Below are 144,179 nucleotides of genomic sequence, written 5' to 3'. Positions count from 1 at the left end.
CGGGCATCAGCACATCTGTTTAAATGCCTCTCTATGTTCTGCATTTTCTGCACATCCCCTGGATCTGGTTGATGTCCAAAAAAGCAAAGAAACCTTCTTGCATTTTCAACTTGTCCTAATCTGCATAAGATAAGAATAGAATAAATACAAATTGATTCACATCCCGAGTAGTCTTAAATGCAATGGACAAACAACTGAAGCAACACAAATGTTGAGATTCACTAGTCATTCAGTAAAGGAAAGCATAAGCCAAGGCAGAATATGCCATAATATTCTACAAAACAGAACTCAAAGAAGTTGCAATTCCTAAAAGAATGGTGATTAAATGTCCAGCCAGATTGCATTAAAACATGAAGATAAAGTCAAGAATTGCTATTCATTGAAAGAAAAATTCAAATTCATCCAAAGAAGTCAAGCATGGTAAAGAGACAACTCAATTAAAAGGAGAAGAACGAGAAATAAGGGCCACATCAGAATATCAACCAACTGGCCAGCTCAACAGTGAGCTTGCAAGAAACAAACCACACTGAAGCAATGTGAGAGGCTGAAAACCAGAAGTTAAAAACCAAAAACAGCCAAAAAGCGAACAAAGAATTTAGCAAGGTCATCATGAACTCAAAGGGAATAAGCATCAACAACAAATTTCATCACCTATCAACAAAAATCCGTCAAAGCAAAATGTACACATCTCAAGTTAGAATGCAAGCATATTGCTACTGAAATCGCCCAAAACAATTCAAGTTAGCAGAAACTAATAATGCTCCGAAGCAAAACTAAGAATCAAAACGGGAACAATTCTCAACCAAGAATACAAAATTCCTCAAATCAAACTAAAAACAGAAAAACAACAGCAAAACTAATCAAATTTGAGTAAATTGCAATACAAAAATGGATTGCAAGCCAACTACTAAAATATAAGAAAATAACCGAACACGCACAGAGTAAAGAAAACATAAGTTACCCTAAAACTAAAAACAACAAGCAAACAAAGAGCTCGATCTAGGACCAAGAAGTTCCTCATCATACATAAATTAACAATAACACAAATTCTTGGGGAGAGAGAGTAAACATATGTTTTATAAATAACAGAATTTAAGTCCAAGAAGCACAAATTTACCGTAAAATCCTTGAGAATAACCTAAGAAATTAGAAAATGAAATAACAAATTTCACAATAATATGATCATAATACCACATTTCCTCACCTAAAACCACCACCAATCAAGAACCAAAAGAAAGAAACTTCTAACACATCTGGACCAGAGAAGTAAAAGACTGGAAGTTCCAGAAATGGTTGGAAAAGATTGCATTTTTTCACCTGAGATGCAACCAGGCGACCCTCTGGTGCGCCCTCACATAATTCGGATCCAGCCGGATCGCCTCCTCACACTCCTGCACCGCCTCCATCAACCTCCCCAGAGCGGTCAGTGCCGCAGCACGGTTGCCCCGGCAGGTGGCATTGTCCGGCGAGATCTCTATTGCCCTGTCGTAGAGGCGCAGGGCCTCTACGAAATGCCCCTTCTTGTAATGCTCGTTCCCCGCCTTCTTCACCTCCTCCGGGTCCCTACTCTCAATTGCCCGCCGCACCAACACCGATTCCCCTGCAAGCCGGATATTCCCGGTCGTGGCCGCCGCTGGAGAGTCGGTGGGCCTCCCGCTGCCCCGCATTACGCTTCCATGCCCGTAATTTCCCGTCCCCAAGCCAAGCACATCACTCCGACCCGAGCCCCGGCCACCAGAGGCTACTGCCTTAGCTGGTGCCACTGGAGAGCCGCCTCTCGCCGGATTCCCGGCCTGGATGAGCAGCCCAGTTGCCGCCGGTCCGACGGGCCTCCTTACCCCAGCTGCCTCCGGCGGGTTCTCCGCCACCGCAGGTGCCGGAGCAGCTCCGAGGATGTTCCCCGTTCGGACGGATCTGCTGGAGTTGCGCACACTCTCGGCGGTGGGGCTGCCGCCACCGCCACCGCCACCGCCGCCGCCGGAGCTGCCACTGCTCCCGGCGGAGAGTTCTCCCGAATTGTTGTTGCCGGCCTTCCTGGGCGGCGGGGCGCCGGAGGAGCCGGAGGAGCTAGTGGTGGCCCCGCCGCCGGGGTGTGTCTGAGTACGGAGGGGGGACACCGGCGAGCCCAGGCTGAGGCCGACGGAGTCGGGCTTGTTGGAGAGGACGTCGTGGAAGTGGTCCGATAGGGTGTCGAAGCACATCTCCCTCCGCGGCCGCGGCGGCGTCGTCGTCTCCCTACCCTGGTTCACCGGCGGCCATTGCGTTCTCCGGTCGCCGGAATGCGACATCTTCACCCCCTCTCGACCAACAAAAAAGATCAACAAATCAACAAAGAAAAGACCAAAAAATTTCCAGAAAAGAGAAACCTTTTCTCCTCAGATCAAGAATTTGCAATGCGAGAGAGCCGACCAGCCTGAGAGAGGGCCGACGATTTCCACCGACGCCCCCCAGGCATAGAGAGAGAGAAAGAGTGGTGGTGGGGAGATGGGGATCTCGTGATCGGAAAGGAGGAAGCAAGGAATGAATGTGGGTATGAGAGAGAGAGAGAGAGACTAGCAGTCGGAGTAGAGAGAGAAAGCTAGAAAGAGAAACCACAGAGGGGGAACGAAAGAGAGAGAAAGGAAAAAGAGAAAAATGGGAGGAAATTGGGTATATATAGGGAAACCGGAACACACAACAGAAGAAAGGAAAACAAAAAATAATAATAATAAAATAAAATGAAAAAAAGAAGAGAGAGAGAGAGGGGTTGCTTATTTCTGCTACTTCACGAGACTCACACTCTCTCTCTACAAAATACCCTCCTCTCGTTCTTTCTCACACCTCTCTTCCCTTCCATTCTCTCTTCTATCTACTCCTTTTTTTAATAATTTCTTTTTTCTGTTGTTTTTTTTTGGAAAGCAGCCTCATGCCAGGAAATGATATTGACGAACGTGTCCCTTCGGTATGAGTTTCCCTATTTACTGCGAGGGATACAATTGTCATTTCCTGGAAACAATATTTATTAAGCCAGTGACCGCTTTCAGGTTCGGGGGTATCCGATACGACTCGGGTAACTGCACCGAGAGTCGGAGATTAGAGAACCGTCTCCTCCCTAAGTGCTGACTGGATTACCAGAGTACCCCTCCGTTGAGCAATAACAGTCGAAGCTGCCCCAAACGGCGCTCTCGTTGTGGTGGGTCTGGAACTTATGCATAGTGACGAAAATGTCTGAAAAATACAAATTTATTCAAGCGAAGACAGTGTATATGAGTTAACTGTTTGAGGGCGGTTTAATCATTTAGATGTCTGAGGCTCTGAATAAGAAGAACTGTAAATTTCCGAGTTAGGGGCTTATCTGTCTTTCCAAGAAAGTTGCATTTCTTGTCCTGGCGCGGCCACGATGAGATTTTACGACCTAAGAAAATGACTGAATTACCCTCGCATTGTGGTGGATCAAGACATACACGTGGCACTGAAGAGGGTATTTTTGTCTTATCGAAATTTTAGACGCTGAGGCATTTCTGGACAAGTACTGTTTGGGTTTTTTTTTTTCGAACATATTAAATTACACAACTGCCACTGTGCAGCTCTAGAGAAGTAGCGCTGAGGATTTGTTGAGAAGTTCAGGGCATTTATGGCATTATAAAGTTTACCAGACCGTTGTGTAGTTGTGTAGTGTGTGCTTTCTCACCGTGGAGTTTTGCTTCCCGATCGAGGTGGTTAATAGACTGGTTCGACCCGTAAACCGGACCAGAATTAGCTCATTGGAAGTTTGGAACTCGGACCGGCATGGCCCAAATGCTACTGTAACAGTCTAGGCTAAATCTGTGAACGTGTAGTGGGCCGTGCTGGTTTTTGTTATGACCCGGACCCGTTTAATTCGTGAATCGGATCGGATCAACCAGCAAACCCGCTTCAACCCGTCTAACAAGCCGTTTAACCCGTGAAATGAAGACAAATAGTTTCAATTTTATTTTCAGTTATAATATTTATAGTTTTAGATTTTTTTTTTAATTTTAATTTGTAATCTCCTTGCAATTTTTTTTTTGGTAGTGAAATTTCGGACTTTGGTCCTGTGTTTTTTTACTTCTAAGTTTTTCACGTAAAATCATGTTCATTTTTTATTTCTTTCCATTCTACAGGCTCAGGCAGTTCACGGGCCTAAGCTAGGCCCAACCGTACCGGTTTCACTGGGCTAATGCGCTTTTGCCTACGGGTGGCAATCGGTTGTCGGGTCGGGTCAGTGGGTTGGCAGGTCGGGTCAGTGGGTTGGCGTGTAAGCATACCTCAACAAGAACCCTACCGGTTTATTAAACCGGGTCGGCTGTGGCAAACATGAACCTGACCCATTTATTAAACGGGTATAAATGGGTTGGGTCGGGTAAACGGGTTGGTGGGTTAGGTTCATGTAAACAGGTTGGCCGGCGGGTTCGGGTAAACGGGTTGACGGGTGGGGCGGGGTGGGTCAGGTAAACGGGTTGGTGGGTCAAGTTTGGGTAAACGGGTTGACCCATCCGCCAACCCGTTTATTAAACAGGTCAGCCGGGTTGGCATACCCCTAACACAAACCCGACCCGTTTAATAAACGGGTTAGGCAGGTCAACCCGTTTACAACACGAACCTGTTTAAGCCAAACCCGAACCCAGCTAAGAAGCGGGTTGGCGGGTCAGGTTGGCCGGTCGTGTCACATTTTGCCACCCCTGCTTTTGCCTTCTCACAAACGATCCGGTTCAATGATCCAGCCCGTCTCAACTGATCCTGTTCATAAACTGGCCCGTAGGCCTGTCTACCACCTCTACTTTCAGGAGAACCCTCATATTTAAAATAACCAAAATGCCCTTAAATTCAAAGGAACCCCTGTTCGGCTGTTCCCCTCAAGTGGGAAACGAAATCCACTTCAAATTACGCGTACCGAATCGTTAAATTCTTCGAGGTCTAAAATAACCCTGCGTTTCATGCAATTGACAAATTAACCCTCTCTTATCTGAAAGCAGGTCATGCTGAACATGAGCGTTTTTGCTCATGCCGACATCATGGCCGTCTGTTTGCATTTTGGATGAATGCCACGTGGTTTTGTTGACTTTTTAACTTTTAAAAATGCAAATCGGATGGCCACGATGTCGGCATGAGCAAAAACGCTCATGTTCGGCATCACCTGATCCGCTTTCCCTCTTATCTAGCTATTTCCCCATTTGAAATGATTACCGGACTAAGCCAAATATCTTGAATACCCGTATACATTGTCATATTTTGCCACCATACTCTTCCCAAAAACAGGGCGTTTCGTTGGCGAGAGGCTCAGGGTAATTCTGGAACCTGATCTGAAAGAAGGTAATTCTTTTATTTTTATTTTTCTCATACTACCCTCAATCAATAAATTAAATTCCAGACACGGTCCTAAAGTTTTACATCCCGAAACTTACGAATGAGCACCCGTCGTCCTACGTTGGAGCCTTGGTGGTCTAAAGGGCAAAATAGGAATACAATTTAACTCTCTCTCATGATGGCGAGGAGGGCAGCTGGCCATGTGCGGAGTGCCGTTCCAGCTTGGCCCATTCAGGGAAAACCCCTAAAAATAAGGGGGCCCGCCAGCTAAGCATGGGTAACGGAGGACTGACGGCGTTAACGGGAAGGGTATATTCCGTGGGGAGTGTGCCCTGTAACCGTGGTTTAGGGGTGAGGTTAAAAGGTTAAACGTCGGGTTAAATGGAGATGTTGTTGACCCGAGGGAAGCTGTCATCCACGTTCTCGTTAGCGGGGGGAAGGGCTTAGAAACGATGACCGGAGGGATCCCCTGCCAGCTCAGCGTCAGCTCACCCTTATTTTCCCTCTATTTTTCGTTTTTTCACCCCTAATTTCTCTATTTTTTGAAAAGGTTCCACAAATAAATATCAAGAAATATCTATATATACTTTTTTGAAAATAAACCTCTCTCTCTCTCTCTCTCTCTCTCTCTCTCTCTCTCTCTATATATATATATATATATATATATATATATATATATATACTAGACTGTATCATACTCTCTAACAAAAATCAAGAGGGTGCAAGCTTTATATGATGGATTATTATTGAAAGAGCACTTTGCATAAAGGGGTTTGGACATAAAATCTGTTTTTTTTAGTCATGAGATCTTGGTGATTATAGACTATTAATTTTTGAAGGTCTTGAAAGAGACTGCTTAATCTATTATATATTTTCAACTAAGTAAATCATATAGATCATATCCGCAGGACTTGATCAACAAAAATTCAAGAGAATGTGAGAAAAGATGTATTTTTACTAGAGAGTGTGGTACAGTAAAGTGTAGCCAACGTTTGTGTGTGTACTAAAAATTTAAATTCAAATAATAGATGCAAGCTTTTTTCTAGAAAATTTGACCCCATAGATGCATTTATCATGGGGTTGCATCTTGGATTATATCATTTTGAGGTGAAAACATGTTTTTATCACTGAAAAAAATTTGGTGCATTTTTTTATCAATTGATTTTTTTAATCCTTAGAGAAACATAATTACACAACACAATTGATGTAGGTCAGACTAAGGATGAAAACGAGTCGAATCCAGGAAATTTCACAAAAAGATATTCATTTCGTTATAAATAGGGAAAAAAAAACTTTAAATGGGAAAGGTAATAAATGTGTGCATAGAGTGGTCCATATCTAATCCATATCCACGTTCATAGTGACAATTGTTTGAAACGGTAAAAAAATGCCAACATTTTCTCGTGAATATTGAAAATTGTTATTTTTTCACATTTTGGGCAAATTATCAGTAATAATTAATATAGAAATAAGAAATTAATTTTACAAAGGAAATTTTAAAAAATCAAAGTATTAATTTCTTACCGATGTTTACATTTTTATCAGCTATGCAATTTCTAGCATTTTTTCACTTTTTTTTTTTGAAAAAACAGCAGATATTCGTCACTATGTGAGTCAGATCTACATCTCATTTGCTTAAGGCATTTTTCCAAATAACCCTGAAACCTTAAGCCTAATTCACATCTCCCAAACAGTTTTCTCGTTTTTTCAAATATCCTCCAAACATTCACACTCATATATTTACCAATAAATTAACAAAGGTTGGGGGTCATTTCGAAGATGCGAGAACTGTGGTGGGCATTTGAAAATTATCCATTTTTACCGCATGCGTCCAACTTTGAGAAGAAAAGGGTTGTCCTCGGGGGCGTTTGATTGCGCCAATAGAAGCGTTTGCGGGTCACTGCTGTCGGTGCCCCCACACCCCTGATGCAAACGGTGGATGTGCAGGACGCCTGGAACACAAGCACGCGGCATCCAGCTCACTTGAGACTAAAATTAGCTAGGGATGGCAGTGGACCAGACCGTGAGTGGGGGACAAGGTCTCTACCCCGCCTTGTCTCAAAATCCTACCCTCCATTCCCTCACGGGTTTTGATCTTAACCTTCATCCCTGCCTTTAACCCTGTTTCATGTCTTCCATCCCCGGTCCAAATGGGGCGGGGCCCCGTTTCTCCTCGGTCCACTGCCATCTCTAAAGAAGGATTGAGGATGGGGATGGGGACGGGGACGGGGACAGGGTGGGGCGAGGGAAAGCGTAAGTCCATCCTCGCACAGGTTTTGATTTTGATCTCTATCCCCGCCTCCATCTCCATTTCATGTCCTTCATCCCCGGTCCAAACGGGGCAAGGCAGGGCGGGGGGCCATTTTCCCCGGGTCCACTGCTCTCCCTAACTAAAATAAAGAAAATTTTAAAAATTAAGATTTAAAATATCAGAACACCTAGGATAAAAATTCAATTTATCCAAGACACCTTTGTGACCGGATGGCAGTGTTGAGATAGAACTGTTCTGCACTGTGTTGTCCCTGCAATCAAACACCTTAAATAATATATTGGAGCACCATATCAACAATAGCCATGGAGATGAATTGCATCATTTGATGAAACTAATCCAGTTCTCTCTCTCTCTCATTTATTATTTGGGGCATACTTAACTTTGGTCGGATAATGAAGCAGCAAATTAGTCCAAACAAGGTCATTGCTTGAACCATTGTGAAGTAGTCATTAATGTTTCAGACCTAAGTTTTGGTAGTAAAGGTTTGGTTGGCAATTTTAAGCTTGGTATATCTGCATTAATATCTGAACTTCTCCAACAATGAAAACTTGGGGATTTGAGTTACTCATTGGGATATTATCTATTATTTAAAATGATCTATAAATTAATGTCCCATCTAATAACTTATAAGTCCATAAATAGATTTCTTAGCTCTCTAGGGTTTAAAAAACTGGCTATACGTACATCTTTAATATGGGGCTAAGTTGCTTTCTGAGACATATCATTTACTCAAGTGTGGAGGGTAAAAAAAAAATGAAAGATACATTATTTACTCTAAAGTGTGTTGGATAAAAAATTGGCATATGCTATAAATACTTGCGAACATGTAGGATGTTTGTCTATGTTTAAATGACAGGGAAGTGCCTCTTTAAGGAGGGTGGAAAACATGTGGTTTGGAATACTAATCTTAAGGGTAATATATTTAGTTCCAGGATGGTTACCAAACCAAAATCCCAATGAATAAATAAATAAAAATACCAAATATACATTTAATATCAAATAAGGGTTGGATCTGGTCCATTTTCAAATCAGAGACAGCCAAGATCCATTATTGTCCTTTTCTAATATATATTCCATACATATTCTCTAGCAAGTTTTGGATTAAACCAATGCCAACTACCAACAAATAAGTGTACCTTATTAGCAATTTTATTTTTTAGAAGGAACATGCATAGTTTTCACAAGTTGATACTAAATGTTGAAGTCAAACATTGGCTGTAGTTAATGTATGCAGTGTAGAGAGAGAGAGAGAGAGACTGCTACTTAATTTAGTGAACGTGCACACGTTGCACTTTACCTCAAAAAAGATGTCTTGCATTCTCGAGGTGAGTCCTTAATCCTTATCCTCAATAAATTGTGTAAGATACCAACGACCCCTTTATAATTAATGCATGAAACCAAATTGGTGTTTTTTTTTAAGAAAATAAAATGATAATAAATGTCTACTAAAAGTTGTTGAATGTCAGCAACACAGCACGTCTTCCAGCATGCATGTGTGCATGTTGAGAGAGAGAGAGAGAGTACTTGATTATGTGAACATGATATCATAATTAGTAGAGAACTCCATTTTTCATTTTTCTTTTTTGAACTTCAGGTTGTGATTTGCATGCATGGTTTGTCTAGAAAAATATGGTTCTTTGGATCATGTAAATTGTCATATGTGAGCAGATTTTTAGTGGCTCTAAAAATCGATTACTCAGGGGCTTAAAGAATCTACAGTTTGAAACGAAAAAATGTGATTTTACTTCAAAAAAATAAGATGAAATGTGATCTGTAGCAGGAGTGTAACCGGGTTGGGTCAGATCAGGTTTGAGTGAGGCTTTGTTAGAGACGATTCTGAATCAGATCTAAAAATTAGACCCCAACCAGACCTAACTTGATTTGGTTCCGGGTCTAGCTGAATTTGGAGACTCATATGGATTAATGGGTTTGGATACAAATTGAGTTGGGTATACTCACCTGTTTTTAAATTGGGTCTAAAAAAGTTTGTTTCAGGTTAAGGAAGGTATGAGCATACTAAGAATTGTAATATAAACCCATATGGTTTGATGGGTATTCAAAAGTGATATTGTTAGAAAATTTTAACTTCTAGAAACGGATTTGTATTTGGTATCAGTTATGGACATATGGTGATGCGTCATGCCCCAAACAGGTTCGGATACAAACAGATTCTGGTTCAGTTTTATTTTGATACAGATTTTATGAAACCATTTGGGTCAGGCATAAAACAAAAACAGCCAAGTACTAACAGTTTCAGGTTTATATTTCAAAACGGATCTATATTTTAAACCCAGCATAAACCCATAGGTCTATCAAGATCAGATAGAGACAGGTCTGATCGGGTTGGAATATCAGGTCAAGTCAGGTATACCCGACCCAAATATACACCCAATCCGTACAGTATAGACAATGCAGACTGCATTGAGAGGACCACATTGAGTAGATAAAGAGTGCACCCATAATTTCCAGCAAGATCGGCTGGTCATGTCACATGACTAAACATTATTCCAAATATAAATATTTATATTTCAGAATGGTGTTGAGGGGTAGGAATAAAAAAGATCATTTTTAACTTCGTACACATCCAATAAAATTCTTTTTATTTCTTAAATTTTACAATTTTCTTTTGCCCTTTTTTCACATCTTTTGTTTTATAGGGCCCACGTATATATATATATATATATATATATATATATATATATATATATATATATATATATATATATATAGGCAATGATAAGAAGCTTTTGGAGCACCTAGAGCCTCCTAACAGAAGCTTGAAATTTTCAAAATTTGATGTGATTTTGATATGCATTGTGGGTTTTTTAAGAATTTCAAAATGAGCCGCTCACAATGTGCCTAAATTTTATGACTTAAAAAAACTTATTTTAATGTTCAAAAAACATGATTCCTATAAAAAAAAGTGTGTTAAATACATTTATAAAGTTTTATGAAAAGATGCAACCTAAAACTATGATTCCTAGTAGATTATATATAAACCTAAGGAAAAAAAGGGTAGGATTTATCTCTTTATATATATATATATATATATGAGTGTGTGGTAGCTGCACAATCCTTATGTGCACAACTCTGTGGGCCGTCCATCGTGCTTGTGATGGATGGTCATAAAAAAAAGTAAAAAAAAATCAAAAACATGTGTTTTTCTGCTTTTTTATTTTTAACAATGGTTTTTGATCGCCGCTAAAGGTCCCAGCAAAAACTATGACCTTTAGTTTTTGGTCAGAAGTCAGTCACTAAAGGCCCCAACGATAATTGAGGCCTTTAGTGACAGTAAAAAATTATCTTTAAAAGGAAAAAGTGTATTTTTTGTGTGTTTTTACATGGGCTGTCCATCAAGGCCGCGATGGACGACCCACCCATTTGTTTAAGCTAGTAGCTGCACACCTAAGGGTTGCACAACTATCACTTTTTACATGTGTCGGTGTGAACATTCCACATGTATTTGTGCAGTTGAATTATCTAAAAACAATGTCTAACATCAGTACACTAGGGGCATGATTATATATATATATATATATATATATATATATATATATATATATATATATATATATATATATATATAATGGTAGGGAGACTTTCCATCCAATGGAAGATAAAAAATCTACAACCCATGATAATTGCTCGTGTTTCTTATCTAACGATCAAGTTTTTCATCATTCAAACTTTATATATTTGATTTTTATGATTCATTTAGGTTACCACATGTTTTGGATTATGAGTTTTCAATGTTTTATAAACATTTTTTAAAGCTCTAAAAAACAATGGCCCACAATACTTTGTATTGTAGTTTTAAATGACGTTAAAAAAACATGCTAATATATCGTAAAGTGATATCCGATGAGATGCTCAAGCATTGGAGAAGGGAGCCGTATGATTGTCATTGGTTGAAGATTCTGGACTTTTCTTTGGTTGAATGGTCCTCTCTCTCTCTCTCTCTCTTTCTTTATATATATATATATATATAAACTAGTTGTAGTTGACATGATATAAATCTAATCTTATAAAAATGATTAAAATACTTTTAAATTAATGATATTTTTAGAAATGTGTGGCTATTTTTTATGCATTAAGGTCATTTGAACTTTAAAAAAAAATTGAAAACACCTTTTCCAAAACAACTTTATGAATTCATCACATTTAACTTTTTTAAGGGCATTTTTGTTATTTTAATATGATTGAATTCCTCTATACGTTCCATACAACTATTTCAATATTATATATATATATATATATATATATATATATATATATATATAGAGAGAGAGAGAGAGAGAGAGAGAGTCATGCAACATAAGAAGAAGTTGGACATGGGATGATAGAGCTGCTAGAGTGTGACATCGCTAAAAAACAAAGACGGGGCTGGTGTGGAGCTGGCAAGATGCATACTTGAATCCCCCATCTCCATCCTCCACTCTTATAATTAATAATGGCAACCAAAAGATCAATTATTTGTCATCTTCATGAACATATTGCTTTGTGTGCATCACTTAAATGGAATATCACCCCACCAAAAGTGAAAACGAAATGGATCAGACCCACCCTGGCCTTTGACCTGTAGTACTGGCTGTAAACCTACAATTTTTGTTAGTTCTTTTTAATGTTCAAAAGTATATCATTTGGCCCACTGGATCAGATTTGAGGTAACCCGATCCAGCATGCAAAACTAGCTAGTTTGACACCTGATCTTATACTGGTTTTTAGGTTTATCATTACACTGTCCAACCAATATCCAGGCATTTGTTTGACTAAAAGACCTTCTGTGGACATAACCCAACACGAATGATCCGATCCACTTTCACACAGAAGGGTTAATTTCAACATCCTATTCGGTTATAAACTATAGATCAATATTTTATCTTGGTCTTTCTCATGTTTACAGTTTGATGGGTTTTTTTTTTTTTTATATAACATGAAGAAACCGCACCCAGCACCAAGATATGATCGTGCTCGCTCAGCCTGCCATACCTACGATCGTCATGCTGGCAGCATAAAACTCCTAAGCAGTGTTGTGAGAGGAGTATGCCTCAGTACCTGAAGCGTACACCTCAGAGGGGAGAGGCGTTGCTGTGATTAGGGGTGGCAATTTTTGACACGACCCGCCAACCCGGCTGACCCGTTTAATAAACGGGTTAGGCGGGTGGGTCAACCCGCCAACCCGACCCGTCGACCCGCCAACCCGACCCGCCAACCCATCAACCGACCCGTCAACTTGACCTGTCAACCTGACCCGCGAACCTGAGAACCCGTTTACCCGACCCAACCCATTTATTAAATGGGTTGGCGGGTCGTGTCGGGTTACCCGTTTATTAAACGGGTCGGGTTCGTGTTTGCCACAGCCAACCCATTTAATAAACGGGTCAGGTTCGGGTTGAGGTATGCTGACCCACCAACCGGTCGGGTCGACCCGCCAACCCGACACGATTGCCACCCCTAGCTGTGATGCGCTTAAAGTAAATATAAAAAGTTTCTAACCCAAATCTGGGATTTCTGGGTTAGAAGCAGCCATGTTCACCATAATAATGATGAAATGTTTCACTAGTGCGAGGCGTTGAGTGTGATGCCACATATTTTTACGATATTTTAGATAATACCACAGATACTTGAGAGTCTCATGTTGTGAGAGGCGTACGCCTCAGAGGCGAAGTGCAGGCTCAACGCCTTGCTTTGCCTCATCGCATTTAACAACCTTGCTCCTAAGCTAAGACCGCTGCCTCCGGGGCCTGTGCTACCCGTTGGCTTGTGCAGAGGGATGGCGTTCATGAAAATCGAACCTTGACTGTCCGTCTATCAGCCAATGCCCTCCCTCTCACTCTCATGATGGAGTTTGGTATTGGCTGGAATTTAAAAAAGAAAAAACTTTAAAGGTTTGTTTGTTTTTCCCTTTTGTGTTTGTTATGTAGCAAGTGGGCGCCAATCCTTTTCTTTTCCCTCTTTTATATGGAGCAAACAATTGACAGATAGATGCAAAAGGTAAAAGAAAACTAAAACGTTTTGCTTTTTCTAAAACTTCATGATTAAAATTTAAAAATAAAAGATGCTAAGAGATTTTCTATTTTGCTAAAAGAAAAAGGGAGGAAACCATCAAAGTTTAATTAAAGGATCAACCATTAATCACCAAGAAGATCACATAGTCAATTGTCTTAAAAGCTGATTTTATGTGCTTGATTAAGAATGTCAAAACAGTTTCCTTTTGACAAAGAAATTGAGGTAAGCTTTGGGACTTATAGGAAAGTATGAGACTCACCCTAAAGATGGCCATTGTAGCTTAACTACTTTTGAAGCTTATGGACAACAAAATTTTCACATTGGCCTAAACCTTTTTGTAAAAACCCCCATTGAGCAACAAGAGGAGGGGCCCAATCAAAAGGTGGTATTCATATTTAAGAGAGGAGCAAAAACCAGTGCATGGCTGGTATCCTAAAGGCAGATTAGTTGTGATTGGCTTTTTTTTTTCCTCTCTCATTTATTACATGGAGAAACCCCACCTTGGATTGGAGAACTGGTCTTAGTTTGCCTTACCTACAGTAGACGTTCCAGTAAGGTAAAACTCCATGGGCACCCCGACAAACGGATCAGATCTCTAATAGCTAAATGCATTGGAGAGTTAGATCCGAATCGGGTCGGAACAGCCAAGAATGAGAAAACCTCCATCCGAGATCCTGTCCGTTGTGCAACCCTACTGGGAACTTATTTATGGAAAGGGGATGCCCACATGGGACTCAAAACTCAGGTATGAAGAGAATTTTCTATCCAAAAGCCTAAGACCATTTTTTTTTTTGTATTTAAACGGAGAAACCACCCTCATGATTAGGGGTGGCAAAATCTGACACGACCTGCCAACCCGCTTCTTAGCCGGGTTCGGGTTTGGCTTAAACGGGTTCGTGTCGTAAAAGGGTCGACCCGCCTAACCCATTTATTAAACTGGTAGGTTTCGTGTTAGGGGTATGCCAACCCACCAACCCGGCTGACCCTTTTAATAAACGGGTTAGGCGGGCGGGTAAACCCGTTTACCCGACCCGCCCGCCAACCCGTTTACTCAAACCTGCCCACCAACCCGTTTACCCGAACCCGACCCGCCCGTTAACCCGCCAACCCATTTACCCAACCCGATCCATTTATTAAACGAGTTAATCGTGTCGTGTCGGGTTACCCGTTTAATAAATGGGTTGGGTTCATGTTGAGGTATGCTGACCAGCCAAGCCGACCCGATTGCCACCCCTACTCATGATCAAAGACCTAGTCACGCTGGCTCTGCATGACATACTTATGATCACTGTTCTGGCAGTGTAAAACACTGGGCTTATTCCTTGCCCTCAGAGAGTTGTCACGCTTCGGCTTATTCTGTAAGGGGTAGCTTGAGACCATTTGGGCAACCATTTCTTTTTTCTGAGGAAACTTTGTGTTTGGTTCTTACTTCACATGCATATGCTATGACTTTGTCAAAATACATAACGTAAATAATGAACAAAATTTATCATCACTAACACAAATGACCTAACAGTTACGTAGACGACTTTGTGTTTGATGGACAGGAACACGTCTTGACTGGAACCTCTCTTATAGATATTTTGGATGTGATTTCAGTGGGTTCTGCCGTTCAAATAAATACGAATAATGTGTGTCACTGATGTGTCCGTAGCTTTCAGAGGTGAGCCATAAAAGGCCGGATGGTCGTGGGGCTCCACTCAAGGTTTTTCTTGCTTAGGCAAGGGTTCCTTATCATAAAACAAAAAAGAATAATGTGTGTCATGTTGTATACAATCGATCATTGGTCATATTCAATCCCCAAAGCACGGTGAAAGTGTGACCCATAGACATTTTCATCAAGCGAGATGTGTGGTGGGGATTCAATGTGAATGAAGAATCAATTATATACAATATGACGATATGCTCTTGTGCACCACATGTACGCAATCGTAGTACACCATGAGGCTATTTACATGAATACCACAAAGTGAATTTTCTTTAAATATAAACACTGCATGGATGAGGGTCAATATCGGTGATGTTTCTCATAGTTATTGACCTAATTATTGCCGTTATAGGTCTATAATGACGACAAATAACGATCATAAAATTTTGGCCTTAATTGAGTAATAACATCGACATTTATAGGTCACCATTAATGTGTGACCAACGCCAAATCTTACTGAAACTGGAAACACCACTAGCGGTAACCCAACCTATAACGACACCATTTTTGTGTCACCGTTTTAGGCTGTAACAAAATTTTTTTTAACCCGTTGTTAGAATCTATAACGGTGAGAAGTCTTTGTTTTAGGCTATGACGGTGACAATTGCATTGTTGTTATAGGTTGTAATGGTGACATAGTGTTAAGGCCTATAACGATGACACATAAATGTAGGCGTTATAGGCCTTAAACCTGCAAAAATAAATTTTTATATTAGTTTTACTTTTTTTTACATTACATTAAACAAATCAGGATATATATATAATTCAAATATACACTTCAAACATACATCCATTCAAATATAAACATATATTTCTCCAACTTCTTCAAACATTTAACTTCAAATATACATTCAAATATAAGCATACACTTCAAAAAACAAACTCACTTCTTCAACCTCCTCAAACATTCATCCTCTCAAACCCCCTCAAACATTCAACTTCAAACATATACTTCAAAAAACAAACTCACTTCTTCAACCTCCTCAAACATTCATCCTCTCAAAACCCCTCAAACATTCAACTTCAAACATATACTTCAAAAAACAAACACACTTCTCCAATCTCCTTAAACATTTATCCTCTCCAACCCCCCTCAAACATTCAACTTCAAACATACATTAAAAAACAAACATATACTTCTCCAACCTCCTCAAATATTTATCCTCTCAAACTCTCTCAAACATTCAACTTCAAACATACATTCAAATATAAACATACACTTTAAAAAACATGTTTGTTCATCAACATCCTCAAACATTTATTCTCTCTAACCTCCTCAAACATTCAACTTCAAACATGCATTCAAATATAATCATAACCTTCAAAAAATAAGCATAAATCATCTTCAAACCCCTCTCATACATAATCTCCAAACCTGCAATAAACACACTTCAAGAATGACTACAATCTGACAATTCAATTATGACAATGTTAATGATGATGATAGTAATATAAGAATTTAGTTTAATAATTTATAAATATTTTAATCACATTATGATTGAAGGCTCAATGATGCTTTCGACTTTTACTACACTTATATGAGAATATGAAAAAGCATAAACATAATATTAACAAAATATTTTTTCACATTCAAGAGAATATCAACTTCAATATATATATATATATATATATATATATAGTTTCACACTAACTATAATATAAAAAGATTTAATACAAGCCAAAAAAAAAACTATAAATAAATATGTGTCCTTAAAACATAACATGACATAAAAAACTATGACATATTCATCCAACAAATATACATATGTCGGTCTTATCTACAAGAAAATAAGAGAGATCTAAGATGTAGGGTTTTGTCTGAGAGAATCTATGAAAGTTTGCATATGCTCTGTGAACTTCCTATTTTCTTTTCTTTCTCGCTCTTGATTTTCTTTCTCTCACTCTCGGTCTTCTTTCTCTTACTTCAGTTGTTCTCTTAATTGTTGGAGCTTCGAAGATAGTTCTGAAACATGGCTTTTGCCTTTGGATAGAATGACAAATGCATAAATCTCTCTTACATATTTGGACTGCTCCTCTAGGACTTTGGCAAAGACGTTTCAGTGCAATATCGATAGACTTCTTTGTAAAGAACATGTTTCATAAATTTCAAGTGCAGCTTATTCTGCACGACGTTAATATTTGGTTATCAGTAACTAATGATAATATACAAAATAGAATAAATGAATATATATTTTGCTTCGCTGCTACAAAGTATGAGTTACTTACAAAGGTGTTTTATGCTCGTTGCAAATGAATGTCGTGTGATTTGAATGGGTGTGTGTCTCTTTGTAGAATACACTCACTGTCAGTTCTTACCCATTTATTTTAGTGTATAAATAACAAATTTAGAATTTATTAAATTAAACATATTTAACACTATATTGCTATATGAAAAAAATTAAAGTTAGGGAATAAGAAACTTATCCTTATATGAAACATATGGATGTACGAACATGATGGTATGTTGGATCATCTGTTTTACTTTATTCATAGATTTTTTCTTTGATGTCCGTTGTTAACCAAAGAAAGATCAATTAGTTTGCAAAAATCTAAAAAATTAAACATTTATTTACTTATGAATATATATTCAATATTTATCGTCTAATAGTTTTCGATAAAAAAATTGTAAATCCCTTTCCACACTTTAGAGTTGACTCCCTTGGGAGAATGTTTTGCTATTTTGTCATGATTTTCAAATATCTTGTAATGCTTGTAAAAACTTTCTTGCACCCTTGAGTATGATACTTGAAGTTGTTTATCTACAGTAGCATAATGTTCAATTATATCCTTGTCTATATTAAACTCCGCTTGCACCAAATTATTATAATATAGTTAGTAAAACTTTTTTATGGATTAATCTGTTTATCAAAACATAGTTTGATACTATACTTACATAAACTGCCTCACGAAGTACCATATTCTTGTCTTCTGGGACCTTTATCCATGACTTGTGAGTCATGTTGGCCCACTCCTTAATGATGCACGAAAGTCTCTTAGAGAATACAAAGGCACCTTCATCCACGACTTCTTGCATCATAGGCCTGATACTTACTGAATCCTTTCATTGCTTGATTTGCTTCTAGTGGGCTACACATTTATTTTTTTGACATTTGCGATCAAAAGATTCTACAATTGCTAATTTGTTATAAGAAATAAATATATATTGATAGGAATGGCAATAATAACTTTTTAATTATATAAAAGAAATACTGGATTAATATTTACCCGAGGCCAATGTAGATTGCTTTGGAGCGGCTGTGGCATGTGGTATTTGGGGGGGCATCTCTTATTTCTTTGAAGTATCACCCACATGTGATATGAAGTGAATATGGTCTAGGTGTTCACTTTGGTTGGCGGGTGGTGAACCATTCCACGGGAAGAAAGAACACACATGTCCTCTTCGTGAATGACTATATATCAATATTTGTTAATTTCATGCAAATGTACAAAATTGAATCATACAAGAATATTCACTATCATACAAGAATAATATTAAATTTGATATATATTATGAAGAATCGATATACAGTTTTGAACTCATTTTCAATAGAGAAAAAAACCACAAAGGCATAACACAGAGCAATAATACATGCACTTATAATACACTTTCATTGTGACCCTAGATGCTTTGTCAATGCTTCAATAGGTAAATGTTCAACAATATTTATATCAACTTTTGGGTCTAACCATGAGTCTGCCAACCAATTAGGACTTTTTGTCAATACAGGGTCTTCCTTCTCTGCTTCTGATGCAGACATGCTCCAGTAACCGATATACATTTAGGTAGTCGAGGTTTCATTCTTACATAAATTTTATTTTTATTTAAATTTGTTCTAAATTCTAATTCTCCATGTGGTTCTTAACAACCATCTATGAAAAAAAAATAATTATTGGATGAAAAACTCCAGTACTTTTCAAGAAAATTCAGTGTGTTATATTTTTAAATTGAAACCCTACAAATGATCACTTTTTATATCTACGGTTGTTTTGTTGTTTGCACATTTTTTAATTTTATAGTTTGTTCATATTAAATGCAAAAAATGAACGTATGTATGTGCATGTTCATTTGATGGTGAATGAATGAATGAGTGATTATAATAGTTGGTTTATATTGAATGCAAAAAATGAATGTATGTATGAGTAGATTCATTTATGAATTAAATGAATAAGCATGTTCATTTTAAATGAATGAATTTATAAACTTTTTTATTTTAAAATGAATGAATGAATGTACGTAAGAGTATATTGATTTTTTAACTAATGATTTAATGTATGTATGAGAAAAAAAAATTTAATAAATGAATAAATGTATGTATGAGCAAGTTTATTTTTTAATGAATATATATATAAACACGTTCATTTTGTGATGAATAAATGTCAAAGTTGGCTCATATTGAATGTAAAAAATGAATGTATGTATGGTTGAGTTCATTTATGAATGAATGAGCATGCATATTTTGAATGAATGAATATCTAAGCAGGTTCATTATTGAATGAATGTACGAGCAAGGTACATGAGAACAAAATAAATTAGAAAAAAAAATCTTGGTGCTAAAAAAGCACTAGAAAATGCCTTTTTTGTGCTATTTTAGCATCAGAAAAAAGGCTTTTTCTTGCCCAAAAGAAGCCTAGAAAAGCCTTTTATGGTGCTAAATTAGTGCTAGAAAAGTCAAATTTTTTATGGTAACTTTGCGAAAAAAGTCATTTTTTTGACATTACAAAAGTGCGTCAGTAAATGCTTTAGCAGCAGCATCACTACTGGTGCTACGTTTGCGCCAGTAAAAGTCTTTATTGATGCTAACGACACCTTTACTGACAATAAATTAGCACCCAAAAAAGTCTGATTTCTTATAGTGTGTGCACAGCTATACTGTATGATTCAATAGAAACAACCCACACTACAAGAAAAATGAAATTTAGCAATGGAAATAATCCATCACAACGTTGCGACGGATTAGCGAGAGAAAACTATCCATCCCTAAAATTGGAAATAGTTGTAGAATTTGCGCTGAAAAAATTCCATCGCAAACGCTGTCACAAATTTGCGACAGACAAATTCCATCTCACACTCCATTGCAACTCTGCGATGGATGAGCGACACCATTTTTCCGTCGCTAATCCATCACAAATTTGCGATGGCGTTTGTAACAAAATTTTTCTATCGCTAAATTTTTCGTAAAACCCTAATCCAAGTTCCTTTTTTTTCCTTTCTGTTTCATTTTGTCACCTATCGCCCATCGGTTGTCACCCATCACCTGTCGCCCTCTACTTCACCTCCTCCTTCTTCCCTCACTCCATCTCTTGCCGCTGTGTGCCGCCGCCGTCGACCCCCGAGCACTGATGCCGCTGTGTGTCGCCACTGATGACCCCTGAGCACCAACGCCGCCATGTGTCGTGTGCCAATGACCCGACGACCCCCAAACAACCCAACTCATTGACAGTGCCTCATGGTGCGATAGGGTCCAACATGACTAAGCTCTCACCCTCTTTGGCGCCCCCTTCCAGGGGACTTGGGTCCAGTCCGTCGGTGAAGATGCTTCTACAAACTACAATTCGGTAGGCGAAGCCTATCGATTCTTAAGCTGGGCTATTCTCGGTTCGCTCGCCGTTACTAGAAGAATTCTTGTAAGTTTCTTTTCCTCCGCTTATTGATATGCTTAAACTCAGCGGGTGGCCTCACCTGACCTGGGGTTGCTAAGCTGGGACGAGAAATCACTTTTAGAGTTCCAACAAACTTTTGATGCTTCATGCGAGTTGCGACAATCCACTGCACACAGAGTGCACGACTATGGTAATCCATCGCTTGCCTCACCACATCATGTCGTGAGCCAACATTTCAGCCGACGGCACACCCATAAAAAAGGCATTGCAGGCCAATCCTTCGTTTGTACATTTGTGCTTTGCAGTTGTGTAGTTGAGCTAATTGTGCAATGTTTAGTGCTAAGCATCGCATGCGGCTAAAAATGCCATGCAAAAAGAAATAAGAAAAATGCAAAGGTAAAAGCATGCAAATCGGATAAATACCTGTGATGAGTAAGTGATGCAGGCACATCACAGGTTATTTAATTTATTGGATGCAATACTTTTCTGTTTACACACTCACTTAGTTGTGGATATCTAGGACTGCTTTGCTGGAGTTCGGAGATCATGCTGAGCATGATTTGAATGTATGAAAATAAAAGTACTCTTATTTTTGGAGTTCAGATTTCATGCTAGTCATGGTAGTAGTTAGCGGGATATTGGAGTGTATTTGTTGGAGGTTCGTGTTTGACATTGTTGTGGTATGAATGAATGATTGTATTGTCATGTTTGATATGATTGTATCCATGCTTGCATGAAGTTATTTTTAATTTGATTATACCTTTCATGTGAAATTATATCATGAAAACATGCTTCAAATGAATGTATCGTGTTGATGAATGTGATTTCATCATTCTAAATATCCTTGTGATGAGTGTAAATATAATGTGATGGTTTTGCACATGAAAATATTAAGTTATCAATACATGCATCATAGTTCTTGTGATTGAATGACATCATATATGTGTGATATATATATATATATATATCAAATCATTACATCTACCATCAATGCATGATAAATTAGATATTTTCTTCATCATAGCATTCTTATGATTCTCTTTTAACTAGTTATGATAATATCTGTAACATCATAGGACAAAATGGCTGTAAACTGTGAATGGATGTATCGTAAGATAGTTGACAATAAGGTATCACTCGAATATAAGGATGGTGTTGACAATTTTATTGAATTTGCAACGGCAAGTATCAATACAGTGGATTTCACAGGTCGGATCAGGTGTCTCTGCACGATGTGTAAGAACAATCGATTTGTAGAACCTCATGGAGTTAGACATCACCTATACAGGAAGGGTTTTGTGAGTGATTATCAGAATTAGATGCTTCATGGTAAAGAATTTTGAAATAATTTTAATGCTTCATGGAGTTAGACATCACCTATACCTCACGATTGTTGCAGAGCACCCCCTGTCATCCACCTAAATGCACGTTCTATTTTTTTTCCTTTTTAAAATCTCAGGTCGTCGACAACCTTGTTGCTGACGGTGAGGGCAAAGAGAATGAACCCCTCTATGCCTCCCACCATGAACGGCAGGTAGTAGGGTTTGCCTCCTACCCATGTTGTTTCTCTCTCTCTCTCTCTCTTTCGTCGTCACCAGCAACTTGTCGGTTCTGAGGACAGAAGAAACCTCCTCTGTGCCTCACTACCGATATGAGTGGCAGAGATAGGGTCCTTCCTATCCCTGCGCCTCTGCAAATTGCCAGCAATCGCACGATTGTCAACCCCATTTTTTTCAAAGAAATGGGGGCAGAGGTGCTTACCTAGCCGGCGGTGGCGTTCCTCGTTGCCGCTGCGCCATCTCTTCTTTCCTCTCAATCTCTTTCTCTCTCTCACACTCTCTCTCTTTGTCCCCTCTTTCTCTCATCTTTGCCAAAATCAACAGAGGGGAGAGAGGGGACCCATGGCTTCTTATAGCCATGGGTGAGGGGTAGACGTTACCCCCCTCTTGCCTCATTTAAGAGGCGTGTTTTCCCTCTCCCCCTCCCACTTTCTAAATGTGGGAGAGAGAGAGAGGGTAACACCCTCTCCCTTCAAGCCTCCATTGAGGGGCATTTTCCCTCTCCTCCTCCCCCACTTACCATACGTGGGAAAGAGGGGTAACTGCCCCTCCTCCCTCTATAACTAACCCCCCAGTTGGGTTACGCCCACCTAGGCAGTGTTACATTGGTTGGTTGGGTTATTTTAGCCCACATGGGTCTTTGGAGCTAAACAAACTCTTTATGAACAAAGGTGGTCGAGTCTGTGCCAGAAGGTAGTAAGGCAGACCCATATGTGTAGATTACAATGTCTTCCCTTGTGCTATCTCTGCCTCTGAGTTTGGTTGTTGTCTGAATGAATTTCACTAAGCTTATTGAACTGTATTTGAAATCAGTTCTCTGCATGGTGTTCTCTGACAAAATGATGTTTCATTTACTCATAGATTGAGTGGTCGAAGATAAAAAAATATGTATTGTTGGTGAATGGAACTAGGTGAGCTAATTGACTCTGAATAACATCTAGAGCTAGAACTGTCATCATTCTTCTCTTTCATGGGAGAATGCACAAAGAATAAAAATGTGGCAGTAAGTTTTAATACTAGTAAAAGAAGGTTATCAAGGAATATGGACAATATGGGTATAGCTAAGTCTAATCCATTTGAGATTGACACAAGTGGTTACCAAGAAAAGCAATTCATTTTGTTCACTATGTAATGCTTTTTGGGTGTGTTTGCATCCTGCAGAAGAGGGTTGTTTGTGCAAGCAGCTAGAGGAAAATACAAGGGTTGGGTTGATGAATGATACTTGGTCATTATGGCGCTTATTAGTTAGGTCCAGGTTAGGCTAAATCTAGATGCTTAGACCAGTGGTAGAGAAGAAAATATGTAGGACAAGGCTATAATTGTACTACATCTAATACCATGTTCGAATTTTATAAAACAAGCCTGGTTCTATATCTAATTCAACTCAGATCTCATGAGGCTCAGGTCATAAAGTTTAGACTAGAAAACCAAAAACATGTTTGATATTCTATAGATGAAAGCAAAGCATTTATCTCATACCTTAAGTTGGGTTTCATATGCTATAAGCGAGCCACCTAAATGTATATAAGTTACTGCAGCATGCTTGCATCACAAGTGGAAAAGGAAGACCATATATTGTCAGAAAGTCCTAATTGGTTGGTGGACTCATGTCTAGACCCAACATTTGATATAAATACAATTGAACATCTACTTATTGAAGTATTGACAAAGCATCTTGGGTCACAAAAGAAGTATATTGTAAGTGCATATGTTATTGCTCTGTTTTATGCTTTTGTATTTTTTTATTATTAAACATGAGTTCAAAAATGTATATCGATTCTTTTTCAGATTGTAAGTATATCCTTATATATATATATATATATATATATATATATATATATATATATATATATATTAAATTGAAGTTGATATCCCTTTGAATATAAAAAGATGTTTTGTTAATATTAGCTTTATATTTTTTTAGAGTCTCATGTAAGTATAGAAAAAGGCAAAATCATTATCGAGCCTTCAATCATAATATGATTAAAATATTTGTATATTGCTATCATCATCATTAACATTGTCATAATTAAATTGTTAGATTATAATAATTCTTGAAGTGTGTTTCTTGCAGGTTTGAAGAGAATGTAAGGAAGGACTTTGAAGATGATGTATGTTTGTTTTTTTGAAGTGTATGATTATATTTGAATATATGTTTGAAGTTGAATATTTGAGGGGGTTGGAGAGGATAAATGTTTGAGGATGTTGATGAACATGTTTTTTGAAGTGTATGTTTATATTTGAATGTATGTTTGAAGTTGAATGTTTAAGGGGGTTGGAGAGGATGGATGTTTGAGGAAGTTGAAGAAGTGTATTTTTTTTTTGAAGTGTATATTTATATTTAAATGTATATTTAAAGTTCAATGTTTGAGGTGGTTGGAGAAGATGAATGTTCGAGGTGGTTGGCGAAGTGTGTTTGTTTTTTGAAGTATATGTTTATATTTAAATATATGTTTGAAGTTAATGTTTGAGGAGGTTGGAGAAGTGTATGTTTATATTTGAATGGATGTATGCTTGAGGATGTTTGAAGTGTATATTTGAATTGTATTTTTCATTTTGTTTAATGTAAAAAAAATTAAAACTAATATAAAATTTTTATTTTTCCAGATTCAAGGCCTATAACGTTGATATTTTTGTGTTGTTGTTATAGGCCTTAACACTATGTTGCCATTACAACCTATAATGACAACATAATTGTCGTCATCATAGCCTAAAATGATGACTTACTTCTCGTTGTTATAAACTATAATGGCGAGTTAATTTTCTCAGTTACAACATAAAACGATGACACAAAAATATCGGTGTTATAGATATATCGTCATTATAGGGTGGGTCACCGCTAATGGTATTCCTAGTTCGGGCGAAATTCGTTGTCAATATTGGGTCATACATTAACGGTGACTTATAAATGTCATCGTTATTACTCAACTAAGGCAAAAAATTGTTGGCCGTTATTTTTCACCATTATAGTCCTATAGCGACGATAAATAGGCTGATAGTGGCGAGAAACATCGTCGCTATTGACCCTCATCCTTGTAGTGGCTTGAGCTTCTCATACAAATTTCAACTCAATGTGCAGCCTCAGTAACAACAAAATTAAGTGGTTGAGGTGGTTCAATTTGTCTGGAGATGAAAGGATATCTCAAGTTCGAAACCTGAAAGGTGTGTCCCGTGTGTAAGCCAGAGCATAAAGGAAAGCTTTCTTGATGACTGGAGAGGGTACATTAGGAGTTTTTTTTTCTTAAGAAAAGTTGGGGTTAGGCGGATCCCTACCAGTTATACAATTATACCATCGGGTTTTGAACCTGCAATGTCGCAACACAAGGTGACATGCACTAGCTGCTCTTACCAGACAAGCGGAGCCCCCCGCACACTCACTCGTTGGTGTACATGTGGAGTTTTACACGAAGGCAGAGAGATAGATAGAGTGAGGGAGAGAGAGTCTCTTATTAGGCATTTTGCATTCCTTTCCCTAACTTGATGACTCTAAAGCTGCTGGGTCCAATACCCTGTCATCTGGCTGATTTCTCCAAAGAGTTCATAAAATTTTTGATGTTGCTCAAGATGATCAACTGTCAAGACCTTCGTGTTACATAAAAGCTTGAACCTATGATTTTCAGCACAATAGCTTCATATTACTTTATGGCCTTCAATATCACCAAATATTTATATATATATATATATATATATATATGTGTGTGTGTGTGTGTGTTATAGCTACTAACCACCTTCTCAGCTCAACACGAGCGCATCGCAAGGGTGTGCATACTCTCGTTAGTTTTTTCTCTCAAAGAAAACAGAGTGCCACTAAAAGTCATTTTTGTGACTTTAGCGTGCCCTGAGAAGGTGGTTAGCAGCTACCACATATATATAAAGAGAGAGAGAGAGAGAGAGAGAGAGAGTTTCAGCAATTTATCTCCCACCCACATACAAAAATCCAAAGTCCTGAATATTACAAATGACCCTCATAAAGAAAACCGCAAAATAATGCATGCCTCTTTTGACTGCTTTAGATGCCATTCATTTATGAGTTTCTTATCATTCTTTGGAAGCTAGTCAAAGTCAAAAGGCAATCTCATCATTCTTTTTTTTCTATTTAATTTTTGGCTTTTCTAAAGTTGCTCACAACAAAAATGAAAAATATGATCTCCTGTTGTGCTTTCTTATGGAAGCAAATATATCCCCAGATCCTTTTGTTGGGGTGTCACACTCTACACTTTGGGACAAAAAATTTTAGGTAGGCCTTCAGCTATCTGGTCTGGCTCAGCTATTTCTTTAGTCCATGTGGTCACCATTATTATATTTGATTCTTTTGTTGGTAACCCTAATTGCATTAAAATATAAATATAAGGGGGTATTTATGAGATATATATTTGTTACAAAAGATTGTACCCATATACAATCTATTTGAGATCTCACCATGCAAGAAATTTTGACTCAATCTGACCTTGTAGATGTGTTCAAGATGATCGATCACCCACCACACATTGGCAGGTCGACCCTTGGATTGAATTTTTTTAAAGAGAACACATGTTTTCTTGAAAGAAAATTCGGTGTATCAGACGATATTTTTTTTCACTGCTAGAAAACTCTGTAGATACGTCATATTATAGCAATTCAGGAACTGATTCCTACTAAAGTGAGCATGTAAATCATATCTACAATATTAGATTTACCACACACAATATATATATATATATATATATATATATATGGGTATGAAAACGTACCCAAAAGAAAACCTCCCAAACCTACCCGATAAGAAACATTTATTAGATTTTCAGTGTTTTTTTGACATTCTGACCTTACAATTGTGATCTATGAGTTTTTTTTATAGAAATCAATTCTTGGAGCAATTGATTGAGGATATGTTTTATAAGGTTTCAATAATCTATGGCTTACAATTTCATAAATTTTTGAAGCTCCAAATACCATTTTTTCATCCAAAATGCATGATCCAAGTGTCAATTTCTAGTAAATCAATCATGCTGAACACATCTGTAAGGTCAGAATTAAAAAAAAAAACAAAAATCTGATAAATATTTCTTATTGGGTAGGTTTGAGAGGTTTTCTATTGGGTAGGTTTATATATATACTAAGTTGATTAGAGTACAATCGACTATAGCAAACATTAGCCCATATGTCACAATATGATAAAGTTCCGTGCTTTGAACCTAAGGCTACTTTTAACACTAAAAGATGGAACCATTTCCTTTAATTTTTTCTTTCATGTATCCATTTGATATTGTAAATGTTTAAAATGACAAAGCTTATAAGGGGTTGGCTTCTTGCTTCTTGAAAAAGATTCTTAACCAATAGGAAAAAACACAGAGGACCATTATTATCATTTTAAAATTTGCTTATTACAAAAAAAAAATAATGCAAGTTTTTTTTTTGTCATTTATGAAAGGACAAAGGAATTAATAACAAAAGAGTTGGTTGGACGGTGCTGGCTTTGGTTTGCTTGTTTGGTATTCAAGGCTAAGGACCACTTCATGCCCTGCCAGACAGGAAATTGGGTCTTAGTAACCCAGATAGATTGTTCCAAAACATACCCTGGAAGTTCTTTTACTGGGTCTGGTTACACACTTGCACTCCTTAGCCTCTGTTTTAAAGGTAGGTGCCAACAGATTGGGTACAGGACAGATCATGTTATATCTGAATCTAAATCTGAAATGCATACAGTAGATCTGAATCCAAGTCTAGGTCCAAATCTCATCATATGAGAGAGGGTTGAATTCCGATCTGAAATATATGTGGTAATGCTTGATCTGATAAATTAAAAAAAGATCACAAGCACATTCTTCATATTTAAAAAAACAATTGGATATGAATTTTGATCCGAATCTGAAATTAATCCAGTTTAGCATATTCAAATCCTTGAATGCAAATTTAGATTTTACCAAAAAAAGTTGTAGACAATGACATTTAAGTTTATTATTATTATTTTTATTATTTTCATCATCATCATCATTGTATTATTATTATTATTTTTTATTTATAACCAAGCTGGAGGATATTGGAGTCGCTCGGTTAAGATAGTGTGGTGGTCAGCTATAATACTCGACCAGACTAATTTTTAGGCCAACTTTTGAACTTTTATGTGATTTTTGTAACCTCTTGAGTTGTTTGATCAACTTAAGAAATCACTAGGTCAATTTATAAGGAATTTTATCATGCCAAATTGAGAGGAAACTCTGAGAAATAAATCAAATAATTTATAAATAACTATTTTAATGTTTCTGTTATGTCACATAATTACGGGCAGGGGCGGAGCAGGGAATCTGAACTAGGGTGGACACAAACTCTAGGGATGGGAAACGAGATGAACAACTTGCCATTTGGCTCGGCTTGGCTCGACTTAGAAATTGAGTTTAGCTAGGCTCATTTATATAAATGACCCGAGCACGAACATAGCAAGGTCGATTGGCTTGACTCGTATAGGTCATTTTACATACTATATATTTCGTATAGGTCATTTTACATACTATATATTTATACATACTTGTATGTTATCTATTTATACATATATTATATATTATATATATAATGAATATTATGTATGCTTTGTGCATGGATTAAACAAATATTTTATATATTATCAAGATTTTAAAAACACTTTAATAGCAAATTTTTTTTAGAAGACGAGCTAGCTCATGATTGGCTGCAAAGAGCATGGGTATAGCCTCAACGAGCCGAGTTTACACAGTCCAAGTTCAACTCCTTTATAAGCCCTAGCAAACCCTCTATTGTGGGGATTTTTGGGTTGAGAGAGAGAGAGAGGCACAAAAGATCGGGGGTGGGCACTGCCATCCTGAACCTTTCATTAGGTCAGGGTGGGCACCAACCCCCCTACTAGGCAGTTTTTTGGCCACTTCAATGTGGTACATGCTATATGATGCAGCTAGTCAAGCTCAGCTATTTAAAAAAAAACTGGGTGCGTAAATGTGTGCATGCTTGGTTGGTTGGGACTTCAATGAACAGATTTTATCCAATATCTGACCCAATGCTACTCCATTCAGTTGCATTTGGTAATCTAAAACCATATCTGATTATAATCAGATACACAGGTATGGTTTTGATTTTTTGCTACCAAATCCAACAAATATCTGAATTTGATGGATACCAGAATCTGCTTAAATGTAAAAAAGTGGATCTGAAATAAGCGTTTCACCATCCAAACACTACAAGAAAAAGGATTAGTGACGGACGATATCCATCGCTAATCCATCACTGAAATGTTTAGCGGCTGATTGGTGATGGCTTAGCTACAAAAAGTGTCTGTTGCATAACCTTGGTCGTTAATTAGCGACAGAACGGATTTGTCGCTAATTAGCGATGGGTTAGCGACGAATATGATCCATCGCTAAATAAGCACGAATTTGGTTTTGTGACAGATACATGTTCGTCGCGAATCCGTCACTATTTTAACGATTGATTATATTTTGTCGTAAAACCAAATATTAGTGTTGGATAATATCCGTTGCAAAATTTTAAAAAAAATTTGTTTGAAATATAAATATCGAGAAAAAAATTCTTGTTATACAATTTCTATAAACTGTGTATAAAAGACAAAGTATACATAAAAAATACATATACAAAGTAGATGAAATAAATTTAACACAACTTACAAGTGATTAGTTAATTTTGCGGTGTTGCATGTTAGGAATAGCATGTATGCAATACAACACCATAGTACTGTTAGGAAACGTTCAAGCAAGAAAAATGAAAAAACAAAAACAATCAAACCACAAAGAAGATGAACACAAAGATTTACGTGAAAAAACTTCCCCTCAAATTTGAGAGAAAGTAAAAAACCACTGCCTCTCAAAGAGAAATCTTATTACTCTTGTAAACGATACAAGAGAAAAAGGAAAAAGAAAGACTTTATACAAGGTAAGGGCGACAACCCTAAACCTAAACGAATCGGGTCTGATCCATAAGAAATCGCGCCAGGGGGAACACCCCCCCCCCCCCTCTAGTAAGGGCAAAAAACACTGGCTCCACAACTCATTAAGTACAAGTATCAGTGTGACATAAATACAGGGAAATGTTGGTTGTTGTGATCACATCCAAATTCGGATATCAAATTCTATATGCCTAAACAGTGCATAAATGCATTTTTATACTTTATATCAAAATTATTACATATAATTTTTTACAGTCACAAATACATAACTCTGATATACAAAATAAAAAAAATCATTTATCCAGAAGAGGAAAATAACATAATGTCATTGTTTCACAAAATACCCATAATACAAATATATAAGTAACATGGATTGCTATTGCAACAATTAACAGCACAACAATAATATGTAAAAGGGCCCAAAGATTACTTTATGGTCGTGAAAGTCTGAAGAGAATGCATAGCAGTGACATGCAATTCAGCATAATGGACAGAATCCTTACAACCAATGTTAGAAATTTAGAATACTGACCACTCCCTGATATTTTTTTTTAGCATTGACGCTGGATTTGAGTGAAATCCTTTCACCAATGCTACAATGAAATTCTTTAGCTTACATAGTTTTTTATCCTTTTCTGAGTCAACAAGGATAACATTTGCTTTGAGGCCCTCAAGACCCAAAGAGTAAAGCTCATCATCATAAGGAATGTTGTGAAATAGCACTTTAAGTTTTGATTCCTGCATGATAACATACAAGATCTATGAGTTAGAAGATGGGTACCATAGCAAAGCATTAGTAGCACCGATAACAATAAAAATATATATGTATTTATAGGAGTGAAATTTTGCAAGCAAAGCATGAACCTCAGCATGCCCATGCTTGATGATGAATAGTTCTTTTAGCTATATGATCTCCATGGCTTTTAGCAGCTAAGAATAATTCGATGAAGGTACTTCAAACATGCAACCATTGATATTCCATACTTTATTTATAAAACAAAGAAACCATAAGGGATCCTAAGAAAAATAAAATTACAAAATAAAAGATCAAAAACTCATGAGCACTGCAAATAAGATTATATAAAACCAGAAAAGGCAGGTAGACCAAATCCCATAATAAAAGCCAAAAAGCTGACATATATCCACAATAAAACCCAAAAAGCTTCTAATGCCCAATCAATAAATAACATTGAGGTTCAGTCCTTTTATGTTTATAATAGTCTAAAAGAAAACAGCCCCCTAGTACATTTTTTTCATCATTATATTTTTTTTACTCTTCTTTTCTCTATTGTTTCCTACCATCCTCCTCTCTTTCTTCTTCTTCATCCTTGTTTTATGAAAAGAAACCTAAGTCACCAAACACATCTAATTATAATCAATTTGGGGGTTTACCAATACCTTTCACAATAAGCAAACATGATGAGATTTTTGAACAATCAATTAGTTTTTTAATAATAAGGTTAGTATATAATTTTTCAAAATCTTATGACTTATTCTTTCCAAATAATGTGAAATTAAAAAATTAAAGAATCTTGTCATATTTTTAAAAGATCTTGACCATCAAACTGAAGGGCAAAAAAAAAAACAATGACAATGAACACCACTTTATTGCCTCCACCCATCCATCATAAACAAATCCCACTAGCAATGTCCTAATAAATTCAATCATTTTGCATAATATAACCAACTGTTATTAGCTACTAAACAATATAATTGTGAGTCAAAGTGACTGTTCCAAACATAAGCATCCATGTTGTGATTACACAATAAAATTGTGAGTCAAAGTGAATGTTCAGAACATAAACATCCATGTGGTGAAGATCCGACCTTTGATCTATTTCAAGATCCAAAATTGTTAAATCAAACTAGAATGAATTCAATCATCTTAAAAACAAGAAAGTTTACAAAACAAATGAAAATAACCAAATACTATACAAAAGTTAGAAGAAAACTAAAAACAAGTGAGAACAAAATAAAGATTCATGTTAATGAAACATCTACACATTTATAAAAATTTAATTAAGTTACAATTCAAAATTGTCATTATAAATGAGCAAACAAGAAGCAACTAAAAGGAATCTAAGATTCTAATTGGTGGCAAAACTTTATGACAATTAAACCCTATTAACTTTATTGACACAATATTCACAAATCAATACTCATTTCCCTTAAATTTGAACTAGATGACTGGATTGAAAATGATATTAGGAAATACAAAGGATAAGAAGAAAAAAAGGGAGCCAAAAAAAGCTAGGTTGTAGGGTTTATTATCTTATGACCTGAGGATGGTCAGTAGGTCTGAGGTAATTAAAGCTCCCAACACATCCTTCTCTATCAAGGAAAACCTAAGTGCTCGGAGCTTGACAGGTATAATGAAGATTTGAATGATTGTCCTTGTAAATTTGATGGTGCTGGCAATTGATGGATCAACAAATCATACAAGCAAACTAATTTACAATGTATGAACAATTAGAAGTTATCAGCCAAAACCAATGATGCTCCGTAATCAAATACATGATGGCATAAACTCATACGAATGCACAATATGTACCAATTGTGAAAGACATTGGCAAGCATCAATATACATGAAAAAAAGGGATATTCAAACCCAACGTTGAATCAACTCATAAACCCAATAAAATTAAGGAAACAAAGATGAAAGCAAATGAAGTCTTTGTTACTCTAATGAAATGTGAAGAAAGCTAGAGCTGACAGGTCCATGAGGAACAAGTAATGAATTTATGAAGGCATTCAGATGCATCAAGAAAGCACAAGAAAGGGATTTAAAAAAAAATCACTCACAAAAAGTACAGAATAAAACCCATCAGGAATTACTCCACTAAAAACTCCAGTTGCCCACAGTATCTGTGATGCTGCTAGAGACGACAACTGATCTTGTTCATGACTACAAGCAGAATCTTTGGTACTCAAGGTTTCCTCTAGAGAACCCAAAGAAACAGACTGTAACATTTCCATGAAACTAGGAGACGACCAGCTGGCACTAGAAGTCTCTGATTCAGATGGACCAGGGTCTCCTGTTGCTTCCTCCATCTCCTCGTGGATTGGCTATATATTAACATCTCGTCCCACTAGTCACCCCATGAGAAGCATCTCAAAGTTCATAATGATATCAACAAAAGGCTTCACAAGAAACACTTCTATCAGCAAAATATTGAACAATCTAGAAAAATGAAGTGGCAAAAGCAGATGTCAATCACTGGGAAATGAACCGTTGTGGTGGATCATGCAAAGGGTGGTGAAGAAGGGGGAGTCCGACAGTGGTTGGGGCTCCCGGCGGCATGGTAGCAGCATCGTGTCGCAGTAGGGGTTGGTTCATCTCTGATCGGTGCCTGAATAAGGAAGTACAGGGGAAATAGGAAGAGGAGGAGGAGATCATGACGGTGACAGTCGCACTGGTCTTCAGCAGGGGCCCAAATAGATACTTCACGGTGGTGGCTCACCTGACTTCCGGCGTCGGCAGTGGAGGGTTTCAAAAGAAAGGGGGTTGCCAGAATGACGTGGCGACTATGCACCTGTGGGTGCTCGGACGAAAGGGGAAACACAAGAGAAAGAAAGGAAGAGGGGGAAATAAGAAGGGAAGGGAAAGGAGAGATGAAGGAGGGGAAGATAAGAGTCGATCGGCGATGACGTGGCTCCGATCGGTCTGCGGATAAGGAAGAGAAAGGAGAAGAAGAGAAGGCTCGGGGGATGGCTGCGTACAGTGAAAGGGGGAAAAGTGCAGAGGGGGTGAAAAAAAAATTGTGCCCTAGATGGGCCGGTTTAAATCGAAAAGTAGCGACGAAAAAAAATCGTCTAAAAAACCATCGCTAATTAGTGACGAAATTAGTGATCGACAAATTTTGTCGATCATTCGTAGCGAAGTTGCGACGGAGTTTGAGACATAAATTTTTTGTCGCTAATTAGCAATGGATTTGGAGACGAAATTTTTTCGCAGCTAATTCCAATTTTAGTGACAAATAGTTTTTTTTAGCTAATCTGTCACAACTTTGAAACGAAAATAATCCATCGCTAATTAAAGTTTTTCTTATAGTGGAATTCAAATCCGTTTAGTCAACATCCAATTAGTTGAATATGGTATTGGTCACATCCAATCCGAATCCAAACCAGTTACATCCCTAGTTTTTGCACACACAAAAATGTGAAGAGTATAAAATATTGTGAAGTATATGCCGTGTGATAAATATTATCACAATACGTATATACATGTGCCAACACCGAGAAGCCCCTAGCACCAGTTTCAATAGAGTAGGCTGAGCATTTTGAAGTACCCATGTTAAATAGGTTTGTTGATACATGATAGCTTTTGAGGAAAAAGAAAAGGCACAATTTCCAGAATATCTTAAAAGAGTGCACAATAGTGAGACAAAGTTGTATTTTGTAAGATAGGTAAAATGAGCTCTCTAGATTGAGGGTGACTGAGAGGATGAGATAGTTTATGATGGTAACTTGTAACCCTTGCATACCTCTATGGGTTAATGTCAGTGCAGACAAAGATGATTTTGTAACTATATCTACACCATGCACGTTCTCCTTGTGGTCCTCCTGCATTCTCTTGGTTTAACTCACTCTTAAACCAATTTGTGTGCAATTGCTGTTTTCTAGTACTTGCTCAACCCTTTGGTTGGTCTCTCTCTCTCTCTATCTATCTATATATATATAGGGTAACTGAAATATGTTTACCAACCAAATATATTTTGTGGTATGAACCGAGATTTTCATAGGTTTTTTATCTTTTTTTCACATATGGATGTGATCTAGACACTTGCATGGTTTTATAGAAACAAACTCTTAGACCATCCAATTAGGATGTATAAGAAGATCTTTTAAAGGTTGAAAATCAGCAATTTAGAATTTTTATGAATATTTAAGTAAAAAAAATTGCATTTCTTGATCCGATTATGATGATCCAACATACGATTCCTAGCAAATGGAACACCCCGAATGCATCTGTAGGCTTAGATTTGCAAAAAAACTTATGAAAATCTTGATTCATACCAGCAAATAATTGGTTGGTAAAACATATTCCAATCACTCTCTCAGTGCATATGCCCATATGGTATCAATGAGTTGAAAGTTATAGGCTCAAGTTATTTTGTTTCAAGGTGACCATGCATAGTTAACTTGTTAGAGATCAACCCTTTTATCATGTTTTTTTTTCATAAAAAAAAAAACTTTTTTTAAGTCATGAAAATTTAGTGCATTTACACCCATAGAATTTTTTTATCACAAAAAAAACCTGTAGATTTCAGTGCTTCAAAAGTTGATCCACACACACACACACACACACACACACACACACACACACACATATATATATATATATAAGGTTTTAGAAAAACGCAACTCACACACATATAATTATAAGCAATTTTACATCCTAAACATAACATATAATTGACGGTGCTTTTTGTTTAATCGAAACCTGTATGTGCTTAGTATGCTTATTTACTAAAAACTATACTTTAGGTCAAATTAATTTGACAAAAAATTTTGGTTTTTATTTGATCAAAGCTTTAATGCAAATGAGACATTGATTTTTATCACTCTAAAATCACATCTAAGCATAAAAAATGCCTGATACATGTTCTCTGCTGATTAAGCATAGAGACTCCCTGCAAGTTCAGATTAAGCAAACACCCAAAAGCTTGCCCTTTGAAGCCCATTGAGACGGTTTATGAGATAAGACTGTTTTGGTTAGGGATGGCAGTGGGGCGGGGCGGGGCGGGGGACAAGGTTTTCACCCCCGCCCCGCCTCAAAATTTTATCCTCCACCCCCGCCCCGCCCCGCCTCCGCGGCGGGGATGGATTTTATCCTCCACCCCCGCCTCCATCCCCGTTTCATACCCTTCATCCCCGGTCCAAACGGGGATGAGGCGGGGCGGGGCGGGGATATTGCGGGGGAAAGTGGTCGGGGCGGGGTTGGGGCAGGGATTAGGCGGGGATCGTGGCGGGGACGGGGCGGGGCGGGGAAAAGTGCACGTCCACCCCCGCCCCGCCTCCGCGGCGGGGATGGATTTTATCCTCCACCCCCGCCTCCCGTTTCATACCCTTCATCCCCGGTCCAAACGGGGCGAGGCGGGGCGGGGCCCCGCTTTCCCCCGGTCCACTGCCATCCCTAGTTTTGGTGAGTTCAGGATCGGGATTGAGCTTGTATTTTGAGCAAAACAAGCCAAGTTCGAACAAGAGAAGCTCGCCCAGCTCATTACCAGCCCTATGCAAAGGGAATAATTAATAAGGCATGTCTTTGCCCTTAGATAGAGAAAAGTTGTGGGGTTTTGGTAAGTTGGTTTCATGCATAAAAATGAAGAAAACCTAGGTACCACTGCCTATCTAACAATACAGTAAGGGTTGGAGGGGATGTCCGTGATCTTCATCACTTTTAAATTATATTCAACACCTTTCTTCTTGCCACCACATGTGTGATTCCCATTTTTCCTCTAGACATGAAAGTGATCGACCAAAAGTTTCAGTTCTGACATCTCCATAAATATGTAGAGAGAAAGAGATGGTTGGGTATAATAGTTCACTCAACTACAAACTATCACTGAAATAGGAAATTCTATTATCTTTCCCAATTGTAAGTGACGGTCAATCTTGATTGTAACTGGCAAGGGTTTGCCCCAAGGGAGGTTGGCCTAGTGGGGTGAGGCCTTGGCTGCTTGACGGGCAGTCAAGGTTTGATTCTCTTCTGCACAAGCCAATGCATAGCATAGGCCACTGGTGCAAGGGTCATAGCCTCGGAGTTTTATGCTGTGGGCACGACGACTATAGGTATGGCAGGCTGAGCTAGCATGATCAGGTCTTCCTGTTGGGTTATAAAAAAAAAAAAAACTGCCAAGGGTCTGCTTAGTGTGCTAAAAAGACCAAAAAAGAAAACATTACTAACGTTGGAAACGTACTTTTATGTTACAAGAAATTTATTTATTTTAAAGGTTACGTTGTTATCATAAAACCATCATAATTTGATGGTTATTTTTTGGGCAATTATTTAGCAATTTCATTTTTTTTTAAGTATGTATGTACCTACTTTTTTTCATGACGCTTCCTATTCGCTTCCATTGTGGATTCTTTAATTTTTCCCCTTATGCTTCTTAAACATTGTAAACTCATTCATGGAGGCATTTTTAAAACACTTGCTTCTTGTTTCATGCTTCATCTGTTCATGCTAGGGCTCGGAAATGGGACGAGCCACTCATGGTTCGGCTGATGCTCCTACAAGCTTGTTAAATAGTGCTAAACCTATGTTGGATATATTTTGTCACATAATATAGGGCAACCGGCAAACTAATTAGATAAAGTGTTTGGCCTGCATGCAATAGTCTTAGAGTTCAAATTCTATTGTTTTCAGCTTTGAAACATTCTATAAACAAGTCAGCTCGAATGTGGTTTAATAGGTCTAGAGTTCAAATCCTATTACTTGCAGCTATGAGAAAATGCAATTTTTTTTTTAATGAGCCAGCTCAAACTTAGCTGGTTTAACTCAACTTGCCACAAAAGCGACCCGATCTTGAACAACTCATTTTTAGTCCATTTGGCTTGTTTAGAAGCCCTACTTATAACCAGTGTGACAAATATCGTGAGATTTATGAAAATCTCGCGATAATATCGCGAGAAATTGCCTGAAAGTTTAAAACGGCAATTTCTCGTGAGATTTTCAAAATATCGTGAGATTTATGAAAAAACATAAATACCGCGATTTAAACGCGATATTTATGTTTTAAACGGCTATTTATCGCAAAAAAAAACTTATATTCCTATTTTTAAATAAATTTTATTAATATTTTCTTATAAAAATTAATTTTTATATTTTTAAATTAAATTTTTTTGCAGAGATTTTGCCGAAAGAAATTTTTTCAATTTCTCGCGAGTTTTTGAAAAACGAGAAATTGCCGATAAAAACTTTTGTCACTATGCTTATAACACCCGTTTAAATTGGTAACTATAGGCTACATCAACCAGTTAAGCATTTGGATTGCTCTATATACATTTCTCGTAACATGGACATGATCAAATTCATTTCTTAGGAGGAGTTTGCCTCATGAAAGAGGAGTCCAACCCCCTCAACCCACGGGAACCATTACCATGGAAAGAAGAGATGGAACGTTGAAAACAAGCTCTCTTTCTGCAAGAAAAGAGGAGCTCGTGTTTGCATCATGGTGGTGGGCCCGTGGAAATGCACGGGGTTGCGTGCATTTCAGCAGAAAGCCTCCCTTTTCTGTGACATGCAAATGCCCCCTCAATGCTTCTGCTGAAAATGTCGAGAACGTCGACATGCTTGATGCTGGGAATTCATGAATTTGGTCATGTTTCTTTTGGTTGGTATTGTAACCTTATAAAAGGCCCATAGCTAAATAACTTTGTGGTTAGCTTTGGTGGGATTTTTTTTCCTCAACTTGTCAACAGAGGCCATTCATTTCAGAGTAATGATACTATGTTACAGGAACACTCCAATTCACCCTCGTGTCGTGTCCTCTTATATACTCTATAATTATGGATAAATAAACTGGTAGGAGTCTGACTAACCCCGGCTTGCATTTCTTGATGAAAAAATAGACAAATATGATGTCACATGTCCTTATGTAACATGCATAGAAAAAAAATATGATCATTCCATAATCATGCCACACAATGTGAGTCAATAATAGATTTTCCTAAACTTGTCTAATACATTGCTGTATTAGGCCTAGGAAGACTTGGATGGAGATGATAGGAAAGGATATGAATGCTTTGAACCTCACCGAGGACATGGCATTGGATAGAAATGATTGGAGGAGAAGGATTCATGTAGAAGACCCAAAATGATTTTCTTTGTTGGTTCATATCGCCGACCCGAATTGTTTTGGGATGAAGGCGTAGTTGTTGTTGTTGTGTCTAATACCTTGCTGTATTATCGTTGACCTTTTTTTTTTTAAAGGAGAAACCATATTGAGGATTAGAGACCTTGCCGCGTTGACTCTGTCTGCCATATTTACGGTCGCTGTCCTGATAGTGTAAAACTTCATGGGCTTATATCCCTTGAACTTGGAGCCCTTTGATTCCCTTTAAAAGAATTATGGTCCAGACCAAGCGGACAAATGCCACACCTTATTCGATTGAAGTCAAGTTGAGCCGATAACAGATCAGCTGACTTTCTGGATCAAGTCAAGTTGTGTCAGCCAATGTAGACCGGATCGGTTTCTGAACCAGAAGAGAATCGGTCTGCATCAAATGGAATCTAATAATTTTGAATAGGCCTTTTAAATATGTTTAATTATAGTTAAATATTTTTTATTTGAAATTCAAAAAATCATAAAAAAAGAAAAAAAAAAAAAAAATGATCTAAAAGTAAATGATTGCTTATACAGACCAATCAAATTCTAAGATATGCATTATTGTCTCAACAATATAATAGCCAATAAATATCATAATTATTATAAAGAGTAAAAGAAAAACCCATTCAGGCATATTTGATTCCATTTTGACAACATTTGTGTCAGCCAAGACATCCTATCAAACCAACATGGAACTCTTGCAAGTCTTATCAAGGGGCACACACACACACACAGATATATATATATATATATATATATATATATATATATATATATATATATATATATATATATATATATATATATATATATATATATATATATGAACTTTCTTATGAATTGATTTATCATTGCTTATTTATTAAGAAACAAACTTTCCTTCAAACTGATTTGATATAAAAATATAAATATTTCATCATCAAATTATAGTATAATATCAACCATTGATTTTTTCCCTCTTTAAAATACATATTTGAATACAAAGATCTTAATCAAATAAATGCTCCCTATTGAGTAAACAATGTTAAAAACATCTAACAATATCCAACAAAAAATACTTGAAAGTATGATTTTTGGATGACCTTAACAGGAACTAACAAGAAAATGGGTAAGATCACACACACACACACACATATAAGGGACCATCCAACCAAAGGTCTAACATCTACAACCGATGATAATCAACAACATTTATTCTATAATGATCGAGTTTTTCATCGATCCGACTTTACATATTGGATTTTTATTATTCATTTAGTGAAAGACATGTTTTGGATTATGAATTTTTTATGTTTAGATGTGTTTTTGAAAGCGCTAAAAATCAACGGCTCACAATACTTTGTATTGTAAAGTTTTAAATGCATTGTGAGTCATGTTTCGAAAAACATGTCTATATATTGTAAAGTCTTCGTGTAAAGCATATTTCTTAATAAATAAATTATAAAGGACAAATATATGGGGTCTGATCGACGAGATGCTCAAGCAGAGAAGGAGAGCCGCCTGATCATCATTGGTTGTAGATTTTGGACCTACCTTTGATTGGATGCCCCTTCCCTGTATATATATATATATATATATATATATATATATATATATATATATATATATATATATATATATATATATATATATATATATATATATATCATTGTGAACTGTAAGAGTGGGGCCACAACCATTTCAACCGAGATGTACAGTGAAGATTGAACATAACTGATGAAACAGTGACCTGATCTGCCCTTCATACACACAGTAACATGAGGCATAAGATCATCATGGAAAGATATATTTTCCATATTACATTCAGCACAGACTGTGGATTCATTACATTCAGCACAGACTGTGGATTCAGATCATAACGGGAAGTCAAGTGTCGCATACATCTATTCGACTCTTGTGCAATTGGAAAGCAGGATTTACCCAAGTTCCACAACTACACTGAATACCTGCCCAGCTGAAGTAACCCAAACGAGCTTTGCATCCAACGCACTGGAGTTTTTCTTCTACAACACCTTCTTGTACTGCACAAAGATTGGCACCAACTTTGTCAAAATAGATGAAGCAACAGAAATGACCAAAACCAATGTGTATGAAGAAATAGAGGTCCGTTGATTCAGGATATAGAGGCACTTAATGTGGGTCATTTCTACAATGACACATCAGTTTTAGCTGTGAACATGAGTGTGTGGTGAGTCCGCACCTAATTAACCTGCACTGGCTCGCTCAATGTCCAAGTCAACTTGCTACTTTTTCTGCAGTGAATGGTTTCAAAATACCTGATTTCATCCACTTCATGGGCTCCACAAATAAAGAGGAGCACTCAGGCTTCCTCGCAGTGCTTGAAGAGGAGCCTCTTTTCTTCCAATCAAAGCAACTTTCACCTTCCCCTAGCTTATGAAGAACAACATTCTCCTGGGAAGCAACAATTCTACGGCATCTTTTGCAGCGGTAAACAATTTGAGTTTTTGTCTGACTTTCAGATTCAGAATGGTTGGATTCCATTGAAATTCAGGAAGCAAAAGTTCCCCTAAACAGAAACTGAAATAAAAGAAATATTACACTCCAAAAAGATCCACAAGAACTAGACACATTTTAGCTGCAAGCATTCGCATACAATGCTTTCTAGCAGTTTCGACAAACAATCTCATAATGCTACTAGCAATAAGATGCACTTTGCAGGAACAATTTGAGAACTGCAATGAAAGATACAAATAACCCCGAACTGCAACAAGATACAGGAAAGTAAAAACACTAGGAGAGCCAATAATGGCAGTTTTTGACGTTGGAAACAATGAGGAAGATGATAACAGTGAAAATTACAAATTTCTCATAGTGGGCTATCTTCGTACCAGATCAAACAATCCTACCAGCTTGCCACTTTGTATTGTAAGGACTAAGGCATGCATCACTAATCAACCAAACATCAGAATGGTTTTCCATGAAGAAGAACAATTAAAGAGAAAACGATGGCACAAAAGGAAAGTATTCATTGCTTGAGCCATAATTTTGAACAAAAATTATATAATTCAACGGGTTAAAGCTGTTAGGAGAATGGCATCAGTTGAATTTTGGTATTCTGTCTCCTCCCGAATGAAATCCACATGTCTTTGTGCCTCTCTGTTTTAAAAATGTAAATATCATAAACTTCTCTCTGTTTAGCATACATATGCATGGTGCAGAGACTAAACAAATTCAGCACCTATCATAAGAAGCACATGTACCACAGGAAATTCACCAATGTCAAACGAAAATGAAATAATGAAAACATGACAAAGGACACAGCTATCCTTGCATAGCTTTCCCAAGAGCACCATAAGACGGAATTCATTGACCCCAAACGAAAATGGTATTGAAGAAAGGAAAAAAATCTGGCATCTCTGATCAACACACCTGAGCATGATTCACATGAAGGAACAATAGCCTTTACCAAAGCCAGATGTATAGCATTTGCAGCGCTTATTTATAACCAAAAGAATTACATGGTTTTTTCTCATTATATCATCTATTATGCAGGAAAAAAGAACACCCTTTCGACAACAAATTCTACATGTATGCACGTACCAGTGAATGAAAAAAATAACAGGAAATAACAAAAAAAAGAAAGAATTAACTGTGACGGGTATCAATTCATATATATATATATATATAGAGAGAGAGAGAGAGAGGTACCTACCTAACTTAGGAGCTTACCCCGAGCAAACAGAGGTTTTCGGGGTGGTTTTTGCAAATCTGACCTTGCAGATGCATTCGGCATGGTCGATTCTGCAAGGTCAGATTTGCTAGAAAATGACACTTGGGTCGTGTTTTTCTATTAAAAAACGTGTTTTTTTAGTTTAAATATTTATGAAAATTGTAGACCGATCAATTTTCAAACCTTATAAAAACATACCCAAGTGTCTGAATCGGACGATCCAAGGGCCCATTACTATAAAAACAAGCATGCAGAACGCACCTCTATGGTCAGATTTCAGAAAAAACTGAATATTCATGAACAAAAGCGGAAAACTAAAAAATAAAGTACACTCGTTTTGGGGATTGGATCGAATTACGGCGGATTCAAAGAATTCAGATTTCAGATACAACTAAGCAAACGCGAGAGGAAATTCCTAGCACCATGACTAAAATTAAACTTAATTATTCATCATAAAAGGGAAAAAACAAAACCCATCCCAAATTTTGGTGCATAACGTCGAATCTCAGTATCTTCAATCTCCGGTTTGCCCCCAAATTCATTTTGCAACGGAAATGAAAGAAAATCTTGGTCTCGGAGTTTTGGGAAACGAACTCAAGCTTCTTCATCGAATCCTTTCGACTAAGTTTAATCACAAAGTGAATTGCGAAGATTGAAGGAGAATGGATCGATGGTAGAAAAGAAATTATTTACGTTACCTTCTCAGATCGCAGAATTTTGTTGCTGCTCCAACTTAGAAGTTAGAACCCTAAAATTTGTAGGGTTTTAGCTCGAAAGCGGGAACTTATTCTTTTTTACTTTAGGGAAATTTTCAAAAAAGGCACCTAAAGTTTCCGAATTAATAAAAAGCCCTTAAGTTTTATAAAAGTTATAGAAAAACATCTTGATTTTTGCACCGTTAATAAAAAAAAGCTTCCATCCATTTGACATAGGTTATCACTGAGTAATGAGTCAATGCTAAACAAATTTGGTGCTAAACCGCTTGCTAAATGGGTTTTTCATGTATTTTTTATTTTAAATTTAAATTTGACATGTGATCTATGTACTTGATTTTAAAGGGATCAGTTCTTGAAGAATTTGATTCCAACACATTGGTGGGTTTTTATAAAGTTTGAAATATCAAGGGTTCAAAATCTTTGTAAATTTTTTAGCCAGGCATCATTTTTTTCATTGAAAACACATGATCCAGTATATTCTTAGTAAATCGACCATGTCCAACACATTTATGGGATAGGAACTGCACAAAAAACACCGGAGAATCCCAAAAAACCCATTTAGCACACGGTTTAGCACGGACCCATTTTCTGGTTATCACTAATCCCTCATCAAAGACTCTAATGATAGTGAGGGTAAAATGATAATTTTACAATACATTTACACTATAGTAAACTCCTGAACCTTTTTAATTAACAATCATATTTTTTAAAAGAGTTTTTAAATTTTCTAAAATCTAGGTGCTTTTTTTATTAATACTCAAACTTTAAGTGCACTTTTGAAAATTTCTTTTTATTTTAAGACCCTCCTTTTTGAACAAAAGGGCCCCAACCTCACAAGCCGATATTCTAGAGCACAGATGTCAACGGATCGGATCTAAGCAATTACCGAATCCGACTTACTCAGATTTGGATTTGGATTTGGATTTGGAGTCGGAGAAAAAAATTAAAACCAAGCCTAGATCCGACTAGCTTAAAACCCGATATTTACACTTAATTGGGTTCGGGTTTTAGTTGGGTTCAGTTTTTAATCGGATATGGGTCAGGTTTTTGACACAACTCAATACTAAGCCCAAATCCAAATTTCAATCCGGAATTGGCTACTGGATCCAAGTAATCGGGTTCCAACTCAAGTCGGATGTCAGGTTACATCTGACCCGTTGACATCCGAGCACTTGATGGGTTACAAACGCAGTGATAAACGTACTAAACGGTAACTTATCGGCAATGAAAATATTTTGCATCTTTTGTTTTTTCTGGCGTTGTTATCTGCAAAATCTAAAATATAAAATGGTAAGGAAAACATTAAATCATATAAAGATAAGATAGTCCGGTTTAATGACATTGTGCCGATGTAAACGTAAAAATACCTAAATATTTTTTTTAAAGCATTGAAATATATCGGCCGTTTTTAAAAACGGCCGCTGTGTTTTTTTGTTGATATTTCCTAAATATTATAAAAGCAAAAGTGAGGGTAATAAGTGCAAAAAATTAGATGCTTTATGAGCTTTTTTAACATTGACATCCTTACCACGTGTTCCAATAATGTCATTAAAAATTTGTTTACCCTTTCTCCTTATAGTTTTCAAAAAAAACTCAACATATTGTAATTTTTTCAAAGCAAGAAAAAAAAATTAGATTCAACAAAAAAGATAACCAGGTTGACAGAGGCAACACCACTACGTCGTTGATCCTGTGGGCGGGCGGTTTCTCCGTGTAAGTATAAAAAAAAATCCATAGATGAAAATAGATTCTCTAATTTTGTGAAAGTCTTAAATTAAGATCAAGTTTATTGTAACAAAATTTTCTTTAATGAAAACCTATCTCACAAGAAATGGTGAGTGTGAGATAGGAACTAAAAGGTTACGGGTAGGGGTAGCAATCGGGTCGGGTCGGCAGGTTGGCGGGTCAGCATACCTCAATACGAACCCGACCCGTTTATTAAACGGGTCAGCTGTGGCAAACACAAACCCGACTCATTTATTAAACGGGTAACCCGACACGACACTGTTAACCCGTTTAATAAATGGGTCAGGTCGGGTAAATGGGTTGGCGTGTCAGGTTCGAGTAAACGGGTTGGTGGGCGGGTTCAGGTAAACGTGTAAATGGGTTGGCAGGCGGGTCGGGGTCGGGTAAATGGGTTGGTGGGTCTGGTTCAGGTAAACGGGTTGGCGGGCGGGTTCGGGTAAACATGTAAACGGGTTGGCAGGCAGGTTGGGGTCGAGTAAACGGGTTGGCGGGTTGGGGTCGGGTAAACGGGTTGACCCGCCCGCCTAACCCGTTTATTAAACGGGTCAGGTGGGTTGTTATACCCCTAACATGAACCCAACCTGTTTAATAAATGGGTTAGGCGGGTTGACCCGTTTACGACACAAACCCGTTTAAGCCAAACCCGAACCCGAATAAGAAGCGGGTTGGCGGGTCGTATCAGATTTTGCCACCCCTAGTCACGGGTGTAGGTCAATTGGTTAGACCGAACCACCAAAACCGAGTTTCCATCTTGGGTGTTCTTTGATTTTACAAATCTGACTTGTATGCAGTAATATGCACATCACCGCATAGGTCCTTGGGGCAAGGGTCTTAGCCTCGGAGTTTTACGCTGCCTGCACAACGACCGTAGGTATGGCAACAGCGTGACCAGGTCTTCGTGCTGAGTGTGGTTTCTTCGATTATAAATTCAAAAAAAAATGCACATCGCCAGTTTTTTATGGGATTTTGAATGACTTAAAGATCATAGCTATATTTTTTTCAAATCTTCAAAAAATGGAAGTTGCCAATTAAAAGGAAAAACAAATTATCTAAAACTATTCCCCCACTTTCTCTCACCTCTTTCAGCACCTATCTGTATAAAACATGGGAATTTGCCATTCAATTTTATCTAAGATCTTTAAAGTTGGTTAGCTACAAATTTGAAAAAAAAAATAGAATACATATTAATTTTACAAATTTAGAAAGTTTCTAATATCTAAAGGGTCTTACCATATATATATATATATATATATATATATATATATATATATATATATATATATATATATATATATATATATATATATATATATATATATTCAAGCCATCGATTTTGAAGATATTAAAAAAGCTACATGTATGACATAATCACAAGATTCAAAACTTGTTTTCCACTAGATAATAATTGTAGATCATATATATATAAGGCCTTATCAACAAAAAAAAAACTCAAAAAATTGAAAACATAAAATGAAGCTTCTATTAGGTGGGAATAGTTATTCTAGGAACATCATATCATTTTTAATATATATATATATATATATATAAACTAGTTGTATTTAACATTAGATAGATTCAACTTTATTAAAATAATTAAAAACACTCTTGAAACAAAAACATTTAAAAAAATGCAAGGTTATTTTTTTAGGTCAAAAAGATAACTTTAATAGCTTTGAAAAGTTACTTTTTTGGAAAAAGTGTTGAATTTTCAATTCCTATAAGTTCAAAAGGCTTTAATGCTAAAAAAAGTAACTATGTATATTAAAAATTTGTTATTTTTTTAAAGGTATTTTTGTTATTTTAATAAAGTTGAATCCATATAACATTAAGTGTTTAATGTTATATATATATATATATATTACATAACATTCTTTATGTATGATTTTATATTTGATTTTTATTATTAAAACTTACTCCGTTTAAGGTCTGTATTTTAAAGTAAAAATATTCTGTATTTTAAATAAATGTATATAATGTCTTTGTCTATTTATTTGTCATAAAAATATTAATTTAGACATGATTTATATGAATAAGAAGGAAATCAAGAATCTCAAACAACTCATAACTAGTTGGGATAGAGCGTAATCACATGGCACAAAATTTATGCATTAATACCCTGGCCTTGGTCCCTAGGTGTGGCAAAATCTGACACAACCCGCCAACCTACTTCTTAGCTAGGTTCGGGTTTAGCTTAAATGGATTTGTGTCGTAAACGGGTCGACCCGCCTAACCCGTTTATTAAACGGGTCGGGTTCGTGTTAGGGGTATGCCAACCCGCAAACCCAACTGACCCGCTTAATAAACGGGTTAGGCGGATGGGTCAACCTGTTTACCCGAACCCGACCTACCAACCTGTTTATTCTTTGATGCACGATCTGCACAAATGTTTTTATTGAAAATATATTTTTAAAATGCTTTATTGAAAAAGTTGCATCAAATTTTTTAGTGCTATTACCGGAGAACTCTGCCTCGAGGTTTACGTCATCAGCCAGACGGATCTCAGGTGACCCTTTATCGTCCATAAGATCAAAGGACGTGAAGTCATGCTCAATCAAGGGTTCTAAGGTGGTACAAGCATCGAGTTTTACGTCCTCAGTCAGACGGATCTCTAGTTACCATCATCTATGAGATCAATGGACGTAAAGTCATGCTCAATCAGAGGTCATACAAAAGAAGGCTACCTGCAAGGTGAGTATGTAATCAAAGCAAAGAGCCCACTTTCTTGACCCCAACCGTGTTGTTGTTGAACAATTATCAACCATGAAGGAGACTCCACGGGCATGCATGAAAGGATTCAGAGAATCCACGGCTTCAATCAAAACTTTTATTGATGATATCTGAGTACGAGTGTCTCTTCTTCCTCGAAATGTCTCTTCTTCCTTGAAACTTCAATATGCATCAAGCACAACAGAGATTAGTATTCATATGATATCAAAGCTGCCATAGTCCTAACAAGAAACCAATGATCAGGTGAGTGACCAAAAGGCGATCAACATCGTCAACCCCCATATCAAAAGGTAAACCAACATTAACAACTCATATTCGACATTTTCTTGAATTTATTTATTTATTTTGCTACATTAATCCCTATAGTATGATCAATGGTTTGTTAAGCAAAACATGCTTTTGGATCACCAATGATGCGGATACAAATTATTTAAGAGCTACAAATATCAACAGTCCATAATGCACCAAAATATTACAATTGAAAAAACTTCGTTTTTATAATGAAATTGCTCAATCCAATAACAAACCATGCTGAACACATCCATGGGATCAGAATACAAAGCTCACACCCATAACTTTTTGCTAGAGTACATTGCAAATGAGTACCAATTGTAATACTACACATTTTTTGAGAGTCAAAATATTTTTCATTCTTTTTGCTTCCCTCCCACCAGTGTCATTTATCAGAGACGGACAAAAAAAAAAAGAAAATGAAGAAAGCAGAAAGTCTTACAAGACAAAGTTTGACATTGTCTAAATGCAAAACAAATTCAACAAGTAGGGGAATGGACAGCCAAGACGCCACTATGGATCTAGTTGCCACAAGCAACATCTTCATAGCACTCATACAATATGTCCATACAGGAGTAGTAAGATGCACTGTATGCAGCTTCAATTTCTTTTTTGCTTTTATCGCTAAGAGAATTGTATATAGCCAGCATACCCTGCTCCACAAAAAAATATTCATCAAAAGTTCAAAACTAAATCCACAACATCATGGTGCATCAAAACAAGCACAGAACATTCGAGTTGGATTAGTGGCATATAAAATTCAGCATTGAATCTGGATTGTGCCGTTTGAGCCATCAAGCTGACGCATGCAATTAAAGTTCCAGTTAAAACATGACACGACAGTTCAGATCAAAGAGAAGGGCAAGGTATAATTCAGAGGTTAGACATACCTTTGTTGATATAGTCTTTGATTTTATTCCGGTGATGCCCTTAACTGTGTTCTTGTAAGCCAGCTCTTCATCCATTCTATTCTCAGTGTATCTTCTAAACAATGACTCAAAAATACCGTGAACAGCTCCAAGATTCCTACAACGAATAACTGTTAGATGGTAAAGAACCTAAAGGTCCTAAACTGGCAGAAAAGTGAGTCTAAGAATAAAAACCATAATTACCTCACGTTTGTATTCTTGCTCCAAAGTAGTGGCAAAAGTAAATGGTGATCCAAGCGCTAGTGAGCATCCTAATGCAACATCTGTTGCTCTTCCATCAGCATCCTGAAAAATTAACAGAAAATGTAACAAAATTGCTACTTATAGCTCAAGTGCAAGCACATAACCAATTTGTACGTGTCTGGAGAGAGAGAGACCTGATGAACTGCAAAACTAGAATTGATTCCAGCACCATTTATCTCCTTTCCCTGAACATATAGCCTCCTCACAGAAGGACCCATCCCCTTAGGGCATACAACAACCACACTAATGTTCTTTGGCAAATCCGGTCCCAGAGACTGTAAATGTCCAAGTAGGAAACCATGTGAAAGCCCAAGAATTTGGCTTCATATGAGAGTATTTTCTCATAATTGTCTGACTGCAACATAAAGCATCTATGAAGCCTCATCAATCCACATACTTTAGCATGTAAAGACCAAGATTCAAAATGAACATGTGCTAGAGGGGGGCTTGAATGGGTATCCAGTTGGGGTGTATGTGACTGTTGTAATGAATTGGATGCCCAAATCAAATTCATGGCTGAGGTGCACCCAGCAGTTTCTGTAAGTAAAAACTGAACTTGAGATGAGATGGTTTGCCGGTCCTTAAGTAAATAAAAACTACCTGAAAAGCCCCATCTTATGAAGATGGCTAAATTATTATACAAAGGAAAATTTCCCATGCTCAGTAACCAGAACATATAAAAGGTTGGATGCAATAGCTGGACCAGAAGAGTCGCACAATGTATAACAGAGGGATCTTTCAGAATCCATAAGTGGCTGTCTGCATGAATGTGAGCATGTGCACATGAGGCTTCTGCAAAAGCTGCACTGAGAAGTCAAATTCCTTTTGTATGATCAACTAACCTGAGCTGCATCAGAGATCAATAGCAATAAGAGATCACAGACTGATACAGTTTCCCAAATATCACCAAGGGTTCCATTTTCTTCCGTAAACCCAGCAGCATGGGCTTCAGCAAAAAACCGAGACCCTTTCTGTAGCCCAATCAGCATTATTGATAAAAATGAAGAGACTCGGCTAAAATGTACAACTGAGAACAAACATAACAAAATGCCTGAATCCAAAAACACTGCAAACTCGCTGAAAACACCAACATTTATAGTTAACTCATTAGCATATGTACAAGAGCATGACACTTGTTGTGATAATACATGAGCATATATACAATTTGATCAAACTACATCAAGAGTGTCTCTTGAAGGAGGACCAGAGCACAGACATTTTACCAAGAACAATCATAAAAATCAGATTTAGTTTGTACCAAAATGAAGACCAAAGTCACCTAGATGCAATCAAAATCAAACACCAAAACACATTCAAAGCATTCAACAATAGAACTTGCAGTAAAAGTTGTAGCTCATAATAACTTTTCACATGTATGCGAACAAAGTGAGCTATGTCACAAGAACACAGCAAAAAAGAGACGTGACACATCATTTCTGTTTATTTTCCATTAAGAATAGTATAATGAGCATACAGCACGGAGGTAAGTTGGAGGAAGCAAGTAATCACCCACACTAATTAGCACAACCTTGTCTGTTGGAGAGAGAAAGTGATTTTTTTCAGAACAGGAAAAACATGATAATGATATGGAAGAGACACCAGTCCAGTCCTTGAACGGTTTAAATCAAGATCCATCAATTAAATATACAAGCTATGACACAGGTAAGGTTTAAGACCCAGTAACCTTACTAGGATCATAGTCACAGATATAGACGATATTTTGAAACTATAGCGATAATATAGCTTCACAAAACGATATTAAAGGAAAAATATCACAATATTTTGAAAATATCAGAATTTATATGTCACAATATTATGAGTTACCTTTTACTTTTTTACTTCTTTTCTATATCTTAACTATATTTTCCTTCTTTCTTTTATATTTTTTACTTATTTCTTTTATTATAGGTGTATTTTATTATCTAAACATCTATGGTACTTGGTCACTACATTTTTCCCTCTGTACCCGTGTTGACATGCGGGTCCCCGTGTCGACAAGTGTCGACGCATTGACACACCATTTTACCCTTCGGACATACAAGTTTGCATTCAATTTATAATTATATTTTCAGTTTATATATTTTCAGCATATAATATATATTTTAGATATAGCATATATATTTAGATTATATTCAGTTTGTTTTGAATTTATTTTGTATTTATTTGATATTTAATATATATATATATATAGTCATGTCCCCATACCCCACATTTTTTGGAATTGATGTGTCGTACCCGTACCCAAGTAACATAGTTAAAATGCTATCATTCTACTTATTTCTACTATTTTTATATTTTATATTTTTCGAAGCACCGAGATTTTCCCGAAATTTATCAATTAAACCTATATTATCACGAGAAATCTTCCTTTGCTGAGATATAGCCAAGACCGATATTTATGACTATGACTAGGATTAGGAAGACGTGATCAGGGCTATAGAAGTTGCACGGACTCGAATACCTGATGTTAAGCAGCTCAGCTACTGGCTCACTATGTTGATGCCACAGGTCTTTAATAAATTCTGCAATCAATGAATGGACACTTGCCTAAATTCTACACTCTTTGGGTCTTAGTTTTTCTGATTGTCCACATAATTCAGAACTCAAAGTTCAGTCGGTAACTCATTCATCATGAAAGATGTAACTAGGGATGGCAGTGGACTGGGGGAAAACGGGGCCCCACCCCGCATCGCCGCGTTTGGACCAGGGATGGAGGACATGAAACGGGGATGGAGGCAGGGATGCAGGTTAAAATCAAAACCCGTGTGAGGATGGAGGCGGGGATGAACTTACGCTTTCCTCCGCCCTGCCCCGTCCCGTCCCGTCCCGTTAGTAAAGTAACTAAATACCTTTAGGGCTAAGTCACAGGGATTCGGCCAACCGGGTGCCGCACCCACGTCGACACGACACGACGCGGGTGCGTGTGCGGCACCCAGTGCGGTCAACGGACCCTGGGTATGGTCAACACACCCAAGGTCATTTTTTGTCCAAATTTAAGACTGAAAAAAAAATGCTCGATGTTTTATTGCTTGAGAGGAGGAGGATTAGGGCAAAATACATTTGCCCTAATCCTCCTCAGCCTCCCTCCTGAAGTCGACGTCGACATCGCCTCCAACGCCTTCGCCGACGGTCTCTGACTCCTTCTGACCGCTCCTCCTCACTTATCAGGTATGTCTCTCTCTCCCACTCACACTCACTCTCTCTCTCTCTCTCAGTCTCACGAGCTCTCCATCACTCTCAGTCTCTCTTCTCTCACTCTCAGTCAGTCTCTCTCTCACTCTCAGTCTCACTCTCAATCACTTAGAATGCACCTCCAATAAGTTCTCTCACGACCATGATGTCAACTCCCTCTGCTATCTCTCTCTTCAATGTGGAAGAGTCGGCTAGCTGAAAAAGCAAAAGAAAAAAAAAACATTAAGCAGCATTCATAAAAGAGATCAAAACGTATCTCATATTTATATCTTACCAACCTAAATAAGCTAACATATCAAAGTCATTAATTATCAATAATAAAAAAGCTTTGTTGAATCAGATAATAAAACATTTAATTCGTTTGTCTTAAAGAGATAATAGATATTATAGAATTTCTATTTTTCTGCAAGTCAAGCCTGAATCAAGTTTTCCTTTGATTGGAAAGAGGGAAATAGTTTATTGGGCTTCAACATATATCAGGAGTTAAAATGACCATAAGATTTTCAAACACTGTGACTCAAGCATGCTGATGTGGCTCAAAACAAGATCTACAATTGTGCCACCATCACTCTCTGATGGAAGGAGACTATGAAGTAAAAAGAATGATACAATCATGTGGAGTACATAGTCTATCCATGTTACCCAATGAAGATATTATGTAAATGCTCTTGGATATATAAATATACATATAAAACATGTATATGCAATAAAAAGTCAAGGGTGTCATCATATAAGAATACACTCATGAATGACAAACCACCCCATCCCCTTTCGAAAAACCCAGTCTAAGAAGTGACACGCCTTTTAATGAGGATATATGATTCCTATTGAGACACATATCTAAAATTTTGTTTGTTCATTCTCTGTCATCTGAATGCAATATCGAAAGTTTGTTTATTATGAATATGCTTAGAAGATACTGTTTCATTCGATATTTTTATATTATTGTTGCAGTCTTGAATGTGGATTGAAAATTCAAAATGAATGTGAATTTGTCCAACTGATTCACATTTTTTGATATTAGAATGAGTTTTGACTATTTTTTGTGTGTTTTTAGGATAAAAATGACAAATAAAGGGAAAGGACTTGCGTTATCCTCGTCCCTACATGTGAGTTTTGTTGCTAGTGTTGTTGATAGTTGTAGTCTGATTGATTTTGTTGGGTCTTACGCAAGAGTTAAGGCTCATTTGTTGAAGATACCAGGATATGGCATTTTAAGATGCAGAAAAATTGATGAGGCAATGCGAAGACAATATAAGAAGAGAAAGACAATAAGTGATTCTTATGTAATTAGTGTGTCATTTGAAAGCCACCAAGAAGATGCTCAAAAAAAAAAGTCAATGTAGGATGTAAAGAAACAGGAATGATAGAAGCACCATTCGATACATATGGAAAGGAGGAGATGAATAGAAAAGTAGAGAGTTATTTTTATTCTAGTTCACTCCCATTTAATGCAGCTAGAAATTCTTATTGGAAGGATTTAGTAACTTCTTTGGCAAATTGTAATTTGAGTGGCTATGTACCTCTAAGCTCAGAAAAACTATGAACCACACTTCTTGCAGAAGAAAGGGCAAACGTGGAGAGATTGCTAGAGATTAAAAAATATTCATGGTAGCAAAATGAAGTTTCTATTGTTTCTGATGAGTGGACAAATATTCAAAGGCATCCACTAATCAATTTTATTGCTTCTTCGCTTAGTGGCCCAGTATTCTTGAAAGCAGTTGATGCATCTGGAGAATATAAAAATGTAAAGTATTTGAAATGGTTGTTTATAGAAGTCATAAAAGAAGTGGGTGATCAGAAAATAGTACAAATCATTACAGACAATGCTTCAGTTTGTAAAAGTGCAGCATTGAGTTTGAAGAGTAAGTACCCTCGTAGTTTTTGGACTCCCTGTGTAGCACACAACTTAAATCTGACCCTCAAGAGCATCTGCAACCCCAAAAAAGAAGAAAATTCACCAGCATATGATTTATGTTCATGGATTGAAGATTTAGAAAGAAATGTCAAAAGCATTAGAAATTTTGTTATTAACCACCATCATGTTAATGCCATATTTAATAGGCATTCTAACCTGAAATTGTTGAAGGTCGTTGAAACATGTTTTGCGCTCATCATTGTGATGGTGAAGAGGATTAAAAAAATGAAGAATGCTTTGGTAAGAATGGTGACTGATGAGGATTGGACATTCTATCGTGTTGATGATGATGTCAAGGCTTAAAAAATTAAGAAATTCATTGTTGATGATGAGTTTTGGGACAAAGTGGTATACTGCATTCAATTTACGCAACCTATTTGGGAAATGTTGAGAGAAGTTGATAAGGATGAGCTCATGCTTCACAAAGTTTATGAAATGTGGGATAATATGATTGAAAAAATACAAGTTGTAGTTTTCAAGCATGAAGAAAAAAATCCTGCATTGGATTATTCAAATTTTTTTAACCATATTCATTCAATTTTAGTCAGATGAGATAAGAGCAACACTCATTTGCATTGCATGGCACATTCTCTTAATCCAAAATATTATGCAAAAAAGTGGCAGGAAGGTGATATTGGTCATGTCCCTCCAAATTTAGACCCAAATCTATCAAGACATAGAAATATGTATATGACAAGACTTTTTCCAGAAGCACATATTCTAAATCAAGTCACACAAGAGTTTGAAAAATTTGCATCTTCGAGATTATATGAACAAGCATTACTCGCGAGAGAGAATGATAATATAGATCCTATCACATGGTGGTCAACATTTGGATCAGAAACACCTCTTCTCCAATGTCTTGCATTAAGATTGCTATCTCAGCCTGCTAGTTCATCTTGTTGTGAAAGAAATTGAAGCACATATTCTCAAATCCACAACATGAAGAGAAACAAACTCACTAGCAACCGTGCAGAGGATTTAGTATATGTTCATTCAAATCTTCGACTATTTTCGTGAACCAATGATGAATATAAGTACTAATTTGCTCTCTTAATTATTTGATTATTTCTTAGTTTTTCATTTAAATATACTTGTATTGTATTTAACATTTTCAAATTGGGTTTATAATGCAAACAAGGAACATCAAAATTTTGGGACGTAAACCCAGAATAGTGTAACTTAGAGAGAGAGAGAGCATGATTTCAACATGACAAACATGGATTTATCTGAGCCCAATCTTCCTTCTTATGATGCATTTGATGATGAAGCAGAAAATTATTAAGATCCATTACTTCATCGTCATATACATTGTAGGATATACTTTTGGTATATAATTTAGTTCTTTTCTGCTTTACTTATTTGATTGATATTTAGGTTGATTTAATTGTGGTGTTAGTTTTTGTGACGTAGAATAGAATTGTAGATTGTTAATTTGATATATTGCATGCATGATGAATGATATTATGACAATGTTAACTGTTAAAACATCAAAATTATATAGATAATATATATATATATAATTTTTTACATTTTTTCCCAGCCGCACCCCCGCACCCAAGGTTTTTTAAAGTGTCGCATCCCCGCACTTGCACCCGCACCCATGTGACAAAGCTTTAGGGATGGTAGTGGACCAGGAAGAAATAGGGCCCCGCCTCACCCCATTTGGACCAGAGATGGAGGCGTCGATGGAGGTTAAAATCAAAACCCGTGCAGAGATGAAGGAGGGGATGGAGGGCAGGATTTTGAGACGGGGCAGGGGTGGAGACCTTGTCCCCGCCTCCGCCCTGCTCCACCGCCATCCCTAGATGTAACAAAATTTTGCCGACAAAAACAAGTCTGTATTCCATAAACTTTACTACAAGTTTCTAGAGACTCCTGATAAAAGACCGCAACAAGATATTATATATCATATAAGTTCAACATACATGAAAAGAATTACACCATCACCTAACAAAAAAGCAATCTCCAAGAATCTTACGGAGGTTATTCCCCCCCCCCCCCCCCCGATTGCCTATTGAGAAAAAAAACAATCTCCAGGTGATATAAGCAAGTAATAACAGATTCTTCCAAGAATAGAAAATTTTACCTTGACCACAATATCTGAATTTGCCACAGCAAGTGAATCCCTTAAATTTTGAACTTGAGCAGGACCCTGTGAAAAATCAATGACAATAACAATAAAGCAAGATGACATCACATTATATGTCCAAATGGAGGCATAATATTAAAAGATTTAAAAGTCACAAAGATGAAAATCATATATAAGCAGAAAGATACACGACATCAGAGTTAAAGAACATTTACAGATTGAATTGGCAAAAGAAAATTCAAACAATAGTCTTAGACAGCACTAAATGACAACACTAAATCTCCAAATATAGGAACTGAGAAAAAGAAAAACGTGAAAGTGAAGAGGCATAAATGTAACAGTATTTGGAGGCAGGCATGTAAGAGGTGGCTGATTGGTTAAAGAAAGAGAATTTCCAGAACCAATCAACTGGAGCACATGCCTGTACTATGATACTATACAAAAAATGTTAATTTTGGGCATGTGACCACTGGCATCCTGCAGAGAACCCACAGGAATTTCAGAGCTAGGCGTTTACAACTCTTCCCTTTGCTACAAGCCCATTAGAGTAATTTTTCATCAGGAAAGATGCAACACAAGAAAATGAAATGTTAAAGCTTGAGATTAGACATACCAAAAATTTCAAAAACAGAAAGAAGCCAAAGGTGTGTCATTCATTTGTATTCATAAACCAATATTAAAGACGGGACAAGCAAATAAACCCCAATGTTACAATTCCATGGTGCAACTGAGAAGTTGGTCGACATATTCAAAACCTCATGTATTAAAACTAAAAGGAAAGGGAAGAAGAGACATAAATGCAACAGTATTTGGCGGCAGGCATGTAAGAGGTGGCTCATTGGTGAAAGAGAGAATTTCTAACACCAATCAACTAGAGTAATAGCCCGTAATATGATACTGTACAAAAAAATGTTAATTTAGGGCATGCAGCCACCAGGCATCCTGCAGAGAACCCACGGGCATTTCAGAGCTAGACGTTTACAACTCTTCCCTTTGCTACAAGCCCATTAGAGTCGAATTTTTCATCAGGAAAGATGCAATAAAAGAAAATGAAATGTTAAAGCTTGAGACCAAACATACCAAAAACTTCAAAAGTAGAAAGCAGCCAAAGGTGGGGCATTCATTTGTATTAATTTTCCAACATTAAAAACAGGACAAGCAAATAAACCCCAATTCTCATTTTACAATTCAATGGCCAACACATTCGAAACCTCATGTATCAAAACTAAAGGGAAACTTTCCTAATCACCATGCTGATTATCACTGAATAAGGAACCCAAAAATTAAAAATCATGCTGCACCTTTGTAAATTGAACATCAAGATTCAAGCCACGAGACCCTGCTATTAAGGTACAATCGTGATATCCTATCCTAATTCACATTTTGATAAAGCCATGTTAGTGCCTAGCGTTTCCATTCTATAGCTGAGTTCCAATGGAAAAAACAAAACAAAAAAGTTCACAATAGTAGCACCAAGATTAGAATACCTAAGAACCCCATCCAATTACTCCGATCTGCTTAATTCCCTTGAAAGCGTCCGGCATCAGCTTAAAAAGATCCCTCCCACCTTTCACAATGTACTGGAGAGAGAGAGAGAGAGATTAATTAAACCCTCGAGAAAAAGGAAACAAGAGCGCAATCTTGACTACGAGAAATAAGAAAATGGGGCCAACCCACATTCAGGGATCCATCAAACAGAAACCCAAAATCATAAAAAGAAAGGAAAAGAAAAATCAGACACCAACATCAGTTAAAACGCTGAGAAATCAGATATCAACCAAACAAAGCTCAAATTCTACAGAATGAAGCAAGAAAACGAACACAACCAACATCAAGAAATTGATCGCAGAAGAGAATCCCAACACGAAAACCGTCAAAAAATATCTCAATAGACCAACCTCATCCTGGCCGGCGAGGGTGTTCATCTGCTTCTTGAAGACAGAAGTCTCGAAATCGAGAACTTTCTCATGTTTCACGGCAGGCATGGACACCATCTGAGCTCCATGAGATCCTCTTCCCGCTTGGATCTTCTGCACCCACGGTTGAGCACGGAGGAGCTGCGTCTGGTGGGAGAGAGATGCAGAGGATGAGTGACAAACCGATTTCAGAGATGGGTTCAGCACCATGGATCCTCCATCAGGAAGAAGAGAACATGTAGAGGAAGAAGGGGAAGAAGAAGGAATGAGGGTGGAGGCGGAGAAGGAGGCCGCCCCCATGGCTACTGCGCACGCAATGGAGAAAATTAGGGGAAATGGTTCGAGTTCTTATAAAGACTCTCTTGGCAGTGGATCGGGGCAGACGCCGGGGACACTCTCGCCCCGTCTTAAAATTCTGCCCTTCATCCCTGCTGGTTTTGATTTTAATTCATTCCTGTTTCATGTCATTCAAACGGGGCGAGGCGGACTCTCGTTTCTCTTGAATCCAGTACCATCCCTAAAGGCATTTTAGTTATTTTATGAGCGAGTCGGATGAGAGAAAAGGCCCCACCTTCATCCCTCACGGGTTTTGATTTTAACCTTCATCCCAATCTCCATCTTCGGTCCAAGCAGGACGAGTCAGGGGGAGGCCCATTTTCCCTCGGTCCACTGCCATCCTTATCTCTCTCTCATACATATATTTTATATTAGTTTGAGAAATATTTTTTATTAAAAAACAGTCTGGGATATATTCAAATTAATGCTGAATTTTTATTATTAATTAAAAAATAAATGAATTATTTAACATTTTACAAATTACACTTAAATTAAAAGGTGTTGAACTCATCCTACCGGGTTTGCAGGTGCCTTTAACTGGTGAGGTTCATAAAGGACCTTGGGGTTTACCTTAGGGGCCAGGCCCATTAAGTGTCTCGGTTCTCTGTGAAGGTTCTTTATCGTAAAAAAATACTTAAATTTAATTATAGTTAATAAAAAATCACAGTTAAAATGGGACCTTCAAAAATATATGAACTACTTTTCACTCTTTTTCTCCAAAGTGCCATCACTTTTTGCATAAGTTGAACCAATATATTGTGACATGTGGAGTATGCTGATTCAAAAATGAATAAATTTTAAGGATAATACAAAAGCAATAAAAAAATTTATAAAAAATAATATCAAATCAAAATTCACCTTTTTCATGAGCCTTCTATCCCAGGCTGGTATATAAGACCAAGATAATGCTCTAATTGCTGGAGGGTAAAAATGTAATATTCTTCAACTAACCCAACATTGGTTACTTGGCCCTTCATCATTAGCCGATGAACAATTCTTTAATGGACTACCACCCCCACCGAGGAAGATGCAGCAGATGAAGCAATCTGTGAAGCTTAAGCAAACACTACAATTAATTTAAGAAGCTTTGTTTTTTTATCTACATAAATAAAACTTTGGCATCTTTTTTAAAATTCCAAACGTGGGGTGCAACTTTTTAAGTCATTTATGTTTAAATGTTTGCCTTGATTTTGGGTGTCTGCCCTTTTGCGTTCCTTGTACCGGAGGAGCTAATAAAAGAGTTAATTGTCGATTTTTGTCTGAAAAGGAGCATGATCAGACTGCTAGTGGTTATCATTAGGGCCTGTTTGGAATCTAGGCGCTGGGATGGGTATTTATGCATTTGGTGTTCTCAAGGCAAAATCTTGGTCAAATGCCCATGGTGTTTTTTTTTTTTGAATCTCGGCGCTATGATGGGCATTTTAAGGATGGATTTGGCAGATATCACCTCTTAGAGGCAGCTACCACTTCCTCAAATGCATAAACTCCATAAACGCCCATCCCAGCTACCAATCCCAAACAGTCTCTTAGGGTTTCTAACTGTGGTTCTTGGGTCATGCCGTGCTACTATTGCCTCAAATGAAATTGATTTTTGTTTTTGGACAATCCAAGGAAAAAAACCTCATCACCGACCACATAGTAGCTGAACTCTTAATGGTAAAACTCTTGAGGTCCTCCCTTCCCATTGGAAAGTACACCCAGCCTCAACCTTGCGGCAAGGGATGTCACCCATGGCTTTCGAACTTGTAACCTCTTGTCAATTTGGTGACATTCGCAAATCAAACTTACCAATTCATCTGCGGGTGAATGAAAAGAAAAAAGAAAAATTATTTTTTGACCAGGTGGTGAGATTGAAAAATAATTTGAGCCAGATTTCCTGCCACCTTAAAGCTCCGTTTGAAAGCCTGTAGTTGAGGTTGCTAGTCAAAATCCATTTGGAAGAGAAGAAAACAAGGATTTGAGGACCAAACTTCATCTCCTCAATCCAACTGCCACCGTTGGGGAGAAATAATTTGCACTTATCATCCCCCCCAAACCCCCAAACAACCATTTCAGCTATCATATTGTCTTCTAAAACAACCCTCTCTCCTCATCATCAAGCCTTATCTCAACTACATGGAATTAGCTTTACAAGTCCTTACAATCCTTCATATCATCTCTAACAGCCTCATTTCAAGTTTTTAGGCCTTGTTTCGAAGAGATAGCCGGAGTGGAAAGTGAAGAATACCCAGCGCAAAAGTCATTTGGGATGGATGCAGTTGTAGGAAATGATAGAAGTGGGTGGTATTTAGGCCCTACTTGGAATTTGTAGCTGGGTTGGGCGTTTATGAAAATTATGCAGTTGAAGAAGTGGCAGCTGTCAAATCTATTATTTAGTGTAAATATAATGGAGAAGGGCCATCACTACCCATCCCAAATGCATAAACGCCCATCCCAGCTACCAAATTCCAAACTAGACCACCAAAGTAGTTTGACCCAGATTTTACCTCGAGACCCAAATGCATAAACGCTCATCCCAGCTACCAGATTCCAAACAGGGCCTTAACATCTCTAGTTCCACATTTTACTTACTACCTAGATGAGGTGGTAGTTGCCAAATACAACACCAGTTCCCACACAGGTGCCTACTCAGACGACCTTAAAAATGCTCTTCTAATAATTAATTTAAGATTTTCAGCTGATTTTCAAACAGCTGCACAAGTGATAAATCCCCAGCTCAACCATTCCGCTTATCCCAAACAACCATGTGAATTGGATAAAACCACAAATTTTGAGGATTCATTAGCTGCATCCTTAACTACCACTACTAGCGGTTTCCATGAAGGGGCCTTAGTGACCTTTTGTATCTAATTTTTTTTTTATTTGTATCATCATATCTGACTGGTTTATTATGGCCAAGGTGGGCAAGGGACCACCCTGACTTGAAATACTCCCCCAAAGGGTATCGGCTCAAGGTGAGCAGTGCTCACCCTGACCTGGAGCACACATTAAAAGTTTCCTAGGTTAGGGTGGGCGCCACCCAGGCACAAACAAAGGCCAGAGCACAGATATGTGACCCCCCCCCCCCCCCCCCCAAACCCCACCTCTCTCTCTTTCTGCCCTCCCGACCTTGACCCCACCTCTCTCTCCAAACACCACCAGACAAGAGGACGGATCCGGCTATTCACCATTCAGAGGCACCATTGCACAAGTCCTCTATCTCTCTAAATTTTTGCTCAGGCCAGGGCCTGTGTGCGTGGCTGCACCCGACCGTCTGCCATCTGATGGTCTCTTGAGCAAGGTGGACATCCAAACTTCTTCTTCTTGTGACTTTTTTAGGGTTAGGGTTTTTCATGATTTTTTGGTTTTTTCAATTAGCATATGAAAATAATAATGGTGTTTGTTAGGACTTAGCATTTAGGTTATAAATTTATTGTTTCTAAAATAGTTGCATATCAATAATTATGTTCTAAAACTTTTGTATATATTTTTTTCAATTAGCATTTAAGTTTTTTTAATAAAATAGATGTTTATTAGTTATTTTTGCATTTTTTTCGATCAACATTAGACATGATTCCACATGCTTGATATTAGTTAGAATTTTGAGGGTTTTGTTATTTTTTTGTTTCAATTAGCCTACGCATGAAACTATGAATGATATTTATTAAGATTGAGGGTTTTTATTTATTTTTTTGAATAGCATGAATAATTAATTAGGTTTTAGTTTTTTTTAATTAACATATACCTGTAAAAATGGTAACTTTTTAAGATTAAAATTTTTTATTTAGTTTTTATTTTTTAAATAACATGAACCATGAATATTTCATTAGATTTTAGGGTTTTTGTGCTCTTTTTTCAATTAGCATTTAGGTACCTCTAAAAAAATTTAACATTTAGTTATTTCTGTATTGTTTCATTTCAATCAACATTAAACTTGATTCAATGTGTTTGGTTTTAGCTATAAACTTAGAATTTTAGGAGTTTGGTTTTTTTTTAATTATTACGTATATGAATGATATTTGTTAAGATTTAGGTTTTATATTTATTTATTTTTTAACTGCATGAATATTTAGTTAGGTTTTAGGTTTTTTTGTGTTTTTTTTTCAATTAGCATTTAAGTGTTTGGTTTTGATTTTTTAAATGAAATGAGTATTTAATTAGATATTTTTTGCGTTTTCATTTTTTATCAACATTAAGCATGATTCTACATGGTTAATTTTAAGTTTTTTTTTATTAGCATATACATGTGAATGTTGTTTATTTAAAAGTTTATTTTTTATTAGATTTTTAAATAACATAAATCATGAATATTTCATTAGGTTTTAGGGGTTTTATATTTATTTTTTTCAATTAGCATTTAGGTATTTCTTTGTTTTTTCTTGTCAATCAACATTAAACTTGATTCCATATGATTGATTTTAATTTTAAGATTTTTTTAATTATTATATATATGAATGATGTTTGTTAAGATTTGTTTTATATTTATTTATTTAAATAATATGAATATTTAATTAGATTTTAAGTTTTTTCATTTTTTTTTCTTTTTTACTAAGCATTTGTACCCACCCTATTCTTGATTCCTGGCTCGTCCACTGGTTTAAGCGCTACAGTCATCCACTCTACCACTCTCTCTCTCTCAGCCTGTTTGCAACGTTTTAAGGCAAATGTAACATACCTCATGTTTGTTGCATTCTTATTTCTTGGGTGATTACCTCATCTTGGTGACAATTTATTGTCATATTCCCTGTTTTTAGAGTACCGTCTTTGTGAAAATCCTGCGCTAGATTGTGCTTTTGGGGCATCTTGCTTTGACGACCCTGGTTTTTTTTTTGGACAGGAAAAAATCTTCCTGCCTTTTGCAGCCCATGTTTGTTGCCTACTTGCATTCTGCTTTTGGGTAAGAGGGGGCTCCGGTTGTCTGGTAGGAGCAGTGACCAACGACACACAAACCCTCTCAGCTGAAAAAAAACACAGAAATGCACGAGAAACACATCAAAAATGTGTTTTTCATACAAACAAGTTTCTCCTCTACATTGGGAAACTCATGTTTGGAAAGCATGTTCCTCATGAGTTTCCCACACAAGCTTCCGAATTTCACATTCTGGAAACAGATTTCCCACATGCAAGTAGATTTTGCTGTAACCCTGTCCTACTAAAATATTCAATGCATGGCTTTTGAAATAAAACACTTGAATTAAACAAGGACCATGTCAACCCATCCCTGGAAGCTCAACAGAGCTCTGTATCAAGGATATGGTTTATCATTTTCCTCCGCAAGAGTTCTGGTTTCAAATTAGAAACATATCCACATAGTATCTGTAGCTGATTTAAGAATAATCTGGCATGATGCACATTTGGAATGAACATGAATTATACAAAGACTCTCAGTAGGAGAAAAAGAATCCAACCTCATCGCCATGTCAAAATATAAGGGGGGAAAAGCTGAACAAAATCAGTTTCTGGAAAGCAAAAATGCTAAAGTGGGTGCGAGAAGAGACCTATCAACTTTCTCTACACAAACTCAAAAGAATTACAAATCAGGATGTAATGACTACACAGGCATATACCACGCCATGAACCATGCAGAAAAGGAAATTGATTAAGGAAACATAGTGGCAACTAACTTGCCGCCACCTAAAAATGAAATTCCACTTTACCGGCCTTTTCCACCATATAAACATCTCCGCAAAGCTAGGGAGCTTCTTCCAAATCTTGCACAAAACATTCTCTATCATCAATACCCACCCATGGGTGGCATTCCGAATGCTGGCATGGGTGGCATTCCCATTCCCATTCCCATTCCCATTGGCGGCGGCTGAAATCCTGCTCCCATTCCACCCATAGGACCCATACCACCCATAGGTGGTGCAGGCAATGCAAGTGGGAGAAGCTGAGCATACATGTTCTGCATAGTAACAACATTACTTACCAAGTTATTTAACATTAAAAAAGGCAAAAACTGAAAATTTGCCTCCAAAAAGCACCATCACTAACGTCAAAATGATGGGATAGTAAAAAACTGACTATTTTGGTCCCTACATGATGAATCCGAGCCTACTTTTCTCAGCTCCTTGGTCAAGGTCGGAGTAGCTGGGCAAACTTTAACTGGACTCGGAGGCAACATCCAAGTTCAGAACCAAGTTGATATTGTAAACCTTAGGTTTGGCAGAAACAATGTCGAGGCAACCAAAGGAATAGCAATACAAAAGAATGCAAAATGGTCTCTTCAAAAACCAAAAAAAAAAAAAAAGATTGCAAAATAGGAGCCCCCAACACATGGCACAGACATACAATGCACATGGACCAGTGACATAAATGAAGTTATTGATTGCGTACCTGTTGGGCTACAAAGTCTTTCTCCTCTTTTTCTTTACTTTTCACTTCTTGCACTGCATCCAGCTTGTCCTTCACTAGTTCATCTACCTTGCTGGTGTACTCACGGATGAACTGCAGGTTGGAAGACAGCATAAATGATTGTCCCAATGAAATTATGAAAACGTAATTAACATAACCTCGAAAAGAATGAGAAATGCTCACCTGCAGGAGATATGGGAAGGTGAAATCGATCATGTTATTCATCCAGGCAAGCTCAAGAGCAACGTCAGGCCGAATCGAGTCATAACATATAAACAAGCATGCTGCAAAGCATTCCTTCTTTCCCTGCAGATAAAATATTTATGTGAGGTCTTCATGAAAAATCCGATGATAATGACATGGGAAAACAACACATCTCTAGAGCAACTAGGTGGCAGATATTATAACCAAGAAAGGTTGCTTATGTGAATTGGGAAGGTCTTCATGTAATTTCCAAATTTAAAAGGACAAGAAAGAAAACATGAACAAAACATTATCAAATCACAAGTATAAAAGGATCCTCGAATTGGTCAATAAAAAAGTTTAAAAAGGGGTCCAAGGAAGGTTGACCTGTTATATGAATATTCAGGTCTATGCATCTAAGTTGCAGGTCAAATAGGCAATCTTTTTCCTACCAAAAACAAGAATAACAGCTTTACATGTCAATAAACAAACTCTAATCGGAATATACCTTCTCAATGAAGTAAACCAGCAACTCTTCAGCCAACTCACGGTTCCCGGACTGAGAACATGTTTCCATGGCATCCTTGTAAAGGTTGTCTTTCTTAGATAGTGCAACTGATTGCTGCCATCTACCAGCCTTCTTATATATGTAAGCTGCAATTCTCCTCATCTCAAGAAGCTCATGTTTCTCAACCTGTTAATGAAGAGGTTGGATGACTAACAGCATACACACAGAAATAAATTAAAAGGCAGTGAAAAAGAAAGATATAGTTAACCTTCTGTGCGAGGCCAATTTGATCAAAGTTATCATGCATGTCAATTGATTCGTGTAGCCTGTCATAATCCTCCTCTTCAACATAAATTTCATTGAGAGCTTCATTTACAGCAGCAACATTGTTGCTTTGTACGGCAACCATGTATGGTTTAACAAGATGCAAGTTTCCTGCCTGTAATTACCACCAAAAGAACACAAATCAACAGGCACCAAAAAAATCTCAGAACCAAGTCTAGATTGACAGCATAGAAGGGATGCATTCCATGCCATGTGCGTAAATCATTTTGAGTGTTTGAAAAGTAAAATGAGTTTAGAGACTCAAAAGGAACTGAACCAAACAATTAAGAACTCATCAAGACTAATTTGATGGTCAAATCTACTCAAAATTCAACCAGACAGTAGGACCTCATCCCTGAGGCAACTCGAGACTTCCAATATAAATCCAGTCTTGGACCCAAAACACTGCCAGTCATCACATTTGACCAATTGATAAAGATGAAAGCAAGTGAATTTGAGGATTTTTAAATATCTCAACAAGTCATTGAATTCATCCAAAGCAAAGCTTTGAGAGACAAATATCTAAACTATAGTTGGAACCAAAAAAACTAGCCAGTCAGCTCAAGTACTTGGCACCCGTTTGGAAATCTGAGAGTCCAATACCGACTCAGGACACCTCCCACAGGTCAAACCATCAAATTGTTACTTATTTTTCATTCCTAAACAGAAAAGAGAAAATTGAATGCAATACCTTTCGCATTATATCAACAACACGTGTGTGATCCACCTTAAGAGCAAGGACATGAAGAAGATCATTGATCAGGTCAGGATGCTCTTGCAAGTAAAAGTGCACTGCTTTGTAGTACAGCTCCACATTAGCCACTTTGACAGCCACATCTTTGAATTGCATGTGATCCCACGCATCAGGAGAATGATTCATAATAGTTGTGGCAGCATTGTCAAACTCATCATACTGAATATACAAGTAAGTGAGCTCTTTCCAGTGCTGCTGCTCGTCACATACTCGGATAAGCTTTGGAATGTTAAGCCTTGTGGAGAACAACTTGATATGTTCCATAAGTTTGCCTGGACGATATCTTGCATACAAGATACCCAATTCGGTGAAAATCCCCATATGTGCCCGCTCCAAACCAAGACCGCTTTCCATAAGGCTGATGAGCTCATCAAAGCACCCTCTGTTCTGATAGTAGCCACTAACTTCTTCCAAGTCATCCACCTAAGTTTGTCCATGTGACAGATAACATAGTGTTATAAATTATTATGAACATCAGCAACAAGCGTAAAAACTGCAACAACAAAGCATACACAAGATATAGATAGTCTATACAAAGGAAAGAGAGCCTTGCTCAATGACCTGCACTATAATGTTGAGACCACATATTTGGGCCAGGCGGAACTCCTCAGCATCAACACAAGCAAAGCAAACTTCCTTCCAAGTCTTTGAACTGTTAGCTTTACGAGCTGCATCAACAGCACCTTGGAACTGTCTCAATTTCACAAGGGTACTGGCAAGTTTGGACCAGTTTGAGATAAATGAGAATATGATCTTAGCAGCTTCATATAAAGCTTCATCATAGAGACGATCCCCCACAGTTTGAAGATTAGCAACATTTGGTGAAAGAATAAATTCTTCAATCTCTCCCAGCCTGTCAATCTTTGCATAAGCATATATGAGCTCACCATCCACCTTGGGCTCTTTGGTCTTCTGCCTAACCATGATAAGGTACTTGACCAGATCATGGTAGGCATTCACATCTTCTGCTGCCCTAATTACATCCAGAAATTCAGTAGCATCATCAGCGCGGATAAATGACTCAATGGCATCGCTTACAAGCCCTTCTCTGAGTTGAGCTTTAGCCACTTGGCTCCAAACAGCATCCTCTTCAACACGGAAAGCAAACTCAACAGCACGATCTATGCTTCGGATATTATCCAGCAGCACATTCACTGCCTGTACATTCAGGTTGAACTTCTTAAATATAGCAAAGGCTTCTTCGTACAATTCTGCTTCAACAGCAATTTCACCAACAGCAGGGCCATCAAAATTATCTAGCCGGTTAACATAGTCCATGACTCGGGACTTGTCAGCCCTAATAGCTGTAAGGATCAGCAAGTTCTGCAGGTTGGAGTTTCCACTGAATGCAGAATTCTGGAGAACAATCTTCTCAAGAAGCTCAATGAGCTCATGAGGAAGGTCAGCAGTCATAAATGCTTTTACTGCTGCAGATACTTGCTCTGGGCTCTTGCTCTCAGGTAAAGCAGTTGACACCACTTGATCAATAAGCTGGCGCCTGTACTCATTATCAGGGTTAAGAACCTTGTCCCATAGCTCTTGTTCCATCCTCTCAACAACATACCTAGGTTACAGACACAAATGTTAGCAGAAATATAAGAAGTGCACAATGAAATTGTAAAAACAATAAGATGCAGCTACATACCTTGCCTGCAGCTTGAAAAGAGAATTTTTGTTTGTGACATTGATAAGCTCATCATCACATAGACCACGCCTATAAGCAACAACAGCAAGAGTAGGATCCCTTTTCTCACAATATTTACCAACCACCCGTGAATCATAGTAAGGATTAGTGGTGAGGAAGTGCTCTGGATTGTTGTTACTGTCAATAATGATCTTTCCAAGAGCATTATGCACATGAACATCCTGGCTTCCTTCATTCACTAGATGCTCTAAGAACTGTGAAAGCAAACGGAGACGATTCCTACAATTGCAAAAAATAAAGAGAAAAGGGGAAAAGAAGTCAGTGATATGGTTGTAAACAAATATATTGTGAATCCAAAAAGAATATAGTCGCTCAAAGCTGTAGCATTAAGAAAGTCACCTCTTCTCACACTCATCCACAAGTGGTTCAACAGGAAGAAGAGAACGAACGGAAAGAATAAGGCCTTTGATAAAATCCTCAGGACATTCGTCATCTAAAAGCTGGCCAACCACTAAAGGAGCATTGCTGGGATTCACCTGCAAAACAAAAGCAATAATTACTAGAACACCATACAAAAAATTAATATACCATGGTAATTCAAATAAATAGCTAGCAAAATGCTAACTGAAGCAGAAGCTATCAAGCACAACAGTAAGGGCCCAGATAAATAAGCATTGGTGCTTGCACTCACCTGCAAATCAGCTCATCTATTAGCAGATCGAGCTTAACAAATAGGTTTATAAACTAAGTCTGATCCTAGCTCCCAGACAGGATAAGAAAATAAGCTGGGTTGTTACAAGTTATAAAAAACATTATGTTAAGGATTTTTTTACCAGGCAAAGGCAGAGAGAGAGAGGGAAAAAAAGAGAATCAGTGCCCTCCAACTTGTTTTTACTCTTCCCCTACAATTTGCATCATTTCCCAAAACCAGTTCAAAGAACCCAGTCATGGGAAAAGATACAAGGATACAAGGGCACATGATGCAGGTTCAACGCGCAAGTTCAAAAGAAATTTAAAAAATGGAACATGAGAATACATAATTTTTAATGTTTTAATCAATAAAAATTATTTTTTATACCTCAATATTTAAAATGTTTATAAGTACTTTTTTATTGAAATATTTATCAGAAGTAATAACAAATATTAAACATATTAAAATAATGCTCATACGAATCTGTTGAACCCATCTGTTTGCTTGTCTCATGAGGGACACTGTGCCAAACAGTTCAATGCACAGGTCATGGGGGATGGACCAGTTCTCATGCTTGGTGGCACGGTGTCAAACACAATATGGTACCATGAGGTGGTAGTCTGGTAGACTTGATGAGTGTATTTTTGTGTATGGTTGTCTGTGTCTTCCTTTTATTTCCAGTTTATTGCCACTTGAAACACAATAGCCTACAGTTCAATGCAGTCAGCAGAACCTGAGCATCCAAAAATGAGCCAGGCCCAGAACATCTAGACCACCTACCCAGCCAAAAAAGAGTAGAACATAATAAGCAATCAGTTGAAGTTAGTGAAAGGTGATCCCCACAGGAAAAATAACAAGGTGAAAAAATAAAGCGAAATTACTACTAAAACTCTACTACCAACTAAAAAAATATTAAAATCAACAAACATTCTCTCTTTCACCGTGAATAAAAGAAACAAGGAGCAAATAGAACAAAAGATGGAGAAGATAACAAAGTGCTTTGAGATTTTTACTTTCTGTACATAGCCTTCAATATACCGCAGCATGTTGTTGGAGTACAAGTAATGAGTAAGATCAGGTACAAAACCAAACCGATCACAGACATTTATAAGTGGGCGCGCATCTGGGAGTTTAGCTTCCATTAAAAAGTTCTTCGTCTTCTCAGGATCATAGAAATTAGATTCCCTTGTCACACGCTCTACCTCCTTAATTTGACCTGTCTTAGCTGCTGCTTCTATGTACTTGAAATGTATAACAGGATCCTCACTACATGATGCCACCAAGAAACTTTTCAGAAAAGAACAAAGACATGCACAAAAAGATGATAAAAATGCCTAAATTATATTTCATAAAACAGAAAGACGAGTATTTCCTAGGAAAAAGCAGTGGTAAAGCATAACAATATAGATACCTGGAACTCAAATATGAGCCAAGGAAAAAGTAAAGCCCTTCATAGGATTTGAACTGCTCAAAGAGCTTAATGCATGCATCCACCCCTAGTTGTTCTGAGTATTCTTTTGCTGTCTACAGAAATAGTTGACACAATAAGCAACAATAGATTTTTATAGGACAAATCGATTGAACGTGACGGAAGTGCATTTACCTGAACAATTATCTGAAGATTGCCCCTGAGGTTAACCAGTAGGAGGTCTTTCATGCATTCTAATGCCCACTCTTGAGACAGTGTCCCAAAAAACTCTACCAATGACTACAAAAGAAACAAAATATTACAAAATATTACAGAAGAGTTTCCACTTTTAGGAAAAAAAAAGATACAAACCTGAGGCTCAATAGCATGTGTGTTCACAATTACACGTTTAATATCAAGCAGATCGGTATAGTGCTGCACAGAAGACAAACTAAAATCACCACAAACAGTACATACTCAAAGCATGGAGGTTCCAGAGAATTTTCATGCAATAATTCATTGCACTGTACAATTATCAGCCGCTATTCACAGCACTGCTCTATAGCACCATTTGATCCCACTGAATCAGCTCAGGCTTAAGTTTTGCGCAAGTACAAGAAGACTCCGGTCAAATTGTCAATCAGTGTCTCTTTACCACACTTCTTACTTGAATGCCTTGAGAATGTGAACAGATCTTGCAAAATCAAATTACCCCATCTCAAAATGCCATCAACTAAAGAATAGGACAGATTCTTACCTGGAGGGCTCGCATATAAAGGCCAGCTTTTTCACATAATTGTGCTATCCGAGGACGATCATAGTGACTGAACATCCCATTCGCTAAGATGGCATCAGCCACGTTTGGAAAGGTCACCAGATTGATCTCCAAAACCTGAAATTTAAATCAATCGTAGTGGGCAATAGAAACAAAATGAAGACATGCAATCTGAATAGGCCCACTGAGAATGTTGCCTTTGTCTGAAGATAGGCATGTTCAGGCAAATTCGGCTTCAACACATCCAACAAAAATGCTGTTGCTTCTCGTATCATATTCCTCTGCAAGAGAACTAACTCACTTTCAGGAAAACAACTGAAAGGTGTACCAATATCTAAAATGAAAAGTAAAGATGAGCTCATGAGGGGAAACATAAGAAGCAAACGATGTGAACCCAGAAAAAGCCACGAAGCTAGATATGACAGCAACGAAAGCAATGGAAGAACAATGCATAGAACAGGTAATAATTACTTCAGTGCAATTACTGCCTCAAGCGAAAATTCAACCCAAGGCCTTGCCACTTTGGGTCCAAATAAAATGCATCAACATGCAATATTAGTGCACACTCTCCAATCTTGTTGGTTAATGATGCATATAACTAACTGAATTTTTGTTGAGCTGTGCAGCTCTTTCATTAGACTATTATTATCAATAGATCTCCAGGACATTATATTAAGAAAACACGTAGATATTATCAGTAATTCAAGAATCTCCAAATATAAATGCAGAATCATTAACAAATCGTGCTCAAAACCCTGTAATGTGGGCTAGCGTATATCAAAGAGGTTGAGCTCACTATCAAGTTATTCAGTCCTTTTTTGTTTATCAGTTCAAATAAGAAAAATACAATTCAAACCCCAAACAACTAAAATTTTCTGAAAGAAAAAGATTGTAAAACATTTCCTGAATCTGCCAGTGGTTTGGGAAAACCAAGTTAAATGTGATGGACCATTTCCAGAGAGTTTTCAACTCAGAAATGGTGAAGACAACCAAAGTGTTTTCCCAAAATGTAAGCTAATATTGCCAAAGAAAATATAAACAAAACAAAGAAAACAACAAAAAGAAAGAGAATGTGCAACATAAAACACCAAAAATTATACAAAAGCAATCATGAAATGTTGGCCACTCCACTCAAAGCACTCGATCTCAAAACCAAAATTTTAACCAACAGCAACACTCCGTGTGTGTGTTTGTGCAAGCACACGTGTGAGTAGAGAGAGAAAGATTCAACAAACCTGTAAGAAAAGGTCAGTAATTATGTTATAATCAACTGGACAACCTCCCTCCATTTGAGACATCATTAGTGCAAAATTGACAGCACCCTGCAGTCCAAGATAGCCACGAATTTGAGGCAAATAAGGTGATAAAAAACAAATATAAATAAAAAAAGCTAACTTCACCAACATCATTTCCAATATAAGCATGTAGTTAGCTTTTCACAGGTACCCGAAATGTTGAAGAAAATGACCACATAAGCAGTTAAAACAGAAATTAAGTAGTTCATAATGAGTTTCCCAAACAAAATTTCCTTTTACTAAACAACAGACAAAGCGAAAAGAATATACCTGAGGGTCCGATCTCAAAATAGTTTGTAGAAGGAAGAGATAGTCAGGGGTATAACCAACCTGGACCACGAAAAGATATCTAGTAAAAAATTAGATCAATCAAAAAGAAGAGTTTTCCCTGGGATAAAGGAATGAAGGGCATAAAAGCAAAAGGCAACAAAATAGCAAGAGACACTTACTTGTTTGGAATAAATAAGTATTTTATCAAATTCTCTTCGCTCAGCAAAAGCAGCAACCACTTTGGGGGTGGCCCTCGCCTTAATGTATATTTTCAGTGCAAGATCATTGTCCACAGTCTAATTGAGGGGGGGGGGGGGGGGGGAGTAAAGATGTATATCAACATTGTAAGAAATGTAAACTTTAATCAAGGAAGATTACTTAGATATGATGCTCAAAACTGATTGAACCCCATGCTTGTCAAGGAAAGAAAAATAGGACAAACTAGGCACACTTATAATTTCCATAAAGCAGACTATTTTTTCTCATGTCAAAGATATAAGACTATGATAACCATTCAACCATGCAGCTTATCACAGCCAAATAGCATACTGCAGGACATACACACGTGCAAGCACATACATATATGCATGCATGCATTTGTATGTGTATGTATGTACTCTACAAAATTTTCAGATCAAATGTAATTTGTTTCTTAATCTTGATAGTGACATAAGACATCAATTCACACTAAATAATCTTTCATATAAATACTAAAAGATCAAAAGGTATGTTATGTGCACTTTATAACCAACATAAGACTGCACAAAATCAATAATGCAATTTCATTAGGAAATCTATGAGGAGACGAACGCAAAATCTCATGAAAAATAATAACCAAAGCAACACAACAAAATAGCCGCACCTAATAACATGCAATTCACAATTAGTTCAAGGCTACAACAGAAATAGTTACACCATTCAATTTGATTTCATGTAGGGGAAACAAATACAGGAGCAAATAGCAAGGCCATCATCATTCAATTCCTACAACCAAAGAATATATTACAGTTCTACCTTCACAAGATCCCCCAGCTCTTCACTACATTCAAGTTTGTCTTCAGCCAACCAATTTTCTAGAAGATTCTTTTTATTCTGATTCACAACCAAGCGTGATAACTCCAGTGACTCGAATGCATTCAGCTTCCCTCTTGTTAATAATGTCCCAAAGTACTGCAGCAGTGGTGGAGTTTGTCCAGCTTGCACAGGAACACTCTACATTAAGAAAGAAAGAGAAACAGCAGCTTAGAAAAACAAATAAAACCTATAACAACTGCAGCACAATAACCAAAGAAAAAAAAGCAAATTTTCAGTCTGACAAGACAAAGCTGAAAGCTCTAACCAACATGCCAAAAGCATCCCAATGATGGAGCTCCCCTATCTATCAAAATAAGAAGCTACTTCCAAGTAGGGGTGGGCAACAGGCCGGCACGGCCCGCTAATGGACTGCATTGGCTAGGCCAGGCCAAAATCCCGGTTTGGGAGGCCCATGGGCCTAATCGGGCCACGCCTGGCCTATATAATATATGTTATATATAATATTATATATAGAGAGAGAGAGAGAGAGAAGTGCATCTTCCAGACCATTTATCCCCCAAACCATCCCAAACCTCTTTAAAAAACATATTTGTGCAAGTTTTTTGCTTAATACAAATTTGTAGATGTGTTTATTATTGGTTATTTACTAAAAACCATAATTTGGATCGAAACAAATTAACAAGAATTCTTGAGTTTTAGTTAATCAAGTTTTGGTGCAATATATACCATTGATTTTTTCATTGAGCTAAAAACACATCAAAACATAAAAAATGCTTAAACTAATACAAGTTTTCTACTAAATAAAGTTTACATTAAACATAAAACACATGCAAGTACATTTTCTAAAGGGGTCTGGGTGATAAATGGTCTGGAAGATACATCTCTCTCTCTCTCTCTTTATATATGTATATATATATGGGGTGGGCCGAGGCCGGCCCATGTCAGTCTGCCCGCTCCGGGCTGGGCTGAGCTCGGGCCTAATTTATAGGCCCAAGCCCAGCCTGTGGTGAGCTGGGCTGCCCATTGCCCACCTCTACTTCCAAGCTTCATTTTAACTGAATAATAACTTGTAGACTGGACTTTATGCAATTTTACAATGGTAAACATGAAAAAAAAAGAAACTTATAAATACTTCCAGAGAGAAATGATACTATACCTGAAACTTTGCTACAGTATCTGGAGTACGAAGAATTCCCTGAGGAGATTCAGCAGCAAGCTCAGCAGCCTCCTTGTACTTTGTTTGGGAAAACAACTCCTGGAATCGCTGAACAACCTGCAGCAGATACAGAGATCATTAATACCTAAAACTTTAACAAGAATGCTGATGGACAAATTATTTACAGGTCGAGATGGCAGATTACAAGCAGCAAATAGATTGTCATGACCCCCTCGCACACAATTACAGAACAAATTACACCAGCACAAGATTTTCAACAAACCCAATGGAAATGTGAAGCAATTGTTCAATCATCATAGTACATGTCCAATCCAAAATTGTGTTCAGCTATCATGTGTAGGCAGGCAAGAACTCACCAAATTTTCTGCTCCCGGAAGGTTTCCCCTTTTTGCAAGATTTACTGCCAGCTCCAAATTGTTCAACTGTAAAATATTTAGATCAGCAAATGTTTGCAATAACCATTTTTGCTCAAGGAAAAGATAAGTTTGCTTCAAAACTCACCTGACCACTGACAAAAGGAACAATTGTTGCCTCGTTAACGGTTGCAAGTAATACTTGCCCTCTCCTATTGACAGCATAAAATCCCCCAACTGATGATGCTTCTGCAGTCAAAAATATTGAATCTGGACTAATTCTATTTCTGTAAACTGCAGCAGCAGTCTCAAGATCATACACAAAAAGAAGTCCAAGCTTGGTAACCACATAGATCAGACTATATTTATGTGATATCTGAAAAATGGAAGAACATAGTTAGCATCAACGTTATTGCAACTCAAGACACATGAAAATTAAACATATAATTCACCTGCATTGAGACTGGAAAGTCGTCAGCAAAGTCTGGGGGAAAGAAAAGGTCAGCTTGCTTCTTTGTGAAGCCTGGTTTTCCTGATTAAGAAAAACGCAAATCAGCAACATAAATGAGCGAAAAAGCATTAACAAAAGTCAAAAAAGAGCTTAGATCGGTAGTATGCATGTAGAAGCTTTTTCTCTTTCACAATATTACAGTTTAGAATTTAGGTTCTAGTATGCATGTAGAGGCTCACAAATGCAAAAGCAAACCTGGTTGAGCACCAAGTTCAATAACATGCAACTTTGAAGTAATTTGGCCGGAATTCATAGTCTTTGTTGCAAAGCAAATAAGAGTGGAAGGATTTTCATGCCCAACAACCTGCGGAACAAAAAAAGGACCCCATAACATAGCAATTCAACAACATGAAGTTCCTTCTTGGAGAAGACAATAAACCAGTGGCTTTCGGTGATAGGAACCCACTTTAAAAGATGCAAATGCTGCAGCATGTGCCTCCAGTGCTTGACTACGCTGTTGATCTACAGAAAAGAGTTGCATGTTCCCCTTGACAAGTTGAGGCCTCTGGAAGAGTAAAACATAGTCAATATAACCGATGCAGTGTTCTTAATCCAAGGTTATTTGCAATAGCTAAATAAGAAAATATGTGTAATGTGTAGATTAGGCTTCTTTTATTATATTTTAAGTGCAACAAAATTCGCTGTTGGTACTTTGCCATCAAAGGCAAAATTCTTCCCTTGCTTCAAAAGTGACGAAGTCCAGGAAACTTACAGTATCTTACAGAGAGTCCACAAGGCCTCGATGTCTACAAATTGGGTTTTGGGTGCAGACAAGAGCAGGTTTATGTCCCACATTGACTTTATTTCTCAAACAGACCCATTTTAGAGGACAAAAGGGCAAAGTAGCCTACTGTCCATCAATACTTGCAAAACTGGTTTAAAAATTATGGACCAGTTTAAAAATTATGGACCACGGCTCAAGGATTCATAACAAGTTTTGAGGAGCTTATCAAATGCTCAAAGAGTTCTACAAGGAATGCATCAAGACTCACTGATTTGGGCCTAGTCCATAGCTAACTTGACCAGTGTCTGAAAACATATCTGAAAAGTTCAAGCCGAAGAAAATTTAAATAAATACACTCAAAACAAAGACCAGTCATGCCCTTCTCGATAGGGAGGCCATTCGAATGACTAGTTTCACTTTGCAAAAGGTTGGACAAATGAGTCAAGTCTGCCATTTAAAGACTTGGCCAAGTCACTCAAAACTTGATGGACTTTTGCTAGTGTTCTTAGCTTAGTGCCTTAGCAATTTTCAAGCCTTTAAAACAATTCTTTATGCTTATGCCACCCATTCAACTACATGACAAAGTTAAAGGGACATATGAGAGGGGACGGAAGGTTGTGGCTGGGGCCTTCAACTGGTTGATGTGAGGCCAGGTACCTGGATGACCCGAACTAATAAGTTTTGGTAAGGCAAAAGAATGAAGACCCAAGAAAGAATAACCAGGTTCAGAACTATTTACTCAGACTCAACCACGATCAGGTCTGGATATGAGCAACTTATAGATGCTCCAGGTGAGGTACCCAATCCGATGAAAGTATAACTTGATTTTAAAAATCATTTGATATCTGCTCCAGATCTGTTTGCAAACTTTGCATATGTTTACAGTAAAAAGTTGAAGAAAAGGGTGAGGTTTGAACTTGAAAGCAAAACACACGCTATGCCAATCTGTTTTTTATTGAAATCGTGATAAGAAATTCTACATGTATATTTGCACCAAATCTCAACTCAAGCTTAACATGGCCCGACCCGACTCCTCAATCGAATCCATTGTTAAGTTAATACAGGCATGTGAATTTGACATATAATATGTCCTATATGAGCTCCCTCATATCTGAGATGAAACCTACAAGAACCCAAACTAGAACCTGACTGTACATTATTGGTTGGATACTCAACCATTGATGGCCCTAGATGCGACAAAGGAGACACACATACCAAGGATGCACGTAGAAAGTAATAGCAAGAAAAGAGAAAAAAGGAAGCTTCGCGACAAAAAATATTAGATCTGCACATCCTTCGAAAAACTCAGCAAATTAGATGCTAAGTCACCCAAAACAACAAAAGGTGGCAAGAAAAGTAAAACTTAATTAGAAGGGATATACCTCTGGTGCACCAGGTGCAATTCCAATTAAGACAAGCCACTTTTCAGAGGGATCACACCGGTAGTTAATTATTTGATTGTTGGATAAATTAGCTGTCCGCTCAAACATCTTTATAGGCTCAGACTCCCCTGCAAGTCAGGACATAAGTACATGATGAAGAAATTACTGCTAATAAGATCAGCCACTGTAAATTTGAATGAACTCTTTGCAGCACTCAGCCTATCACACACTATGCCACAATGACACTTCACTTAACATGTGTATCCCATGTCAACATGACACACATAGTTTTGAAAACTCAGAGTCGACAATAGTGACTCAGTTGAGTCAGTCATTCAGTGAGTCAACCCAGTGAATGACACAGACTTGCACAAGACCCGGCTGAGTCAGCCAAGTTTTCATATGACTTGACCATGACTCGCCAAGTCATGTACGCTTCTGTGCAGGTGTCCTATAATGTGTATATGTTGATAATTGGCAAGATAAAATATTTGTACAAAAAAAAAGTTATGCATACATATATATTATAAAGTTTATACACATAAATACACATGCAACCACTATGATTGTCAAACCATTTATATGTATGCATATATATGTACTTGTTGACTCAATCCTTAAGCCACTGGTTTGAAAATAATGACAACACAACACTTAGACACACCGGGACACTTCATGGACAAAGTTAAACCACAGTCTTACACAGCTAACATTGTGTCATTAACTTTATCTATCTCCTTTTATGATCTTAATTACTTATTTTTTGTTTATTTGTGTTGTTTCTCTTTTAAAATGTTGATAATTACATTGCATTTCAACTTCAACTTAGCTTTATTATTTAATGTTTTAATTATAGTGATTTAGAATTTTTTGTTCAAGAGTTTGCATTGAGATGATATTCATATTTTATTGCCTTACGTTAAGAACCTGTGTGTGTGTGTGCATGGTAGTGTCTCTATGTCCTAATTTTTTTTTAATTGCTGTGTTGTACCAAGTGTATCCACATAGTGTCCTGTTCCGGCATCGGTATCCATGTGACATAGAACCTATGTCACATGGGTGCGGGTGCGGGTGCGGGTGCGGGTGCGGGTGCGGGTGCGGGGATTCGGCACTTCCAAAAAACCCGGGTGCGGGGGTGCGGCAGGGGCAAAATTGTAAATATATAGATATATATATAAGGGGGGTCCGGGGGTTCCCTCCTGCGTGGGTCCCGCTGCGCGGTCAGCGGGCAGGGGTCCAGGCAGATTCATCATAAGAAAAACCATACTCAAACTCGATAAAAACTACATGAATTAGACTCAGGCCATACAGGATAAACTACTAGTTTTTATCATATTTACATTGAGAAATTGCGAGTCTTAATCGAAACACAGGTCGGGTCTGGATCTGACATAAAATTTCACAAACTATACTGGGATTAATCGAATCTTCGAGTCTGAACCCGAATCTTGATCAGGTCTTCTTATTTATCACCATACATGACCTTATAAGGCTTGGTACGGGTCGGGTCCGGGTAAACCCGACCCGTTGATACCCCTAATCTTGACACTCAAAAGCTTCAAACAGTGTGCACAATAAATGAATAAGATAAGAAAGCTAAATCGACAGCTTCATCTTTAAATAATTCAACCCTCGGCACACTTTTCGGGTTCATCGCATACATGCTACAGGACAGGCCTAGACCGATAGGAAACAGTAGACGCCTCTCTCTCTCTCTCTCTCTCTCTCTCTCTCTCTCTCTCTCTCTCTCTCTCTCTCCATTTCGTCTGTGCGTTCAGAAGAAAAATCAGGTTAACAGAGGGAGCAAATGTTAAATGGAGGCTTCTCAAAGCCATCATGAGCAGCAGTAGCACCCGCAATGGAAATCCCACATCGAAGAAGACCAGAGCTTTCTGCCCCCTGCAAAAGCCCCTCGACTCGCATCGCCATGAGATGTGGTTCGCCTCTCTGCAGGTATTTCTTCTTCCCTTCTACCTACCTAACAATAACAAAGAAGGATAAGAAACACATCACTCGTTGGTCCAAAACTTTTCTTCATCCTTTTTGTGTTTTTGTTCCGGAATTTTTTTTTTAAAAACCCAAAAAAAAATGAACCAAAATGCCCCTGGGTGCGGTCAACGCACCCAGGGTCGGGTTGACCGCACCTGGTGCCGCACCCGCGTTGAGTCGAGTCAACGCGGGTGCGGCACCCTGCTAGCCGAATCCCTCTGACATAGCATAGAACACATTACACATGCTAAAAAATGTATATATATTGTCCTATGTAATGTAACTAGGAATAGTTCCTTTAAGTTTTTTTTGTATTTGAACTAGTCAACACATGTTGACTAGTCAACATAGGGAACCGTTGGGGTCCCAACAACTTTCTAGGGCCTCCTTCACTTGTGTATAAATATGGGGCAAAACCCCACTACAATGTAATGCATCTTGCATATGTTGAGATAAATAAAATGATTATTTTTTATCTTTTGTTTTTATTTTCCTTTAGTTGGTGTTTGTGAGTGAACGCATTTGTGATTCTTTGAGTGTTCATTTTGGTATTTTGGTAGAATTATCTTGAGTGTCCACTCCTGGTGATTGAGTGAACATCTTTGAAGGAACTCATTTCCTTACATGGTATCAGAGCTTGGTAATCAAGCTGAAATTGTGTTTTTTACATTGGGAAGCATGGCACTCCAAATTTAAAAGTGTTGAAGCTCTCTTGCAATTCTTATTCAAGTGCTACTAAGATCGTGATTGTTTTTCAAGTAATAGATTGGTGGTACTTGCATGAAAAAAGAATGTTCGTGTTCTTGATAGGTGGCATTTACTTGGTGTTGTAGTACTCGTAATTTCCACCCTTACTCTTGATCGGTGGTGTTTGCATGGTGGTGAATAGGGATGGCAGTGGACCGGGGGAAAGCGGGGCCTCGCCTCGCCCCGTTTGGACCGGGGATGAAGGGTATGAAACGGGGATGGAGGCAGGGACGAAGGTTTAAATCGATCCCCGTTCGGGGATGGAGGCAGGGACGAAGGTTTAAATCGATCCCCGTTCGGGGATGGAGGCGGGGATGGACGTACCCTTTTCCCCACCCCGCCCCGCCTCATCCCCGTTTGAACCGGGGATGGAGGACATGATGAAGGCGGGGGTGGAGGTTAAAATCCATCCCCGTCGGGGATGGAGGTTCTAATCTTGAGGCAGGGCGGGGTGGAGACCTTGTCCCCCGCCCCGCCCCGCCCCGCCCCACTGCCATCCTTAGTGGTGAAGTGCTCGTAATTTTCACCTTTGCTCTTGTTTTTTCTTCTCTAGTCTTTTTTCTTTATCTTTACCTTTGTAAAATTGATGACAATAAAAATGTCATCATAAAATCCATCAAGCTCAATGATTCAAACCATCTAACATGGGCTTCAATTATGAAACATCTCATATAGAAAAAAGAAACGTGGGGATTAGTGGATGGGACTGATTCGGAACCCAAACTAATCCTTACCAAAGTAAAATGTGAGAAAGAAGTACTTCTTATAGAGGTTAAAAAAAAATAAGGCAATGACCACTTATGAGAAGAAGTAGAAAGAAAGAAGAATAGAACATGCCAAGATTATGTCTTGGCTCATTAATAGCATTGACATTAAAAAGTGTCCAAAGTCTTGCTAAATTTGAACATCCAAACAATACATGGGATTATCCTAGAAGAGTGTATTATCTTAAAGATATTGCACATGTGTGCAACTTGTAAGATAAGATACGAAATATGGTTCAAAGAGACAAAAGCATTAAAGAATACTATAATGGTTTGTTCGAACTATGAGAGAAGTTGACTCTTCTTAAACCAAAGTGGCATTATCCGAAAGTCATAAAACTCTGTCAAAATCAAATAGACGCCAAACACTTTTACCAATTTATTAATGGGTTGAGATAGGAGTTTGAATCTACCAAATCCACTCTTCCTTATCAAGGAAAAGTCTCTCGATAGAAGACACTATAGAAGAATTAAGCATGGAGGAGAATAGGCTTAAAAAGCAAATCTCTAAGAGTGATGATGACTCGGTTCTAGCCGTATCTAGACCGAAAAATTATGTTCATACCTACAAACCATCACACTATGGAAGGCCAAATGATGAGAAGCAAAGCAATGAGTATGAAAGAAAGAAAGTTATTTGCTACTGTAAGAAGATGCAACCCACAATCTGAATCCTCAAATGATTCTCACAAAAGATCTCCCACAAGAACCATAAAGGTTCATAAGCAAAGCTCACTCACGAGAATCAATAAGATTCATAAAAACACCACCCAAAAAAGAATGCAAATATAATTTCATTCAAGTGGGATATAACCTTTACAATGGGGGTGAGACCCATATTTATACAAGTAATAAAGAAGAGGGAGAGGGAGTCATTGGGAGCCCAACGACTATCTTAGTGTTTTATGCTTTTTCACTTAGTCAAAAAGGCATAAAGCCTATTATATGTCCAAAAAGTAAAAAATGATGCTTTATGCTTTTTGACTTAGTCAAAAAGGCATAAAGCCTATTACATGTCCAAAACTGAAAAAAAGAAAGCTAACTAAACTAAAAAGATAAACTAAACTAAAAAGATAAGATTACATATGATAGTGGTATATTACATATGAGATTAGCTATGATATTACAATTTTAACACACTCTCTCAAACTTTCGGAACTTACGATTGAACAACCGAAAGTTTGTCTAAGAGAAAATGAAATCAGAGAGCAACGAGAGGTTTAGTAAAGAAGTCTGTCAGTTGATATTCTGATGAGACATATGGAAGATCAATGGTATCGTGTAGAAATTTCTCTCATACTTAGTGACAATCTATCTCGATATGCTTAGTCATTTCATGGAATGTCCAGTTGCTAGCAATGTAAATAGAACTTTTATTGTCGCAGCATAGTTGTGATGCATCCATACTCATAACACCCATATCTTGAAGTAATCGCCTTAACCAGACTACTTCCATGGTAGTCGTAGTCATGGCTCTGTACTCAGCTTCAGTTGAAGAAAGAGAGACATTTTGTTGCTTCTTGCACCTCCAAGAAATCAATGATTCTCCTAAAAACACACAAAGTCCAGTAGTTGCGTTGATCATTAGGGTCATCTCACCAATCTGCATCAGTATAAGCAGTTAATTCTAATGAAGAAGCAGACAAGAAAAGTCCTCGAAAGATAAAAGTTTTAAGATATTTAATAATGTGTAACACAACTCCCATATGGACAATGGTAGGAGCATGTTGGAACTGACTTATTATGTGGACAGCATATGCAATGTCAGGTCTTGTGATGGAGAGGTAAGATAATGCCCCAACAAGTTGTTTGTAAGGTGTTGGGTCCTCAAGCGGTTCTCCATCGTCAATCTTCATTTTAATATTCACAACTTTAGGAGTGTCAACATGTTTTTCATCTGTAATTTCAGACCTGTCAACAATATCAAAAGAAAATTTGGATTGACTTAGTAAATAACCTCTAGGAGAATAAGTCACTTCGATAGCAAGAAAAAAAATTAAAAATTTTAAATCACTCATTTCAAAGTTGTCTTTGAGAATTTTTTTGATATTGTCAACTCTCTGTTTATCACTTTCAGTGATGATCATGTCGTCCACATAAAGAATAATAATAATAATACCTGTGTTAGATTTCTTAATAAACAAAGTTGTGTCAGTAAGACAAAATTGAAAACCAAAATCAAGCATAACTTGATCGAATTTATCATATTAAGCCTTTGGGGCTTTCTTAAAACCATACAAAGCTTTATATAAACGAACGGCTTTTCCTTGAGGAATCTTAATACCAGGTGATGGTTTCATATACACTTCTTCAGCTAGGCTCCCATTAAGAAATGCATTTTTGACATCCATCTGAAAAATATGTCATTTCTTTATCGAAGCAAGAGCTATTGAGGTTCTTATGGTGGTCATTCTAGCGACTAGTGCAAAAGTCTCTTCATAGTCTATTCCATACTCTTGAGAATAGCCTTTGGCAACTAGTCGTACTTTAAACCTTTCAAGAGTGCCATCACTCTTAGTTTTAACTTTGTATACCCATAGACATCCTATGGGCTTTTTTCCTAGTGGAATATCTTGAACAGTCCATGTATTTGCCTTTTTTAAAGCATCTAACTCTTTTGTTAGGGCTTTGACCCATTCTGATTGTTCTTTTGTTGAATCATAATTAGATGGTTCTATGTAGGAATGTAATAAGGAAATATATGCTTGATGTTTTGGTGAAAAAGACTTATAGGATACAAATTTTTTGGGCACTTTTGACAACCTAGAAGATTTTCTTGTTTCTATTTGATCCTGTGCTTTAGAATATTTTTCTAGAGCACAAGGTTGCTCTAGATTACTTCGTCTGAAATATTGAATACAATCTGGGTTATTATGAGATGGTTTGGTGCTTACAATATCATTTTGATCTTCTTGATCAACTTCACCTGCATTAATCTTTGGAACTAAGTCCAATAAGAAAGAGTATTCATCTACTTCTCTAGAATTCTTAATTTTAAAAGAACTCTCATTTTCTAAGAATGATACATTTCGTGATACATATAACTTTCTAGTTTTGAGATCAAGGCATCTATAACTTTTTTTATGGTTTGCATAACCAAGAAACGCACATGGAATAGCACGAGAGAAAAGTTTGTCATTCTTGTTAGAAAAAACAAAACATTTGCAACCAAATACCCTTAATCTTGAATAATCTAAAAGTTGTTTGAAAAGTTTTTCCACAGGTGATATATTGTTTAACAAAGATGATGGCATTTTATTAATGAGATATACTGTGGAGTATATGGGCATAATCTTTGATGTGTAATGCCATATAAATTTAAATAATCGTAGAATTCTTTTGATATATATTCTCCCCCTGAATCAGTGCAAAAATTTAAAATATCATTTTTAAATTGGTTCTTGACCAGATTATGAAATATTTAAAAATGAAAAAATACTTCAGATTTATGTTTGAAAAAATAAATTCAAGTATGCCTTGTAAAGTCATCTACGAAAATGATATAGTACGAAAAACCTTCTGATATGACAGGTGCAAGACCCCACATATCTGAATGTACTAACTCAAGAGGTCGAGTAGAGACAAAAAAATTTTCTTGAAAGGGTAATCTCTTCATTTTTTCCAAGAATACATTTTTCACACTTGAATGTCTCAGAATTACAAAAAAACATATTTGGAAGAAAATGAATCTTGGATATGCTAGGATGATCAAGTCTCTTGTGCCATATATCCAAGTCCATTTTTTGAACATTACAACATAAAGTATTCTTGAAAATTTCCAAAAAATCCATGTAGTATAGGTCTCATTCTCTAATGGCCTTCCCCAATCAGCTTCTTTGACTGGTGATCCTACACTCGGTAACTACGAGAGGAGAAGGAAACGTTATATCCATGGTCATATAATTGGGAAACAGACAAGAGATTGAGGTTTGATTTGGGAATATACCTAATTTGTGAAATAAAAAAATTGAGTTTTGAGAAATATTTTCAATTTTTCTTATCCATTTGATTTTTAATGATGTTCCATCAACAGTAAAAACATTTGACCCTTTTGAGTTATGACATTCAAATAACATATTAATATTTGGGGCCATTTGAAAAGAAGCACATGAGTTAAGAAGCCATAGAGACTTACCTGGATCGAAAGTGCTAACTGAAGAGACTGCGACTCCAGTAGATGAAGATGCTCCCTTGAGTAGAGGTTGAAGCGCTTCCACCATTGTGCTAAGACATACTTTCAATAGAAGATTCATTTGACTCTTGTGGAGGTCCGACTGAGGCAACCTTTTTCTCATAAGGTCTCTTCAATTTTGGACATTGAGTTTTTACATGTCCTGGTTCCCGACAATAATAACAAATGATTTTTCTTTTCTCAAAGTCATTCCCTTGTCTTTCATCATTTCCCCTTCCATAGGGGGTTTGTAAGTTCTAACATAGTTTCCTGGTTTTGACACGGCTAAAACAGAGTCATCATCACACTTGGTAATTCTACTCTTGAGTCTATTTTCTTCCATACTTAGTTCTTCTATTGTGTCTTCTATTGAAGACACATTTCCACGGTGGAGAAAAAGAGACTTGGTGGCTATGTCACAGGGACTCGGCAAAGCAGGTGCCGCACCCGCGTCGACGCGACTCGACGCGGGTGCGCGTGCGGGTGCGGCACCGGGTGCGGTCAACACGACCCTGGGTGCGGTCAACACACCCAGGGTCATTTTGATACATTTTTTTGATTTTTTTTTTTTAGTTTGCCCTATGAAATGGTACAAGGGTGATTCTTTGGACAAATCAGAGGTGCCGGAAAAATGCAAAGGGTGTTTTGGAAGGGGTGTTGTTTTAGAGTTGATACCTGGGGATTTGAAGGCAATAGGAAAAGGTTGCAGAGTCATTGTTGCAGTAGCTCCTGCTGCAACTGCACCACCGGGGACATCGTATAAATCGCTCAACCTGCCCTCACTGTTATAAAAGGTTGGGTTGTTGTCACAACGGGAGAAGGGAGGCATCCTAAAGGGGAACGCGTCGGTGCGAGACAGCTTTTGAGGCGCCGGACTAATACCTTCCCTCTCTTCAGCTCTCCTTTGAAGCCACCAACCTAAAGGGAATCATTCACGGCCAAGGCTGTTGCTGCTGCGCCTGCAAAGCTCCCTGCTGTGCCTGCGCTACTACTGCCCGTCTCTGATGCGCAACCAATCACCCCCCATGCTTCCAACATTCGGCCTTTGGGACAAATTAGTAAAGCTAACGTTGCTGCCCCTTATTACTTCAAATCACATCACATTAACCCTTTACATGTCTCGAGTGTTGCACCCAACCAAGGTTGGGGACTCTAACCAAAGTTCCTTCACTTGATGCACTAACTAATTGCCCCCAACTAGTCTCCCCTCCACTTCCAGAAGGAAAAAGCGCAAAACACAAAATCCCCTCCACTTCACGTGATGCACTGACATTTATTATATGTCATAAAGAACTGACATATCTTATTATATGTCATAAAGAAATCTAAAAATGTAAAAGTAGAAAAGATGGCTGGAGGCGGTACAATCCCTATTGTGGGTAATAAGATATAGAACGGCCTTGCCCAGGACCCACGTCGAGGGAACCCGGACCCCTTATATATATATATATATATATATATATATATATATATATATATATATATATATATATATATATATTTTTTTTTTTTTTTTTTTGCCGCACCCCCGCACCCAGGTTTTTTGGAAGTGCCGAATCCCCGCACCCGCACCCGCACCCATGTGACTTAGCTTGGTGGATTCAAATTTCGATCTTAATCCACTAATAAATTAAAAAAAATGTTCCGCATTTATTTGGTTTTGGCGGAGTTCTATATCTTGTGGGCAATGCCACTTTGGTTTAAGAAGAGCTAACTCTTCCCATAATTCCGACAAGCCATTGTAGTATTATCTAATACTCTTGTCTCCTTAACCATATTTCTAACTCTGATTTGTAGATTGCACGCATGTGCAATATCTTTAAGAGAATACATTCTCTTAAGGTAATCTCATGCATTATTTGCATGCTCAAACTTTGCAAGGCTTGAGTATTTCTTTATGTGGACACTTGTTATGAGCCAAGACATGATCTTGGCATGTCCCATTCTTCATTCCTTCCATTTTTTTTCGTAAGTGGAGATGACTTTAATTCTTTCTACATCCGTGAGAGGTATTTATTTTTCTCCTTCATCTTTTGTAAGGATTAGGGTAGGTTTCACATCGGTCTTGTTGAGAATAGGTGGTTTTAAGTAAAGTTATTTTATAGTAAGATGCCATTAGTATTTTAGTTTTTATAATTGGGGCTTTATTGTAATTATGCTTCTTAAGCCTCTCTCTATTTAACATAGAGAGAGGCCCTAATATCGAAATGATGTTATGAGTTTTTGTGCAGCTCTCTCTCTCTCTCTCTCTCTCTCTCTCTCTCTCTCTCTCTCTCTCTCTCTCTCTCTCTCTCTCTCTCTCTCTCTCTCTAGGTCTCGGGTTATCTTCTACATGGTATCAGAGCGCAGCCGATCGTGGGAGCGTGATCGACTGTGACGTGGGAACGTGATCGATGCTCAGCTGATCGTGATCGACTGTGACGTGGGATATTTTTTTTTATCGAGCGTGATCAAAGCTCGACGTGATCGAGTGGGATCAAGGCTCGGTCGATAGTGAAGGTCATCTTGATCGTGATTACATCTTGATCGTGATCAAACTCCTATCCCATGAGTAAAAAGAAATCAATACCTAATCATGTCAGCGATGAAAATTAATTTTTTTTTATCTGATGACAGATCTGGTCATGCTACTAGTCGTGGATGCTTGCTGTGGGTTCGCAGCTCTTTGTTTTTATTGTTTCGTGAATACCTACTGCCTCGGTGGTATCTCCTGTCGTAAGTCTCGTGACTACCTGTTGGGAGTTTGATTGTTTTTGGTATAGTTTACACTGAACATGTCGTGTGCGATATTGATATCGTTGCTGGTGGGAGTTTGATTGTTGTTGGTACAATCTACTCCGGATATCGTTGCTGTGATTCTATATATGGTTGGGGCCCTGTCTTGTTTATCTGGATATTGTTGTTGTGGGAGTTTGATTGTTGTTGGTATAATCTACTCCGGATATCGTTGCTGTGGGGAGCATCCAACACGTAGTGGGCTGCTCGTGAGAAGAAAAAATACATGACTCATTGTCGAACTGTATATGTCGGGGGAGCTGCCCCTGTTATGAAAAAAAAAATTTTTTTGCTGCATATGCAGAAGTCATGTTAGTTGTGATTCACTGACGTGCTGAATTATTTTTCTGTTTGCGGGCTGCTGCTCACTACTGTCGTGGAATTTTTTTTTGTTGTTCGTAAGTGAACAACTGCTGCTTGGAATATCAGTTGGTGTGTGAGTGTAACACACGGGTTTCCCTGTTTTAGCTTGGAGACTGTCCGTTTTTAAAAAAAAAACCAGAAGTATGGCTGAAACTTCGAAATGTGATTCAAAATTGGAGCATATTGGAGAATATAAGGCATTTGCCAATCCATTTTCATATGGCTCGTCTGTAAGGCTAAATGAAACTAACTATGCCAGGTGGTCCAGAACATTTATGATGTCGGTATCTGGACATCGTCGAAAACATATCTTGTTGGAAGATGAACCCACTGAAAAGGTGGGAAAATATGTTACCTGGGATGAAGATAATGACATAGTTATGTCATGGATTATGAATAGTGTCGAACCCCATATTGCAGATGGTTTAATTTATTATAATACAGCCAAGCAGATGTGGGATAATCTTCGAGATACATACTCACAAGAGACTAATGTGAGTCGTATCCTACAAGTTGAACAGGAAATATACAATTTACAGCAGGGAGATCAAACCTTGGCCCAATACTATGCCTCAGTAAAAGCTGCTTTTGAAAGACTGAATGCTCACAAACCACTCTGTTGTTCAAAACAAAAAGATCATCAAGAACAAACTATGGTTGTTAGGTTTCTTACAGGTTTATCTTCAGAATTTTCTGTTGCAAAAGTCCAAATGTTGACTGGTTCGGATGTACCTACTCTTGCTGAGGCATATAACCGTCTAAGCAGACTTGCTATATCTCTTCCACATTCTCAGCCTGTGACTCAGTCATCTGCCTTGTCTCATCTGGTTATGGACGTGAAAATCTTCAGAACATCAGAGGACGAGGTCGTGGACGAGGTGTGGGAGGCAGAGAAAAGCTTCAATGTACATTCTGTGAAAAATCTGGACATTTAGAAGATCGTTGCTGGGATAAGCATGGTCGATCAACACCAACCTCCTCTTCATCAAAGTCATATGCTCCTAAAGCTAATACTACTACTCTCGAGGTAACAAAGGCACAAGAAAATATCTCTACAAGTGACAGTAGTATAACTCTCAGTCGTGCTGAATATGATGAGCTGATAGCTCTTCGTCCTTTGAGTTCTACTTCTCATGTTGCTGGTGTTGCCTATTCAACCGGGAATCTTCTTCATCCGACTGACCGCAAGTGGATTATTGATTCTGGTGCATCCAGACATTTATGTGGCAATTCCCTTGCTTTTTCAAATCTAAAGGATATTAAGGCTCAGCTTGGAGTCTCATTAGCGGATGGGAGTACCTCCCCGGTTGTTGGTTAGGGAAATATTTCTATATCCTCCTCATTACAGTTGAAAAATGCTCTTCATGCTCCAAAATTTCCTCAAAGTTTACTTTATGTTAGTTGCCTTGTAAAAGAACAACACTGTAGAGTAATATTTGATCCAATGGGTTGTCATTTTCAGGATTTGCTGACGGGGAAGAAGATTGGTGGAGGCTATGAAGAAAATGGAATCTACTACTTACATCATCCAATGGGTACTGTTCATGCTGCAGTGGAACATTCATTTAGTCCTGTTCAGTGGCATCGTCGTCTTGGCCATCCTTCATTGTCAAAGTTTCGTTCGGTCTTTCCTCAGATTCCCTCCACCACATCATTTCAGTGTGAAGCATGTCAGCTGGGCAAGCATCATCGAAGTTCGTTTCCTTCGAGTCAGAGTCAGTCTAGTAATAAAGTCTTTGAACTTCTTCATGCAGATGTATGGGGTCCTAGTAAGATTCCTACTAGGACTCAATGTCGATACTATTTAGTTATTGTTGATGATTTCTCTAAGTTGTCATGGGTGTTTTTAATAAAGGAACGATCTGATGTTCCAAATATTATCAAATCTTTAATTCTTGAAATAAAAACTCAGTTTGAATCTACTGTCAAGATTGTTCGCACTGACAATGCTCTCGAGTTTAAATCAAAAGGTCTGTTACAATTTTACCAAGATAATGGCATCCAACCCCAAACTTCTTGTGCTTATTCATCTCAACAAAATGGGGTGGCTGAGCGAAAACATCATCACCTACTTGATGTTGCCAGGACCATTATGATTCAATCAAATGTTCTTGCAGCATACTGGGGAGATGCAATTACAACTGCTTGCTATCTGATCAACCGCAGGTCCTCCTCTTTTGTGGGTGATCAAATTCCAATTCATATCCTAAAACCCAATACCCCTCTCTTCTCCCTCTCGCCCAAAGTGTTTGGATGTGTTTGTTTTGTACACAAACTTGGCCCTTACCGTGATAAATTAGTTGCTCAAGCTACAAAATGCATATTTATAGGTTATCCCAAAAATCAAAAGGGATATCGATGTTATGATCCTACTTCTCGCCGAGAGTATATTAGTGCGGATGTATCTTTCTTGGAATCCACTCCATATTACTCTAATACCGGTTCTCCGCTGCAGGTTGATCCAGCTGAGTCTTGTCCATTACCTATACCTCCTTTTCCCTTGGAATCCGTGCCCTCATTCCAGAACCACACTTCATCCTCTTCCAGATTTCATAATCCTCCATTGGTATATGTGCGTAGAGATCCACCTCCGCAAGTGCCTCCATCTTCTTATTCTCCTGAGGTAAGTTCTACTGACAATAATGATCTTCATGATGATGATAACAGGCCGATTGCTCTACGAAAGGGGACAAGACAATGTACCTTATATCCCATATCTTATTTTATCTCCGAAGACAGAATTGGCAATCAGATGAAATCTTTTATTTGAACTTTATCTGCTGAAATTATTCCTCTGAACTATCAGCAGGCAGAGCTTGATACTCGCTGGAAGCTGGCTATGCAAGAAGAAATGGATGCCTTAATATCTCAGCATACTTGGGATCTAGTTGATTCCCCAGCAAATGCTGACATTGTTGGATGTAAATGGGTATATACGATAAAGTACAAATCTGATGGTTCAATTGAACGGTACAAGGCCAGATTAGTAGCCAAAGGGTATACTCAGACATATGGTATTGATTTCTTTGAAACTTTTTCTCCTACTGCACGGATGGGTACCATTCGTCTTGTTCTCTCAGTAGCTGTTCAGCATGGGTGGAGCCTGTACCAATTAGATGTGAAAAATGCATTTCTATATGGAGACTTATCTGAGACTGTTTACATGCAACAACCTCCAGGATTCGAGGTTGAGGGGGAGTGTCAGAAGGTGTGTAGATTGAAAAAGGCAATTTATGGCTTGAAACAAAGTCCTCGTGTATGGTTTCAGAAGCTGTTTGAAGTGATGTCATGTTTTGGCTTTAATAGGTCAGCAGCAGATCATACACTATTCATAAAGAAAACTAGCTCTGGCATAGTTGTTATGGTTGTATATGTGGATGACATCATTCTTACAGGTGATGATGTGAAAGCTATTGAAGCCACAAAGGATCATCTTCAAAAACACTTTGTTACAAAAGACCTTGGTTCACTCAGGTATTTTCTGGGTATAGAAGTTGCCAGGAGCCGTGAAGGGATGGTTTTGTCTCAACGGAAGTATGTTCTTGACTTATTAAAGGAAACAGGAATGTTGGGAGCTAGGAAACAGGAATGTTTGAAGAAGGGTCAAAACTGGTTGATAGCAAGAGCTATCGCTCCCTAGTTGGGAAACTATTGTATGTAACTGTGACCAGGCCGGATATTGCTTTAGCAGTAAGTAAAGTCAGTCAGTTTATGGACAAACCAACTGAGGTACACTGGAATGCAGCTATTATGATTCTCAGATATCTAAAATCTTCTCCTGGAAAGGGGTTATTGTTCAAGAAAGGTGGAACTCTGGATATAGTGGCCTATTCTGATGCTGACTATACAGGGTCTGTAGTAGATAGAAAATCTACCACAGGATTTTGTGTGTTCCTGGGAGACAACTTGATCTCTTGGAGAAATAAGAAGCAAAATGTGGTTTCTAGGTCGAGTGCAGAATCAGAATATCGGGCTATGGCCCAAACAGCTGCTGAATTGATGTGGGTTCGTACTGTTCTTCTTGATCTTCAAGTGAAGGTTTCCTCTCCCATGACCATGATGTGCGATAACAAAGCTGCAACATATATAGCAAACAATCATGTATTTCATGAGAGAACAAAGCACATTGAGGTTGATTGCCACTATGTAAGGGATATGGTTCAAGCGGGTCATATCACTACCAAATATCTAAAGTCGGAAGACCAAGTTGCAGATATGTTCACAAAACCTCTTGCTAGACCAAATTTTTCAAAATGTTGTGACAAGCTGAGCATGATTGATATCTATGCTCCAGCTTGAGGGGGAGTGTTGAGAATAGGTGGTTTTAAGTAAAGTTATTTTATAGTAAGATGCCATTAGTATTTTAGTTTTTATAATTGGGGCTTTATTGTAATTATGCTTCTTAAGCCTCTCTCTATTTAACATAGAGAGAGGCCCTAATATCGAAATGATGTTCTGAGTTTTTGTGCAGCCGTCTCTCTCTCTCTCTCTCTCTCTCTCTCTCTCTCTCTCTCTCTCTCTCTCTCTCTCTCTCTCTCTCTCTTCTCTCTCTAGGTCTCGGGTTATCTTCTACAGGTCTCATCTACTAATCCCCATATAAGATGCTTTATGATTGAAGCCCATGTGACATAATTGAAATCGGTGAGTTTGATGGGCTTAATGGTGACATTATCATTGTCATCCATTTTACAATTTTTGGGAAGAAAGAGATAAAGAGGAGAAAAAAGAGATCAAATGCAAGAAAAAAGAAATAAAGATGAGGATACTCTACCACAAACGATGAGTACAAGTATTCCTCCAAACTTTCACACGATCACAACTTCAAAGGAACTTTACTTCCTTTCAAAATCTCGAATGACACGCTTCCCGATACACCAAAAGAACTTAGCTTGATCTCTTCAACCAACGGCTCTGATACCATGTAAGAAGATGCAACCCACAATTCGAATTCTCAAATGATTCTCACAAAAGATCTCCCACAAGAACCATAAAGGTTCATAAGCAAAGCTCACTCACAAGAATCAATAAGATTCATAAAAACACCACCCAAGAAAGAATGCAAATATAATTTCATTCAAGTGGGATATAGCCCACACTAAAAGATACCTTTACAATGGGGTGAGACCCCATATTTATACAAGTAATATTTAAAAAATCTTGGTATAAAAGTTGTATATTCTTCTAGAGGTTATTTGTTGACTCAATTTAAGTTTGCTTTAGATATTGTTGTCAAGTCTGGTATCTCAAATGATAAGAAGGTTGACACTCTCGACGTTATCAATGTCAAAATGAAGATTGAAGATGAAGAACCACTTGAAAATCCAACACTATACAGACAACTTATTGTGGCATGCATTGTCATATATCTCGATTACGAAACCTGACATTGTGCATGCAATTTACACAACAAGTCAGTTTCAGCATGTGTTAAAAAAAATAAAATATAATCTCATATCTAATCTCATATGTAATATACCATCATATGTAATCTTTTTCTTTTAGATTAGTTACATAGTTTAGTTAGGATTAGGATAGTTATTTTTATTTTTAGTTCACTTTTTGGACACTTTTTTGGACATCACTAGACTTTATGCTTTTTTGACCAAAGTCAAAAAGCATAAAAAGGAGAGTTGTTGGACTCCCAACGGCTCTAAATAGAGCTGTTGGGAGCCCAATGACTCCCTCTTCCCCTCATTTTCATGTATTATATATATGGGGTTTTCCCCCCTTGTTTTGTATGACTTTCAGTGTGGGTTTTCCTCTTGGTGTGTGCACTCCCTTTGAGCATTTCTGTGAGTGTGTTGAATAAACCCTTGTGTTCATTGTGAAAGATATTTTTGTGAGCTTGATTTTGAAGTTTCGTTTGGAGTTCTATTTTCTTTTATGGTATTAGAGCAAGATTGAAGCAATCAAGCTAAGTTCCTTCGGTGCATTGAGAAGCGTGCCACTCAAAGTTTTTTTTAAAGTAAAGTTTCTTTGAAGTTGTGATCGTGTGAAGGCATGAAAGCTTAAGGGAATTCTTATACTCACCGTTTGCAGTAGAATATCTTTGTCTTTACTTCTCCTTGTTTCTTCTTTTTTCTTCTTCTCTTTATCTTTTCTTTCCCAAAAATTGTAAAATGGATGACAATGACAATGTCACCATTAAGTCCATCAAACTCAATGATTCTAATTATGTCACATGGGCTTCTATCATGAAGCATCTTATATGGGGAAAGGGATTATGGGGATTAGTAAACGAGACCGATATGGAACCTACACTAATTCTCACCAAGGATGAAGGAGAGAAAGAAATACCTCTCACTGAGGTAGAAAGGATTAAGGCCATCTCCACTTATGAAAAGAAGTGGAAGGAATGGCGAATGGGTCATGCCAAGATTATGTCTTGGCTTATTACAAGTATAGACATAAAGAAATGCTCCAGTCTTGTCAAATTCGACCATGCTAATAATGTGTGAGATTATCTTAAGAGAATGTATTCTCTTAAGGATATTGCACATGTGTGCAATTTACAAATCAAAGTTCGGAATATGGTTCAAGGAGACAAGAGCATTAAGGAGTACTACAATGGCTTGTCAGAATTGTGAGAAGAGTTAGCTCTTTTTGAACCAAAGTGGCATTGTCCACAAGATATTGAACTCCGCCAAAATCAAATCAATGCAGAGCATTTCTTTCATTTTATTAGTAAATTGAGATCGGAATTTGAATCCACTAAGTCTATTCTTCTCCATCGTAGAAAAGTGTCATTAATAAAAGATACAATAAAGGAATTGAGTATAGAAGAAAATAGACTAAAAAGTAGAATTTTTAAGAGCGATGACGACTCTGTTCTAGTCGTCTCGAAACCTAGAAACTTCGTCAAGACTTACAAACCTCCTAACTATGGAAGAGGAAATGATGATTTTTAGAAAAAGAAAATCAATTGCTATTATTGTTGGGAACTTGGACATGTGAAACTCACTGTCCAAAATTAAAGAGACCTTATTGTTAGAATCTCCATGGGTACTGTATTGAGAAGAGAGAGAGAGAGAGCAGAAGAAGAAAGGTAAGAGGGGTTGCGGCTGTCACGATTTCAACCACCGAAATCGTGACCTAAACTTGTATTAATAAGTTTACATTACAATAATATGGATCTGGGTCTGGTGTGTCCAGACCCGAATAAAATAAAACATTACAAACTTTACATGACTCGGGTCCTATCCAGACTTTACATACAATAGACTTGGGTCGGGTCCTAATGACCTAGAATACCACTTTTTCACCCCCCCTCAAGTTGATCATGGTTTTGGACCATGAACAACTTGCCTTTAAGCATCCAAAAATGATCATTTGTTAAGCCATTTGTAAATATGTCTGCAACTTGTCTTTCAGTATTGACGAACTCAGGCTCAATCTCTTTTTCTTTAACTTTTTGTCTGACAAAGTGTTGGTCGATCTCAATGTGCTTAGCACGACTGTGATGCACTGGATCGAATGACATGTTGAGAGTACTTTGGTTGTCACATAGCAAGATAGAATGTGAGATCTTTTCTCCTACTTCAATTAGTAAATGTCTAATCCATGTGGCTTCGATAGTAGCGGCAGCCATGGATCTATATTCAACCTTAGTGCTTGATCTAGCGATAGCCTTTTGTTTTCTACTGCTCCAAGAGACTAAATTTCTTCCAATGAAGACACAATATCCTGATGTAGATCTTCATTCATCAGGATCTCCTGCCCAGTTTGCATCACAATATACAGTAAGTTCATGCTCATCCTTGCCATATGACTGTGGTGAATATATCAATTTATCCCCAATAGTCCCTTTCAGATATCTAACAATCATCTTAATCGCTTCCATATGTCCAGTACGTGGTGCATGCATAAACTGAGACACTTGATTGACTGAATAAACAATATCAGGACGAGTGAATGTGAGATATTGTAACATTCCTATTAGACTGCGATACCTGGTGGGGTCCTCACACAGATCTCCATCATGAGCATTAAGTTTTTGGTGAAGCACACTTGGAGTTGCTAGAGGTTTGCAGTCTTTCATGCCTGCCTTGCTGAGAACATCTACGGTGTACTTGTACTGAGTGAGCGTCAAGCCATGAGCCTGGTTATCAACTTCTACACCAAGAAAATAGCGCAGGACAGCAAGATCTTTCATTTTGAACCTCTAACCTAGTAAGTTTTCTTACTTCTTTGATGTGAGCTTCAGAGTTTCCTGTAATGACAATATCGTCAACATAAATTAATAGTAGAGTGGTCACATTCTGGCTTCTAAAAATAAATAATGAGTAATCTAGTACGGAACGTGAAAATCCATGTTTTTGAATCTCCAGCGAGAAGCTATCAAACCAGGAACGAGATGCTTGTTTTAAACCATAGATAGCTCTATTTAGCCTGCACACATGGATTTTACAATTTTGTTCTTGATATCCAGGGGGTGTTCCATGTAAACTTCCTCCTTCAAATCCCCATGCAAGAATGCATTTTTCACATCAAGCTGACTCAACTTTCATCCATGTTCAACAGTCAGGGAAAGAATAATTCGAATTGTTCCCATTCTCACCACCGGACCGAAGGTCTCATCATAGTCTTGCCCTGCTTCTTGGGTGAACCCTTTTGCCACAAGTCTTGCCTGCCTTATATCGTTCAATGGTTCCATCTGGCTTATACTTTATTTTGTAGACTCATTTGCATCCGACAACATTTTTGTCAGGTGGTCTGGGAACAACTTCCCAGGTTCCACATTCATATAAGGTCTGCATTTCAATATTTATGGCTTCTACCCATTTGGTAGAAGTGGTTGCCTGATAGTACATAATGGGTTCATCTTCATTATTGAGTGCAGTTAAAAGGAGCTGAAGATCCAAGGAGAAGTTGTTATAGCTGACCCACCTATCAATAGGATGTCGTATGCGATTTGATTTTCTGACCTCAAGAGTATGAGAGGAAGTAGGATCGGCGACTAAGGCATGATCTGGATGGCTTGATGCTTTCGGTCTCTGTCTAGAATAGAAAATGCCTTTGTATCTGCCCGGTACGATTGATGGTACTTCCTCCTCATTCTGTGATCCCGATGTCACAGTGTTCTCAAACATCTCTTCTTCTTGTTGCACACAATCTGAGGAACAGACTTCATTGGAACTAACAAAAAGTTCTGAACTCAGCCAAGGATAGTAAACTTCAGTTGTGTTAGGAGACATATCTGTTGTGTTGGCTCTGTGATCAAAATTTTGCTCATCAAAGACAACATTCCTTGAGATTCTGATGCGCCTGTTGGTTGGATCATAACACATATACCCTTTGTAATCATCTGCGTGTCCCACAAATCTACACTTCTGAGCCTTGTCCTGAAACTTGTTTCTCAGGGACTGATCAATATGCACGTAACAAACACATCCGAAGACACACAGATCATAATAACTAGGGTGAGCTCCAAAAAGACAGTAATAAGGAGACTTATTTTCCAGAACCATAAGGGGTCTTTTTATCACATGTACGGCAGAATGAAAAGCTTCTGTTCATAGGTTGATGGGAAGATTACTGTCATGAAGCATACTTATGGTACTTTCAACGATATGCCTATGTTTTCGCTCAGCAATCCCATTTTGTTAAGGGGTGTGTGGCCAGGACACCCTTCTTCCTATTCCGTTATTTTGAAGAAAAGAAATAAAATCACGAGATGAGAACTCCCCACCTCCATCACATTGGAAAAATTGGATGGACTCAGAAAATTGATTTTTAACTAAAGAAAGAAAATTTTGAAACAAAGGGAAAACTTTCGACTTGTTTTTTAAAAAATATATCCAAGTGTATCGAATATAGTTATCAACAAAGATTAGGTAGTATCTGCTCCCAGATCCAGAGACAATTGGGGCGGGTCCCCATACATCAGAACAAATTATCTCAAAAGGTTTTGAAGCTCTCTTATTAATGGAATGAAAAGGCAATACATGACTTTTGCATGAAAGACAATTGGGACACTTCTGACTTTTCTCATCCCCATTGAGACTTTCCTTTGGAATGAGATTATTAGAGACAAGTTTCTCAATAAAATGACTCCCACAATGTCTTAATCGACTATGTCATAAGAAAGACTTATTACATTCAGAAATACTAAAAACATTTGCAGAAGAGGAGGAACACGACTCTAATGAAGACTTCGAATCCAGATGAGCAGGGCAGACGGAATGACATGGAGCTTCTTCAAAGACATACATATTGTCTCCTCTCTTTCCTTCAGCGAATGTTTCCCTCGTGCGTAGGTCCTTGACCTGCACAGAGAAGGGAGTGAATTCAACTGAAGCATGATTATCATCAATAAATTTGGAAACAGAGACAATATTTTTCTTGATGTCGGGAGCGTGAAGAACATTAGAAAGTTTAAGAGTAGAATGTGACATGGGAATGACAGTTTTTTCAACATGAGAAACATGATGGTGGGATCCATCACCAGTGACAATCTTATTCTTGCCAAAATAAGGAATAGGGTTAGAAAGTTTACTTACATCGCTTGTCACATGAGTTGTTGCCCCTGAGTCGACAAACCAAGTGCCTTCATCACCCTGCTTCAATTTGAACTCTGACAAGGCGGATACCAACAGAGTTTTAATCTCTCCACTGTCTCTGATATTTGTGAACTTTCTTTTGGTTTCTGTTTGTGGAGCCTTTCATTTATTTTCTGGATTATGCCAACAATTCGCCTTGATATGCCCCCTTTTGTTACAAAGGAAGCAAGTGGAGATGGGTCTTTGTCCCTGCGCATGAGTCAACATATTTGGAGTGGGAAGCAAACCACGTCCTCCGTGTCCACTTTGCCCTTTCCCCCCTCGTCCTCGTCCTCGACCATAAGTCACTCGACCATAAGTCACTCGTGTTGCAAAAACTTCTTGGGGATTTGTGTGAACATGAGTTTCTTCAAAAAAAAAACCTTCGGTCATTTCATACTGGATCAATTTAGCTCGTAGCACATCAAAGGTAGGAAGGACAGGCCGGCACAATAGTGAAGTGACGATCATATTGTAGTCAGATCTCAATCCACTCAGAGTTTGTTGCACCATGTCACTGTCACTTACCGCACACCCTATAACTGCAAGCTGATCTGTGATAATCTTTATCTTGTTCAAATATTTCATGATGGTCATGAAATCTTTTCTCAACAACTAAAATTCCCTCTTGAGAAAAACCATCCTGTACAATTGTCAGGGATGGCAACAAGGACTTCTTGAGATAAGGTAGAAGTGATGTATGCAACTACTGATTGATCTTTCCTTTCCCAGTTGAGGTATTCTGCATTTTTGACATACACAATTGAACTCGTCCCTTTATCATCTTTCTCTTTTCTCAGGACAAATTCTGGTGGGACCGGAGTGGTTCCATCCAAGTGACCTAAGAGACCTTGGCTCCTTATAAAAGGAATAACGTGTCTCTTCCAAATCAAGAAGTTTAAGGTATTCAACTTTTCAGAAACGAGTTGATTGAGAAAGCTTGAAGAAAGATTTGATTGAGAAGAATAAGGATCCATTGAGAAATAAAATTCAACAAGAGTGTTCACGAAGTGCTTAGCCTTTTTTTTATATGAACAGGAGATCGCAAGCTATCAGATTCAGAAGATACTCAGACCTGAACTTTCCTTTACACTCTTGAAAGATTGGAGATTGACGTGATGAAAAACACTTTCACACGTTAGATATGTTTTCGGGCAAATATAGAAAATAAGAATCAGGAAGGAAAATCACACAGCAAAAAAATTGTCACCGAGAAAGGTTGGGATATCTGAATATGCAGAATAGATGCGTGGAGGAGATTGGGCAAAGGAGACAAATCAGATAATACCAAACGAAAAAAGATCTGAAATAGGGATCGTGGTCGTTTTTGTGTTTCACGTGAATCGATTTCAGCGAGATTCACGTGAAATAGAATCACCCCTTTTTGCACAGTCTGGATTCACGTGAATGTCACGCCCATGTGAGACGTGGGTACACAGAAAATTTCAGAAAAAGGGGAAGAAATGAGAAATAGAAAAGAGGAGAAAGGAAATGAAGAGGACTAGAAGAGAAGGGACGAAAAACCTCAAATCTCTGATCGTCGCACATTTCGGAAACCTCTTCGGCCCTCAGATGGATCTTGGCTTTGATACCATGTTAGAATCTCCACTGGTACCTGTATTGAGGAGAGAGAGAAAGAGAACAGAAAAAGAAAGGTAAGAGGGGCTGCGGCTGCCACGATTTCAACCACCGAAATCGTGACCTAAACTTGTACTAATAAGTTTACATTACAATAATATGGATCCGGGTCTGGTGTGTCCAGACCCGAATAAAATAAAACATTACAAACTTTACATGACTCGGGTCCTATCCAGACTTTACATACAATGGACTTGGGTCGGATCCTAATGACCCAGAATACCACTTTTTCACTTATGAAAAAAAAGTTGCCTCTGTCGAACCTCCACAAGAATCTAGTAAAACTTTCATTGGGAGTATGTCTCTTGCACAATTGGTGGAAGCACTTGGACCTCTACTAAAGGGAGCATCTTCATCTACGGGAGTTGCAGTCTCTTCTGTGAGCACCTCCGATCAAGGTAAAACTCTATGGCTTCTTGACTCAGGTGCTTCTTTTCGCATGACTCCGAATGTTGAAATATTATTTGAATGTCATAACTCAAATGGATCTAATATTTTTATTGTCGATGGAACATCACTAGAAATCGAAGCAATAGGGAATTTTGAAAAAGGGTTCTTAAAACTTAAAAGGATTTCATATTCCACAAATTAGATATATTCTCAAATTAAATCTCAATCGTTTATTTGTTTCTTAACTTTCTGACCATGGATATAATGTTTCATTCTCCTCTCGTGGTTGTCGAGTATAGGATCACCAGTCAGGGAAGCTGATTAGGGAAGGCCATAGAGAAGGAGGCTTATACTATATGGACTTTTTGGAAATTCCCAAAAACACATTTTGTTGTAATGTTCAGGAAATGAACTTAAATCTATGGTACATGAGACTTGGTCATCCTAGCATATCCAAGATTCATTTATTTCCAAATATGAAAAACTTTTGTAATTCTGAAACATTTAAATGTGAAAAATGTATTCTAGGAAAAATGAAGAGATTACCCTTTCAAGAAAGAAATTTTGTTTCATCTCGGCCTTTTGAGTTAGTGCATTCAAATGTATGGGGTCCTACACCTGTTATATCCGAAAAGGGTTTTTTATATTATGTCATTTTTATAGATGATTTTACAAGGCATACTTATTTACTTTCTCAAACATAAATCTGAAATATTTTTTCATTTTCAAATATTTTATAAACTGATTAAGAATCAATTTAAAAATGATATCTCTATTTTTTTTCACTGATTCAGGGGGAGAGTTTTTGTCAAAAGAATTCAATGATTACTTAAATTTACATGGTATTTCACATCAAAGATCATACTCATATACTCCACAGCAAAATGGTCTAACGAAAAGAAAACATAGGCATATTATAGAAACAACAAGAACCCTACTCATTACTCATCTAGTACCAAAAAATTTGTGGGTCGAAGCCACTCTAACTGTGGTATATCTCATTAATAGAATGTCATCATCTTTGTTAAGCAACATTTCACCTGTTGAAAAACTCTTCAAATAAATCCCAAATTATTCAAGATTAAGGGTATTTGATTGTAAATATTTTATTTTTTTCAATAAAAATGACAAACTTTCACCTCGTGCTATTCCATGTGTGTTTCTTGGTTATACAAGCAATCAAAAAGGTTATATATGTCTTGATCTTAAAACTAGAAAGCTATATGTGTCATGAAATGTATCATTCTTATAAAATGAAATTTTTTTGAAATTAAAAACTCTACAGAAATTGATGAATATTCCTTTATAATGGATTTAGTTCCAGAGATTAATGAGGAAGATGTTGATCAAGAAGATCAAAATGTGATCAGTACTGAATCACCTCATCCAGAATGCATTCAATATTTCAGACGGGGTGACCTGGAGCAACCCTCTGCTCTAGAAAAATATGCTAAAGCACAAAATCATATAGAAACAAGATCATCTAGGGTGTCAAAAGTACCTAAAAAATTTGTATCCTATCAGTCTTTTTCACCAAAGTACCAAACATATATTGTCCTATTACATTCCTACATAGAACCTTCTAACTATGATATCGCAAAAAAACATTCTGAATGGGTTGAAGCCATGTCAGCAGAATTAAGTGTCTTAGAAAAGGAAAATACGTGGACTATTCAAGATATTCTACCAGGGAAGAAACCTATAAGATGTCGTTGGGTATACAAAGTCAAAACCAAGAGTGATCACACTCTTTAACGATTTAAGGCTCGACTAGTTGCTAAAGGCTATTTTCAAGAATATGGAATAAACTATAAGGAAACCTTTGCACCAGTCGCGAGAATGACCATTGTAAGAACCTTAATTGTTGTTGCCTTTATAAAGAAATGACATATCTTTCAGATGGATGTCAAGAATGTGTTTTTAATGGTAGTCTAGTTGAAGAAGTCTACATGGAACCACCACCTGGTATTAAGATTCCTCAAGAAAAAGTTCTTTGTTTACATAAGGCATTGTATGGACTTAAACAAGTCCCAAAGGCTTGGTATGACAAATTTAGTCAAGTTATGCTTACTTTTGGTTTTCAATTTTGTCTCACTGACACTGTTTTGTTTATTAAGAAATCTAATACATGTATTATTATTATTCTACTTTACGTAGACGACATGATCATCACAGGAAGTTGACAATATCAAAAAATTTCTCAAAAACAACTTTGAAATGAGTTACTTGGGTTTCTTAAAAAAAAATCTTGGAATTGAAATGGCATATTCTCCTAGAGGTTATTTAGTAACTCAATCGAAATTTGCTATTGATATTATTGACAGGTCCGGAATCACAAATGAAAAACATGTTGACACTCCTGAAGTCGTAAATACTAAAATGAAGAATGATGATGGAGAACCACTTGAGAACCCAACACCTTACAGACAGCTTATTGAGGCATTGTCTTACCTTTTCATCACACGACCTGACATCGCACATGTTGTCTACACAACAAGTCAATTCCAGCATGCTCCTACTACTGTTCATATGGGAGCAGTATTACGAATTATTAGATATCTTAAAACCTCCATCTGTAAAGGACTTTTTTTATTTGTTTCTTCCTCGTTAGAATTAATCGCTTATACTGATGCAGATTGGGGAGGTGATCCCAATGATCGACAGTGAACTACTAGTTTTTTTGTGTTTTTAGGTGAATCATTAATTTCATGGAGGTGCAAGAAGCAACAAAAAGTCTCTCTTTCGTCAACTGAAGCCGAGTACAGAGCCATGGCTACAACCACCATGGAATTAGTCTGACTAAGGTGATTGCTTCAAGACGTGGGTGTTATGAGTACATGAGCATCACGAATGTGCTGCGATAACAAAAGTTTTATTTACATTGTCAGCAACCGGATATTCTACGAACGGACTAAGCATATCGAAATGGATTGTCACTACGTACGAGAGAAATCCCTACACAGCACCATTGATTTTCCATATGTCTCCTCAGAATATCAACTGGTAGATTTCTTTACCAAACTTCTCGTTGCTCCTCGATTTCACTTTCTCTTGGAAAAAATTTTGGTTATTCAACCGTAAGTTTGAGGGGGAGTGTTAAAAGAAAAATAAAAATATAATCTCATATGTAATATACCATCATAAGTAATCTTTTTCTTTTAGTTTAGTTATATAGTTTAGTTAGGATTAGGATAGTTATTTTTACTTTTAGTTCACTTTTTGGACACTTTTTTGGACATCACTAGACTTTATGCTTTTTTGACCAAAGTCAAAAAGCATAAAGGGAGAGAGTTCCCAACGGCTCTAAATAGAGCTGATGGGAGCCCAACGACTCCCTACTCCCCTCATTTTCATGTATTATATATATGGGGTTTTCCCCCCTTGTTTTGTATGACTTTCAGTGTGGGTTTCTCCCACTTCAATGAAATATTTCTTTTTCCTCTTGGTGTGTGCACTCCCTTTGAGCATTTATGTGAGTATGTTGAATGAACCCTTGTGTTCATTGTGAAAGATATTTTTGTGAGCTTGATTTTGAAGTTCCGTTTGGAGTTCTATTTCCTTTCACCTACCACTGTTCATATGGGAGTAATTTTGCGTATTATTAGATATATCAAAATTTCTATTTTTCGATGATTTTTTTATCTGCTTCTTCATCCTTAGATTTAATTTCTTATATTGATGTTGACTGGGAAGGTGATACAAATAATCGACACTCAACCATTGGTTTTTGTGTAGTTTTAGGTGAATCATTGATTTCTTGGAGGTGCAAGAAGCAACAGAAAGTTTATCTCTTTCAACTGAAGCAGAATACCGAGTTATGACTACAACCACTATAGAGGTGGTCTAGATAAGGATATTGCTAGATGACATGAGTGTTCAAAGTAAAGAAGCATCACGACTATGCTATGACAAAAGTTTCAACATTGATAGCAACTGAACCTTTCACGAATGAACTAAACACATTGATATGGACTACCACTATTTATGAAAAGAATTCCTACACAACACTATTGATCTTAACTATTTTACTTCAGAATATCAATTGGCAGATTTCTTCACCAAACCTTTTGTTGCTCTTAGGTTTAACTTTCTCTTTGACAAACTTTTGGTTATCCAACCGTAAGTTTGAAGGAGAGTGTCAAAAAATGTAACTATATATATATATATATAATGTAACTAGGAATAGTTTCTTTAAGTTTTTTTTGTTGTATTTGAACTAGTCAACACATGTTGACTAGTCAACATAAGGAACCGTTGGGGTCCCAATGACTCTCTATGGCCTCCTTCACTTGTGTATAAATATGGGGCAAAGACCCACTTCACTGTAATGCATCTTGCATATGTTGAGATAAATAACATCATTGTTTTTTATCTCTTGTTTTTATTTCCCTTTATTTCCCATATGTGGTTCTTTTAAGTGTTTATTTTGGAATTTTGGTGGAACTATCTTGAGTGTCCACTCTAGATGATTGAGTGAACATCTTTGAAGGAACTCATTTCCTTACCGAACACACATGAAAAAAAAAAGTATATATTCCTTACCTTCTATTGACCAGTGATAGACTGATGTTTGAGTAGCCAATCCCAACAATTTTGGAGTAATCCATTTCCAGAAGACAACCTACAGAGAAATCACAAAAAATAAAGAATGGAGTTTAAAATTAATCATCATTCATGAAAAATAATGAATGACAACCTAATCTAATTTGACAATGGAAGACACTAGAACCTGTTCGGGCATCTGATAAGATTTTATTTTAGCCTTCAACTCGATATTGAATATCTGGAGATGATCCTGAGTACTTCCCGGTATTTGAGCTTTAGGACCAGAATAAGATTTAATCAGAGATCCAGTAACTTTACAACCAAAGCACAGAACCACAACAGGATTCACAAGTTCAATCAGCAATTTAGTATCTTTATAATAAAGACAAATACAAAATAACTGAAACAGGATACACAATCTAATTTCAATTGTGAGCGCCTTTTCACTGACCACTATTGAAACCAAAATCTTGGTGCATATCATGAATTTGGACCAAATATCAAATAACCAAGTATGAAAAAGCAATTGTTTTTCAGAGAATATGCAATTTTTGTAAACAAGCATATTGTAAGGTGTATTATAGGGATTAACATGTACTGTAATGTATTGTAACTTGTAAGATTAGTGAAAAAACATCTTCGAATTGCAAAAGATCAAACAAAAATTGTGTAGAAATTAAAAAGAAAATGCCACAAAGAGAAACAAAACATATGAGCAACCAAACATCAAGATAAAGTAAACCTAATTATGGAATAACTAGTATCAACAAATATGTGAGAAAATACGACCTCTCAAATGCACCTTGTTGAAATTAGGAACATATTTTGACCAGAATATTTTGTTTCGTACAAGAATCATGAGCAAAAAAAAAAGAGATCACCATGTAACAGAATATTAATATGCAATAACAGTGACATTCACAATTCTCAAAATCTGACTATTAACTGGAGACCGAAGATATACACAACAGTTCCATAAAGTCACCCCAGACAACAAGAAAAGACTGACAGTCAAGGCAATATTAGTTGTAAAGTCTGTCGGTCACAACCAACCAACCACAGGATGACAGAGGTAACTGTTAAAATATGTATATATATATATATACTTATATATATATATACACATTCGTATATATATAAGTATATATATACATATATGTATATATATACAGTTTCCCTTTTATTGAAATACCCGCTAGGGGTATTCTTGTAAAACCACAATGTAACTTTTTCTTTTTTACTTTTTTCCTTTTTTCCTTTTTTTCTTTTTCCTTTTTTCCTTTTTTATTCTTCTTTTTTTTAAGACCACAAGGGCCCCACACTTGTAGTCATTGGGGCCCCAACGGTCAGATTTATGACCATTGGGGCTCCCAACGACTACATGGGAGCCCCTTGTGGTCCCTTCCTTTAGTCTCCCTCCTCTATAAATAGAGGAGGTATTCTCCTCTTGTATGCATTTGGGTTTTTTACCCTTCTCTTCCTTTCTTCAATTAATCCAACTTATGACTTTAAGTCATTTTCTACTTTTGAGAGTTTTGTGTGTGCACTTCTAGTGTTTGTGTTCTTGGCTCTTGAAGTCACTCTTAAAGAGTGCTTTTTACTCCATTGGTGCTTCCGCCTTTTTTCATTACATGGTATTAGAGCTCGGTTGGTGATTGGGCTTCTCTTTATCTTGGAACGTGTGTCTCTCAAATTTTAAGAAGAAAGGAAGGATTTGGTGCCGATGGAACGTGATTCTAAAGTAGAGCTTTCTTTTAAGCTAAATGGGTCCAACTATCTCATGTGGGCCTCCGCGATGGAAAATTATCTAAGAGGTAAGAAACTTTGGGGTTTTGTTATGAGAACTACTCCCGAACCCTCTCTTGTTCTCACTAAAATTGAAAATGAGGTTGAAAAAGCTTTAGATGGCGATGAGCGCATCAAAGCGATCAATGACCATCAATCCAAAGTTTAGGATTGGGAAAGTAACCATGCCAAAATTTTGGCATGGTTTATGAACAATGTTGACCTTAAAAATTGTGCTAATATTGCCAAATTTAGAAGGGCCAATGAGGCATGGTTTTTCCTTAAGGGTATGTATATCCAATAGGATCTTGCTCGACAATTTTTTTGTCAAGAAAAAATTTGTTCCACCAAACAAATGGATATGAGTGTCCGGGACTATTTTAGCTCTCTAACCCCTCTTTGGGATGAACTTGCTCTTCTTGAGCCTAAATGGGTGGCTCCGGAAGATATTGAATTAAGAAGGGAACAAATTGAAAAAGAGCACTTCTTTCAATTTCTTCATGGTCTTCGCCCGAAATTTGAACAAGTTAGGGCATCTCTTCTCCATAGAAGCAAAGCCCTACCTATTGAAGACGCCCTCGCTGAAATATGCCAAGAGGAAACTCGACTTGGCTTAAGCATTAAGAATGATGAAGTTTTGGCCGTTACTAGGCCCGGATCAAATGTTAAAGCCTATAGACCTCCTCACTTTAACAAAAATAGTAATGGGCCTAGAAAGGGAATAATATGTCATTATTGTAATGAACCGGGACACATTAGACCGGTTTGTCCCAAACTTAAAGGAAAAGTAGCCGCGGTTGGAGAAAATTCTCCAAAGAAGAAAAAAGAAAGTGCCAAAGAGGGAGATATCAAAGAGACTCTTAATCATATCTCCGAAGTTCTCCAACATCTTCTCAAGACTTCTTCCTCAACATCCGGAGCCGCCATCGCCTATTCTTCATCACCTCCAGGTATGTGGATACTAGACTTTGGTGCTTCTTTTCATATGACATCTCATAAAAACTCTCTTTCAAATGTTTTTCCGAACCCATATCCTCTTATGTTTCAACGGCCGATGGAACATCATTAAAAATTGAAAGTATTGGAACGCTTGATTTTAAAAATTCTCAAAATTTCTTCGTTCCTAAAGTAAGAATCGTTCCAAAAATTAATTTAAATCTTTTTTCCGTTTCTCAAATCACCGATCATGGATGTCAAGTCTCTTTTTCACCTAAAGATTGCACCGTGCAGGATCTTCAGTCAAGGAAGCTGATTGGGCAAGGCCATAGAAGGGGTGATCTTTATTTTATGGACTTTTTGACTCTTCCATCTAAGTCATCTTGCAATCTTGTAAAAGACAAAAGTATTGGAATTTGGCATGAGAGACTTGGTCATCCAAATTTTGTTAAAATGTCTCTTTTTCCGTTTTTGAACAATACTTGTAAAGACAATCACATGACTTGTAAAGATTGCATTTTTGGGAAATCTAAAGCTACTTCATTTCCTCAAAGAAGTTACTTTACCACTCGGCCATTTGAACTTGTTCATTCCGATGTGTGGGGACCTTCCCCTATTTTGTCTAAAGGAGGATTTTCGTATTATGTGGTTTTTATTGATGATTACACTCGATTAACGTGGATTTACTTCCTAAGTCGCAAATCCGAAGTTTTCTCCTTCTTTAAAGAATTCCATGCAATGGTTAAAAATCAATTTTTGGGAAATCTATCTATTCTTAGGTCTGATTCGGGAGGCGAATATATGTCCAATGTTTTTCAAAGTTATTTAAAAGAAAATGCAATTTGTCATCAACGCTCTTGTCCCAACACTCCGCAACAAAATGGTCTTGCGGAAAGGAAGCATAGACACATAATATAAACTACAAGAACGTTATTAATTTCAAAAAATATCCCAAAATCCTTTTGGGCCGAAGCGGTTCTAACCTCAACGTATCTTATCAATAGAACCCCTTCATCCTCTTTGAAAAATCTTTCTCCATTTGAAAAACTTTACAATGTCTCCCGATTATAAGACTAAGGATTTTTGGATGTAAATGCTTTGTTCTAACTCACAAAAATGATAAACTTTCTCCTAGGGCTATTGAATGTATTTTTTTGGGATATGGCGAAAAACAAAAAGGTTATAGATGTTTTGACATACTCAAAAAAACTTTATATCTCAAAAGATGTCACATTCCTAGAAGAAGAAAATGGTTTTTCGCACCAACTAAATGAAAATATTGATTATTCTTTTTTATTTGACTTATTGCCTCAAGAAAACATCATAGATGATCATATTGAACATAGTGAACCCCTTGGTGAAGATCATTTTGAACATCCAAATGATGATCAAAACTTAGAAGAAAATGTTTCAAGACAAATACAAGTCTACTCTAGAAGGAATGAAAGAAATCCTCCTTGTGCCCTTGAAAAATTCTCTCAAAGTGAGTCAATCGAAGAGACCTCTCAAAGAAAATCAAATCGGATTTCCAAAATACCCAATAGATTTGTTTCTTATGATTCCTTTTCTCCTAACTTTCGAGCATGCCTACTTGCTCTTCACTCCTTTCATGAACCATCTCATGCTAAACAATATGCTCATTGGAATGAAGCTATGGAATTAAAACTTAATGCTCTTAAAAGGGCGCAAACTTGGGAAATCATTGATCCTCCCAATGGCAAGAAACCCATTGGATGTAGATGAGTTTTTAAAGTAAAAACTAAGAGTGATGGTTCATTGGAAAGATATAAGGCTAGGTTGGTAGCCAAAGGATATGCCCAAGAGTATAGGGTAGATTATGATGAAACTTTTGCCCCAGTTGCTCGAATGACTAGTGTTCGAGCTCTTATTGCTATAGCCTCTGTTAAAAAATGGTCAATCTTTCAACTTGATGTCAAAAATGCCTTTTTGAATGATGGAACCGCCTCCAGGTATGAATTTAAATGAAAAAATTTTGAAATTAAAAAAGGCTTTATATAGACTTAAGCAAGCTCCTAAAGCTTGGTATGATAGATTTAGTAATGTATTAATCAATTTAGGATTTTCTTCTTGCTATACTGACACTGCTCTTTTTGTTAAAAGGACAGGTGACTCCATTATTATGCTTCTGTTGTATGTTGATGATATGATCATCACTGGGAATGACAAAAAGGGAGTAAATGATGTAAAGTCTATGTTAAAAGAAACTTTTGATATGTCTGATCTTGGATATTTGAGATATTTTTTAGGAATTGAAGTGGCTTATTCCGCGCGAGGATACATCCTATCTCAAATGAAATTAGTTGCAGAAATTTGTACCAAATCAGGAATATCTGATGAAAAGAAAGTTGAGACACCTGAAGTTATTAATGCGAAACTGAGACTTGAAGATGATGTTCTTCTTGAGGATCCAACCCCCTACCGTCAATTAATCGGATCTCTCACCTATCTATCCATCACACGTCCAGATATAGCTCATGCGGTTCATGCAGCAAGTCAGTTTCAGCATGCACCTACTTCGGTTCATATGGCGGCCGTAATGAGAATTGTGCGATACATCAAAAATATTATATCTAAGAGACTCTTCTTATCCTCTTCCTCATCTCTTGACTTAACTGTTTTTACTGATGCTGACCGGGGAGGAAATCCCAATGATCGTATCTCAATAACGGGTCTTTGTATTTTTTTAGGCGAATCCCTCATTTCGTGGAGATGCAAGAAGCAGCAGAAGGTTTCACTGTCATCCACTGAAGCTGAATATCGGGCCATGGCAATGACAACTATGGAAATCGTATGGCTCAGGAGTCTCCTTGGTGACATGGGCGTCCCCATTTCTACTCCCACCAAGCTCTGCTGTGATAACAAAAGTGCGATATACATTGCCAGCAATCACACTTTTCATGAGCGGACCAAGCATATCGAAATGGATTGTCATTATGTTTGAGACGAATATCTCAGAGGGACTATCTCATTACCATATGTTACTTCAGAGTATCAACTTGCTGACTTCTTCACCAAGGCGCTCCCAACTCCACGATTTATGTTTCTTCTTAGCAAACTTTCGGTCTTTTCCCCGTAAAGTTTGAGGGGGTGTGTTAAAATATGTATATATATACATATACTTATATATATATACATTCGTATATATATAAGTATATATATACATATATGTATATATATACAGTTTCTCTTTTATTGAAATACCCGATAGGGGTATTCTTGTAAAACCACAATGTAACTTTTTCTTTTTTACTTTTTTCTTTTTTTTCTTTTTCTCCTTTTTCTTTTTCCTTTTTTCCTTTTTTATTTTTCCTTTTTGTAAGACCACAAGGGCCCCACACTTGTAGTCATTGGGGCCCCAACGGTCAGATTTATGACCATTGGGGCTCCCAACGACTACATGGGAGCCCCTTGTGGTCCCTTCCTTTAGTCTCCCTCCTCTATAAATAGAGGAGGTATTCTCCTCTTGTATGCATTTGGGTTTTTTACCCTTCTCTTCCTTTCTTCAATTAATCCAACTTATGACTTTAAGTCATTTTCTACTTTTGAGAGTTTCGTGTGTGCACTTCTAGTGTTTGTGTTCTTGGCTCTTGAAGTCACTCTTAAAGAGTGCTTTTTACTCCATTGGTGCTTCCGCCTTTTTTCATTACAGTAACCACACAGCTTCAGACACTCAGAAGCTAAACAGTAAACACAATAAAAACATAAAAGCAATCTCGATGCAATTGTTAATTGTTAAATAAGTCATGATGATGATTCAACAACTTATTGCTACAATGCTGAATCCAAGACTTAGTGGTTGACCTAGTCAGTCAACTAGGCGCATCCTAAGCCAAGTTGCAAGCCTGCTAGTCAGTCAATTACTAGTCAAATGACTAGTTAGTATTCAGCAAAGACCATCTTGGTCCACTTTAAGGCTCTTCTTCTTCCTTTTCCCCTGACCCTCTCCTTCATCCTCGTCTCCTCCTCCTCTACTACAGTCAAGAAGTATTAGGTAATACCTAATATAGCAATTCTGAATTACAAGTGTTATTTTTTGCCATTTCAGACACTCTGATTCTTTGTTTCTTTGTGCTTCTTATCTATTCATTCAGGATAATAGTTTCATTTCCTTGCCCTGTGTATAACGAAGTAAGATGTGATGATTATGTGTTTGTTCTTTTGATTGAATTCTTTCTTTCTTTTTAAATAGGTTCTTTGATTGCATTCTTATATATGGTTATAGTTTATATTTCTTTTCTATCAGAGTTAACCTTTTCATATTTTTTTTTCTCTTTATTAACGGAGTTAGCTGCAGGATGGTTTTAGTAGGCCATGTTTCTTGATGATACATCTGTACAAGTTTTCCATTTTCATCTATTTTTACTACTACTATGGTAATGTACTGCTTTTACAAATTTTATGTACCGTCCATGCAAATTTAAAAAGCTGATGATTTTTGGTATTATATGAAATCTGTGTTGTGATAATGGCATTAATTGTTATTTGTTGTTTTCTTGATAATGGTCCTACAGTTGTACTAAACCTTTAACTGGATTTAATTTACGGTGCTGTGAGAATGTAATAAGATTTAAGAAAGTTGTGGTTGTATGCCATGCACATGGTTGCTTGTGTTTTTTCATGCCTGATTGTGAGGGTATATAATGTTTATACCATGGTATTATGCCTTATTACATCTGAAATATTAAGTATGTTAATTTTAGCTTTTTAATATACATTTTTTTAATATGTTGGGCCCTTAGAGGATTCCTAGGCGCCATAGGCCTTTAGGGGCCTGGTTCCTAGGCAGCACCTAACATTTTGACTACATAGATCCAAGTACCAAATGTATATAGTCATTCCCCTCTCAAAAATATAGGCACTATACAGTTCTTGTGAGCACAGAAGTTGCACCCACCAAAAGTATGTTGTTATGTAGGTTGCAGACCTGTGGCAATATGTTTTATAAGTTGATTCATGAGTCCGTTCTGACTTCCCAATCTGCCCAAATCAAGAATGGTTGGAATGCGAGAAAGATTGGTTTCCTCAGTTTAAAAATCACTAAAAGAAAATGGTAGTTTGTGCTTAAGTGCTTTCTATTTCCGGTAGCTGTGATATGTTTGTATCAAGTGCTTTCTATTTCCATTAGCTGCGATGAGTTTGTATGAAGTTAAGCATGAAAATGTGAAAAATCTACATCACAAACACCATCCTCGTGAATTCTAGACAAAAACTATGATTACCTGCAATCTTAGGAACTGACACTAAATACCCCATACCATAACTTAGCCATAATCAAGAGAAAAGTAAACACTTCAGTAAGAGCACCTAGTAACCCCCACCTGTTTACAGCACATATATACCATTCTTTTCGAAGGCCTATTGAGACGGATAGCCTATCTTCACCTATCACATCATCAATCAGAACATACTAATGATTTTCTTCCTTTCTTTCTCAATGAAGCCATTGTTGCAATAGCATACACAAACAAATGATACCATGTCTGATCATTCATAAAATGCTACCTGAACATTCATCCATAACATACCCAAAAATTTATTAAACAACAGGCACCTCGCCATTTCTGTATGCATCTCTTCCCAAGTCTTTTGATAATGAATTTTTGCTTCCCCTAAATTCAACCACCAAATCATACTAATCATTCATTGATTTTCTTAAGCCCCTCAAACAAGAAAATGTACACATCCATAAGAGTGGAAGGTGAGAAGACTGTTTAGCTGAAAAACTGCCCATGAATTAAAAAAAAACTGGGATATTAGTGATCATGCATGGTATATTCTTCTAGCAGGCTGCATGCCCAACTACCATAGTCTTTGGCATCTTCCCAAGAGCACCCGAAGTTCTTAAAAACAATAATGTGATGGAACAATGATGATAACCAAAAGCAACGAAATTACTACAAAAAATAAATGTATTTTCCAAGCCAACAATGGTCTTATGCAACCTGGTTGACAAGAAAATCCAAACAAGATAAGTAAATAAGAAATGAAATGCTAACAGAGATGAGGAACGAGGTGAACATGATAATCAGAGTTGATGTTTTTAAAGTAAATAACTGTCACCATAAACATTCAGTGCCACTATTACTTGTTCTTATGAATAAAAAAGGTTGTTAATAGATAAGCATCATATACAATGTCTCATGAGTGTGAAAACAAGAGGAAATACTACCAAACAAACAACAGTTACCTTTAAGAGCCAATACTCTGCTATTTGGATTCATCAATGCTGAATCAGCAGTAATAGGCCTCCTCAGCGGTTGCATGGGCATATTCATATCAATGATAATGACACTATTTTGCGGGGATGTTTCTCGCACACAGATGTACTTGTCTGATTCCATTGTTACGTGTGTAAATGTGATAAACTGGGGATTGATCCCGAGGCTCGTCAACTGATACGGGGCATAAGAAAACCATCAATATGACGGATCGAACTATGATTTGCATGGAAATTTCAGATAAACGGTAATTATGACAATGCAACTTCTAGAAAATGGAAGGTACATGGAAATAATTCCATCCATAAAGCAGAACAATCTTGATATGCACGAATTCAAAATATTATCCTGATTTCTGAAGCAGTGTTGCCAAGTAATAAAGACATTGAAATGATATGCAGATAACCAGACTAAATATAGAATGAAATTGCATAGATCTCTTTTACAGTCAGAACATCAGAAGATCAAGGCCCTTATGGCCACAAAGATATTGTCTTCTCTCTGTCCATAAATGAAAATGATGCATACAACAACAACAACTACGCCTTCATCCCAAAACAATTGGGGTCAGCGATATGAACCAAAGAAGAAATTCATTTTGGGTCTTCCACATGAATCCTTTTCCTCCAATCATTTCTATCCAACGCCATGTCCTCGGTGAGGTTCAAAGCATTCATATCCTTTCCTATCATCTCCATCCAAGTCTTCCTAGGCCTACCCCGACCTCTTTTAACTAATATATTTTCCCATTTCTCCAACCTTCTAACTGGAGCATCATTAGGCCTTCGCCGAATATGTCCAAACCACCGTAAACGATTCTCTCGCATCTTATTTTCAATGGGTGCAACACCTACCTTCTTACGTATCTCTTCGTTCCGAATCTTATCTTTTATTGTATTTCCACAAAACCATCTAAGCATCCGCATCTCAGCTACACTCATTTTTTGAATATGATGTCTCTTGGCAGCCCAACATTCCGTACCATATAGAAATGAAAATGATGCATAATTATGAAAAATTTTAATCCTTCCGAAAAAAAATGATTGTCCCTAATTACCGCCTGCGTCATTCAGAAATCATAGATCTCACGGATCCATTAAAAGAACACATGAAACAGAACCGAAGTGAAGATTATTTCTTCGTAAAAACAATACAACCCACGCAAACTCATAGTGGACACTAAATCCCTAGATCAAGCACCAGTCGGAGCAAAGGAACCACTCAAACAGATCAAACAACGAACGAATAAAATCAACCAATCAGTACTACAGTACAAAACACTAAGACACCTTAGAACCGGAACAAGCACACGAATTCAACTCGCCGGACAGCAGAAACTACCAGATCATCGACCAGAGAAAGACCTCAACCAAACGAGATCACTACAAGAGACGATTACCGTGAGAGCCTCCTTCATCGCGATCGGCGCGCTCGCGGCCGCCATGGCTCCGCAATTGGAGATCCGCTAAATGGAATTGAGCCGGAGAAACCCTGTAGGGTTTTCCAGGAACGGAAGATCCCAAACCTTAGATCGGCGGGCTAGGGCTCGAAATCAGGATTACAGCGAGTCCGAAGAACCGTGGAGAGAGAGTTAGCCTCGAAATCAGGATTACGGCGAGTCCGAAGAGAGAGAGAGACGAGAAGACGATCGTCTGCAGCCCCTCCCTTCAATAGAATCGACTCCAAAACCGGGAGAGAGTGAGGAGAAGAAGAATGCACAGAGTTTTTCTTCCCATTTTAACTGGAGCTTATATACTCGGTCCGTAGCGGCGCGTGCTGGGAAATGGCGTACGTGTGAAGCCTGTTTCCGAAACCGATTGGAATCGTTTTTCCGGTTCGTATTCGTATCGGTGAGCTTACCAGCAGTCGGGGCTAGGCAGTCACTTGAGGGTAAAGCTAGAAACGGTCACTCGTGGCTTGGCTCGTATTGGGCCACTCAATTCAAACTCGTAAAATAGGTTGGACAAGCCAATATTAAACTAAACAATAAGACCCTGTTGGGATAGGAAGTGGGAACTGCCAAATCCTCGATTTGAAAGCTACCTTGGAGGTGGTAGCTGTGGATTCCATTATTTAGTGTAAATATGAGAGGACCTCAGAGAGATTCTATATATTTTGGAATGTTTCAGTAAATCAAACCTTATGGATGTGATCTATATGGTTTATTTAGTAGAAAATGAGTTTTGAATTATGTGATTGTGATATATATAAGCCTATCTTTTTAAGGCTTAAAAAATGAACGGCTCATAATGCACTAAAAGTTCACAACTCAAAGATTTACATTTTTTTATCAAATAACATAATCCAGGGTTTGATCCTCAGCAAAAAAAAAACATGTTAAACATATTTATGTGGTTAGTTTGAGTCAATAAAACTTGGACATATGATTTTCAACTCAATAGTTACACTACAATAAAAACATTATTTAGCGAGATAAAACTATCCGCCCCTAAAATTATAATTAGTTATGGAATTAGCGATGAAAAATTTTTGTCGTAAACGTCATCGCAAATTTACGATGGATTAGCGACGGCAAAAATCTGTCTCACACTTCGGTGCAACTTCACGACGGATGAGTGACACCGTTTTTTCATCGCTGCTCTATCGCAAATTGGCGACGACGTTTGCGATGGAATTTTTCTGTCGCTAAATTTCTCATAAAACCCTAATGTGAGCCCCATTTCTTTTCTCTTTCTGTTTCATTCATCGTACACCGGCAACTTTCTCTCACCACGTTACTCTCCCTCCCTTCTTCCCCTTTCGGCGACCGCCTCCCTCTCAGGCAGCTTCGCTAGCACCACCTTGCTCGTCTGCTGACGCAGGCACCACCTTTCTCCTCTCTCTTTCCCTCTTGCTTGTCTACCGACATCGGCGACCTCCTTTCCCAGGTATGTCTCTTCCCTTCCATTCTTTTTTCCCCTCATCTCTCTCTCTCTCTCTCTCTCTCTCTCTCTCTCTCTCTCTCTTATGCGAAGGTTATGGTCAACACATTAGGTATGGGGTATCAAAAGATAGATGCTTCTCCAAATCATTGCATGTTGTATTTCAAAGATCAAGAAAATAGCAGATCATGTTTGTCTTGTGGGTATCCTCGATTCAAACCAAAGACAAGAGGCAATGGTAGCACGAGGTCAAAAGAAGTGTCATATAAGTCGTTCTGCTACTTTTCTCTCACCTATAGATTGCAACGATTGTATATGTCTTTGAGGATAGCTAAATGCATGAGATGACATGCAAATAAAGTTCGACATGATGAAGACAAGATCACACATCATGTTGACGCAAAAACTCGGAAGTACTTTGATCGTACTCGTCAGACCTTCACAATGAAAGTGAGAAATGTTAGGCTAAGTTTATGTACATTAATCCATTTGGGGGTAGATCAACTTCATATTCGTGTTGGTCAGTATTTGTCACCCCATACAACCTTCCTTTAAGCTTGTGTATGAAGCGTCAAAATATTTTTTTGTCTCTATTGATCTCTGGTTTGACCTCTCTGGGCCAAAATCTTGATGTATATTTAAGGTCATTGATTGATGAACTGAAAATATTGTGGGATGACGGTGTTCTCACGTACGATGCTCAAAAAAAAATTTCAATATGAAGGTTGTTGTTTTATAAACAATCAGTGACTTCCCTGCATATAGTATGTTATCTGGTCTGAGCACACATGGGAGGTTGACATCTCTGTACTGCATGGATGATACAAAATCTTTTAGATTGATGCATGAAAGAAAATTGTGTTGGTTTGATTGTCATCGTCGATTTCTACCCAGCGACCATCCATTATGACGACAAAAGAATGTGTTCCGAGCAAGCACAATTGAAATTGAAGGTCCACCGACAAGGTTGTCTGGCATAGAGATTTCAAGATAATTGCGATACTTTCTATATGGACTAACAGATGTCCGACAACCTTCTTTGGATTTGAGAAGGATCATAATTTGACAAAAATAAATCTATATTTTGGGAACTACCATATTGGCCGACTTTATTAATACGACATAATTTGGATGTGATGCATGTGGAGAAAAATGTGTTTAATACGGTAATGAATGTCAAAGGAAAAACGAATGATAATTCGAAGGCCCGTATGGATTTAAAAGTAATATGTAAAAGACTAGAATTGGAACTCAAATAGTATAATGGCAAAGTATTAAAATGAAAGACAAGGTACATGCTTGGACCAGATCAAGTAAAACTGGTATGTCAATAGTTGAGACAGTTGAGATTTCCAGATGGATATGTCTAACATTGCTTAGGCTATAAAGATAGACGAGAGACAATTATATGGGTTGAAGAGCCATGATTGTCATGTCATTATGCAATGATTGATTCCTCACGCATTACATGATATGTTAGACAAACCTATTTGGGGGTATTATCCGAGTTGAGTAGATTTTTTAGAACACTGTGCACATTGGAAGTTGTAGTAACTGAGGTAAAGAATCTCAAGGATTCTGTCATCACTACTATTTGTCAACTGGAGAAGATAGTTGCGCCAGCATTTTTTGATGTTATAGAACATGTGATCATACATTTGTCATATGAACTTAGGGTTGGTGGTCCTGTACAATATCGGTAGATGTACCAATTTGAAAGATATTTTTTTTATATATTTTTTTCTTTAATGCTATTGGGAATTTATTGTATTACAAGATATATATTCTTGACAGATGCATGTTTGACCTCAAAAAAAAAGGTTCAGAATGAAGCAAGAGTGTAGGGTTCTATTTGTGAGGCGTACAGTTTAGAAGAGATTTCAAAATTTTCATCTATGTACTTTGAACCTCACATTCCAACATATTACACTTGCCCACCTCGTAATGATGATGGAGAATAATTTACTGTAGATGACAAATTATCGATATTTCAACCACTTGGGCATGCCTTTGATAGTTGTCAGTCAAGACTCTTAAAAGATCGAGAGCAAGACACAACACAAATCTATATCTTTTTTAATTGTTCAGCGATCGACCCCTACATTGAGTAAGTATACTTAATATGTAACATTAAGTTCTATACGTGCGTACATGGTTCGATAATATAAATATTTGTTAAGTGCAGACAATTTGATCTAAAGTTGCGAAGAGAACTTCCACATCTCATTAATTCAAAAGTACAAAAAGAACGTAAAAATAAATTTGTGGTATGGTTGAAAGAGTTGATAAGGATGATGACATATATTCTTTCCGTGTAAACAACAATAAGTTACTTAATTGGTCGTGATCATAGTCATTGTTTATGCTTGTAGGTCCGCCATGGTGATGTTAATGACAAAGGAATATGTGATTTACAAAATGGTCTAACCAAAATTGTGAAATGTTACAACGGGTATATCGTAAATGGTTATCGATTTCATACAAAAGACTATAGTGTAAACAAGTCAATGATGAATAGTGACACGTGTGTCAAGGGTAGTAGTTACGGTGAAAATGAACATGACTACTACGATGTTATAGAAGAAATAATGGAGTTGACTTACTTAGGCATAAATAATAGGGTAACTTTATTCAAGTGTCATTGGTTTGATCCCACAACAACAAGAGTTGACAAAGCCTCATGCATTGTAGAGGTGAATAATAAATCAAAGTTTGGAACATATGAACCATTTATATTAGCCTTGCATGCTCAACAAGTTTAGTATACTTCATATCCGAATACAATGAAGCCAGATAGAAATGAATGGTGGGCAGTTTGTAAGATGAAGTCTAAACTATACTTCGAGTATGATCAGTTATAGGAAGACAAGATTGCTGAAGAGGGTGATTACTATCAATCAGATGATATGTATGATTTCTGTTATGATCATGATGTCGTACATGATATGTATGTCATATCTCCATTGTTTGGTGGCACACGTATGGAAGAATGTGATTCAAATGATATACCAAGTGGATGGGCGCCCAATAAAGAAGAAGAAGAGGATAAAGAGGAGGAGGAGGAAGAAGAAAAATATGAAAGTCAAACAAGTGATGATGAAGCATACTCAAGCTAGTGAAATACATATTGTAATACATATCTTATGTTTGAATGTATTACAATCTTTTAGAGTTGTGTAACTGATCCAATTGTTTGCAAGTTAAGGATAAGTTATCCATGATTAGCAAGTGATGTCATATCTTATGTTTGAATGTATTACAATGTTTGATATGAATGATTTGAATGTATTGCAATGATTTGAATGTATTACAATGTTTGAATGTATTGCATGAAGTTATTTTCGATTTCATTATGTATCCATGAAGATATAGAGTTGTGTAACTGATCCAATTGTATTGCAAGTTAAGGATAAGTTATCCATGATTAGCAAGTGATGTCATATCTTATGTTTGAATGTATTGCAATGTTTGATGTGAATGATTTGAATGATTTGCAATGTTTGAATGTGTTTCATGAAGTTATTTTCAATTCGATTATGTATTCATGAAGATATAGAGTTGTGTAATTGATCCAAATAAATTTTTTTTTCTTAGAATATGGTTCCTGGAGGTCACAATGGTCGAGCACCCAGGGGTAGTCAATTCCAGTCTTCATATTCACGGGTTGCTTTGATAGATATATCATTTAACTAATTATATACTTGATTAGTTTAAATGCGCATTGTGTGAATTTCTAACTCATTTTTCTATAGATGATGCTTCGCCTGCACATGACCCACCTACACTAGTTATTCATACACGTCACTAGACAACGTCGAATGTAGGGTCTTCTGAGTCTAACACACGATAACTCATTCAAATAGTGTATATTGATAATCGACCGTAAGTATTTCATTTTCACTTATCCAATACTTATCTTATAAATAGTGTATGTCGATAGTTAATATGTATCAATTCAAGTGCAACATGAGGTTCGAGCCACAAGAAGTAATACGAGAAATTAGGCAGTCACTAGTTCAACATCTTCCAGAACCGATCGCTCAATAAAAAGAGTACTCGGAGGAGGTGTTGGAAAGATTGTGGTCCTCATTCATGGTATACAATCGTTTATCATAGCTAATGTGTTTCATATTTAATTTTTTTTATGGTCATGTCTACTAACTTTCTGAAATTATTTATACGCTTTGAATCGCTTCGCAATTGCGATGGAGGAGCAGGATGCGAGGCGAGTGTGGCAGAAGGTGGCTGCCAATCGATTTGTAAACATGTTGCATAATATGAAGACTGCAATAATAAAAGCATCTGGTGGGATAAATGATCCACTACAGTGGAAGGGCCATGACCCTCCTACTATCAAGTGAGATATTTTGGATGCAATGTGCGACAAGTGGGCGAGGCATGAATTTTGAAACCGTTCATTAAAGGTTGCACAAACCGAGTGAAGATGCCCGATGCCCATCTACACACAGGTAGATCTAGGACTTTTGTGAGCCACCTGAAGAAAATGGTAACTCATCAATATATATATATATATATATATATATATATATATATATATATATATATATATATATATATATATTGTCAAATTTATAAGTATTGTTGCATACTTTTTAAATAATTTTTTTTATCATTTAACCTCGCAGGAAGTAGAAAAATGAGGCATTGTGCCTTACAAGGATGCGTTTATTGAAGCGCATAAACGTAAGAGCACAAGAAAGTTTGTATCAGAGAAGGCGATAACAACAATGGTATGTATTTTTTGTATTAATAAATATTATAGTATACAAGTTACCATGAACATTGTAATTCTTAATTATTAATCCATATTGTAATCATTACTTTGTAGGAGTCATACGAGCAACAGATGGTAGAGTAATATGGTGATGACTTCACTCAGTATCCGCCTTTTGATCCTGCAGCATGGGTGACTGCAATCGAAGAACCCAAAAAGGGTCATGTGTTCGGGTTTGGGAGTAATATAAACACCACACCAGTTGTTGCCTCCTCTAGCCAGGGCTCTCAGAGTTCTCCTGTCAGCATCAACTCTAGGCGTACAATTGACCTGACTAATTCTTAAGATGGTGTCCGCCAGTTTGTTAAGGACACAATACGTGGCTATTTACATGAAGCAATTTTCGACATTGTCCGTAATGCATTGTGCAACTTTTTTTGGGATAGGAGAACATCTACAGTTGTCTGTTAGGTATGAAAGTTTTATATCATTTGTTTCATGTCGTTAGATTTCAAGCTAGTATATGCATGATTTCATCACATATGAGCATGATTTCATCACTATAAGAGTTTTTGACTGCCTTATAACACATATATGCATGATTGAATCACTATGGGTTTTTTTTATAACATTAGAACACATATAAGCATGATTTCATCACTATAAAAGTTTTTGACAATCTTAGAACACAAATATGCATGCTTGAAGCACTATGAGAGTTTTTTGACAATATTAGAACACATATAATCATGATTTCATCACTATGAAAGTTTTTGACTGACTTATAGCACATATATGCATGATTGGATCACTATGAAAGCCTTTTGACAATATTAAAATACACATAAGCATGATTCCATCACTATGAAAGTTTTTTTACTGCTTTAGAACACATATAAACATGATTTAATCACTATGAAAGCTTTTTGACAACATTAGAACACATATAAGCATGATTTCGTCACTATGAAAGTTTTTTAACTGTCTTATAACACATATGCATGATTGAGTCACTATAAAAGTTTCTGACAACCATATAACACAAATATGCATGCTTGAAGCACTATGAGAGTTTTTTGACAACATTAGAATACATATAAGCATGATTTCATCACTATGGAAGTTTTTGACTGTCTTATAACACATATATGCATGATTGAATCACTATGAAAGTTTTTTGACAACATTAGAACGCATATAAGCATGATTTCATCACTATGAAAGTTTTTTGACTGCCTTATAACACATATATGCTTGATTGAATCACTATAAAAGTTTTTTGACAACCTTAGAACACATATATATGCATGATTGAATTACTATGAAAGTTTTTTGACAACCTTAGAACACATATATAAGCATGATTTCATCACTATGAAATTGTTTGACTGCCTTAGAATATATATATATATATATATATATATATATATATATATATGCATGCTTGAATTACTATGAAAGTTTTTTGACAACCTAAGAACACATATATGCATAATTAAATCACTATGAGAGTTTTTTTACAACATTAGAATACATATAAGCATGATTGTGATACATAAGGCATTTATTTGACAACCTTATAACACATATGTGCATGCTTGAATCACTATGATATTTTTTTGACAACCTTAGAACACATATCTGCATGATTGAATCACTATGATTTTTTTTTCTGTCAGTCTTAGAACACATATCTGAATTATGTTAATGTCCTTCACTTTATTTCTAGCTAGTCTATTTGTAATTCATTCATGTTACTTTGATTGACTTATATTAGGTGCATTGCATATAATTAATTTCATTATATTTTATTTATCAATACTAACCTTTCTTCTCTCTTGTAGGATGATGGAAATAATCAGTGTAGAGGAGCTGATGGAGGCATGGATGAAGGTGAAAATCGAGACAATGAAGAAGATGATGCTCAGAATCTTGGCGATGATTAGATTCATGTGTTGAATTTGTTGTACCTTCTTGTTGTTTCAAAAGAAACTCTTTGTAAATGTTCACTTGTAAATAATTAGAACTTGACGAGGATTATAGTGGATCGATAAATTGTTTTAGCTGCTTTGTATATGTATTTTTTATGTATATTTTGTTTTTTATATAGAGGATATATAAATTGTATAACAAGATTTTTTTTCCGATATTTATATTTCAAACCAATTTTTTTATTTTTTGTGACGGATTAGCAACGAATATTATCCGTTGCTAATTAGTATCGGCCTCCAATTTAGTGATGGATTAGGGACGGATAGTTATCCATCGGAAAACTGAATCGGCCGATGTTTTGCAACGGATTGTAATCCATCGTAATTTTGTTGCTACATTAGCGAAGAAATTAGCGACAGATGTGTATCTGTCACAAAACCAAATTTATGCAGATTAACGATGGCCTTGCGATGAATCATGACATTTACTAATTCATCGCAAATTAACAACAAAAGCAGCGACAAATAGTTTTCGTCGCTAATTAGCGACTAGGAAATTGCAATAAAAGTTATCCATCGCTAATCCATCGCTAACCCGTCACTAAACTGTTCAGCGATGAATTTGTGATGGATTAGCGACAGATTACGATCGTCGCTAATCCACAAATTTCGTGTAGTGTTATGTGCCTTCAATAATACCAAACACACACACACACACACATGTGTGTGTGTGTATACACCATAAGGTAGTGCACACTTTTGTTTGTACATATCTAGCCACCAAATGGTAATATAACCATAAAGGTATCTTTAGCATAATTTATTTACTATATTAGAAGGTTTTATCTTGCCTAATACACTATCAGATTTTATTTTTGAGATAGTGAAAATCAATAACTCACAATTCATGAATATAAAAGTGGTTAGAGTAGTGAATTTCCAAGTTGAATCTCATAGGTGTAAGCTTTATTTGATTATTTCACGGCATGAATGCATTTAGCATGGTCCATTTATTAATAAATACACTTTACATTGGATGATTTCATGAAAGAAGCATGAAATTCTTAATAGTAAAATGTTCACGCATTGTAGACCATTGAACTTTGTAGCCCTTAAAAATTCAGTTATACAACATGATTGGACAACCATATAACTCATATATGTAGGGCTTGATGCATAAAAAAATTTAAAAAAATGTGAAAACATGTGTTTTCTACTAGTGGGTATGGTACACTCGAGGGTAGTTTATATTTTCCTATATATTATATCATAGAGTTGATATGGTTGAAGTGTTTGGCTTGCAAACAATAAGTTTAGAATTCAAATCCTTTTGATTTTAGCTATGAAACAATGTATTTATTATATAAACTAGTCAATTTGAGCTTGGATTAGTAGGTTGTTAGTTCAAATCTTATTTTCTAATTTGAAAATTATATTTTTTGTTAAATGAGCCATCTCAAGCTTGGCTCATTTAACTCAAGCTTGCTATGAGCTTGAGCTCAAGCTCAGATCAAGTCTAGACAAGAATAAGCCAAGCTTGAATATTGTCTTTTTGGTCAATTCAGCTTAACAACCCTAACTATTATCATGATAAAAGTGCAATGTGGAGTTTGATGAAGGATTTCTTATTGAATTGGGTGTAGTTATATGTTCATAAGCATAGTGGCAATTTGCATGAGTTTACAACAACAATTATTCGGTTAGGAATTTCTCCAAATATTTTTAAATTTTTTATTTATGAAATTTTATTTCAAAACTACAGGAAAATAAAATAAAAGCTATGATAAACCCATGTTTAAGATTTTAAATAATTGATGCAAAGATAGTTCAAACATTTATACCTCATAGTGTCATCTAAACAATTATACAAAATTAAATTAACCCAACAAACAAATCAATTATTTGATAAATTGATTAACAAAACACTCACATAGTAGCCATCAACAACTATCAACAATCACTTCAAAAATTAAATTAACCATTTTGGATTATAAACTATGGAAGAAGCTTACTCATAACCACAAAGATCATAAACCAATAACAAACTCATAAAAGCATTAGATAACAAGGATCACATGATTTACTGCCAATTATCAATGTAAAATGAAATGAAAACTTCAAAATCAAACTATCAAGTGTGTATGACAGTCTTTTTAAAAAATTTATATATATAAAGAACCATTATCTCTCTCTCAGTGGTGGTTTGAACTTTGAACCATGATACTATATGGTGGCACACAATCTTGTTTGCATAAGTCTAGCCACCAAATGACATCTTTAACATAGCTTATTTGCTTAAATTAGTTGATTTTATCATGTCTAATATACCATGAGATTGGTTTTCAGAGACACTGAAAAAACTTCTCACAGTTCACGAAGATAAGGATGATTTAAAAATAGTTTAAAATATCATGTTTGAGTCAACTTTAATACAATGAGAAAAAGGACAAAACCATGTTAAACACGATTCAAAGGTTAGTTTTTGCTTTTAGAGCTTATATCTATGTAAATCAAGTGCATATAACAGTAAGTTGTGGTGGTTCAATACTATAAATCTATAATAGTGTATGTATGTAAGTTATAGTTATTTTTACATACAATTTATTATAAAACAATAAATTTTTCAACTTTTCTGTAAATTTTTTTAGACCAAACCTTATAGATATGATATACATAGTTTATTTAGTAGAAAAAAGGTTTCAAATTCTTGACATCCAATTTTTTTTCAGTTCCCAAACCAACTTCAATCATTGGTCTCTGGCATATAGACATCCCATGACTCGTCGAAAAATGGGATTTGTTCGTTCACATTCCTCAAATTTCAAGGTATGAACTCCTTATACTTCATTATTCTTCGAGAATAAAAAATATTTTTTTGTAAAGAAGGAAGCTTTATATTCTCCCAACTACTACCACACACACTCATACATTTTTAAAGGGTAGTTGTAAAAGTCATTTTGATAAAACACATTTCAAGACTATTTTCAAAGATTTTTTGGCATTTTCAGGTCCTTTCATAGGAAATTCAGTTTTACTGAACCATAACTCATAAACTCACATCCTCAACCTTTTTCAACCAAAAGTAGAGATTTTTAGCTTTCCAACAAATCAAAAATCACTTTAATCCAACATCAAAATAAAAAAGTTGTAGTCAAAACATGATTTTGGAAATCAAAATGATTTATTCAAAAAGTAGGGCTCATGGAGAGCATTTTTAACCTTTTAAATGGTTAAATTTGGTTTTGAGCCTAAAATATCAATCATAGATAAGGATGTTAGCTTTCAAACACCAAATCTTTTATCAAAAAGACCTATACATATCAATATATCCACATTTTTTTGCAACTTATTGGACCACATTGATTTAGGTGTTGACTCAAACCAAATCCAAACCCATTAAGTCCATGCTAGATGACGCTAACCTCTTGGGTTGGTCCTGGATTTAAATCTATACATGATCCATTGGCCTTGACCTGTTTGGATTTGCACCAGTTGAATAGTTTGGTGCAGACCTAGAGGACTGGACTTGGGTATGGATCTAGACCCAATCTAGTTGGCCCAAACCCAACTGGGTTTGCACTAGTTAGGCTGATTGGCACATACCCAAGTTTGGACTTGGATCAAGTCTATACCTAATCCAAAACTGACCCAGGATAAGAAGGATTGTGCCAAATAGGTAATCTACTGCAGACCTGCTTTGCGCCAGACAACCTGTCTCGCGCAAACCCTTAGGGCTTTTTGGGTGAGAACACTATAAATACTTCATTTTGGCTCTATTTTTCACTCATCTTCACATATTTTGAACGTTTCTACTTGAGTGTGTGTACTCTGGTAGATAACTAGGAGCACCTTCTTTCTTCCTTCGCTTTGGAGAACGACCCTTTAGGTAAAATTTTCAACTTTCTTGCTAGGCTAGATAGTTTTTTTCGGTTTTAGGCTAAAATTCTTATTTGGTTGGCTACTAAGTACGGGAAAGAGTGTTTATGCCTCTTTCTTACTTTGTAGAATATGTTTTTCTATGGAGAATGCCCTTTCTACATAGGATTCTTGGTTAGAAAGAGGAGACTATCGAATTATTGAGAAAACTCCATTGACGCATAAGCAAAAGGTACAGCTAGCCAGAAGCCTAAGTATTATTTCTCCTTTTTTATTTGATTTACTTTTTCTACGCATTTAACTAACTTGCATAGACTTGTTTTTGTCAGTTTGAGTGGGTCCACCACTCTAAGCTTACTTTCAAGGAAACTTCAAATGATTAATTTCTTAAAAAAATCTCAACCTTACTCAGGTTATCCCTCATCGCTTGGTAAGAAACCACCAGACCTTGTACCAGCAAGGGCCCATATCTCTTTGAAAATAAGTTAGGTTTTAAAAGAAATACTTTTTTAAAACTCTTTTTAAATACATTTTTTTCAAAGGTAGAATTTCGGACCTACACAGGTAATGTATTTGCTAAGCATGTTTTTTAAGGGCTTTAAAAATCAATAGCTCATAGTAGTCAAAATAAAATAAAAAATCAAATTTTTATGTCAAAAAATGCCCCAAAGTGCACTTTATAGCAAAGAAAACATGTTGAACGCATCTACGATGTCAAATTGAGTGGATACGACCTGATGATTTTCCAAGTAATTTATATTTATTATAGACAATAGCTATATACAGAGAGGGAAAGTAAAATATGTATATTGCACGAGAATGTTTGCTAGTCTTCATTCCCCTTTCCACTCCCACCACCTTCATCACCCTCTGTCCCTTCCCTTTCTCTGCCCAACATCAGCATCCACTCTGTCTTCTTCCTTTGGTGGTGGTGGCAGCTCTACTGACACCGCAAGAGGCACGACAACCGTCTTTGGCACGAACTACAAAAATGGCAGTCAGCAAGCAAGCCTGTGAAGGAGGAGGGTCGCTTTCCCCACTTGCGACCATCCAGAACATCATCGACCAGAGGCTGGTGATTCTTTGGTAGGAACCACTCATTCTATCGCTGCTTAGCTCCGACGGACCTCCATCCATGGCGTCAGATAGAGACAACTCTCTGGCGGTGGTGGGCTCCGGTGAGAGAGGAGGCTACGAGCTCGAAGAGCTTGGCCCATGGGCCTACAGGTGGATCAGAAGGGGAGGCCGTTTAGCAGAAAAGGGTGGTGGAGAGGTGTTATCATCGCAAAATTTTACTTTTTGCAAGTCAAACTGACCTTTATAAAAGATTTTAAAAATAACTCGCCTCTGTTTTAAAATGCAGGATAATTCCGAGGAATAAGACTCGCCTGTCGGTACGAGGTTCAACCGTTCCTGGCGCCTTTACCAGAGGTAATTGAACCAAGGATCAATTATGTGCTTAGCCTTGCTCAACTTGTCTAGATCGTGTTCTATTTCCTAAATACACAAAGAATCAGGCATATGCTATGAATTTTATGAAAAATGCAGATTTGAAAACATGATGTTTGCTTCAAAGATTTAAAATACTTGGAAAATTCTTGGAAAATATGCCATTTGGAAAATCGTGAGCTTTGTGAGACAATGTTTCTGAGGAAAATGAAAATCGTTTTATGAAGAAATCTTGAAATTTTGTGAAAATCGATTCTGGGAAAACTTGGATAATTCTGAGAAAATTTTGAATTTTGAACTTTGGAATTGAAGATGTTAGGAATTGGAAATTGAAAATATAACTTGGAAAATTAGGATTTTGAACTTGAGAAACACTTAAAATATCCTTTGAAAACTCAGAGTTTTGAGAAAATCAATTTCTGAGTAAGACTTAGAAAATTTTGAGAAAATCGATTTCTCTGTATTGGAATTGAAATTTGCAAATTGAATAAAATGAATGAATAAGGATTTGAAAGTCATGATTTTGAGGAATTGAGAAAATCTTTTTTGTATTTTTGAGAAATGCAATGCATTTTGAAGTTAGCCTAAGAGTGTAGGCTGAATGTGGCTAATACAAAGATCACAAATCTGGGTCTCATTCATATTCTGACTATGACCATAAATACAAATTTCACCAAGTTTGTCAACTCCATAAGAGCTTGTGCACGTGCCATTCCTGTAGACCATGGTGAATTGGAAATATGTGCATGAATGACAAACATAAAAGTTATATATCAAAGTTCAAACTATATGCAATGCAAATCCTATTCTATGCAGGAATTGAAATTCTTATTCCAAATTTAATTACAATTTACATCAATAATTGAATTTAAATACATGAAAATAAAGTCTTCAATATCCCTACAAAACTAGAAAACTTGTTATTGAAGATATGTTGGCTTTTCTAGATTTATCCAGCAATATCTGAAAATTGCTAGATTTTGCTAGATATAAGCCTCTTTCCATGATTCCCTGATATAAACTTAGTGAAATATGAAATAAAATTGAAGAAATATGAAAATGAGATTTAAAAATTTGAAATTGGGATCAAAATGACCAAAATGCCCCCGATAGCAAGACTATGGCCTTGAAACCAGGGTTTTCAGAAAGATATTTTGTAAAATATAACTTTTGAAATTCATATGGGGATAAATTAAACCAAAGATGATATGATATGATTAAAAATGAGAAAATTAGGGTTTAGAATTTCGAAATTGAGGTCAAATGACCAAAATGCTCCCGATAGCAAGACTATGGCCTTGAAATCAGGGTTTTTCAGAAAATATTTTGGGAAAAGCATTAGGTTTAAGGTTTAAATGAAGTCAAATAAACATAAAATTAATCATAAAGCATCCTAATATGATTCTAAACATGAAAAAACCCTAAAAACATGAACTTATACACAAAAATCCAAAAATATCATGAAAATCACAATTTTGGCAGTGTTTCTGGATCCTGCAGGTACCCTATTTTGCATCTTGATCCATTCAAGCATCAAATGGATTCTAAAATTCATAAAAATCAGCACCTGCACTTGTTATAACCTTAAAATCAGATTGGAATCATAAAAATATATTTTTGACATTATTCTAATTCGAAAATGGCATTAAAACCCTAAAATAAGCTATTTTTACCAATGGTCACAGACTAGTTTCAGAGTTAGACCTGAATCAGGGGTTAATCCACCATAAAAATTTCTAAAATTTTACAAAGGTAAACTAGACAGAAAAATAGAGATTCTCTTATTTACAAATCAGAAAAATCATCTCCGATGAGGGAGAAACTCATCCGACAATCCGGACTAAAATTTAATGAATATAAAATTGGTTAAAACAGGAACTTCGAGTTGAAAATACAAAAACAAATAGAAGTCTTCATCAAAATTTTCTGAACTTTAGACAGTGAATAGTAGACAGAAAAACAATGAACTTCTTTTTTTACAGATCATGAATCAGATCTTTGGTTTGAGATCTACGATCTTTACAAGTCCGATTAGGGTTTTGGTAAACCCTAACGAGTTTTAAATTTTGAATCTGACTTTTTGTCAGAGGAAAAATACCAAACAGAGGCAAAAAATTATCAACATTTCACAGTAAATAGTTCACATGAACATGAAGCCACTGCAATTTACAGATCTTGTATCAGATATCAGATGAAAGAAATAAGACAACTGCAAGTTATGCTTGAATTTAAATAACGATTTTAATCAAGAGAAATCCCGATTTGACTTTGTATTTTATTAACAGGGTTCTCGAATCCCAAAATGTCTGGTTTTTTTTATAGTAGTTCACTGACATATCCGTGTATCACATATAAAAAATTCAGAAATTTATAATGAATATTTCAATACAAATTAACATGATCTTTACTGATCTAAGCTTAAAACACACAAAAATTTAAGAAAACTTAATAAAACATGCCTTAATCATTGAAAACAAATAAAATAATATCCAAACAGTAAAACAAAATTAATTATTATGATGGGACACATGTAATAAACATGAATAAGAAAAAAAAAAAATAAAACGCAGGGAATCCATGGCTGGAATTAATTTTTACCTTTGAAATTACGGATTTAACCCATTTAACGGGTAAATCTCATGTTTTCTTGGTTAAGAACATGAAAACCAATACAATAATTGATTCTAACGGATTAGAATCCCTGGAAAAACAGTAAAACAAGGTTAGATAATCTTCTTGGACCGTTCTTGAGGTTCTTGAGGTTGAATCCATGGTTTAATCTATGCAATAGAAGGCGCCAATGGCTAAACTTGCATTAAAACATGTAAAAGTATTAAATAAAACTAAAAAATTTAAAAAAATCATTACCTTGAAGTTGCAGCAATGGAGGAAGGGCTGAAGAGGAGAGAGAAACTCCAAGAACTCTAAAGGAGAGAGATAGGGAGGTCGATCCCAATATCATGCAAATGAGAAAATGAATCTCATTTTCACAGCCAACCAAACACGTGCTTTGGAATATCATGCAAATGAGAGAATGAATCTCATTTGCCCAACTAATCAAATATGTGATTTGGAATCTCATGCAATTGAGAATCGGATGTGATTTGAAATCACATTTGAAGTGAATCTCATGTGATTCGGTGGAATATGTGGATTGAAATCATGACTTCAAATTCCATTTGATTCTATGCAACCAAACATAAGAAAAGAATATGACTGTTACGATTACATGCAAAGAACTACATTGACGTAACTAAAGTTAAAATACATCAGACATCAATTAATGGTTGGAAGAAATCTATACAACTAAAGCCCCAGGTCTTGGGAACCCTCAAATCATTCCCCCAAAGAAAAAGAAGGGAACAAAGGACCAAATTGTATACATCAGTTACAAGTAAAAAAAAAATCTTGTTTGAAAGCTTCAAGCAATATCCACTTTCATCTATTTGTTATGCTGGAAATGGAGAGTGACCATCAAAACATTTGATGTGTGTTTCTCCTACTCCACCAGACTCATAAAAGTTTATTTTCTTCTTTTATTTAAGTCCTGTATCAGATAGGTATGTCTGGTTGAGCCAGCGCGACTAGGTCTTTGTGGCGGGTACAGTTTCTTCATGTAATAAATTCAAAAAAGTCTTGTATCAGATGCCAAACCTTTCACAAGCCATTAAAAAATAGTTATGATACTCAACAGTCCATAAAAACAAACATCAATCCCTTCCACATTAAAACATCCATAGGACTGCCCTAGATTTGTTGTGCTCTTCCTCTAAATGCAGAATTCTTAAAAAATTAATGCTCTCTTTGATGAGCAATATTTCTTTTAGGCATCATTTTCGGTAAAGTTGGCCCATTTGTTGTAGTTGCAGTGCTAGAAGCATCCAAGTACTGCTCCAAACTTCAGCCATCCAAGAAGCCTTCTGCAAATTTAGTGGCATCTTTATCATATGGAAAGAGGAGTTGATAAAAGATATAAATCTATTTGAAAACTTGGTGCTAGAACTATGTTAATTCGTTAGATATAAATCATCATGGTCATATTTCACGAAGGATCTTATTCGTTAAAGAGAAAGGTGAGTCCACTCTCTCTTTAACGAGTGAAACCGCCTTGGTTGAGGGCCTTATCTAGAATGATCTCTTCATTCTGGACAAGCTCCAAGTGAAACAGAGTAACTGCTATGCTAGGGTAAACGACTACCCAAGAGAAGGTAAATTCTCATCAACCCCTCTACTATAAATAGGAGGGCTTACTCACCAAATATTAATCGTGCGTGAGATAAACTCCCTTTAAATAAGGTCATATAAAATCAAACCTATCTCAAACTCCCTATCGACTCATTGATCTCGATTCAACAGTGGTATCAGAGCTTTCAGGTTGCTACAGACAGAGGCTCTTCCGCCTTCAACAGTCAAACTTAGCATCAAAGGGGAATAACGACAAAAGAAAGGTCAACCTTTTCTTTTTTTTTTCAATTTCAAAAGCAGAGGCCAATGACCTTTGTTTTCATTGTTTATTCTCTGCAGGACACAAACCCAGTATAGGGGTCTGTTGGTTCCTGATTGTAGATACCTTCCTCAAAGGGGAGGTTACCCTCTTGTTTTGGTCACCAGTAGTCGGCAACCTTATTTGGTTGTTAAGATGTTTTTTTTCACATACTTAGCCGGTTGCCAGCAACAAGTGAACCCCTATATCAGGCATAATAAAAAAAAAGGAAAGGGGAGAAGCAAAAGAAATAAATTTTTTTATTTATCATTGCCTTAGTAGATTTTTTTTTGGTCCGACAATCCATCCGGCTAAGAGTTTAAACCAGATGGTTTATCGCACAAATGACACACAATTTTCATAATAATAAAAAAAAGAAAACTCTCTGATCGATCTGAGTATCCAATCACCTAAGCATCTGATCATCTGAGAATTGACAAAAGAGTCTATATACCAAAATAAAAAGGAACAACCATTATCTTTTTTTTCTCATCGGACATCTGCCATTTTTTCTGAGTATCTGATTACCGATATTTTTTTTGGTAGCCATCCTCCCTGCTTCTCCCTATTTTTTGGCGACCCGACCGGCAGACTGATCGAACTGGTAGATCAGTTTCTTCTTCCCTTTTTTCAGTGATTAATCTGGGAAGCAGATCACACCGACTGCTATTCACCTGGTCGAATTTATTAATCTCTGATAAAAAAATAAACAAATAAAAAAAAACAAAAAAGGAAAGGGGATCACCATTTTTTTATTGTAAATTTTTTTCTGTTTTTTTGCGATCTCTGGACGACTTCACCATTCTTGCATTTTTTATCTTGATGGTTTTCTTGTTTTTTCTGGCAAATTAGCCGAAGGAGATCGACGTTCTCTTATTGACTGCAACATCAAAATGAAAATAAAATAAAATGAAAAAACAAAACAAAACCATACCGACATAGATCAGTCTCTTTTTTCGGCAAACGAACCGACCAAGATCGCCCTTTTTTTTGGGTGAACGACAAGTGTTTTTTCTCACCGACTGAAACAAAAAAAAAAGAGAAAAATGCAAAAGCTTCATCGAGAAGCTACCATATTTTTTTAGAAATCTAGTTTTATACTCTTTTATAGGTAAAATTATGCTGCTGCCCCCGATCTTTTCCTGAAATATCGATCGTATCCCTATCAAGTAATATTACCATTTGACCAAGGTATTTTCAGTATTCTCGGTCAAGTCCCTGATCGATTAAATTACATGTTTATCCTTGCAATTTACATTAATTTCAGTTTTATCCTTTTTGTAGTTTATTTACAATACTGTCCCTAATTTTAATTTAATTGCCAATTATATCTCTCAGTTATAAAATTATAATAGTACCTTTAACTTTACTATTTTTTACTTTTGTATCCCTAAATTACAACAAAAGTCTTCATTTTTTTGGTAATTCCAGAATATGACCCACACTCAAAAAATATTTTTCAAAATAGGGTTAGTTTTTTGAATTTTGCAGAAACTCCCCTTTTTTTTACTTCATATTTTTTGAGGGATCATTCTTTGCAGTATAGTCTTCTGACTTTTCTGAAATTATAGAAAAGTGATCAAAGTTTGCAGATTGACTCATTTTTATTGAAAATCAAGAACTTGATTGCCATATATATTTTTTTGGTAATTGCATGACATAATAAGTTTGATATCATAAATTTGATCATTATTAATATGATATTTTATGAGTTCATGTCTAATATTCTTTTACTTAACTAGTTGAATGTTGGACTTATACTTATCATGCTTTGTCATCTTAAAATAACCAAAAACAGAAAAATGACAAGTAGGGTTTGTGCCACTGAACTAACCAAAACTAACAAACTTAATGGCACTAATTTTCATATTTGAAAGAAGCGGATACCTCTTGTTTTAACTTTAGAGGGCATAAAAAATGGCCTCACTATTGAAATGAGAGACCCTGGTGATGAAGCTACCCAAGAGGTCAAAGCTACTTTCATAAAATACAAAAGGGATAACATGTTGGCCAGAACCATTATGTTAACTTATATAGACGATGACCTTATTAGGGAATTTGAAGATTACCCTACAACTAAGTTCATGTTTGAAGTCATCTCAAAGAAATATGACACTACTTCTGAAATACACATACAATTACTGTTAGAACAATACAATTCATGTCGTATGCAAGAAACTGATAATATTGTTGACCATGTTAACAAAATGCTTGTTATGACCAAGGACTTGACTATTGTTAGGAATGTGATTCCTGACCAGATGTAGATATCAACCGTTTTGCATAGTCTACCATCATCTTGGAAGATAATGCAAACAACTCTTAGTCTACCATTATATTTATTGAAAAATGACAAAAACACTATTTTCATAAAATATTATTAGAGCATCAAAATTATTAGATTTCATGCACACTGACATTTGTGGTCCTTTTAGGACTCAAACTTATAAAGGAATGCAATATTTTATATCATTTATTGATGATTTTTTTAGATACAGTTATATATATATATTATAACATATAAGTATGAAACATTAAATAAATTTAAGGAATATCGTCAAGAGGTTAAAAACCAACTTGGTAGGAAAATTAAAGTTTTACAGTCTAATCGGAGAGAAAAATATATTTAAAATATATTTTTTGAATATTGCAAAGCCAATAGGATCAGACAACAAACTACTACTCCAGACATACCTCAACAAAATGGTATGACTGAAAGATTTAATAGGACTCTTCTTAATATTGTTAGATGTATGTTATTTAATGCTTCATTACCCAAAGTATTTTGGGGAGAAGCAATACATACGACAACATATATTTTAAATAGGGTTCCATATAAAGTTATTGTCTCAACCCCTTATGAGTCATGGACAGGAAGAAAACCTAGTCCAAGTCACTTTCGTAGATGGGATTCTGTAGCTCATATAAAAGTTATAGAGTGATCAAGAGATAAACTCGACACCAGATCTATAAGGTGTATTTTTATTGGATATCCCAAAGGATTTAAAGGCTATAGATTTTACCACCCAGATAAGAGTTTAATCGAAAGTAGAAATGTTATCTTCTTGGAAGATCAAAACACGAAAGAAATTATTCTTGAAATAAATGAAGATGATCCTCTTGCTTTGTATTATGATTCTGATGACTTGCAAGAACCTGTAAGAATCGATGATGCTTTTGAAATCTCTCCACCTTCTTCTCCTCAACAGTTTCAGGTTGGGCATAAAAGGTCTAGAGCTCCTCCGTCTTACTTAGATGACTATTATGTCTACCTATCGGAGGAACTGTGTTATGCTTTAGACATAGACGATATAGAAAATAACCTGTCATATGGTGAGACAATAAACTCACGTGAGTCAACAGACTGGGTAAAAGCCATGAACGAGAAAATTGAGTTCATTGAGAAAAACCAGGTATGAGAATTGACTGATTTACCTAAGAAAAGGAAAACCATTAGATGTAAATGGATATTAAAGAAGAAATTTAAGTCTGACGATAGCATTGATAAATTTAAAGCAAGATTAGTTGTTAAGGGTTTTTCTCAGAAAGAAGGATTAGACTATTTTGACACATATTCACCTATTAAAAAATTTGCCTCGATAAGAATAATTCTTGCGATAGTAGCTCACTATGACCTAGATCTACATCAAATGGATGTTAAAACCACATTTCTTAATGGTGAGCTTAAGAAAACTATTTTTATGAAGCAACCTGAAGGCTATATAATAGAAGGCAAAGAAGATAAAGTATATAAGTTAAAAAAAAAACTATGCGAACTCAAGCAATCACCATGTTAGCGGTATTTAAAGTTTCATAAGGCTATTACTTCATTAGGGTTTGAGGCAAATAAATTTATCCACTTGTTTATGTCTAAAAAAGTGAGATTAAATTTGCTATTCTCTCACTATATATGGATGACATTCTTCTAACTGAAAATGACAATGATATGATTGTCAAAACCAAGTCATGGTTAAATTCTTAGTTCAAAATTAAAGACATAGAAGAAAAATATTATGTTCTCAAAATTAAAATCACTCGAGATAGAAGCTCCAAACTTTTAAGCTTGAGTCAAGAAAGGTATTTAAAACATATACTAAATTTTTTTAAAATGAGTGATTGTAAGCCGGTTAGAACACCTGTAGTAAAAGGTTTCAAGTTGAGTAAGAATGATAGTTCAGGTGATGGACATGAAAGACTAAATGTCCCTTATACTCAAGTTGTCGAAAGCTTGATGTATGCTATACTATGCATTATGCCTGATATCAACTTTGTTGTTAGCCTTGTTAGTCGATACCCAAGTAATCTTGGTTGATCATACTGGCAAGCGGTAAAAAAAATATTTTGATATTTAAAATGAACTATAAACTTGAAACTATGTTTTCGAGCTAATTCTTAGAATTAACTGGATATTCTGATGATGACTTTGCTGGCAGCAAAGATGATAGTAAATCCTCCTCTGGATATGTTTTCCTCCTAGGAGTAGTAGTTTTTGGTATTGTAAAAAATAAGGCCGTGTAGCTTAACATACTTAGAAAACTGAATATATTGCATACAATGCATCTACCACATTTGTCGTTTGGATAAGCCGATTTATTAATGATTTGAAGTAAGAAATAACTAACGAGTCAGTCCAGATTTATTGTGATAATCAGGTTTCTATCTCTCTTATGAAGAGTGGAGCTGATAATTTAAAAAGTAAATATATAATAGTAAAGTACCATTATATTCATGATATGATTGAAAGAAATGAAATCAAAGTCAGTTAGTTACTTCATCTGATATGATTGCTGATCCTTTAACAAAAGGCATATCAGAGAAAATGTTCTAAAAACATGTATCCTGTATGGGATTAAGATATGTCTAATAAAGACATATGTGAGGATGATAAACTTATTCCAAGAATGTTGATGCAAGAGAAATACTTCAGTAGTGGAAGGCTAAATCTTGAATCTAGTTTTTGTTTTACATGGTCAAGTGGGAGATGTTGATCTGTTAGAGATCATCGTGAACATGTTTCACAGAAAATCTCATTTGTTAAAGAGAGAGGTGGACCCACTCTCTTCTTAATGGGTGAAACTGCCCTCGTTGAGGACCTTATCCAAAATGATCTCTTCATTCTAGATAAGTTTCAAGTGAAACAATGTAACTGCTATGCTGGGGTAAACGGTTACCCAAGGAGAGGTAAATTTTTAGCAGCCCTTCTACTATAAATAGAAGGAAGGCTTACTCACCAAAAATCAATCGTGCGTGAGATAAACCCCCTTTGAAAAAGGCCGTATATAATCAAACCTATCTCAAACTCTCTGTCAACTCCTCGATCTCGATCTAACAAACTAATATGGTTCTATTGCAAGAGCAGACTTTTGTTGTCAAAATATGATGCTTTGAAAAACAGATTGGTGCCTTCATCTTTAGTTCTTGTTGTAAAAGTATCAGACTTGCTGTAAAGAATGCCAACCACACACTAAACAAGATGCATGATGTTTATAACATGGTTCGATCTTGGCCATCAAGATCTACGTCCACGGTTGGCTTCCTCTCGCTTTTTTTTTCACACTGCTAAGATGAGAGGGCCAACTCTATATTTATAACCAAGATTACAAGTTTTGGAGGGGAACCCTCCTAATACAATAAAGTCCACATTGAGATAGAGCTGAATTAAAAGAACAGAGCTGTTCCACCAACATTTTAGCAAGTTGTCTGCTCATTTCAAAACGTACAAGAGCCGCACATCTTTCTACATGCTGCTGATATTGCAATCTCTGAATCAGTATTAATTTTATATGTTAGTGTTAGAAGTGTGAAGCCGACTGTTTAGTAAATTGAGGGCTTGTTTGGTAACCTCTTGTTAGAATCTAAAGCAAATGAGAAAATGAATCTCATTTGCATAACTAACCAAACATCAGAAAATGAAGATGAGAAATAGAATGTTATTTGAAAAATACATTTTGGAGTCAACCCCATGTGATTCCATGATGCAAGAGGGGAGCAGAAGACTCTAGTCCATAAAGATCCATGCAGATCCATTTTAGTTTTTGATTTTTTTTGAATTTTTGTGTTTGGATATTGGATCTTTTGTATGATCCAGATTATTAGGATAAGTCTTATCTTTTTAGAAGGCTATCTGATTAGGTAGTTTGTTTTATTCATAATTACGAAAATTTCATTTATTTATAGGTGAGTGATTTTGTAAAACAGTTTACGGGGAGATTGAAATCAGTTTTTTTAGTTTTACTCTAATTTCTCATTACTTTATTTTTTGCATTTTTTTTGCATTTCCTGTTTTTTCTTTTAGATAATCTCGTAGTTGGTAGATTTTTTCTCGTAAATCGAGCAACCGATTTACATCATTCCAAATCACAAGATGGAATTTGTGATTTGTGATATGAAATCACGACTCCAAATCACATGAAATGCAACCAACTAGAGAATTTTGTCATTGTGAAAACATGCTGTTCCAAAGGAAATCAGGTTTACCAACCTTCATAAGTCAAATGTCTCTTTCTTTCTCTCTCTTTCTGGAAAGGAAATTATGGTTCTTTATTCATCAAATTTATCATCGAACAAATTTGGTTCTTTTTTTACTCTGCTATCAACCACACGTTAACCAACCCAATATATATATATATATATATATATATATATATATATAAAGTACAAACATATCCAAATATTAACATATGAATTAAACAAATTGAGTAAAACTTAGCAACCATTTCCATATCAAATAAGAGTGATTAGAAACTTATAAAGAGATACAACAAAATTTTACAAAAAAGAACAAAAACTGACAAAACCAACTTTGACCATAAAAAAAGGCCACCAATTTCTTTCAACATTTTCATGAATCGTTTAGAAAGAATCATATAACATATAAAGAAAGAAAAACAAACGTAAGTAGAAGCGATAGTACGTGGCTAAAATTGAAAAAGAAAAATCCAAACCAAAGTATAAAAAACTCTCCTAAATCAAGACTCAACTCCGAATGGTCCAAGTTGATACGTATGAACTCACTTTGGATCGAGTCCATACAAGTCTCACCTGATTCCCTGCCTCTGACATAGCCGAGTCTCTGGGCTCGAGCCCACCTGAAACTAAAGTTGGCTCATGACCTATAGATTAATTTGTTGGAAAAAGTTTTAAAATATAGCATATTTGTAAAGTTTTGGTAGTTTATTATTTTTCATGCTTTGAAAATGTTTAGTCTCATATCTAAGATGATTTTTTTTTTCCTGGTGGTTTAAATAGAGTCTTTGTTCTATACTCTTTACTTTGGTAAACCGCGCACACACACGCATGTGTGCGCAAGGGTACTTGAGGTACAATGTGGCGTTTTGATGGCACACTTTGCACTTTGAAATGTGAGGTGCTAAGGTCTGCTTTGACCAAGCCGTCTTTTGACTTTATATTTTTTGAATGGTTTGACTGTTTGAAAGACTTTAAAAATGCATTTATATAGCGTTTATGAGGTATTGTGACTGTTGGACAGTTTTGGAGGTCTGTTAGTAAAAGGTGGGTGACCGTTTAAGGTTATTTTCGTTCAAAATTCAAACCGTTGGATTTATAACCTTTAATTTCATTTATCACAAAAACGTCTTGGCCTTCCTAAAGTCTATAAATTATTATTTTTTTTGTTTTTTGGATCATAAAAAAAATTTCTCAAGTTTTCTCTTTCCATTCTTTTATTCTCGATTTGGCTTGCCAAGTTCAAGTGTGGGAAAGGTCACCTGATCTTGCAAAGTAGTGACTCTTTTGAGGTTTAAGCCTAGTTGTATCCTGAGTCGTAACAAACCCTTTTCGTATTTTCAAAATTCCCAAAGTGGGACGATTGAAGTTCTAAAGATAGCTATCTTAAGGACGTGCTTCTAGGCTTGGAATCTTGGTTTTCATAAATCCCATGTTGGTCACCACTTGTTACAACATAATTTGGATCCAAACTAACCTCCAAGAAAAGCAGCCACCCTTACAAGACCTGCAGAGCATCTCTGATTGCCACCAAACTACTAAAGGCACCAGTGCACCAGGTGAGAGTCTAACTTGGAATGAAGAATGAAGAGGTCAGCACCTTCTCTCCAATCCCACTACTACTCGAACAACCCGGGTGGGTGTCATTATATATAATTGTATTATTCTTTTAATTATTTATGTTTGGTGTTGCTTCTCAGTGGGAGAAAGGTGGTTTGTTTGCTCCAGACTCCAAGCATGCATGTCTGCTGTAATGTTGTGGCGGAAAACTTCGAGGGTCGACCAAATTAATGATTTTCCCAAAGGGGTTTGGCATAATGGGATGGGACCTAGGCCGCTAGGCAGGTGGTCTAGGTTCAAATCCAATGTGCACCCCTTGCGCAAGCCACTCTATGAAAGAAAGGGGTAAATCTCAGAGTTTTACTTTGTCACTACAACTGTAAGTAGGACAGGCAAAGAAAGCCAGCATTGATAAGTCTCTGATCTTGGGGGTGGTTTCTCCCTGTAAATATAAAAAAAGAAAAGAAAAAAACAAATGCTTTGTTTATGTAGCTTCTATTTCATTCAACTTTTAAAAGCAATGATCTGACATCAGGAGGATCCACTGATCTCTTATCTCATATCCTATTTATGCACAGCCAATCACATGTCAACGTTCCTTGGCCCCACAACAATAAAATGCTGACCTCATTTAAGTGGGAACGCATTTGCTACACTCGTGGGTAAGGAATCCCTTAGCTCTCATAGAAGGAGGTTGTCTTGAGTAAATCTAACCTCATGGATGTGTCCAGCATGATCAAAATAGTAGGTATGAACCTTTGCATCATGTTTTTTCAATATGATTTTTTTTTTAAAGTTGAAAATTCGGCACATTGTAGGCTGTTGATTTCTCAACACTCGAAAAATCCCACAAACATGCTGGAAAAATATGTTCCGAATGTCATTTTCCATTAAACCAAAGACGTATATTACATCTGGAGGGTTTAGATGTTCGAAAAAATACTAAAAAAAATGAAAATATAACAGTTTTTCACTAAGAGGTTCCTTACCCACAAGGTAGCAAACATTACCCCCCATCTAAAATGCTCAATTTATGAAGCAACTTGCTTCAATTGTTCAGCATGGTCACTTTAGGTCCAGAACCTAATACTATCACGTTGGTGTTCGGTTTGGTCCGGTAATATCCCCAAATATTGATAGTCTTAACGTGCATGCATGAATGCACATGCTCACGCACACGCACACACAACCAAACACATAAACATGCGTACACACACACACACACACACATTGTTACTGGCTCCATACACATAAGATTCAGCATCACCAGAGTATAGGGATATGACAAATCAAATTTGGTTTGGATGTAAGCATTACTGAACCCAGGTTAATTGGATTTTTGCCTAATCGGATTCAGATTTAGACGGAAAAGGTAATAGGGGAATTCAGTTCCCAAGTAGGGATGGCAGTGGACCGAAGGAAAGCGTGCCCCGCCCCTCCTCGCCCCGTTTGGACTGGGGATGGAGGGCATGAAATGGGGATGGAGGCGGGGATAAAGGTTAAAATTCATCTCCGTGCGGGGATGGAGGCGGGGATGGACTGACACTTTCCCCCGCCCCG

The 144,179-nt window shown here is 36.8% G+C and overlaps 3 protein-coding genes and 2 long non-coding RNA genes across 6 annotated transcripts in view; all 5 read right to left on the bottom strand.

Annotated features, from left to right (window-relative positions):
• LOC149843806 (TPR repeat-containing thioredoxin TTL1-like) overlaps nt 1-2,838 on the bottom strand; it is a 5,927-nt gene extending 3,089 nt beyond the window's left edge. Inside the window, exons 1-2 of the mRNA XM_090001938.1 lie at nt 1,318-2,838; nt 1-120 (exon numbers count right to left, since the gene is read on the bottom strand). The exon at nt 1-120 is cut by the window's left edge and continues 76 nt beyond it. Of these exons, the coding sequence (XP_089858064.1) occupies nt 1-120; nt 1,318-2,288 (1,091 nt within the window). The 5' untranslated portion in view covers nt 2,289-2,838. The remainder of the gene's footprint in view (nt 121-1,317) is intronic.
• Nucleotides 2,839-40,963: 38,125 nt separating this feature from the next.
• Nucleotides 40,964-43,631, bottom strand: LOC149843805 (putative inactive dual specificity protein phosphatase-like At4g18593). 2 transcript variants are annotated; one of them, XM_090001937.1, is made up of 3 exons: nt 43,583-43,631; nt 41,470-41,731; nt 40,964-41,214 (listed from the first exon to the last, which is right to left on the bottom strand). In XM_090001937.1, exons 2-3 carry the CDS (start codon nt 41,693-41,695, stop codon nt 41,060-41,062), a joined length of 381 nt encoding a protein of 126 aa, XP_089858063.1. In that variant the 5' UTR covers nt 41,696-41,731; nt 43,583-43,631; the 3' UTR covers nt 40,964-41,059. The 2 variants fall into 2 exon arrangements, 1 of the variants encoding a protein (XP_089858063.1); XR_016431158.1 differs by lacking the exon at nt 43,583-43,631 and having other exon boundaries at nt 41,080-41,214; nt 41,394-41,594.
• A 4,991-nt stretch (nt 43,632-48,622) lies between these two features.
• Nucleotides 48,623-52,547, bottom strand: LOC149843804 (uncharacterized). The gene is made up of 4 exons (XR_016430915.1): nt 49,671-52,547; nt 49,477-49,578; nt 49,255-49,390; nt 48,623-49,017 (listed from the first exon to the last, which is right to left on the bottom strand). It is a non-coding gene; the product is annotated as an uncharacterized LOC149843804 (long non-coding RNA).
• Nucleotides 52,548-52,665: 118 nt separating this feature from the next.
• On the bottom strand, nt 52,666-58,868 carry LOC149843803 (uncharacterized). The gene is made up of 4 exons (XR_016430916.1): nt 58,637-58,868; nt 58,226-58,318; nt 56,736-56,801; nt 52,666-52,923 (listed from the first exon to the last, which is right to left on the bottom strand). It is a non-coding gene; the product is annotated as an uncharacterized LOC149843803 (long non-coding RNA).
• Nucleotides 58,869-64,142: 5,274 nt separating this feature from the next.
• LOC149843802 (clathrin heavy chain 2-like) lies at nt 64,143-116,963 on the bottom strand. Its single transcript, XM_090000066.1, has 29 exons — nt 116,638-116,963; nt 115,208-115,412; nt 106,463-106,551; nt 106,276-106,354; nt 78,359-78,486; nt 76,659-76,757; nt 76,448-76,556; nt 76,194-76,273; nt 75,890-76,117; nt 75,745-75,810; nt 75,368-75,484; nt 74,191-74,388; nt 73,356-73,472; nt 73,177-73,236; nt 72,847-72,933; nt 71,809-71,892; nt 71,594-71,728; nt 71,209-71,271; nt 71,032-71,136; nt 70,840-70,952; nt 70,442-70,694; nt 69,137-69,273; nt 68,738-69,016; nt 67,654-68,656; nt 67,030-67,515; nt 66,283-66,453; nt 66,015-66,200; nt 65,306-65,629; nt 64,143-64,874 (listed from the first exon to the last, which is right to left on the bottom strand). The coding sequence occupies exons 1-29, from the start codon at nt 116,680-116,682 to the stop codon at nt 64,704-64,706; spliced, it is 5,217 nt and encodes a 1,738-aa protein (XP_089856192.1). The 5' UTR covers nt 116,683-116,963; the 3' UTR covers nt 64,143-64,703.
• Nucleotides 116,964-144,179: the final 27,216 nt, after the last annotated feature.

The sequence above is a fragment of the Nuphar pumila genome, chromosome 3 (assembly GCF_984573655.1).
Source record: "Nuphar pumila chromosome 3, dmNupPumi1.hap1.1, whole genome shotgun sequence".
Classification (NCBI taxonomy): Eukaryota; Viridiplantae; Streptophyta; class Magnoliopsida; order Nymphaeales; family Nymphaeaceae; genus Nuphar; species Nuphar pumila.
Note: the sequence above shows the minus strand (reverse complement) of the source record. Positions and strands in the feature narration are given on the sequence as shown.

What these genes read in the sequence shown, in the direction of transcription:
- LOC149843802 (XM_090000066.1), bottom strand. Translation starts at nt 116,682, where the DNA reads ATGGCGGCCGCGAGCGCGCCGATCGCGATGAAGGAGGCTCTCACG. An exon ending in CAGAGTATTGGCTCTTAAAG is followed by an intron (nt 106,552 to 115,207) that starts GTAACTGTTGTT and finishes CTGGTCCTAAAG; the next exon opens with CTCAAATACCGGGAAGTACT. An exon ending in AAGACTTTGTAGCCCAACAG is followed by an intron (nt 64,875 to 65,305) that starts GTACGCAATCAA and finishes GTTACTATGCAG; the next exon opens with AACATGTATGCTCAGCTTCT.
- LOC149843805 (XM_090001937.1), bottom strand. Translation starts at nt 41,695, where the DNA reads ATGGAATCCAACCATTCTGAATCTGAAAGTCAGACAAAAACTCAAATT. An exon ending in CATGAAGTGGATGAAATCAG is followed by an intron (nt 41,215 to 41,469) that starts GTATTTTGAAAC and finishes ATCTTTGTGCAG; the next exon opens with TACAAGAAGGTGTTGTAGAA.